The following is a 144179-nucleotide window of genomic DNA, read 5'->3' on the forward strand; positions in this document are numbered from 1 at the left end:
CACAGAGGGTAGAAGTGGGTCTTGTGGGCAGTGGTGATTAGGAAAAGTTTCCGGGTAGAGGAAATAATGGTTATGAAGTTGTCATTGGCAGAAAGAAAACCAGGATTGGGGAGCCTGTGTGGCTCAGTCAGTTGAGTGTCTGACTTTTGGCTTTGGCTCACATCATGATTCTGGGGGTTCTGAGATTGAGCCATGTGTGGGGCTCTGTGCTCAGCGGGGAGTCTGCTTAAGAGTCACTTCATCTCCCTCTGCTCTTCCCCCCCACTTACAAGCTCTCTCTATATATAAAATAAATAAAATTTTAAGAAAGAAAGAAAGAAAGTTAGTTATCTAGGATTTATTTGATGGGCCTAAAGGAGACCAGTGTGGCTGAAGCTGAGTTGTGGAGGGAGAGGGTAAATTAAGATGAGGTTTGGGGTTAGTGATCCTGACTCCAGATGTTGGAATCTATTTGAGGGAGAATTGGAAGTCTTAAAGAGTTTTAACCAAGCCAGTGTATATTTATTATTTCTATTTATTAAAGATGATTTTGTTTGCTGTGCGAAAGACAGATCACAGAGAAGCTGGAAGATGAACAATGTTATGCATGATGGTGACTGATGTTATCACTGATGTCTTGCATCAACATGGTGGCAATGTATATTAGAGAGAAGTGGTCAAATTCAAGATATAGATGAGAATATATATGCAAGGAACTATTGACAGATTATATACTAATTTTATTAGAGTGACCTTCAGTTCTTGAATGGAGAACTTTCACTTGTGTGCAGGATATAGCTGCATTACTCCAGGGTCTTCCGACTGAAAATGACCAAATTCTAATTCAAATTAAATTAAGGAAAAAAGAATTTATTGGCTGGTATGATTGGGAAATCTAAGGGTAGAGCAGGGCTTTAGGCAAAATTGTGCCCAAGCCCATAGATTATTTTTGAAAGTTATACCAACCTCTTTGTTTGTTTCTGTGTTTTTAAAAAAATATGCTCTTCACCCTTCTTCAAGCTTCAGGGTACATGTTCTCAGGTAGCACCAAGTTGAAAACATCAAAGGAATCAGAAATTTCCTCATTCACTATCTGCATATTGTGTCTCTGAGAAGGATTCTGATCAATTCTTCTTGAGTCTCCTATGGATTAGCGACCAAGCATTATGTCTAGGGTCTGATGCATATGCTCACTTCTTAGGGAGCAGCAGTTATTACCCTATGGAGGTGTGAGGGAAAGCTTACTCTGTGTACCAAAACAAACAAACAAACAAACAAACAAACAAACAAACAAACAAACTAACTAACAAAGCCATGGTGATTCACTGCAACTATATAGACAAGAAGCACTACTTGACATTCAGGAGCTGTCCTGGACTCAAGCAAGACCCTTAGTGTTCTTCTGTCAAATATAAACCACTTTTCCAGAACGTAAACATCCAATAAGGCAGTGCTGTAACCATGATGGATCAAGAAAAAATAATGTCACCATGTTGTCATATCTGAACACAGATAAAATATATGCATTGTCCAAGCCAAACAAATTGCCCCAAAGGTATTTTGGCTAACTATGAGTATATACAGCTTCTTTACCAATTGCAATGTTAGCCTGAGTTTTTTTAAATTACAACACCAAGTCACAGAATTACCCTTGCTTCCTGAGAGCATCCAATCTGGAGCCTAGTCCTGCTTTCTTAGATGCTTTCCCCACATCACCTAACACAAATCCAAATCCCGTGGCAAGTCATTCCTAATACCCCATGGTATTGAGATACCCCATGGGTCCTTATGATATGCTTCTATCCTCACAGCAACAAGCAAAACTCAACTCATTCAACTATAGCTTTATTCTTGGTGGTCTTTAGCTGGAGGGCATTGACATCAGTTTTTTTTAATCATTAATAAATAAAAAGAAAAAAACAATAGCAATAACAACCAAAATTTTATTTAAGTTTGAGAGAAATAACCAAGTAGCAACCAGTAAATTTCATCCAGCCCTGCCTGGAGTTCTTTCTCTCCTCATCTTTTCATTTTGGGGAATATTGCCAAAGTCAGCAATAATGAGGACCCTAGGAACAAGAAATCACCGTGTCATTACTATTGTGGTGATGCACTTGATCTTGTATGAGATACCAGGCCACTCCTCATGTTCTACATACATGATCTCGGGGTCCTGGGATCGAGTCCCACATCGGGCTCTCTGCTCACCAGGGAGTCTGCTTCCCTCTCTCTCTCTGCCTGCCTCTCTATCTACTTGTGATCTCTCTCTGTCAAATAAATAAATAAAATCTTTAAAAAAAAATGTTGAATGAATGAAAGTGTTCTATTATGAATAAACATCACTGTTTTTCCATTGCTCCTAAAAAAAAACCCAAACTCTATCCATGAACTGCACAGCCCAATAGAACAAAATCTCTAAGTTAACCTCATATCCTATTAAACTCTTCCCCTGGACTTTTGAAAGTGTACCAAACCATTAATATCCAGGACTTTGCTCTCATAGTTTCTTCAGCTGAAATGATCATCTTGAGCACTTCATAAGCCAGTTTTTGCTGACTCTGGAAGTGTCAGCTTAATTGTCTTTCTTTCAGGGCAGTCTTTTCTGTTACCCTAGATAAAATGACCTCTCACACTTGTACCACCTTTATAGGTGGTACAAGTTTATTTGTTTCCTTTATAGAATTTGTACCAATTTATAGGCTTCTTATTTATTTATTACCTTGTGTACAGTCTGTTTGCCTACCCAACTGTGAGTTTCATGAAGGCGGGTATCTTGTTGGCATAACTCCATCCCTAAGGCCTGTCATGGGGCTTGGTGTTTAGTATGTCCTTCACAAGTGTTTATTGACTTTATGAATAAAAGAGTGAATGAGAGTTGATTTTGTAGCTGACTGAAGGGATTCATATTCTCCCAGGTGGAGCTAACAGCAAGCACTAATAATTATACTATTTTGAAAGCATCCAAGCAAGGTCTTGAAGACAGTTACAAGATAGTAAGATCTGAGATGAAGTAATATCTGGTGGAAGCAATAACATACAGTAGGCAAGTTTTGGAAATGGTAAGTGGTCTGCTTTGGCTACAGCATAAACTCCCCAGATGGAATTGTAGAGCGGAGAGTTAGGAAGGTAAGCTGCTGTCAGACTGGGAACATTTGTAAAACATGCCAGGACTGGATTCCATGTTACAAGTTAAAGGCAGTTGTTAACTTTGAGCAAAGGGATGACTTAATCAGAGTTGTTCTTTCAGGTGACTAATATGAAAGTAGCATGGAGGACCGTTTGTAGAGGGGAGAAGTTGTTAGGGAAAGGTGAAGATTATTGCCTGGAATAGTGCAGAAAAACATCTGTGAAGACCTGAATTTAGGGTACTAGAAGTGGAAATACAAAGAAGATGGTGAGTGCAAAAGGTAACTTCAAGATAAATAGAGGACACAGAATATTCAATAGGATAAATAGAGCTGTACTAGGCACTTACCCTTTACTTTTATAATTGCCTGTATATGTGACTTCTGACTGGTACAATTAGTTCTTTTATTGAAGCCAACTGTGAAATGGAAAATAACTTGATCTGGAAAGAGTGCAAGGGCACTCTGAAAGTGAAATTTCAGAGAAAGAAGGTCATTGTTTATACAGTGCAGAGAAATTCAGTAGCATTAACAATTACAGGGAAATGTCCGTAGTCACACAAGGTAAACTGACCAGATGCAATTAACCATGGTTCAGAGGTGGGGATTCATCCTGGGACAGAATGTCACGATCATGGAGCCAAAACTAGTGGCTAATTATAGTGCTTTGACTCTTCTCATGGAGGCGTGATCTGGGGGGAATGCTTTAAAGTCTCCTTTTGGTCGTTTAGAGCCAATTTTGCTTGAGGCAAGTGGTAGTAATATTGTTCAAGTGGAATCAATAATATTTTACTACTACTACTGCATATTATAAAGTTCCATAGTAATCTCAATTAATCTATTATTGATAAGCAGCTTCTAACTCCTATTTGGGGCAGACTACATCGAGTCTTTAATTCATAAACTAAAGGTTTCATGGAATCATTTTTACTTTGTGAGTCTGAAACTCCCAACTGCATTGGACTTAATCTGGAAGGATATTCTCTTTTAGGAATGGTAATATCTTATCAATATTAGAGTAAGCAAATCATTTATTCAAGTAATTATTTATAATGCCTAATATTGTAAAGAACAGATACTGCAACCATAAACTATTCTGATAGAATAATATCTGCTGTATTCACTTAAAGTTTAATTTACTATTTCGTCTATAATAATAAAAAGGCAGTATTGAAATACAGGCATGTTCTAATTAGATTACTCTTTACCCTCTTTAATCTTTGATTTGGCTGGCATCTTTTAACATTTTGGACCTATTATTATTTGCTACCCACAACCAGTATTTAGTTTAAATGGTTTTATCAACTATGCCTACATTTTAATCAGCTCTTGTTCTATGTTAGAGTATAGTTCAATTCTGTTAAACAATTCACTCTGCCATTAATGGTGCTGCCTATTAAATATGGTGTTTTGGAGAAAATCCATATTACTGAACATTCACTGGTGACATGAATTATCTCCCGAAGATGGTGTTGTGATTCAATGCCATAAGTTATTTGGACAGCTCTTACGGTAACTCTGTTTCACACAGTAACACCTCATAACTCACTGCTGTCAGCTGAAGAGGGTGGGAGGAAGTCCCCTGGTCCTCTATGCCCTCTTCCATTAGTCCTCCTTCCATTCCTTCCTGGAGAGTAAAGCTCTGCCAGAGTTATTACTGGTAGAATTTCCTTCTGAACCTCATGGCTTGTGCTGTGAATTGTTTTTAATCTACAACAATTAAATAACCTCTTGAAAGAAATGGAAGGATTTTGATTCTTTCAGTTCCCTGTGTATTTATCTTCCAACTTTCTGGGACAAATATTCGCATTAAGACATCCTCACTTCTTCACGTTCCCTTTGGGACGAAAAGGCTTATTTGCAACTTAATGAGGTCACCCAAGAACTGTCTGAACTGTGCCACATCATTATGCTGTGTTAGAAATAACAGAAGGAAATATGAGGGGGGAAATCTTAAGGTTAGGAGACAGAATTGATACAATTATCTGTCATTTCAGATGAATGCCAGAAGATGGCAGTCCTATTTGTTCAGAACTTTATGAATTTTGCAAGACCCATGAGTCCTCTTTGGTTTCAGCATGATCATAGCTCATGAAGAAAGCCAGAAATTAGTTTTTGTTACTATAGAAACCAAATGGAATGACTTAACTTTTTTTCTTTTTTAAAGAAACAGTCTAAAACTCAGGTAAAAACAGAGTACTACAGAAAAATATCTAGGAAAAACAAAACACTTACTTTTTTCTCTTTACGATGGCATTGTGAAAATTCTGGACCCTTAAAAGTTCTTTTGGATAATTTCTTTACCCACCCTTCCTTCCTTCCTTCCTTCCTTCCTTCCTTCCTTCCTTCCTTCCTTTCTTTCTTTTTTCTTTCTTTTTTTAACAGAAATATATCCAAGTTGACTTTGAAATTGTGTTTTGCTTTAAAACAAAGTAACATATTGTTGTAAGTGCAATAGATACACAAGTAGGAACCTGAAATTATTTGTTTCAGTACAAGAAACAGAACAGACTTTTCATGCTTTTTAGTTGCGTATAAGGGAATTCAATACAGAAATACTCCAAAACAGGGCTAGACTATGAAAACAAAATTCTTCTGTTCCCGCCTCCTCCTCAAGATATTATTAATTCAGATACTTTGAAATTGCTTTTGTCGAATTTATTTGTTATAAGATCTACAAGGTACAATGATTAGTTTTGACTACTCCAATGGCATATTTAACATTAGGACACTCAATGTCTCTCCTTGTATTTAGGACTTGATGAAGCCCATGTTTTATTACATTTTATTTTTTTTAAAGGTTTTATTTATTTATTTGACAGAGAGAGAGATCACAAGTAGGCAGAGAGGCAGGCAGAAAGAGAGGGGGAAGCAGGCTCCCTGTGGGAGCCTCCTCAATGTGGGGCTGGATCCCAGGACCCTGAGATCATGACCTGAGCCAAAGGCAGAGACTTAACCCACTGAGCCACCCAGGCACCTCTCCATTTTAATTTTACATGGAATCTGCTAACCAGTGAGAATAAGCAATTCATATAAAAACTGCATTTTAAAAGTGAAACAAGATGGGATCCAGAGGGAGATAAACCATAAGAGACTCTTAATCTCACAAAACAAACTGAGGGTTGCTGGGTGTTAGGGATAGGGTGGTTGGGTTTTGGACATTGGGGAGGGTATGTGCTATGGTGAGTGCTGTGAGATGTGTAAGCCTGATGATTCACAGACCTGTACCCCTGGGGCTAATAATATATTATATGTTAATAAAAATAATTTAAAAAAGAATACTTTAAGAATGTTTATACTTAAATGGGAAGATTATCTAGTTCGGAAAAAGGAAACCTTACAATTTGTGACGTCTAAGAATATGCAGATACCAGCTATGTAAAAAAAATAAAATCATCTACTTTGAGTCTATGGAATGCCGGACTTGACTATTATGACTCTCAAGGGCTAATTTTTTAATTTTCAGAAATTCTGTGAGCCAGGTGTTAAACATCAATTATTAAGTTATGTAAACTTTCAATTAGATAAATTATTTAAAAAAAAAACCTGCATCTTAAGCACTTTCTTCTCTATGCTGGGAGTAAACAATCACATGGCCATGGATAGGGATAATTCACAGGGAAGCGGTACTCTGTAGGATAATTACAAGGGGCTAGTACAAACAAACTGAGTAACTATTACTCCCTCCTTGATGCTCAGCCTCTAAAATCCTCCTTTAGCCTCTCCTGGGATGTCTAACTCTCTGCTGAATCTCTTAGACTCTACAGTCTATCAGGATCCAAAGTCTGGATTTAGCCCAGCTTTGTATGGTCCAGCATTTTCACACCATACTGGTGGTATGCCTCTGATCTTGGACACTAGTCTGGATAACTGGGTTTTTCACTTTCCTTGAAATCTACCCCCATCAAATGTCCCTATTCTATTACCTGGACTCTCGCCTCATACCATAACCCTTGTTTAGATGAGCTACTATCCCTATTCCTTAACATTAAGTCACTGCTTTATTCTGGCTACTGTTCTGAAGAGAAAACAAACCTGGCCTCAAAACAGCTAGGTCACTGCTAAGGGCATGCTATCTGATGTTTGATTCCCACTGTATCCACTGAGACTCTCCAAAGTTTCCAGGACTACCCCCTCTATCCCTCTCTACCCATGTCTCTTGAGATCCTTTCCCCTAATGCCTTGGTCACACATGGCCTCACCTAGACTGTGATGGGGTGTCACAGACAGACCCTTGCTTGTGTTTTGCTTGTCTGATGAAAACTTAACAGCTGTGTTTGCAACTTAATATGCTCTTAAATGGTGCCTACAACTCCTAAATAGCACTCTTGGTTCTAGTTTGGCTTTGTATTTATATAGTAAAAATGTTACATGTTAGGTATTGCTCCTCACCTCTTCCTTATTCTGTGACATCACTATGGGAGCTTGAAATCAGCCATCGTGGGAATATTTACCCTACATAAATTTGTAAATTCGCAAGCCCTAAAAATCAGGCTTCCCTTCCTCATCCCCATTCTAGACAACAGGTGTTAAACAATTACCAGAATGTCATCATCCTTCAACCTTTAATGTACAACACTCTTCTCTCCTTAAAGGTGCTTCCTCAGCCAGTGTTATTACAGGAAATGTGGCAACCATTCACCTGTGTTCAAGCCAGAGCTTTGAGAACAATGACCTCTATCTGCAAGGTGTTCTTAACTCTTGACTGGTGATGTTCAGGTAATTAGAGGTGCTCTATCTGTACTGTAGCAAATCTTCTAAACAATGTCCACACTGCTTCCTCTCTGATCCCTTTTCTACTGTTACAGTAAGGGTGAATTTTCTAAAGAGCAAGTCTCTTGCCTCTTTGAAATCCTTCAGAGGTTTCTTTCAAAAAGGAAGCTCTCAAAGTGTGATCTGAGGGTAATGGAATCAGCAATTCCTGGAAATTTGCAAAAAAATGCAAATTCACAGGCTTTTCCCTTATGCCTAGTGTATCAGAAAACCGAGGGCAGGGCCCAGCTGGGGTCTGTTTTAACAAGCCTTCTAGGTGATTCCCAGGCACACCTAAGTTTGACAACCACGGACTTAGGGTGACCTTCAAACTCTTGTAATGTTTATAGGGTTTCAAAAAATCCTTTCTAGTTTACATCTCCCTTACTCTTCCTTTTCTTGCTCTCCAACTTGAATTCTTTGCTTCTGCAATATCAAAATGCATTCAGTTCCTTTATTCAGGATTGTTGTCTTTCACCAAGTCCTGTTTGATAAGGGACCCTTTGCATATGGCAATGGTTAGGTTTCTTTCCATGCTTCTCCTCTGACTTCTCTTGCCTGGACATTGTTCCTTCCATCTTCAGTGTTCCCCATTTCTTTATCAGAGGAATACCTAACATTTTTTTTTTTTTAAGAGAAAGAGAGTACACAGGAGAAACCACCTGGAAAGAGGGGGGTGGGGAGGAAGAAAAGAGGATGGAGGGAGGGGCAGAGGGAGAGAGAATCTCAAGCAGATTCCTGCTAAGCACTGAGCCCCCAGACCCTGGGCTGGATCTTATGACCTGGAGATTATGACCTGAGTGGAAATCAAGAGTAAATTGCTTAACTGACTGAGGCACCCAGGCATCCCTGCTTAACCATTTTTATAATCCAGAATTTTAAAGGCCGTTGCATGTCCAAATAGAGCAATGTGGAATATGACCATTTTATCTTATTTAGCATGATCCTCAAATTCTTAATTGCATATTTCAAATAAATTGTAGCTATAGTCTTATATATCATATTGATACAGAGTAATTTAAACAATTGAAATCCACTTTATTAACATTAAAATAATATTTCATTAAAAATTTATTTAAAGCTTCATGACTGCCTAATATCTTTATTAATAATAAATTTGGAGAAGCAGGAACACAGTTTCCCTTTCAAAAAATTAATTATATAATGAAAGAGAATCCAATTTATGTGGAAATGCAGGCACTGGTAACATAGCAACATAATTCCTGGATTTGTACTAAGGCATTATACTGAAAAAGAGAACATTAAATAAAAAGTGAGTTTTACAGCATGGAGTTTCCTCAAAAAGTTGACAATAGAGCTACCCTACGACCCAGCAATCACACTACTGGGTATTTACCCTAAAGATACAAATGTAGTGATCTGAAGGGGCATGTGCACCCAGATATTTATAGCAGCAATGCCCACAATAGCCAAACTATGGAAAGAACCTAGACGTCCATCAACAGATGAATGGATAAAGAAGATGTGGTATATATACACAATGGAATACTATGCAGCCATCAAAAGAAATGAATTCTTGCCATTTGCGAGCACATGGATGGAACTAACAGGTATTATGCTGAGCAAAATAAGTCAATCAGAGAAAGCAATTATCATATGGTCTCCCTGATATGAGGAAGTGGAGATGCAATGTCGGGGGTTTGGGAGGTAGGAAAAGAATAAATGAAAGAAAATGGGATTGGGAGGGAGACAAACCATAAGAGACTCTTAATCTCACAAAACAAACAGGGTTGCTGGGTAGAGGGGGCTAGGGAGAGGGTGGTGGGGTTATGGACATTGGGGAAGTAATAAATAAATGTGCTATGGTGAGTGCTGTGAAATGTGTAAGCCTGACAATTCACAGACCTGTTCCCCTCGGGCTAATAATACATTATATGTTAATAAAAAATTAAAAAAAAATAAAAGGGAGATATTGTCAAACTGAAAAAAAAAAAAAAGGCAACCAGAGGGAAAAAAGACACACTACCTCTGGGGGAGCAACAGCAATATTAACAGCTGAAAAAAAAAATGAGTTTTATACTTTTGAAAATAGAGTAATCACATACTGAAGAATTTGTTGTGTGGTAGGGAGTAATGGATGATGGTGGTCTAAAGGCACAAACTTTCAGTTAAAGATAAGTAAGTTCCAGAGAAATTAGTTACAGCATAGTAGCTATAGTTAATAATAGATTATTGTAAAAAAAAGAAGAATTTGCTATGAAGAAACAAGAAGTATTATAACAGAGAAAGAAGCATTGTCTCCTTATCATACTGGAAAATTTAATGTAAACAAGGCTGTCAAAATTTGTTAGTTTTCAAAATCATTGTATATTCCAGTAATGTCTTTGAGTGTTTTATGTCTATTTTGAATAATAAATGCTGCATATTGCTGATAGATGGTTCAGTAATGTTTTTAAATTTTATATTTTTAAAGCAAAATGTTTGAATCCCAGGGAACATTTATATAACAGAGGCAAGTTTAGTGGAAAAAGAACAATAAGAACCACAGCTATTTCAAAAGTGAAAGTGTCACCAAATGCCATAGATTCTCTCAATGTGAACCTGTCTTTATTCTGTCTTTTTCTTTGACATGTTAAAATGAGATCGTTTTAATACTCCCAGCCATCTGATAGGATCTGAGAAGAGACTATACCAGCCATGAAAGGTTAAAAAAAAAAAAAGTTCTTCATTTGGAGTATACACAAAATCAAGAAAGACTAAGAAGTGAAAGGAAGAAAATTTCCCTTTATCCTTTATATTCCCCAGTGATTTATGGAAAAATTATTTTGATGAATGGTATTGTGATAGAACTTGGTTGACCTTTCCTCTTCCTTAGCAGCAATAGCCTATAGCTGTAGCTGTTATGTACCTTTCTCTTAAATAGCCAGCCACCTGAACCATTTCTGTGGAATCCTGCATCCTGGATTTGGAGTGATTCCCTGCATTCTCAAAACAAATGAGCTTAGGGGATGCAGAGAAGAACAGCTGCACAAAATCAGGCTCCTCATTATTTAGAAGCATTTCTAAGACACAAGGGATTCTATTCTCTTTGCTGTCTGTGCTTTTAGGCACACGCACAAATAAATTAACTGTTTTTTTTTTCTTTCATTAGCTTATTGTGTGAGTTAAATAAATTAATACAGGTAGTGCACTTAGAATAGTGCCTGGCACATAGTGTTTGTTATTAGTTGTATTCAAGTCAGTAAGATTTATTAAACACTTCTGCCAGTAAGTGGATTGCACATGAAATATATGGCAGGGCTCTGCACACCCCTTGTATATAACAAACAGGATAATTACTAAAATTGTGTATGCATTGGAGAAGAGGTGTTCGTGTGTGTGTGTGTAAAATGTGTAAAAAACAAATTTTATTAAGGGAAATTTTAAGCATACACAAATTAGAGAAAATAGTACAATAAGCCCCAACTGCCTATCCTCCAGCTTCATCAATTAGGAATATTTTGCCAATCTTGTATTTTACTTATTCTCCCATCCATTTTGAGGGTATTTACAGCAAACCCGAGACAACATATTTCCTTTTTAAGTATATAAATACTTATCAATAACATATAAAAAATGTCCCTTATGTTAACATGCATTAACTCTTAGGTTTGAGTGAGAGTAGATATTAAATGAGGGATTCTGGAATCTTCTCCACATTTAGATTTAGGTCCACCCCAATTCCAAGTAGTTGCTATATGTCAAGTGCTGGACAAGACAATTTCACATTTAGATATAGTCATGACTGCTTCAGGAGAGGAAACGGAGTCTTGGGGGTGGTGTGATTTGCTCAAGATGGCAGGTATAAAACATAGAAGAATCTGAACTTGAACCGGGACTTCTGACCCCGGGTCTGGGGTTATTCTCACTACGTCTTAGCCAGCTAAAAGTTGACCTTGTAGGAAGCGGTGCTTCTGGACTAACTGCTTTGTGTTTCAGCTCTTAAGTCCCTGGCATTCTAGGAGAGTGACCATACACTCTTGTGGTATCAGACCTGCATTAAACCAGTCTGTGAGATGAATTGGGTTGAGGAAAGCCAGCGTCACTGAGACTAAATGATTGTTGTATATATGACTGACTAGGCTACAGTGAGTTTCAAAGAGAAGATTCCTGCTTATACAGAGTTTTCAGGCTATTAAAAATGTCCTATAATGCTTCCTAAATGGTAATCCAGTAATCTTAAAATGTTGTCAGTTGTTGGTTCCTAATTGTTTCCTTGACATAGTGGAAATTATTCTTGGATATAGTTAATATCATAAAACTGTATTAAAATGGCCTAAGGGGAAAAAAGAGTCTGTTTCTGTTTTATTCTTATTAGAAGCTGATTATTTTCACACTTCAGACTTTAAATGTTCACTAAATCCCATTTTTTTCTTAGATATTGGTTCATTGTTCTTTCATGTCATTCTTTTGCCCATTCTGTATGTCCATGAAGTATTGCTCCATAGGCTTTATGTTACCACCGAAGTTGGTCCCTAAATGAAGCAAATTGGTCAGTGAAATGAGCAACGCATTCACTAAAGCCACCTGCCTTCAGTGAGTTGAGGATGACAGATGTTATGACCAAAGACTATTTTTGTCACTGCCCAGATAATTGAGTGTCTTTAAAACTACCATTCTTAAGGATCTTTTAAAGATGAGTATTTCTAACCGAACTCAATGAATGGTCTGTAAAACTCTAAGCAAATATGAAACCATCAAGATAAACTCAGTGAATGATAACCAATTTTGGGGGAAAAACTGGCATAATTTCTGTCTATAAAAATTTATCAGACACTTGAAACATGTTAGACCACAGGAATATTAACTTGTTGCAAGTTAAGCATGACTAATACTTCCCTGGGAATCCATTTCTCTCATAATTCTTTATCAAATTTTGTACTTTTTCTGAACTTTCTGAAACATTAATCCTTAGAATAGATCTCAAAATACCATGGATCTCACTGTCATGTAGAATTCATTACAATTAAGTGCTGTTAGTAGGAGAAGTGAGCAGAGAGAGGAAGGTAATATATATAAGAGAAGATATCTATGCTGGCCACCTAGAAAAGTGGATGGATTAATTCACCATTATACAACATATTGGTGATGATATTTCTAGTGTTAAAATCTCAGTTTGCGTGGAAATCATTGCATGTAGGATTCTGGATATGCACTGAAGGCATTTTGAAAGAGCATGACCACGTGTTTATGTTTCAGCATAGAAAGGTCTAGGGATACCCCTTCTTCTTCTTAAACTGGCTGTCCTTGCATAAGGCGTTAGCCATGGATGGTGAAGACAAAAGCTACACGGAGGCTTTTGGGGTCATTATGAAGAGTCGAAATTCAAACAGGGGATTGTATTGAGATACTCTCTGAATGTGGAGGTTGTTCTTTTCCTAACAGGCCACGTTTGTGGTTTTGTTTTGTTTTTGTTTTGTTGTTGTTGAGGAAGTGGAAATAGGAAGTGGCCCTGAGGACGGAAGCTCCCTGCAGAAGGGGCTTCCCCATCTCGGAGAGAGAGACAGGATCTCCAGACTCTGCCTGACATCGCAGCTGCTGATTTTAAGTAGCTCCTATTGCCTCACCAGCGGCACGTCTCTGTTCCTCACTCTTCTTTCCATCCCTGCCTCACTGCATTTCACACTGCAAATGGGTAACGTTCCCTTCATCTGAGAAGTTTGTCTTCTTCCTTTTTTCTTAAGGAAGCAGTGACAACTAGAGACAATGCTACGTTGCCAGTGCTTCTCTCTATGTCCCTCCTTAGGGCAGTATTTCTCAAACTCTGCTCCTTAAGACCATCTGTATTCTGTCACCTGGGAGGCAAAGACTTACTCAATATGCAAAGCTATTAAGTTGGAATCTCTGGAATCTTCATTTTTAACCCACTCTTCTGGTAAACCTCCTCTCGTCTCAGTCAATGTTTGTGTCTCTCCCTTAGTTAGCAACGAGAGCCCAAACTATTGGGCCTGCCCTGTAACAGGCCAATAAAGGTAATACCATGTGTATGTAATGGCACAAACTATAGGCTGCAAAGAATTATTCTCGAAATTCTATTTTGGAGATTGCATAAATCCTAACAGAATACTGATGATAATGCAGTGTTTCAACAGAGATGAATTGGGAATGATTTTAAACATATACACTCAGACTTTTGTGAGCCTTCGAGTTTTTTTCTTCCCATCCTGTGGGTTGGAAAGTCAAGAGAATCAGTAATCTCAGGTGAGACAATACCTACGAATTAATTTCAGTAGAAATAGGAAAAAAAGTCTGGGATTTTCTGTTTTTCTCCTGTGAGATTATTCTTATGACCAAACATGGAATTACTTTAACTTGGCTGTTTTCACAAGATCAGTAAGTCAGGAGAGAGTCCTGAGGAGTGGTCCCAAGCAGGGATTCAGTGACAGATGCATGTACAGCTTATTGGAGTACAGGCCACTAAACAATAATAGGAAACACTTCTATGTAACATTCTATGTTATGTTGCCAGATACTATTCCAAGTGCTTTATATATACTTAATCATTTTCTCTATGATTATACCAGCTCTATGAGGTAGGTTCTGTTATTATACCCATGCTATAAATGTAAAATTGAGGCATACATTACCCATGTTATAAATGTAAAATTGAGGCGTACAGAGTTTATATAATTTGCCCCAAGTTATAGAGCTACTATGGGATAGAGCTGGGGTTTTGAACCTATGCAGACCAGATTTAGAGTCTTAATCACTATATAATATGGCAATGAAAACAGGGTCTTCAATCCTTTCTTAAAGGACGAGAAGATGTGAACATTGCAAAACTTTTGGAAAGGAAGAATAATATGTAGGGACCAGTCCTATAAGATAAAACATTTTCTAAGACTAGGATAATTAAAGGTGTAATTTAAATGATTAAACTATAGTAATTAATGGGTGAAAATAGACTGGCAGATCGATGGAATAGAATAGCTATCATGGAGCCGGATCCTGTAGTGTAATTCATGATAAATGAGACCTGATGGATCAGGTGAACGAGATGGATCATTCACAATGCATTCCTGGGAGTACTGAGGAGTTAAAAAATCCATTTTGATTTTTCTTCACTCTATTTCACCAAATAAATTTAAAAGGGATGAAAGAGCTAAACATAGAAATTGAAATTAAAAAACAAAAACAAAAAGAACAAAAACAGAATATATGGGTGAATATCAATCTAATTTGTAAATGGAGACAAGCTTTATGAATCTGAATAAAATCCAACACCTACAAATGACCAGTGTTTCCCACTGTATATAAACTCCTTCAAATCAATACGGTAAAGCAAAACAAGCCTGAATTAAATGAAAAAATATGGAAATGTAATTGAAATAAAATATGACAGATTTTTAGTGGTTTTTTTTTTTTCTTTTAAACTTTATTTATTTATTTGTCAGAAAGAGAGACAGAGAACAGGCAGGGGGAGCTGCAGACAGAGGGAGAAGTGGGCTCCCCGCTGAGCAAGGAGCCTGAGGCAGGACTCAATCCCTGGACTCTGGGATCTGACCTGAGCCAAAGGCAGACACTTAACCAACTGAGTCATCCAGGCATCCTCACAGATTGTTAGTATTCTTGATTTACAAAGATATTAAATCACTTCACAGAGGGAAAAATACCCCAAAGTAAGCCACAGAGAATTGGGCCAGGAACATACTTTTTGAGAAAATAGAAAGGCATATGGTTAATTAACACTGGGAAGAGAATACTCTTACTAATAATGAGTAGGTAAATCATAGCACTTCCAGCAAATTATGAAAGATTTAACACATTAACAGTTTTCCTCAGCTTTGGTGCTAGTGGAGGTCTAAGTTGGAAAACAAGATTTTGGGAAACTGTTACTATGACCTAGAGCCTAACCTGAAAATAAGATGCAGGGAAGCAAAGGTGATAGTGTGTAGAGAAAGGGCTCATGAAATCTTTTAGCGCTGGGGATTTCTTAGGTCGTCAGTTTTTCTTTCTCTCCATTGTATCATTTCCATCAGCTTTCAAATGTACTATAATTTCTTGCCTAAAAAAAAAAAATCCTTCTTTTCTTTTTCTGCAGATGACATCTCCATTTCTTAGTTCCCTTTTACACCAAAGTTCGAGATAGAATTGTTCATACAGTTGATTTTTGAACAACACAGTTTTGAACAGCATGGATCCACTTTATACACAGACTTTTTTTTAAATAAATATAGTACTGTAAATGTATTTTCTCTATTATTTCCTTTTAAAAGATTTTTATTTCATTAAATTTTTTTTATTTATTTAAATATTTTACTTATTTATTTGGTGGGGGGAGAGCAGGAGCAGGGGGCGAGGGATAAGCAGACTCTGTGCTGAGCATGGACCCTAATGCAGGCCTTGATCCGACAACCCTGAGATCATGACTTGAGATTAAATCAAGAGTTAGTTGCTTAACTGACTGAGGCACCCAGGCACCTTCAAGATTTTTATTTTTAAGTAATCTGTACACCCAGTGTGGGGCTCTAACTCACAAGAGATCAAGAGTTGCATGCCCTATCCCCTGAGCCAGCCAGGAGCCCCTCTTCTTTTTATTTTCTTAATAACTTTTTTTCCCTTAAGCTTACTTTATTGTAAGAATACAGTATATAATATATATATTAATTAAATTAATAACAAAATTATTAAAGTTAATAAATTAAAACTGTAAGATATAACCACACATCCACTTCAGTGGCTAAAATTAAGAAGACATAATTCGAATGTTGGTCAGGGTGTGGAGTAACCAAAACCTTCCTATGTTACTGATGGGAATGTAAAATGCAGCAGCCATCTTGATAAAAGTGTTGGCAGTTTCTCATAAAATAGAACATTCACTTATCCTGTGACCCAGAAATTTCTCTCTTTGAGATTACCTAACTTTCTATCTATTGTACAAAATATGTGTTACTCATCATGACTTCCAGTCAACAGTAGGCTAGTAGTAAAGTTTTTTGGAGAGTTAAAAGTTATATGTAGATTTTTTGACTGCAAGGGGGTCAGTGCTTCTAACCCCTGAATTATTCAAGGGTCAATAATTTCTCAGCCCTCATCTTACTTAACCTATCAGCAACATTTGACATGGTTGATTTCTCTCTCCCTCCTTCCTGATAAACTTTCTTCATCTGCTTGGTGGGAGACCACATTTGTCAGGTTTACCTACAGTCTCTCTGGCTTTACTTCTTAGTTTCTTAGCTAATTCTTTCTCTGTCTTCCTCAACATTTTATTGTCTAACCACACCTACTTAGGAAGTGATTTCATCCACTTTTGAGGCTTTCAATCTCACTCATTTGATGTGGCCTGTCAAATTTATATCTCCAATTCAGTCTTCTCCCTTGAAGTCTTGACCTTCTTGTCCAACCTCCTATTGCTCATTCCCACTGTTACCCCTCCTGGTCCAAGGCAAAGTCATCTTTCAACTGGATTGTGTAGTCCCTTAACTAACTCCATTCTTATCTCTATGTTCTTTTCTATGGAGCAGACAGAGTAAATTATAAAACAGTCATATCATGTGAGTCCTCTGCTCAAAGTCATCTAATGGCTGCCCTTGTCAGGGAAAAAACAAGCGTCTACAGTGTTCTGAAGACACCGTCTGACTTAGCCTAGCTACACCTCTGTAACATTACTCTGCTCCAACTCCACAGGATTCATGGAGGATGCATGCATAATCCTATCCCAAGGCTTTTTCTTTTCTTCTTCTTCTTTTTTTTTTTTTTTCCTTTTCTTAGACTGCTTTTCCTCAAGCGAGCTAAATGACTTGGCCTTCTCACATCCCTTCAGTATTTCCTCATCATTTATTTTCCTCTTGATTCCTTGCATCTGTAGACATGCCATTTAGTTATTAATTCTTTCCTGTCATTATAAAATGACCTCTAGCAGACTAGGGAATTTTTTTAGTTTAGTTTTTTTAGTTAATAGAATTAACTGTTCTATTTTTGGAGATTTCAAAATGCCTGGCATGTAGTTGGTCGACTAAATATTTGTGGAATGAATTAATGGACACTGATTATAAGCTACTATTTCAGGATAGAAACAAAGTCTTAAATGACCCAATCTAGCCTTAATAAAATACTACTATTTAGAAATTTATCCTCTTCATCTAATCATTTCATAATTAGACTATATATTTTCATGATTTTAAATGTAAAGCAGAAAATTATTGAGCTTTTTACTACTTTGCCTGAGATTCAGACTGCCCTTCTGTTCTTAAGATCTTTTTGTTTCTTTTCTAAAAGGCATGGGGCTTTGAAAAATGAAATAATTTTTCTACAGAATTTTGTTTATCATGTTAACATCTTTGTATTAAAATATAAGTGAGTCAAACACATCTTTATAGTTTGTAATTGTGTTCTCCGGAGGAAAAAATCACCATCCTCATTGACATTAGTTAATACCCTCAGTAAGAGTCTATCATATCATTAAGTATTATCCCCTGGTGTGAATGAGAAAAGGCACTCTTACAATCTTTTTAATTTATTGTTTTACATTATAACAGGGCAACCATAATTATATAACTCGAGTTTCAATCTTCTTTTTTTGTGGTTCCCATAATTTTAGTCAACAGATTTTTCACAATGAAGAGGTGCTGTTGGCTCTGTCAAGCAAATTATCAAGAGCTAGCTCTTAAAAAAAGCGCTAATCGAGACTAAAACATGGAGTTCCATTCTTGTGAGGTTTTAAGAGTTTCTGTGTCAGCTCTTGCATAATGCATGAAGGATTTGAATTCTTTACAATTCATGCATGGATGGGGGAATATATCAAAAAGTCACAATTCATATTTATACATGGTAAAAATGTTCAGTTTTCTACTTGTCCAGTACTTGTTAGGTGTGCATGAGTCATAGTTCAGGGCTCTTCATATTAAGCCATCTTTTTTACTTTTAGCCTATGGACATAGGATAGTATTGTTACTATTACTGAGTAACCCCCAAATTTAAAATGATTTTTTACTTTTCATTGCTTTCTTACTTTTTACTATTACTGAGTAACCCCAAAATTTAAAATGATTTTTTTACTTTTCATTGCTTTCTTACTTTTCTGTAGTTTGAACTGATAAGCTAGACTTCTTTAAAATTGAATACTTCGGGACGCCTGGGTGGCTCAGTTGGTTAAGCTGCTGCCTTCGGCTCAGGTCATGATCCTAGCGTCCTGGGATCGAGTCCCATATCGGGCTCCTTGCTCGGCAGGGAGCCTGCTTCTCCCTCTGCTTCTGCCTACCTCTCTGCCTACTTGTGATCTTTCTCTCTCTGTCTCTCTCTCTCTGACAAATAAATAAATAAAATCTTAAAAAATAAATAAATAAATAAATAAAATTGAATACTTCTGTTCTTCGAAAGACATCATTAATAAGAGAAATGAATAGGCAAGCCACAGCCTCAGTGACTGTATCTACAAAACATACAACTGGAAAAAACAAAAACAAAAACAGGCACCCAGAATAGAATGATCTCCCACAAATGAATAATGCAAAGACAAACAATCTAATTAAAAAATTGGCAAACTCCTTTGGTAGACACCTCACAAAAGAACATGTGTAAATATCCATTAAACATATGTAAAATTGCTCAATAACAGTAGTCTTGAGGAAATATAAATTAAAACTATAAGATACCACCATACATCCGCTTGAGTGGCTAAAATGAAGAAGACTGATAACTCTGGGGCGCCTGGGTGGCTCAGTGGATTAAGCCGCTGCCTTCGGCTCAGGTCATGGTCTCAGGGTCCTGGGATCGAGCCCCGCATCGGGCTCTCTGCTCTGCAGGGAGCCTGCTTCCTCCTCTCTCTCTGCCTGCCTCTCTGCCTACTTGTGACCTCTCTCTCTGTCAAATAAATAAATAAAATTTAAAAAAAAAAGAAAAAAAAGAAGACTGATAACTCAACTGTTGGCCAGGATGTGGAGTAATTTAAACACCCCTGTGTTACTGATGGGAATGTAAAATGCAGCAGCCACCTTGGGAAACTGTTGGCAGTTCCTCATAAAATAAAACATACACTTATCCTGTGACCCAGAAGTTTATCCCTTTGATATTTATTCAAAAGTAAAGAAAACAGAATGATTTTTTTTTTTTTTACAAATATACTTATCTCTATTCCAATGGCTTCTAACTGGAAAACAAAGCAAAACAAAACTAAAAACCTTGGTGTATATCAATAAAAGAATGGATGAACAATCTGTGATATATTCCTCACAATGGAATATTAATTCAGCAATAAAATGAGATAATGCACTTATACAGACATGAAGAATGAATCTCAAAAAGCATGCTAAGGAAAAAAATCAAACACAAAGGCGTATACTCTGGCTTCGTGTACATGAAGTTCTTCAGTAGGCTAATCTAATCTGTATGGCGGTGGGCAGGGAGCCAACAAACAGAACAGCAGGTGTCTGTGGAGGTGAGCTGCAGCTTGATTAAGAAGGGGTATGAAGGAACATTCTGGGGTCAAGAATAATATTCTGTCTTTACAGGAGTTTGTAAAAAATTAGTAAATATCGCTTAAACTCTATGTATTTTGTTGTATATAAATGCAACAATTTCATAGGATTAGATAAATGAAAATATTGACAATACTTCACAGAGCATACTCACATAAAGCTTTAATTAAGGCAAGGAGAAAGACAAAGCAAAATGTAGGTGATCATGGGGCCGGAAATTCCCAGGGGCAGCTCATTAGGGGTCTGAATCTCATAGAATGCACTTAGTCTGTGGATTATGAGCCACTGATAAATGAGTGGAGAATCTTAGTTTCAGGAAACCATGAGGAAAAATTTCCAGCAGAACTTTTTTTTTTTTTTTAAGATTTTATGTATTCATTTGACAGACAGAGATCACAAGTAGACAGAGAGTCAGGCAGAGAGAGAGAGGAGGAAGCAGGCTCTCTGTTGAGCAGAGAGCCCGACTCAGGGCTCAGTGCCCAGGACCCTGAGAACATGATCTGAGCTGAAGGCAGAGGCTTTAACCCGCAAGCGACCCATGCGCCCCTCCAGCAAAATCTTTTATGCCCCACTAGTCACATAAGCAAGTCAAGGTGTTTGGCCAGTTACACCAGGTGTAAGCGATCAATAAACAAGTTGGTCCTGGGTGTAAAGATTAACATTTGAAATTAAACAGCACATTAGAGATTTTTAGTTACCCCACTTGTTCTTTTCTTGGTACCAGACTTCCAAGCATCTCTGGAGATAAGCACAGAGCTGTCACAGTTTAGCTGTCAGATAATGGTATTTACACTGTAAATTTTACCTTTATAGAAAAGAAACTACAAAGAAATCGAACTCTTGTTTATAATATGCAGATTCTGCAATTGACTTTATTTATTATTTATTATTTATTTTTAAAATTTAAATTCAATTAGCCAAAGTATAGTACATAAATATAGTGGATATACCAGTTTTTAGACTTTAAAATTCTTTTAAGTTTGCTGCGTATTTGAAAATTTTCATAATAAGATGTTAAAAAAATTCCTAAGGTCATAGATTTATCAGGTGTGCCATCGTTTATAGTTTTACCTTGAAGAAGGGAATTGCCCCAGTAAAAATACGAATTAAACAAAGTACATTGTTTTCCCTTTTCTTGCATTCTTTATCTACTCTTCTCTTTCTCTTGCCGCCTTCTGCCTGCTTCTAGCTGATTATGAGTTTCTGCTCATCACTAAATCTCTCCCTTAAAGTTTCTTTCAAAATCATTCTTCCTTCAACTTAAGTTTTTCATTTCCTCACTGCACTAAAACCAGTTAACGGAAAAGGCAATTTACACTAAGGTGCTAATAACTATAGGCAAAGTTTTAATGAGGTCTACTCTCTTTGACTAGTGCTGAAAACTATGTATCTATAGGATTTTAAGGAAATTCCATTTCTTGAGATAATTTTAATTTAAAGGTGGAAAAATATTGTTCACATATTTTCTCACAGTATCATATATCTAGGGAGGAGTTTTATAAATGCAAAATTCAGTGGTGTATCTGAGATGAATTTTATTCTGGAGACGATGAGAGCATACTTGACTAGAGGGCAAGAAAAAGTTTCAAACTGAAGGTATATCTTAAAGGAGGAGTAAATTTCTTGCCATGAAGATATTGTGGGCAAGGGGAATAAATTAAATGAAGGGACAGTTGTCTGTCAATTTGTTGGATTCTTTTTGGGGGATAATCCAGGACTCATACTGGACCACTGTGTTTTGACAGAGATTTTTGAATTTTATTTTGGCTATATTTGGAAGGTAAAATGTTCAATTTATTTCCAAGGAAAGTAGAAATCTTAGACTGTAGGCTTGGGACTAGGACTAGAGATCTCAAGGGCCCAGGTGGTGTTGAATATGACTTCCTAAGTCATACAAAAGTGCATTTCATTAATGGGCACTTCACATAGACTTTTAATGTATTCTCATGTAGCTGATTACTGAATATGGCACTGTCTCTGAGGGAGAACCATGTAGAAAGCAGGGCAGAGGTGCCAGGAAAAGAGAGATGAGAGGTAATATCTCAAATCTAAAAGGAAGATTTCTAAGTGCACTCATTGGAGTAGTGCAGCAGATAAATATTTCTGGCAACGTGATGTTTATTGACATCAGCATGTCAATAAATAGCACACCAATTGAAAGACATGGATTTTTCAGATTGGAGCATAAAGAAAACCTAACTCCAGATTGAAGCCAAAGTCAGTGAGTAAATAATTCAGAAAATATGGGGTAAAGGGGGCAAATGTATTCTCATGCAGTTCAAACAAAAAATAATGTGGGGATCTCGACTTTTAAGAGGTTAAACAAAATGCAGTTTAGGCAACACTTAGTGAAGAAGAAAGAGAAGTCTTTATAATGCTAATATGAGAAATTTATAAGGGAGATAAACATTATGAATAATTATGCCTCAAATACAAATACCTATTAAAAGCTGAAAATGCAGGAAATTAAAAGGAAAAATGTGTCTGCTTACTAGTAGTCAATTACTTTTATTTAACTCTCTCAGTCTATGGTAGGTCAAACTGCACAAAATGTAAGATTTAGGTGACCCAAATAACATGATTTAGGAAGCATGTCTATTTGGTATATATCAAACTTCGAACCCTGAAAATAGAATACCCATTCTTTTCAAGTGTCCTTGTAATACTCATGAAACTGATCAATTAAGAGGTCACAAAACAACCTAAAACATTCTGAAAAATTGAAATAGTATAGAAAATTTCTCTGATTGAAATATGATGGAAAAAAACCAGAAAATAATAACAAAACCAGAAAACAAAAGAGACTTTCATTGGGAAATTAAATAAAAAAAATTAACAAAATAATCACTTCAAACATCTCTAGAGTCAATGTAGAGCACACAGAGGAATTGCAGAATTTCTGTAAAATAGTAATAATGACAACATTACACATAATTTTTAATGAGATTCACTGTAGGAATGCTTAGAAGAAAATTTACAGGCTGAAATACTTACATAAACAGAAGAGAAAATTGAAAACAAATAAGCATCTGAACCAGAGGTTATAAAATGAACAACAAAATGTGTTAGAAAACAAATAAGTATAGAATTAATAAATGCCATAGCTGGTTCTTTGAGGAAAAAAAAATAGATAAATCATTAATCTACTGAAGAAAGAAAGAGAAAATGACTGTAAAGAAATGACAGAACGTAAAAAGTCAGAGAAACAAAGGAAATCTAAAAAACCCATTAGATATCACTTTTCTCAGATCCCTCCATCGTAGTATATAGAGACTGTCCTTAATCTTGTTTATTGCTTCATTTTACTCTGTTGTGTAGCTATACATATTTTATTCAACAAGACAACTGTTGATAATAATTTAAGATTTCCTAGTTTGGTTTTTTTTTGCCATTACAAATAGTGTTTCAGGGAATTTTCCTGTACATATATCTTTTTACATTTTTGCTCATGAGTCTCTCAAGATAGATTGCTAGAATTAGGATTGCTTGTTCAAAGGTCAAATGAACATGCAATTTGCTGGATATTTCCAGCTTCCTTTTCGTACTTTTGTTCCCACCAGTAGTGTGTGAGAGTGGTACCAAACTCTTTTTTGAAGGGGTTACTATATAAACCAACATTAAATCTAATATGGGAAATAAAAATAAATAGGAAAATTTTGAAAGAAGAAGAGCAATGAGGGTAGAGAAGACTTAAAAGTTTTAAAGTAAAGATTTACTAATTAAATCACTGTGGTACTAGTACATGGGGATTTCTACAGGTAAATGAAATAAAATAGAAAGTATAGAATTAAGCCCAAATTCATATGGGAGTTTAAAATGTAGGTAAGATCACTGTTGAGTCAGTGGGGAAAAGGATGGGCACATCAGTAAGTATGGTCAGACAACTAAGTAACTATCTGGGGAAAATAAGATTAGACATATTTATATCTCACAATGTGTATGAGGATAACATCCCAATCTTTCAAAGTTTAAGCGTGAAAATTTGAAATATAGGTACTCAAAAAAAATAATACAAGTATTTGCTCAAATTCTTGGAGTGGAAAACTCTTTACAATTGAAAACATGGATGGCATAAAAGAAGGGTTTGAAAACTTAATGATCTAAAATTTAGAAAGTATGTGTTGCCCTCCAAAAAAAAACAACTTAAGCAAATTCAGAAGACAAATGACACATTTGGAAAAAGTTATTTTCAATAATCTGTATATTGAAAGCACCTAGGAAAAGACCAACAATTAGGGCTAATTTTCCTCTGGAACGTGATGCTATAGGGATGCCAGGTTACACCTGGCATCCATTTGAATTAAGCAGGCATCATTTGCTATTGGCTGATGATTGTGCCACACTGATTGTTAAAATTTTTGACCATCAAACTTTCCAATAACTTGACAGAGGAAAGGACATATAATACAAGCAGCTCATAAAAATAATGTAAAAGGGTTCTTTAAACATCTGAGAAGATTCTCAGTCTCACTCTTCAGAAGTGTATAGTGTAATGTGTCCAATATAATGCAGTTATATGCAACTATAAAATATAAAAAGAAGTTGTCTGTATCATCATGATAAGATGACACGTTGTCAAATGAAAAGTACAAGGAACAGAACACTAGGTATAGCATGCTGGCCCAGTGTAAAAACAGTAGAAAAACGGTAGAAAAATACACATGAGATTTTTATTATATATGCTTGAAGGAATTTTGGAAAGATACACAACCAAGTGAATGGTACATGGTGAGAACAGGGTGGGGAAAAGAGCCACAGGGAACATGAACTCTGGTGGGAAAGAGATTCCCTTCCTCCATACGTTTCTTTACATTTCTTTGTTTTGGAACCATGTGAAATCCATTAGCTATTTAAAGATTAAATTAAAATATTAGAGGTAAGAAAATGCAATAAAAGGATAGCCACAGAACAAATAGAAAAATATACCTCACAGCAGAAGTCACATTCTATTTTGCCTACTCATAAGATTAGCCCAAATTTATATAGACATTTTCCAGGGAGAGTGATGGTACTTTTTTCCCTCTGGTCACAGAAGAACCTCTCCTGAAAAAAAAAAAAAAAAAAAAAAAAGAACCTCTCCTTTGTAGAAACTGTAATGATATCATCTTGGTCGGTAGAAGACATTTTCTTTGTATGTATGTATGTATGTGTGTTTTAATGGTTTTATATTTTAATTCCAGTATAGTTAACATACAGTATTATATTAGTTTCAAGTGTGCAATCTAATGATTCAAAATCTCTATACATTATATTTATCCAAAAAACAGAAAGAATTTTCTTCCCTTCAAGTTGGTCTTCCTCTATAGATGTTTTGATATTTCTAACCACTCTAAACTTGACTTGTTCCTCCACTACAACTGACTGCAAGAACAGAGTATCAAAATGTGGTTTTGTTCTATTGACTTGTTAAGAAATAATTTGGGGCTCTTTTTCCTTTGATCTGCTTTTTCAGAGTTCATTAGTGCTGACCACTTCCCTGCAGTGGCTGGTAACCAAAGTTTCTTTCTTTTTCTTTTCAAGTTCCTTGGATTCAGTGACAGTGTTGTTTGACTACTTGGATACTGGAATATGCTCAATTATTTGAACTTAGCTTTGATGGACAGACCCATTTCTTATCGTATCATATGCTGCAGATCATATCTACATATCATATCTGGATGTCCTATCTGAAGATAAGAACTGCCCCACCTCCACTCAGTTGAAAACCCTGTTTACACCTTCATCTCTATAATAAATGGAGATTGTTGGTGTACCACATATTCACCTTTTCATTCAAAAGGGATGGGTTATTGGTATCTTTTACATAATGGTAATTCTGAAAATAATCAGGATAGGTAGAAATAATCAGTACCACCACAAAGACAACATTCTCTCCCATTCCTATGTTTACTTCATCTGAAGGAAGAGAAAGAAATTTTTTTTTCCTCTTAGCACCCCTCAGATTTACCAGAAGTGTGTCTTTTTATTCTTTGAAAAGATGGACAAACATCTAGACAAGCAGTCTTGATATTATGCTTGTTACTGACTTGGGGACAGTTTCCCTGAATTTAGAGATTACATCCTCTTTCTTACTTCTCCATCATGATACTTACTATAGTTGAGAATGTGTGACTTTATAATGTGCATCAGTCATCCCTTCCAGACTTTAGTTACTGTAAGGGCATGGTCCATGTCTGTTGGCTAACTTTTGTAATGTATCCCAGTGGAAGGCAAGTGTCCTGGCACGCAGTGCAAGCAAGAATGAGCAAGGGAAGGATGGAAGGAAGGAAGGAATGGAAATGGGAGAAGGAAGGAAGGAAAGGTCTTTGAGAATTTTTCTGGGAAAGACCACAAATAATGACCTGAAAGTTAAAGAAAGAAAGACAGACAGACAGACAGACTCCTCCCTTTCTTTTAAAGTTCTGATATCTGGACAGGCTCAGGAAGTCCAATGATAATCTTAAAAGTTAATTAAGTTTCCAGGCAGGAGTGTGTTTCTGTCTTAAAAGGTAATTTTAGATTATTCCCACCCTGGGAAACTTTAAATTAACTGTCCTGTAATGGTGGTGAGCATGAAAGCACAGCATACCAAGAAAGGCAAGGCAAACCGGAACAACCTGGAAATAAGATGTTATTTATTTATTTATGCAGGTAAGCACGTGGTTATCAACACGAATAGTCTTGAAACTTGAGTGTGCTTCAGGATCACCTGAAGGACTTGTTGACACAAATTTCAGGTCCTACTCCAGGGCTTCTGACTGAGTAGCCCTGAAGTAGGTCAAGGGATTTGCATTTCTGATAAATTCTCTGCTGCTGCTGCTCATTCAGACACCCATACTTTGAAAACCATGGCTTTGTCATGCCTCTTTCTGTGAATTTTAATTGGAAAACTGAATAACTGTTTCCTCTGTGCTTTTCTGTCTGGCCGGCCTCTCTCCTACCATTTCCTTTAGATTGTTGATTCCTGGCAAAGTTACATATCTATATCTATATCATCTCTATCTCTATCTATATATCTGTATCTATATCTATACAGCTGTTTGGGATTCTGGAACACTCAGTTCTTTATATTTAAGAATTAAGAATATAATTTGTAATTAAGAATTCAGGAAGTAGCAACATTCCGAAAGATCAAAGAAATCATCTGTCTGCATAGAATTATAGTCATTTCTCATTCTCTGAAGTCTCCCAGAATGGGGATTCTTTAAAAGTCTTCCTTAAGAGAAGGGAGGAATCCATTCTTGGGGTCTGACCAAACTATGGGTATCTTCTGAAGGGAAAGCATAGGGGAAGAAAATTTCCAAATTTACCTATTCCTGGTGTAGCTTTTCTCTGACTATTATCAACTATGCACTTCTATTTTTAGTCAGCTTTATTTATTATTATAAATCCAATGTTGAAAGCAAAAATGAGTGAAGAATAAGAAGAAAAAGGAGAGAGAAAGAGACAGAAGAAATGGGAGAATTGGAAGCAAAATAATATCTAAACTCTCAAAGGATATTACTAGGAAATGCATAAGAAAAAATTCAAATAAACTTACAAAAATATATCCAATCTCACTGATAACAAAATAAATACAAAGTAAAAAAATAATAAAATACCAGATTCTACTTAAGAAATTGACAACATTTTTAACAATTATGATTTCTCAGATAATAGAAAGAGCAGCAAAATAGTAATTTTTAGATATTGCTGATGGAATGTGTATTATAAGAAAGTATGAATGATTTAAAAACAATAAATACCACTCTATAGCATTAGGTCATCATGTTAGAAGGTCAAGTATTCAAAAAATCTTTCACCCGTATTTCTTTTCTTCTTTGTCTAGATTTCACAGCCCGTAATTATTACCATAATACTTTCTTTTCTAAGTTAGAGAAAACAATATGGTCACAGAATGTGCATGCAGATCATGGACTTGATGTCGAGAGACAATCATTAGAGTATTCAGTTAAAAAAAAACAACAACAAGCGACTAGGACACAAATCAGGAGAGAGACTTAGATTTTTGGAGACAGAGAGACAGGGCATCCTAAGTGTGAAATATCTACATGACTGCCTGTCAGTGGGAAAATTATTGATGTGAAAATAGCAGAATATTTCACTAACTTAATACCAGATGACAGGAAAATCCATTTGAATCAACAAAGAAAGAAACAGAATATTTTTTCAACTGCAATTCCAATGCTTTATTGTACAAATCGTAACATTCTAAGCTAATGAACTGGTGTGGATATAAAGATGATTTGACTTAGTCCATTAGTTTTTCTGTTATTTGTATGTTAATGAAAGTTCTAAGTACTTGAAAACAATTTATTTTAGTAAGTAGGATAAATTCTCCTTCTCAAATCCTATTTACATTATTCATTGGCTGTAGCAAAACCTTTCCTTGGACTAAGCGAAACAGCCCCAGTCCATGTTTGAATGATACCCTTTCATATGACTGGAATCTAACTTACTTTTACTACACTGTGTATGAGAATAACTAACTGAACATGAATGATTGATTGCCAAATGGTGTGGTTTAAGTTTGTTAGAGAAAGGCCAATAAATGAGGAAATTTGTTTATGAAAATGTTGCATTTGCTGACATGTAATTTATAGACTGTGTCTCTATTTTCTTTGCTGTGTAACAAATTACTGCAAAATCTAATGGCTTACAATAACATTCTTTCTTTTGCTCCTGATTCTATGGATCAGCAATTTGGGTTAGGTCTAGCTGGGCAGTCGTTCTTGGCTGGGCTCATTCCCATGACTGTGGCCAGTGACCAGAGCAGCAGGAGGCCAGTTGATCTAAGATGGCTTCAGCTCATGTCTGCCCCACATGTGTCTCACCCCCAGTTGGCCAGCTTGGACATGTTCACATAGAAGCAGCAGGAGTCTCAGAGACTGTGGAAATGTGCAGAGGGGACAGAACTGGCATTCACATGAAATTGTTTATTCCGCATTTGAATGGCCAGTGCAAAAGTAACAAAGTCATTCCATACCCAAGGGGTAGAGATTTCAATCTCCTTTTTAAGACTATGAATTCTTTGGCTTTATGTATTTATTTTTTGTTTTTATCATTGAGTGTGTGACACAAATGTAGTAACACAAAGCGGTGCTGCTTCTGGCTTGGTAAGGATCTCAACAGCTGCACTGTAAAGATAACAAGCATATTTATCTTTTCAAATGGGAAGTTTCTCAGCATGGATTCCTTTTTAATTGAAGTATAGTTGACATAGAATAGTGTATTAATTTCAGGTGTACAACACAGTGGTTTGACATTTATGCACATTACAAAATGGTCACCATGATAGGTGTAGTTACCATCTGTTACGCAAATATGAGAGATTACATTCTCTATACTGTACTTTTTACTCTTGTAGCTTACATGTTTTATAACTGAAAGTTTGTACGTCTTAATCCCCTTCACTTATTTAAAAAAAAATTTTTTTTTTTTTATTTGACTGACAGAGATCACAAGTAGACAGAGAAGCAGGCAAAGAGTGAGGAGGAAGCAGGCTCACTGCCGAGCAGAGAGCCCGATGCGGGGCTCGATCCCAGGACCTGGGATCATGACCTGAGCTGAAGACAGAGGCTTTAACCCACTGAGCCACCCAGGCGCCCCCCCTTCGCTTATTTTTGATGGTAGCCACTTGTGTAGCCGTTTTTGCAATCTGCCGCAGACTGGTAGAATTTTTTTTTTTTTTAAACACAGAATATTATTGTATCAGTTGTTGAAATAAGCTATTCTTTTTCTCTTTTTCATGACAGGATATTTCCTATGGTGATTGGCATGGTGATTTCTGGTGAAGTTAATTGATTGGTTTAAAACATAGAATTAATTTAATTGCATTCACCTTTCTCTAGATACTCTGTTTTTAAACGGCTGTTCATCATCTGCAGAATAAAAGCAACTGATTTCCTTAAGAATCTGCCACTCATGATCCTCCCTACCTCCCCACCCCTGGACTCCAGCCATGTTTCCTTCCTCACCACCCCTGGACCCCAGCCATGTTATACAATTTGTTATTTCACGGACACCTCATAAGCTTTTTTATCTCTGTGTGGGTGTGTGAATGTTTCTGTGCAGGAATTAATCCACTTCCCTTCAATGCCTTTTACTTGTTTATTTGCTTAATTTGTCTTCAGTTTTTTAAGCGTCGGCTTAACTCTGTGAACCTTCCTTGATGACCTCCTCTGTACCCAAGAAAGTTTCAAGACCAAGAAGAGCTTCTATGCCTTATTACCTACCAATGAATTAAAATTATTTGTGCTCAAGTGTAATTGTACATTTAAAACATGAGCTTCTTGAGAGCAAAGAATTCATCCTAATGCGTCCTAATCATCTTCGTGTAGGCTGACTTAACTATGTATTTAGCACATAGTAGGAGATGCTCAATATCTTTTAAGTTATTAAATGAATGAAATGGTGAATGAGTGAAGAACTAGTCATATTATTCTCCTTTTTTAAGTCTATGACAAATTCTTTAAACTTTTTTTTACTGTTTTATATAAGCTCATAGTTTTAATCATCAGTGCTCCACAGTTGATTCCTAAATCTTTTTTCTATTTGGTTTTGTGTTTTTGTTTCTTTGTTAACCATGATTGTTTTCTTGAGTCCCAGGGCTATCTCCAAATGGCCTTTTGATATTCACACCTGAACATCCTGCTGTTTTCTTCAGTATAACATGCCATGATCTGAACACCCATTCTTTCTCAAAGCTTGCCCGGAATCTGCATTCCTACCTCTTATAACTACTGCTGCCAATGACATTACCATCTTCCTAAAAATCCAAGGATCTTTTCTGTATCTTTATGTGAGCTTCAAACAAGATGAGTGACAGAGATAATCAAATATACTTATCATCTCCATGTTATCATCACTAAAATCAAATCGCAAGAAAAATAACAGGTTTTCCCATAGTCATTTTGATTACAAATGTTAGAACTAAGACCCAAACTCAGGTTTGTCTAATTTAAATAGATTGTATTCTTTTACCTCTGATTTCAGAGTGGTAGGGACGGGTTTGATGGTACTTGCTAACTCATTGATCAAGGATAAAGAAAAGAAGAAAGACGTTCTCATTTCTCATTCTTCCTCATTCTCCACACCCGGCCAGTTTCCAAGTGCTTGATTTATCTTAACAACAACGTCTCATTACTATCTCCCTTTTCACTTTAGCTCATGCTTCCTTAGTTCATTCCTTATTGCTTCTTTCAGTAATTATTGTAAAAGCTTTCTAACTTATCTCCTTTCCCCAGTATCTCCTGAGGTTTAGGGCAGGTCAATGACTTACTAAACTTGCGTGTTAGGATGCTTGATAGAATTTTTGAGCTGCATTTTGTTACTGAACTTCTTTAAACTGAGAGTATTTTTCTAGAAATAACAAATAACTATAGAATATGTGATGAGTAGCAACATGGAAATTTTTATCTGCTTAACCTAATTAAAGAATAAATAAACAAAAATTTTTCTTTTCAGAAATCAGTAACAGGTGTTGCAATTAAAATATAGACAGCATATTACAAAATGTATTGATAAAATGGACACAGTCCCAGTCATTTAACTGTGTTCTGCCTACCTAAATCCACCTGCTGTTGAAGCCAGATAAGTGTTTATTTGCATTTATATGCTAACCTTTACAGACAGACATTATTTACAAAATTTTGTTTATTATATCCCGAACACATGGGTATTTATTCTGGCCCTTATACACATGTTTTTGTTTTTATAAGCCAGGAAAGAACATTAGAGAAGGAAGGATATTTGTCTGGATAGTGAATTAATATTAGTTAATGCTTATGGGTGTTTACTACCTTCCAGGAGATGCATTTAAAGCTTAAGGGCATTATTTCATTTAATCCTCATAATAACCTTCTGAAATAGTTATTCTAATCCTTATTTTACAGATGAGGAAATACAGGCTGAGGTTAAATATCTTGCCCAAGATGATTTAGCAACTGAAAGATAGAATAGGTTTTGAAAGAAATTTGTGAAGCTTCAAAACTAGGAGAGGTTTGTTTGCAGGCTACTGGAGATAGCAGATATCTCCTACCACAGCAAGAGGCTGGATTTCAATGGGAGGGACAGTTTCAGTGGCAGGATTCAATCTCTAGAAGCCTTGCTAAAATTAGTCCTGCCTTCTTAAACCTTGTCCAGATGTAAATGTCAAAGATCTGTAAACTAGAAGCTAAGTTCCACCTATAGTTCTCAACATAATCCTAAACACATTGGAGAAGGGACTGGGATATAAAATTAGTTGTATTTACCTACTGTTGTTGCAGTGTAGTACCACAAGCTTACCAGCTGCAAACACTATATATTAGCTCAGAGTTCTGTGGGTGAAGTATGGTCAGGGTTTGGTCAGGGTTTCACAAGGCCAAAATCAAGGGGTCTGTAGGATGTGTTTACATCTGGAGCTCAGGATCCTATTCCCAACTCATTCAAGTGTTAGAGAACTAAGTTCCTTATGGTCGTAGGACTGGGGCTCCCCGTTCCCTTGCTGGTTGTCAGCCAAGGCCTATCTCAGCTGGGAGAGGCCACTTTCAGCTTCTTGCCACATGTTCCTCTCCATCCTGAAAGCCAGAGATGATGACTATTTGTTGTGTTGAACTCCTCTCACACTTCATATTTCCTTTTGTCAAAAAGAGCCCATTTCCTTTTAAAAACTCACATGATTAGGCCATGCTAACCTAGTTACCTTTCTTAAAATCAACTAACTGCGGACATCCACAAAATCCTTTCACAGAACCACCTAGATTAACATTTGATTGAGTAACTTAAAGAAGGTGTATGTATACCATGGGGCAGGGTCTTACAGTCACCTTAGAAATCTGCTAATACTGGTCCAAATTCCAGTATTTGAGATGGACTTCTTTGCATGTGCCACGCTCCTGGAAGCTAATAGTCCTCTTAATCCCTATTTTATTTACTTAAACATTGTGCCAGGTATTATTTAATATCAAGAATTATTCACTTAGTTAAGCACTAAACATATATTTTGATTTTCCTGGATCTAATGCCAGGCTCTCTGGCTGTGGTTATCACTCACCTAGCTCTCCTCAATAACATCTTGCCCTGTGCTTTTCATAGGAATGAAACCCCTTTTCCTATACCCTTTGTTTATGCTTGATATATAGCTTTAACCTCGTCACATCACCTAGAATCATTAATATCCATTGAGACTTTGCTATAGGCTGGGTCTTAAGGACACAGAGATAAATAATACATATAGCCATTATCTAAAGAGGGCATAAATGGTAAATAATAGTTGGTTTATATTATTATACACCATCACAGAGATATTTATATGCTTTCTCTAGTGAGAGAAAAAGGAAGGGAATGACCTTGAGCAAAGTCTCTGTGGATGAGTTGAAGTGCCAGGTGAACTAATTGGGGCAGAGTGTTCTAGATGTGGAACATGGCACATTAAAGAAACTGCAAGATATTTGGAATGGCAGATGCATAGGGTTAGAGGAGTACCAATGTGAAAATAGGACTAGAAAAGTAGTTAATGATGCTCAAGTTTTCAAATCAAAATGAAGATGTTAAACCTGTAAATATACCAAATATCGCAGTAATAAGGCAGAAACTACAAGAAATGTAAAATGAAATGTACAGATAGAGTATAATGTTAAGATATTTAACACACCTCTCTAATCCAAGTCAAGAGGACAAAAAATAATGATCTGCAAGATACGTTCAATGTAATCAATATGACAGATCTTATATATGTGTATTGAAGTTTACACCCCAATACAGTATGCTTTCTTTTCAATCAACATAGACTAGTAAAAAAACCTGATCACATTTTAGGTCATGACACTTCATTTTAAAACTCTGTGTTAATACTCTGTGCTATTGATCTATGTAGATTTCTTTATTGAACCCTATTTATTAGCAGCAGTATGTTTGATTAATATTTTCATCTGTTCTGTGGCATTTCTTTTAGGTGAGCAATCTTAAAGTGCTCTTTGTTTTTTCTATGTTCCCTTTTAACCTTTTGGTTATAATATCTTTGGACATATCTTATTATGGTTATTTTACATTTTTACTTGTTCGTGATGAGTTGCTCTAGATCAGTCATTTGTGAATGATTCATGGGGATAGACGGGGGCCAGTGTTAAATGGCAGGATGTCCAGAATAACAGGAGTGTTGTGCCTGAATACAGAGTGCTGTATCTTTTGGCGCAGCCTTTTCCTCTTTCAACTTCACCAGCAGACTGCTCCATGAAGATACACTTTTTTTTTTTTTCCAATTCAGTATTACATACAGCTCCACTTAGTTATGCCTCTCAAGCCTTCATGCCAAACTGGGGTCAGAGAAGTTATCTTTCTTATCCAGTCTTTATATTTGTTTCTCTTGTTCCAATGAGAATCTATTGGTTTCTCTCCCAAGGATACTGCTTTGGAGACGGGTGCTTTGTGAGCTTCATGTAAAGGATGGAGTTGTGCTTCTGAAGATTACTCTTGTTATTTAGTGATGATTACTGAGAAGATGACGGAAACTTCTTTAATCTCACCTTTTAAACTATACATTTAATTTTGCTATTTTTTTTAAAGACTTAGTTAATTTATTTGAGAGAGAGAGCATTTGCAAGAATAGGGGGAGGGGTAGAGGGACAACCAGATTCCTTGCTGAGCGGGGAGCCCGATACGCTGGGCTTGATCTCAGGACCTTGAGATCATGACCTGAGCCAAAGTCAGATGCTTAACTGCCTGAGCCACCCAGGTGCCCCTAATTTTGCTATTTGAATTCCTAATGCATTTCGTCTGCATCACTACATAGTATTCTTATAGTTAAGTATGTTATTAGGTAATAAACTCTGTGTCCATTTTGTCTCTTTTAATTGGTAGAAATTATTTAGAAGTAAAAACTCTGGGTTTAAAATTTGAAATGTTTTGCATGTTTTCTCATAATAACTATTTTTAAATGGTGAATATGTCTTTGCATTCAACTGAGAACAAAATAGTACTACATTCTATGGTTTTAAAAATTTTATTTTAAAATGAAACTATTTTGAAGATTTCAGTGATAGCTATGAGTGCCAAATATTTTTCATTGAAAGGAATTGACATTATAATGCAATTTTAAACTTTTGTAGGTGTCACACAATACATCCTAATGTTACACTTTGCAAAATACTCACTGCACATAAAAGAAAGTGATAATAATTGGGGAAAATTAAAATCTATTAATACAGTCATCTCCATATCAACATTATCACATTTACTTAGATTGTTTTGTCACACTCAAGCTAGAAGTGACTTTAAACAATTTCTGCCTATTGTAATTCTGTTATTTCTTCATGTTATTGTATAATTTCACAAAATATAAAATGGTCTCATTATTCAAAGATACAGTTGTAGATCATTTTGGTAGATTTTAATCTCTCAGTAGATTGTATGTTTTATGTGGACAAAAATTGTTTCTTTTACTTCCTTTTGTACTCAAGGAACTTGGAACAATTTCTGTTAGGCTTGTTAGAAGTATTTATTTAATGGATTTACTCCTTTTCATGGTTGTAATTGCTTCTCATTCTTGTTCTTACTACTTAGTAATGGTTTCTTGGAGATGAGGGGAACTCCTTTCTTTACTCTGGACTTTTAACAATAGAAATTTAAGATACCACGCATTTAGTAGTCATCTGTCCTTGTACTCCTCTTAGTTAAAATTTTTTAGACTCTCCTTGTTCTTTTTTTTTTTTTAGACTCTCCTTGTTCTTGATGAACTTGATTGCTTTGAGGATTACTAGTCAAGTTTTTTTTGTTTTTTTTTTTTTACTTCTTAGTGTAGTCATTTCAGATATACACAAAACTATATAAAATAACTATGTATATCTTTCCAATCTTACTTTTTAAATTTTTACCCCTTGATCTCATTCATCTGTTTCTTTCATCTCTCTTCACACACACACCTCCTCTGGCAACACCAATCTGGACTCTTTCTCTCTCTCTTTCTTTTCCTTCCTTCTTTCTTCCCTCCCTCCCTTCTTCCCTCCTTCCCTTTCTTCCTCCCTCTCCTTCCTTTCCTTTCCCTCCCTCCCTTTCCCTCCTTTCCTTCCTTCCTTCCTCTTTCTTCCTTTCCCTCTTTCTTTCTTGCTTTCTTACTTTCTTTCCTTTCTTCAATATGAATTTTTCCAATCCATGAGCATTGAATATATTTCCATATTTATTTGTGTCTTCTTCAATTTCTGTCCTTGACATCTTAGTTTTCTTTCACTTTCTTGGTTAAATTTATATCTAGATATTTTATTCTTTTTGATGCAATTATAAATGGGATTGCATTCTTAATTTCTCTTCTTGATAGTTCATTATAAATATATAGAAAAACATATTTTTGTGTATTGATTTTGTATCCTACAACTTTATAAGTTCTGCCAGGTTGTTTTTTTGATTTTTGTTCTTTTGATGGAGTCTTTAGGATTTTCTGTATATACTATGTCATCTGCAAATAGTGATAGTTTTACTTCTTCCTTTCCAATTTGGATAATTTTCATTTATTTTTCTTGCCTAATTGCTCTGGTTAGGACTTCCAATTCTATATTAAATAAAAGTGATGAGAATGGGCATGCTTATTTTATTCCTGATCATAGAGGGGAAGTTTTCAGCTTTTTATTCTTGAGTATGATGTTAGCTATGGGCTTGCCATATAAGGTCATTATATTGGGGTGTATTTTGTTTATACCCGCTTTATTGAGTTTTTATTATAAATGGATGTCAAATTTTGTCAAGTGCTTTTTCTACTGAGATAATCATATTATTTTTATCCTTCATTTTGTTAATGTGGTGTATCACATTGATTGATTTGCAGATGTTGGAGTATCCTTGCATTCCCAGAATAAATCAGGCTTGATCATGTCAATGATCCTCTTACTGTATTATTGAATTTGGTTTGCTAATATTTTGTTGGGCATTTTTTGTGTCTATGTTCATAAGGGATATTCATCTGTAATTTTCTTGTGATATCCTTGTCTGGTTTTGGTGTAAGGGCAATGCTGGCAGTAGTTCATTCTTTTTCTTTCTTTCTTTCTTTCTTTCTTTCTTTCTTTCTTTCTTTCTTTTTTTTTTTTAAGACTTTATTTATTTTTTGACAGACAGAGATCACAAGTAGGGAGAGAAGCAGGCAGAGAGAGAGAGAGAGGAGGAAGCAGGCTCCCTGCCAAGCAGAGAGCCCGATGCGGGGCTCGATCCCAGGACCCTGGGATCATGACCTGAGCGAAAGGCAGAGGTTTTAACCCACTGAGCCACCCAGGTGCCCCTCTTTCTTTCTTTCTTTCTTTCTTTCTTTCTTTCTTTCTTTCCTCTCTCTCTCTCGCCCACCCTTCCTTCCTTCCTTCCAAGAATTTGCTTAAGTTTTCTTTTTTTATGGTGCCTTATTATAAGTCCTATCTCTTCTCCTCTCTCTAGTTTGAAATGAGCAGAGGTTGCCTTTATGGCATAAACCCTCTTCTAGACTTTGCTTTTCTAAACAACAACCTTTGAGTAGGTTCTTCAAGCAAATTCCAGCAAGTTTTGAAGACTTCAGCTTTCTGCTTAAAGTCCGTGTTTTCTTTTAATGTGCTGTTGGATTCTATTAGCTAGGGTCTTGTTGAGAATGGCATCCATATTCGTCAGGGGTATGGGTCTGAAATTCTCCTTTTTGATGGAGTCTTTGTCTGATTTTGGTATCAAGGTAATGGCCTCATAGAATGAGTCTGGAAGTTTGAGTCTTCTGTTTCTATTTTTTGAAACAGTTTCAGGAGAATAGGTATGATTTCTTCTTTGAATGTTAGGTAGAATTCCCCAGGGAGTCCATCAGGTCCTGGACGCTTGTTTTTTGGGAGGTTTTTGATCACTGCTTCAATCTCATTACCGGTTATTAGTCTATTCAGGTTGTCAGTTTCTTCCTGTCTCAGTCTTGGTAGTTTATATGTTTCTAGGAAGGCATCCATTTCTTCCAGGTTGCTTAATTTATTGGCATATAGTTGTTGATAATAATTTCTGATAGTTTCTATTTCCTTGGTGTTAGTTGTGGTCTCTCCCCTTTCATTCATAATTTCATTAATTTGGGTCCTTTTTCTTTTCTTTTGGAAAGAGCCAAGATACCCTTCAACAGACAAACAGTTAAAGAAGATATGGTCCATATATACAATGGAATATTACTCAACCATCAGAAAGAATGAATACCCAACTTTTGCATCAACATGGACAGAACTGGAGGAGATTATGCTAAGTGAAATAAGTCAGGTAGAGAAAGTAAATTATCATATGATTTCACTTATTTGTGGAATATAAGGAATAGCACAGAGGACATTAGGAGAAGGAAGGAAAAAATGAAGGGGGGGAATCAGAAGGGGAGATGAACCATGAGAAACTGAACTCTGGGAAGCAAACTGAGGGTTTTAGAGGGGCAGGGGGTAGGGAGATGGGTTAGCCCAGTGATGGGTATTAAGGAGGGTACGTATTGCATGGAGCACTGGGTGTTATACATAAACAATGAATTATGGAACCCTACATCAAAAACTAATGATGACTAACGACAAAAACTAATGATGATGATATGGTGACTAACATAATTTTTAAAAAAGTAATTAGAGAGGTAAAAAAAAAATAAAGTCTATGTTTACTTTTTTCATTTTCTCATGATTTAGTCCCATTTCCCATATTGTTACGTTATCATCCTACTTTAAGGTATGAGTTGGTAGCTATTTTCTAGTTTTATTAAAGATGGAGTTCCCCTTTTAAACTTTGTTTTTATTATATATATGTTGTTTTAGTTAGTTTCTGAGGGGGTAAATTTTAAATTTAAAATGTAAATTTTACTCTATCATCTTAAACTAAAAACATGTAAAGGAATATAATGTACAAGCAGATTTTTTTTAAATTTTGTCTTATAATGGTGGAATATGGAATGGTAGGTAAAGCCTATGGGGGATATAAACAATGACTGTCACAAGTATGTAAAAAAGGAATCTCTGTATTAATGATAATAAGTCCTCTGTGGGTGTAGTTACTGAAACATAAAGAACTTGCTGGCATCTTTGTAGAGTGGATTTAAGCACACCGTAGTTTTTAAGAATTAGATTACTTCTAAGTTCCCACTTCAGTACTTTAATTCTATTATTTATTTCATGATTTGTTTTTCTGCAAACAATTAGTCAAAGGAATTTTTAGATTCTTGTATGGGAAATTCAAAGCAGTCTGTTAGATATATTTTCTTTTTGGAAATTTTTAGCAGAAAAAGAGAAAAAATATACGTCTTTTTTCCCCTGTTATACTGCTTGATACTAAAAAAAAAAAATCATTGACAAATGGAGGAATAGGTAGATTTAATAAATTTTTAAAGCTACTTTGAGATTTAAGTGCTTTATATATACTGTGCAGATGGTAAAATAAATATATATATATATACACATAGCTTTGTATATATAACATTATATATAGTAGCCCATATCATTTCATCAGCCTTTTAATGATCTTTCCTCTTAAAATTTAATTAGCAAAATTTATAATACAATAGCAATTCATTGTAGATGTGTTTGAAGAGGATTTTTTGTAGTATTTAAAGGCACCAGCTAAACAAAGGGAGATAATAAAATGTTCGGCACCCGATCTCAGAGGGAAGGAAATGGACCAGAACATACTTGTGTTCAAGTTGTTCTAGGGACTGCTTCAGAATATTCTGTGAGTGCTACTCTGTACTTCAGAATAATAAGTTGCTGGAACAGCAACATCATCAGCATGAATTTGCACCTATGGTGGATAATCATAAGGCTTCATTTTTCTGAAAGTCTTAATTCACACCAACCTGCTGCACTGAGTGAGATAACATTATTTTCTTGTTCATGGAAATAAAATTCTACAGGTAATCTGCTGATGTGCTAATTACCATTTCCAATGATGAGTTAAGGAACGCTGTGGTTCCTACCCTGAAAAATGTATTTATATTTGCAAAAACCCTGAAGCATAAAATGGTATTAGTCCATGGATTGTTGCCAAACATGGTAGGCAGTAATATGCATATATATATATATATATATATATATACACACATATGTGTGTGTGTGTGTGTATATATATATATATATATATATATTTTTTTTTTTTTTTTTTTTTTTTTTTGGTCAATGATTCGCTATGTTTGAGCACGAAATGCCATAAAGGTTGATTTATTTGTGTGTGTGAGTAACAATTTCTCCATAATATCAGTGAAAACATTTCAGCATCTGTGGGAGCTTAGCAGATAGGAAGATATATGTATTCCTTTTTACACAACAGAAGCATTGAACTGCTAAAACCCTGCAAAAGAAATAATACCTTCATTGATACAAAATTTCAAAAGGTCTTTATTTTAACTGTCTGCTACCTTTAGTTCTCCCACCTGCCTTGCTTGCTGCCATCTGGCCATGCTCCAGCTTTTCATTCTCAGTCATTTCCAAGTCTTTTCTGTTTGCTTTCCTGTCTCCAAATCTACACATATAGGATTCCAATTTATCCCTCAAAGTTTATTTTACCCTTCCTCGTGAAATCTGCCCTGATTCCCCAGTTGATACCTCATTTGTGTCTTTGATACCTCATTTTGTTCCTCACTCATGGTTCTTGTAATTGTGTGCCTTAATCAGGGCTCTCATTATTAGATGTGAAATATGGTAATTGAGGTCCTTGTCTTATGCTTTTGCTGATTTGTGGACTTCTTGAGACCAGGGGCTTTTCTTTCCTCATTTTTTGTTTGTATTTCTCCTTTCTTCACACTTAGCTCTATAACGCTGTAATACTATACCTGACATAGGGACATATGGTAAATTACAATAGATGTTTCTTGATTAAACTATTGACTGAAACTTGTGTCTTACCGTCATTATCACCTTTCTTGGCCTTGTGAATATTGTTCTCATTGTTTTCTTTCTAATTTCTGGCTATTCCTTCTTGTCTGCTCATTTAATTTTTTTTTCTTCTTTATGTATTTCTTTTTTTAATTAAAATTTTATTTATTTGAGAGACAGAGACAGAAAGAGAGAGCACAAGCAGGGGGAGGGGCAGGGGGAGGGGCAGAAGGAGAATCAGATTCTCTGCTGAGCAGGGAGCCAATGCAGGGCTTGATATCAAGACTCTGAGATGAGGACCTGAGCTGAAGAAGAAGCTTAACCAACTGCATCACCCAGGTGCTCCAGTTATATTTCTTTTCTATCTTCATTTTTCCAAACCAACGTCAATGTCATACATTTATGTCCTATCTTTACAACCTTGCCTGCTTTCATCATTCCCTTCCTGAGCATAGTAATCAGAGGTGCACAAGCCTTAAAAGTGTTATTTTGTACCACCTTTCTGTATTACCTGCCTGAAAAAATGCTGACTCTTAGCTAGTTCTTTTTCCTACACCTGAATTTGCTGAGAGCTACTTGAGAAAATGCATAATCTACTTGAATACCTCCATTTAGATGTAATTTAGAAACCTCAGATTTAATACATATTGCTTAACCATTCCTACCCATCATTTCCTATTTCAAAAGTAATGGCACCAGTAATTATTTATGCCAGAAAACCATATGCAGTATAGCTAATGACCTTAATTAAACACATATACACACAAACACACAGAAAATACATCAATAAATTAATGCTATTTGTCCTTGGGTATTTGCCTATGGGATATTGTTTTTCTTATACCTACTATACCTTATTTTATACTTCACAATAAATATGAATGAGTTTTATAATCCAAAATTTTAAGAAATGTTACAGAAAAAGCAGAAAAAGAACTATAGGAACTGGTTTAGAAATGAACAGGCTTAAGTCTTGATTCTGCCATTATCAATGCATGTGAAAGTGAAAGTTCACAAACTACTATTTGTTTCTGTTTTATTAACATTTTTTACCAAGTATTTTTTGGTATTCCTATGACACCTGGCACTAGAGTTTTGGTGCTTGGGTACAAGACCCAATGTATGACCCAGTCTAATGGAAGTATAGATATCTAACAATATACTAATGGAAGCAACAAAATATGAAACCAATGGAATGTGAGCAGAGACAAGAGATTGAGTAGTTTTGTTTCAGGTAGTCTAGAAGGGTTTGGTGAGCAAAGTCCCAACATTCTTTCTACTTAGGTGATTCCAATATTGACTATCTCATCGGTTGTGATAGTTCCTAAAAGATACTTTTTTATTTGGCTCATTACACAGAGCAGAAACATTTTAAAAAATGAAAAATAGCTTAACTTTTTTATAATGAATTTATTAGCATTCTTAATAAACCGTAATGCACACGCAAATGTAAAAAGTAAGAATACTTGTGGATAGGATATTTTTTTTCTTTAAGCAAACATGTCCTTAATCTTGAGGAATACTCTTTAACAAAAAATGGGATCAACGTTGCAATTGTTTTAGAGGATTATAAAGGTGATTATGGAAGTTAAAAGAAAGTAAAGGCAGCCATTATGGGTGTGTGGAAGTCGTGTTTGTAGTTCTTAGAAGTCATACTTGACCTGTTCAAATATTAGGACAGTTTTTTGAAGGCAAAAAATTTCACAGACCAATATGTTATAATAGTATTACAGTCAGCATTTATTTATTGAGAAAATAGCTAACTGAATATGGATTTACAGATTCTAGAAATAATTCTGTTCCTTAAATACACTATATACATTCTCATCTTTGTGTATTAACTGTTCTTGCTTTTTTCCAGTAGCAACTTTCTGCCTAATCTTTTCAGTCAAACTGTGTCGATTATTCAAGGCTGATTTCAAGTTCTCCATGGTATGTGAATCTTTGTTCCAACAACTTAGCCTCTGGGGTGTCTACCTTCAAAGAACTTCCTTAGAGTTATAGAGCTGGAGGGAAGCTTGGAGACACAAGGTAACTATTTGCCTCTATTAGACCTTTCTGAAAATTCGAAAACCATGTTTCTTTTGGAAGATGCAACTAGAGCATAGGGCTTGGCAGGTGGACCATGAGCTGAATTTTAGCTTTTAGCAGCCCCTAGGCTGGGTATCATTGTCCAGGGCACAACTGTCAATACACATTTTGTTCTGATCATATCTTGCCTCATGATGTTATTTCAATGCCAAATAATATGATATAGAAGATTGATGTAATTTCTGAGGAGGACAAAAAATAAATTTTAGGGCTATGATTACATACTTCTTTGTGCAATTTTAGAATCCAGAGTAGACCATCAATAAATAAGTGATAATCATATCAAAACTCCAAAAGACAATGAGATCATATTATCACCGAAGTCCAATCAAAGTTTTAGCACTAATATTTGGACTAAGCATAAATGAAAGAAGCTTAAGCTCGGGAGGCAAGTGATATAGGTTGTTTATTGACAAAGTGTTTGTACAAAGGAAAGACGACTTTGGAAATGTCATGGGGGGAAATGAGGAATAATTAGGTTTAGAGAGGGTAGGATAGTCCAAAGAAAAAGATAATTCAGGTACTTTTTGCATGACAAGGTGATATTGGTGAAGAGACAGACAAACAGATGAATGGAACAGAATGAAGAACACAAAAATAATCCCACACACATATTCAGTGGGTTTTTGAAGGTCAAAAGCAATTCAATGGAGGAAGGTCAGCTCGCAGAAGAAATAGCTCTGAAATATCAACTGGATATCCTTAGGCATAATAAAGGCAACTCAACTTAAATCTCACATCTTTTTTTTTTTTTTAAGATTTTATTTATTTATTTGACAGACAGAGATTTCAAGTAGGCAGAGAGGCAGGCAGAGAGAGAGAGAGGAGGAAGCAGGCTCCCTGCCGAGCAGAGAACCTGATGCGGGCTCAATCCCAGGACCCTGGGATCATGACCTGAGCTGAAGGCAGAGGCTTTAACCCACTGAGCCACCCAGGAGCCCCAAATCGCACATCTTTATAAAAACAAAACAAAACTGCAAATGGACTCTAGACAAATGTAAGATGTAAAACTATAAAATTTTTAGGAAAACACATTTATAAAAATACCCAGAACAGGGGCGCTTGTGTGGCTCAGTGGGTTAAAGCTTCTGCCTTCAGCTCAGGTCATGGTCCGAGCCCCTTGTCCTCTGTCCCGCTCTCTGCTCAGCGGGGAACCTGCTTCCTCCTCTCTCTCTGCCTGCCTCTCTGCCTGCTTGTGATCTCTGTCAAATAAATAAATAAATAAATAAATAAATAAATAAATAAATCTTTAAAAAAAATATATCCAGAACATAGGGCTAGACAGTGTTCTCAGAACTGATTTAAAAAAGCATAATCTATAAAAGGGAAAATTGATAAGTAAGACCTCATCAAAATAAAATAAAACAGCAAAAACTTGCCTCTTGGAATGCAGGTCTCTCCTCTTTTGTAAGTAGGGCTACCTCGATTTATGTATGTGTGAAGTTATCAAAACTTTTTTCCCCCAATGAAAACTCATCTTCAGCATTTTTTTAAAGATTTCAAAACAGCTCAACATGCAAAAGATAAAATAATTTGCAACAGCTGTTAATTGGAGGAATTTTTCACAAACTTTATTATCTGCAGACAGATAAGATTGCTAATTTTAACCATTAACAGATGCTTTAGCTAATGATTTCTACATAGTCATTGTATGAAATGTGCTCAAATGTGTATTTGATTATTTTAGTTGATCCTAAGAATTTGCTGGAATTGCTGTAATTCATTTTCTGAAAAGTCTCCAACCAACCATATGAACTACTATTTTAAAAATGTTGTCTTTTTAGGAGATGGCGTATAATATATAACTCTCTGATTAATAGCACTCAAGCTTTGAAGCCATTGAACACCTGATCAGAAGGATGAGAAAACCTGTAAGGAGCACTGTTATGAATTTGTAATCCCATATCTTATTAAGGGAATCTAATTTTACCTGTATGACTCCAAAGTATGCTATGTTAGTGCTCCATAATGTTCTTGCTTAGTCTTGAAATGGTGTTGGTTTTCTGTCTCAGTTTTATAGACTTATGAGACCATCGACTGATCTGGAATAGTGCACAAAACATGACAGCACAATAGTCGTAAAACAATAGATAAAAAAGTTATGTCTGAATTTTTTTCTCATATCATTTTCTTTTTAAAAGAGAATGTCCTTAAACACTTCCACACTGATAATAGAAGTCTTTATAAAACTGATACTATTTCTCACACTCCATTAAACTACCTCTTTTATCTTTGAAATTGATGTGAAAGCAAAAATATTTATATTACGTTGACTCCACTTTTTAAATTGCTTTTTGAAGAGAAAACTAAAACAAAAAAATATGTTTGAGACTCAAGAAGTGAACAAATACATCTGATTTATTTTGTGGGGATCATTAAAACTCTGCAACTCTGTTATATAGTAACTGGTTAGCATTTGGGGTGACAATCTAGAATATTATAGAACATTTTTAATAATTAAAAAATACCATTTTGCCCATATTAAGAAAGAGAAATCTGTTTTGCTTCAAGAGTGAAATCCATAGAAAGCCTGAAAACAAAATTTCCTTTCCCTTAATCATACAATTTAAAGTGTCTAATCCTAAGATTAGGATCTTATGATTCTTCAAGATTATGGAAATCATGACTATGCCATCAGTAATAATTAACCCCTCCAACACCTCAGTATGCACACATAATGACAACTTCTAGGAGCTGTGGTTCACCTTTAATTTTCAATTCTTCTTAGTATGAAAATTGATGAAATGATAAATTATGAAAGGCCAATAGAAAACAGCTTAATTGATTTAAAGAAGTCAAATGTCATCTTCAATCAAAGGCAAACTGAGGTATGTATTTTTTATTCCCAAGATTATAATATGCAATTCTTACTTTGGTTAGGTTGACTGTAATAGCGTGTACAAATTAGTCAAGAAAATGAATCATCAAAAATTCTCCTGGGGCCTAAATTTTGCTTTCTAGACTCAGTATGACCTCTAGCTTGCAGATCTCCATTGGAAAGGAAGGGGCTATGCAAGGAATTCTCGAAGCCCTGATCAAAGATGGCTTGCTCTTTGCTCTGGCTTGCTCCAGAATGGAAATCAATGTACTTTTGCTTTCATTGAGAAAGTCTTGCCCTTTCCCAGCACACACACAGCTTAGTCAACTGAAATAAATAGTGCACTTAGTTACATAGCTGATTTATATTCTGGCTCCAGCTCCTTATCTATAATCAATCTACTAACAGACAGTTTGCAGTCAGCAGCCAGTTTGGTGTCCACACTTCGATAGCATTGTTACCGTGGTTTGGTGCCACAAATCCACTAATGGTAAACTATCCAAGAGAGCAACCGGCTACAAGAGCAGCTGGTGGGTTTGTGCCCTCTGCTGGAGGGATGGAGACATTTCACGATAGCTTGTTCGGTAATTTGGCACTCTGAAATTGATAGTAACTAGAAGTCTACTAATAGACTTCATTTCTGGGTCCTGGTGCAAAAACCTTGTTTGCGGCTTAGCTCTACCCTTACTTTTGTGGGGCTTATCTGCTTAGTACATTTAAAGACACCAACCTATCTGCTACCTATAGCAAATATGTAACAATTATTCCAAAAGGTGTCAGGCTAGCACACTGCATATATGGAGAATATGGCAAAGTCATTTATGAGAGGAAACATTTCATTTTTAAGGAAACAGTGCAGTTTCTCTTTCTATTATTGGTAGTTTCCAGGGTGGTCCAATGGAGCCAGAAGGTACCTAAGTATACGATCATTAATGAAAACAGGCCACAGAATCAGATATTGGCAAGGTTTTTTTATTTTCCATTTTCATTTGTGTGTGGATTTTAAGACAGTACATAAGTATAAAGGACCAAGGCAAGCCAAAATGTTTCAGTAAATAGGTTTCAGAAATGCCACATTATGGCACATATAAATAAACCTATAAAATTGTTCTGCACAAGGCCAGCTTTCAGATTATTTTAAAACCAAGAAATTTCTTATTAGTGGAAGCTAAGTGGTTTTTGTAGACTTCTTATTATATAATACATTCTATCTATTGACTATATTTTCTTTTTATTCTTTTAAAAAAGATTTTATTTATTTATTTGGCAGAGAAAGAGACAGCAAGAAGGGGAACACAAGCAGGGGAATAGGAAAGGGAGAAGCAGGCTCCCCACTGAACCGGGAGCTGGAGGTGGGCCTTGATCTCAGGACCCTGGGATCATGAATCAAGCTGAAGGCAGATGCTTAACAACTGAGCCACCCAAGTGCCCCTGACTATAATTTCCTAGCTGAGTTCTTATATATATGCAAACACACATTTATAATATGGGTTCTCTGTGTTATTCTTTTAAGTGTTCTGTTAAAACAAATGAACTCTTCATAAAAATTACCCTGTGCTCACTCGAGTCAGATGTGAACTTCATGCCATGCCTTGTGAAGTCACAGGATCAAACGAATCTCATGTTCCTCAATTGTGGAAAAAAAGGAGATTGGTTTAGCTGATGTCCAAGTCTCTCCACTGAACAATTTATTGTGTGTCTGTCTGGTCCACTGTGCTAGGTACTGGGACTGAGGAGATAAAATTAGGGAAAAAAAAAACAAAACCATTATACTCTATAAATCTTTTCCAGCCCCTAAAATAGTATAATATCCTAATATTTGTTAATGAGTCTCCATTAGACTGCACCATAGTTTCTTTATTGTCCTGAGAAATTAATTAAAATCACTTCAAAGAATTCATTACTTTTTCTACTTTAATGAAAGTGCTTAATGAAAGGGGTACTGTTTATAGAAAGCAGAGATGGTGAGGAATGATTTACTGCTAAAAAAAATTTAACTCATTATTGTCGACTTAGCAATTATTCAATGGCCATAACTCTGGAATCAGTTGGATTTGATTCCAAATCTCTTTTTTCTGTTGTGTGACCTTGGGGGACAAGGTCTTGGTGGGAGTTCTTTCAACTTTCAGTGAAAGTTGTCATGTCTATGAATAGGGATGTTAATCCCTCCTGAGGAGAGTCTACTGGCAGATGAAATGAGATTTTTTTAAAAAGCAGTTGTCTTGGGGCACCTGGGTGGCTCAGTGGGTTAAGCCTCTGCCTTCAGCTCAGGTCATGATCTCAGGGTCCTGGGATCGAGCCCCGCCTCAGGCTCGCTGCTCAGCGGGGAGCCTGCTTCCTCCTCTCTCTCTGCATGCCTCTCTGCTTACTCGTGATCTCTCTCTGTCAAATAAATAAATCTTAAAAAAAAAAAAAAAGCAGTTGTCTTGAAAAGGTACGGTAAGCCCCTTGGGGAATATTAGTGTCTGTTGACATTGTAATAGTCAAGGTTCCTTCTCTTGGGACCTATTGTTTCTGTCCTTATTCCCTTTCTTTGGCTTGGTCTCCCCAGCTCTGATTTCTACTTCAATCCAGTTCCACACAGACACTAGAGTTACAAGTGTGGTTCCATCACACCCTCCTTAATGCTTTTCATCACATGGTTCAAACCTATCTTCCTAAACTCATTTCCTGAAACCACTCCCAGGTGCTTCCAGGCCTGACACTTTAAAGGCCCTTTGCTCCTTTCCAGGCTAGTTTGAGAACCTGGCACGTCCGGTGCTAGCTCTATGTAACCGAGTGCTTGCTTCCATCCTCTTCTGCTGCATTTCCTTTCATTTCTCCTCCAGAACCATCAACTGCAATGCCGTGAAATACGTAGAGTTTAGTGAAGTATGCTTGAAGAGTTGTTGGAGGTAATGTCTGACTACCCTGTTTTATTTTGTTTTCTGGGGACAGACCAAGTAGTTCCAAGTCCATTGCAAACACTCAGGGCTGGGGAATTTGGAGCTATTTTGAAAGATGATCTGTTGAGAAAGTACAATATGATATACATCTCAAAAGCTCTAGAAAAGTATTCTAAAATTCACTCTAGAGATAGCTAAAAATTACCAAATAAGGTGCTAGGATGATCTTGACTCAGTAATTGAATTTCTACAAAACATTTTACTCTTTCTGTTTTGTAGGAAAGGAAATTAAATCTTTGCTTTGCAAGGCCTTTTCATTTTATTTATAAGTGTGCACTTACTCAGATGTGATACTGATAATTCTTTTTTTTATTTCTCCCTAAACTGTGTTGAGTCCATAAAATAATTTTTCTCATATATATCATTTCTCCATTCCCCAGCAGAGAAAAACAAACAAACAAACAAAGCAAACAGTTTTTCAGTTGGAGAACCTTTGAAATAATTTCTTGTGCTCCTAATACATTACAGGTGTCCTTATGTTTAAGTTATCCATATTTTTCAAATTACCCACTGCTATAAACTGAGTAAAAAATCCATCTTGATATTGACTGGCTAGTGTATATTTTCCAAAGTAATAGTAATGAAGGGAGTGAAACAAAAGTCAGAAGGAGCACAGCTTCTCACAGTTGGAAGCCAGAGAACCAAAGATACAGCCAAGGAGTAGACTGCACCTTGCTTGCCGTACTTTGACCAGATGATCAGTGAGGGCTGCAAACAGAAACCATTAGTCGCACGTTCCTGAGATTCATAGGAATATATTTGCTCTTTTGAGTGGTCCACCCAATTTCATTGTTGCCATGACAACCTCTGTATTCATCCTTAGGTATGCACGGGTATCACATCCTTCCAACTGAGGGGACCACATGATCCTTCTGGGTAACTACTTAAATTATCACCTTTGAAAATAGTGACAATTACAAAATTTTCACTTCGTTGTGTATTAAGGTATCAGGCAGCTCTGGGCAGAAGCTAAGCGATGATTTTTGTAATTATCTATCTACAAAGTAACATGCAATGCCTCCCAACTAGGAGCCATTCAATTCTTAGTGATGGGTAATAAAAACTCTTCTTTCTGAGTTCCCAGAATTTTACTCTAAATTATGTGTGTGGGCGCCTGGCTGGCTCAGTTGGTGGAGCGTGTAGCACTCAATCTCAGGGTGATGAGTTCAAGCCCCAGGTTGAGCACAGAGCCTACTTAAAAGAAAAAAAATATGTGTAGCTCACAATGTAGTTGAAGAAAGGAGTGATGGGGGACTGGGATAGTTTATGTGACTGACCCTTTGGAGAGAACAAGAAGAGTTTTCCCAAACTGGAAATTGGGAAGTCAAGTTAAAAGATGAGTTGGAATGGAAGTGAAAATGCTGTGGGACAAATTCATTTTTAAATGATGATCACTTTCATGCTTTAATTATCTTCTCATCTCTGCACAGAGGAGTAAAGGACATTAATTTGTAGAGATAAAATGATGCTTTGTTATTCTTCCATGATAACAGAAAATCCAAAGACCAGAGAACAAATATCTAATTGGTAATTTTTAAAGAAAAAGAATAGACATTGGATATGATAATATATTTAAATAAAATCAAACCTTGTAAGCATATTTCAAGTTGTAAATTAGATTATCTTAGAATTGGTGCTTACTCCTTTTTAAGATATATATCATTAAATTAACTAATACACTCTATTTTCAAGGAAAAAAGAAAATATTTGCCTTGTAGGATATGTGAATAGGCACAATGTAATTTATTAATTGTTGGCTAAATTATCTCAAATTAGAGAAAGTAATGTGTGACTGTCCCAAACAAGTTATATGCCTGCACATTTTAACCAATTTGAGCAACTTTATATTAAATATAGGTAATAATACATAATTAAAGCTCTGCCATACCACAATATTGACAAAAAAGGTAGATGATTTTTGAACCATTAAAGACAATGATATTTTCAATATTAAGTGCTTTTCAAGACAGTGTCTAAAACACAGATTCAGTACATGCTTTTTGAAAGATTGGGTTGGCTTCTCATTTTAATATACTAAGTAGTCATTAATATAGTTATTGCAGAAGATGAAATGAGTGGGGATGGGATAGGTTCAAACTTCCAACTGCTGTGGGATGGTAATGGCTATAATGGTGGTAGGAAAACAAACTTAAGTCCCAGCAGTAAGGGAAGGGGAACGCACACTGGAAAGTGGGTAATGTAATCAAGTGAGAGGAATAATGGAAACAGATGCTCTTGAAGGAGAAAAATGAAAGTATTTTTTTCCTGGTATTGGTTTGGGACTGGCCCTGATCCATTTGGAGAAGTAGTCCAAGACACATAGAATAGGGAAATGTAATTCAAGTATCAGTACAAACAGTGAATGATCACCAAATTTGAGCCAGGAGAGGACCTGTGGTTTGGGAAAAGCCAAGCACGGCCATTTAAAGGATAAAAGACAGTTGGGTATGGCCAGAGGAAGGTTGCTGGAGGATATTTTACAATGGAGATGGTAGGAGAAATTGTCAGCAGCATTAAAAATAAGCATAGCATGCAAAGGAGGAAACGGAGGTGTATTTCACAGCAGCTAGCATCTAGGCATAATGTAGACTCTTTCCGGATGCCTTGGAGTCAGGAGAACAATGTAAATTCTAAGAAAGCAGGCTGTGAACAGACACATCATTAGCCCCTGTTTTCAACACGAGAAAGGAATTAAGAAAGGGAGAAGTTCTGATGATCTAACTGGAGACCCATTAATTCTTTTGTGTATAGATTTGCTTCTGCAAACTAATAATTACGAAAAAAAAACCCTGATACTTGTTGAAAGCATCTGAAAACAGAGGTTTTTTGGTGATGGTGGTTAATTTGACTACAATGAACTAAAGACTCCATTCAATTGACTTAAACGATGAAATGCAGACATTACACTGAAATTCCAGTAACAATTATAACAGGAAAATTGATTCTAATATCGTAGACAAGAAACAGGTTACTGGTACATTCTCGGAATGAAAAGGGTAATTATATTTTTCCACACTCTCTTCGCCAAAGCCATTGGTTATTGCCTATCTAGTTTTTGCTACTATAGATAGTCAGTCTTGTGTGTTTATATATATATATAAACATATATATATATTTATATGTATATATATATTTATATGTATAGATAAATATATTTATATAAATATGTTTATATATATAAACACACAAGACTATCTATAGTCATATAGATATATATATATACACACCACACACTATATATATATATATATATACACACACCACACATACATATATGTATGCATAATATATGTGTGTGTGTGTGTGTGTGTGTGTGTGTGTGTATATATATATACATATCCCTTTGTCTAGCTCACTCCTACTCATCCTTCAAAACTCAGCTCAAACATCAGGTCTTTTGAAGTCTGCCTTGATATAATCAAGGCTGACCGAGGTGCCCTTCCTGTGTATTCTATTCTATTTTTTTCTAGCTCTTGTCATGCCATATCATAACCCATTAGGTTTTTTTCAGTCTCCCCTTCTTGACCAAGTGCTCCTTTAGAACAGGACTTCCTCTGGAGCGTCTGCCCATTCCCAGGATCCAGCAACTTTGTGAGTACTCTGTTTATTCAGAGAATGGCTGGAACAAATTTAGCAAGCTTTTCTTTGGCACCACTGTGCCGGGTGCTATGGGGGTAACAGAGGAATTATAACACATGACCCCTGATAGCAGAGTGATTCAAGTGTAGCTGAGCTCAATCCATTATCCATAGCCTCTCTCCACTTTTTTTTTTTTAACCTTTCCTCTGATTCAAGACACTTTTTTCAGTTTAGTAACTAAGATTTTATGGTCTTTGTCCTGGAAGAACTATTTAAGGCTTGAATACAGAAGTGCTGGCATTACGATGAACTGATTTTTTTTTTTAAAGATTTTATTTATTTATTTGACAGACAGAGATCACAACTAGGCAGAGAGGCAGGCAGAGAGAAAGAAGGGAGCAGGCTCCCTGCCGAGCAGAGAGCCCGATGCGGGGCTCGATCCCAGGACCCTGAGATCATGACCTGAGCTGAAGGCAGAGTCTTAACCCACTGAGCCACCCAGGGACCCAGGCACCCCAGGATGAACTGATTTTAACAGAGGATCAAAAGGCCAAGCAGCAGATTGAGGGGGAAAAACAAACAAACAAAAAACCAAACCTAGAAGCAGGTGGCTCCTATATACCTCTCATGCGCAGGGGTATCCTGAGATAAAGTATCCCCTGAGATAAAGTATCCCCTCATGGGACAGAAATGAGTGCTCCAGACAGCAATGAAATTGAAGTAGTCCCTTAGTAAAACAGGCCCAGTGTGGGCTATCCCCACAATGTGCATCTATCCTTGTTGTGGCTGTAGGAAATTTTCTCTGGTACACAGGTTTATGCTTCTTCCTATCCTGATATTTAAAAAAAAATACTTATGGGCACCTGGGTGGCTCGGTCATTAAGCATCTGCCTTTGGCTCAGGTCATGATCCTAGAGTCCTAGGAATGGAGTCCCACGTTGGGAATCCCCACTCAGCAGGAAGCCTGCTTCTGCTTCTCGCACTCCCCCTGCTTGTGTTCCCTCTCTCTCTGTGTCTCTCTCTGTCAAATAAATAAATAAAATCTTTAAAAAATTTAAAAAAAATAAAATACTTAGCAGCTCTATTTTCAGCTGGTGCTTTATCAGGAGCCTAACCTTCCTTCTATCTCATCACCCCAACAGCTACTGTAACAGAACAGTCCCTGGCCACCCTCACCTGTTTCTTGCCCCTCTTCATCCTACAGTATCATCTGTGGGATGTCCACCAGAAGAGGCCCTAGTCCAGCTCCTCACCTTTTCAGGCTGCCTCAAAGTTTGGTCCAGGATACTTTCCTGTCACATGAACAAGGGGAGACTGTAGAGCTGTTCTCCCCAAACCCACTGAGAACTTAACCACTAGACAAATACATTTTCCCTCAGAAATAAAATGTAAACACTTGTGTTGCAGTGCCGCTAGTCATAACTTCAACAGGGAAAAGTCCCGAGTCCCAATTTCTTAGTTTGCAAAGCCACGTTTAGAAAGTGAGTCTTTTGTGAGGCAGTGGTTGCTTGTAATCAGTGGAACAACTATATTCCAAAGATGTGGAAAGGAAGTATTAGATTTCAGTATCAGAGACCCAGGGCTTCTGGAGCAAGAGAAATGACTTGACACAGTGATGATGTCAAGGGGTGGTAGTTTGGCAATAGTTTACAGATCTCAATGGAGATATCTGACACAATTCATTCTGGGGAATCCGGTTAGGGATTTCTTTGGTACAGAGAACTGAGAAAATTAGGCGGTGAAATATGACATCAGTGAGCTTAAAGATTAAAATAGTTAAGAGTAAAGTGTAAAAAAATTAGTTGAATATCTGGCTGTAAGATATTCCTGGCCAGTGAGTTTTTCTCTTTTTAACTTTTTTGGACTTCATCTGTCTCCTCTTCCTTCAGGGCTCAAACTGTGTCTGAAGTAGGTGAAGTTTAGTTTGGGGCGCCTCGGCCCCACTTTAATGCAATCTTATTCTTTCAAACATCCAATTCTTCAATTTCTGTACTCACTTCATTCTTGAAAATGACTCTGGGCTTGAGGATGGATGCAGCTCTATGCAGTTTTAATTCAACGCATCACCCATCTTAGGGGTTGAGGGATGTGATGATGTCGAATCTTACATAGAATCAGAGAACACAAATTTCTGCAGGACTTTGGAGGGTATAGAAACACTTTATTATACAGAGAAAGACATGGAGGTCTCAAGTAGTGAAGTGATTTGCCAGAGATGGCTATTTTCACTTCAGACTGTCAGCTGGGATAGGGGATCTCTTGTCCAGATAAAGAAATTTCAATTATCAATCAATCATCCTGTGAGAGAATGGCGCTGAAATCAACAATTCTGCATTTTAAGGCCATCTTTAGCTAAACATACACTAGTCTTCACCAATATACATGTATATATTTAAAATGACAAAATAGTTGTGTTTGCAATAAGAGATACAGATGTAGTCATTTTCATTAATGAAGAGAGGATAAAAGAAAATCAAGCATCATTAAAGCTAAGTTGGAAATAATTTCTCATTTCATTACAGAACTTGGACAAGATCCCAACTGAAAACAGTCAATGGATTTAACCATCTTGCTATTGATATTTCTTACACAGAGAAATATAACTTATTTGAATAATCCACAGACTCTTAATGAAATTATCCAAGTCAAGATGTTTTTGTTTATTAGAAAAAAATTCTTTGTGACAGTTGTTTTGTAAATTACAAGAGAATAAAAAATAGGGGATACTCATACAGCATTGTGTTATTTGTTTTTTTTTTTAAATCTCATTTCCATTGGTAATAAAAACCAATAATATTTTTAACTCAACAGTAAGCTTTTGTGTCTCTTATTAAAAATAAAGAAGAACATGTTTTTATAATACGAAGCACAGAGGCCTCAGGTGACAGAGGAAAATTTGTTGACTAAAATTTTATTAACAATAAAACTTGATTTGGGGTTTTTGAACACATAGTGGGACTAGAGCAAAAAAGAAAAATTTTGGAAAAGATCACTTTTATCTTGCCTTTGCAGTGAGGCTTCTGCACTTGCCTGAGCTCTAATCACTCTTCCTCATGAATAACATTATGGTAGAAGAGGGAGAAGAAAGAAAAGGTGTAACACTCTTTCTGCAGTCAAACCAGTGGTCAGAAATCAACACTACCAAATGCAGCGGGTGCCCTTTAGGACAAGGGAGTTAGTGAGGGGGAAAAGACTCAACCAGATGAAATGATAAGAATGAATTGCTTTGCCAAGTACGATGAAAACAGAGATTGTAGTGACCTACATATTGACCATTATTTCATAATTTGGGCATATTTATGCTAGAACTATTTACTTTCCTAAGTTACAAGGAACTATTTACTTTCCTAAGTTTTCAATGCCACATTGCTTCATTTTCTTACTGGTGCTTTGGACTTCTTCATGCTCTGTCTTGGAGATCTGAGGCCCTGCAAGGCTTGTACTTCTCAGCAGTGATTCACTTTTTGGATTTTTTTCACTTTACCCCTCTGTTAAAATTGACCCATTCAACATTTCACTCTGTCCCCTAAGCATTCCCCATGTCTCACAGTAGCAACATCATGTATATTGACTGTATATCATTCCTTGGGATGAGTTTCTGAGATTGTATATGACAAAGAATGACAGACATTTATTATTCTGCCATGAAGTCACTTCAGGCTTGACAATGGACTCCTCCGTAAGGCTGGAAGTTCAGAATGCCCTGAACAAGTATACTGGAGTGGAATTACAGGACAGGGCTGCAATTTGTGAGGTAAATTTATGAAAGTTGTGTAAAATTGAGGAACTTGGTAACCTAAAATAAACTTAACAAATTCACTGCAGGTTAACCTCCCATTTAATTATAATATGATTTAGACGACATTGACCGAGTAGTTTGCTGTAGTATTGGCATAAAAAGAAACATACAAATGTACTTCACTTACATAATAAAAATAGGACTTTCTGTGGAATGGAAAAAGATTTAGTATCTATATCTGAATCTCTTTAAAACTAGAACACATTCACATTTGAGTGGTTGCTTTGTGAAAGACTAAGGAGAGCCCTGAATCACTTCATAAAGGCACAGAGTAGCTCCTAAGTGACACATCCAAGCTGGTGCATGCATAGAACTCTCACTACAAACATGAGAAACAAATAGAATCTTGGGAAAGGTATAAAGTGGTTGAAGGTTGTCTACAGGGACATTTTGGCCTGTGAATGTTCTCGATCACTGTGGTAGGGCTATGTGTGGGGTTTTCTTAGTGTGTTTTTAGGAACTCGGTTATTTTTTGATTAGTGGAAATTCAATTGAGGCCTAACGAAACATTGACTAATTGCTGGTTTTTGAGGAAGTCAGAACTTTTGATCTCCTGATATACTTTTCCTCCTCCTTCCTTCTCTTCCCTCTCATCTCCTATTCCTCCTCTTCCTCCTTCTTTTCAGTGAACCTTTCAATGAGAAGTTGGAAGAGTTACACATCTTCTAACCTCTAAATCTCCTTCCTAATTATATTATAATGGGTGGTAACAAATAATCTCTGTTGGCTAAATTTACTTTACTGAAATTAGTTTGAATGTATAAACAAATGCAGTATCCCTAATGAACTTAATTTAACATTCTAATTAGATGTCACTATTTCCAAACCTAGAGTAATTGACTTGTGCTTTCAAGGACTTTAAGCATATTTGTTTAAGGAAGCTATGACCAACCCTTTGTATTTTCCTGGAAAAATTATTCATGGCCATGACTCAAATAAAGAGAAAAGGCTTCTGTAACCTATGTGTGAAAGACCTGAAGATACGTGTCCTTGGCCTCTGTGCTGCACTGATCACCATGTTGATTGACTGATTTGGGTGGCTAAGCTGCATTCTATACTATATGGTTTCTTCCAAAAAAGAAGACCTTTCCCAATAGAGAAGCCCAGATTTTTTTTTCCATTTTATTCATTTTTTCAGCGTAACAGTATTCATTGTTTTTGCACAACACCCAGTGCTCCATGCAAAACGTGCCCTCCCCATTACCCACCACCTGTTCCCCCAACCTCCCACCCCTGACCCTTCAAAACCCTCAGGTTGTTTTTCAGAGTCCATAGTCTCTTATGGTTCGCCTCCCCTTCCAATTTTTTTTTTTAATTAAACATATAATGTATTTTTATCCCCAGGGGTACAGGTCTGTGAATCGCCAAGTTTACACACTTCACAGCACTCACGATAGCACATACCCTCCCCAATGTCCATAGCCCCCTCCCCGTCTCCCAATCCCACCTCCCCCCAGCAACCCCCAGTTTGTTTTGTGAGATTAAGAGTCATTTATGGTTTGTCTCCCTCCCAATCCCATCTTGTTTCATTTATTCTTCTCCTATCCCCCTAACCCCCCATGTTGCTTCTCCATGTCCTCATATCAGGGAGATCATATGATAGTTGTCTTTCTCCGATTGACTTATTTCACTAAGCATGATGCGCTCTAGTTCCATCCACGTCATCGCAAATGGCAAGATTTCATTTCTTTTGATGGCTGCATAGTATTCCATTGTGTATATATACCACCTCTTCTTTATCCATTCATCTGTTGATGGACATCTAGGTTCTTTCCATAGTTTGGCTATTGTAGACATTGCTGCTATAAACATTCGGGTACACATGCCCCTTCGGATCACTGCGTTTGTATCTTTAGGGTAAATACCCAGTAGTGCAATTGCTGGGTCATAGGGTAGTTCTATTTTCAACATTTTGAGGAACCTCTATGCTGTTTTCCAGAGTGGTTGCACAGATTTTTGATTCCTCTCGGAAGGGAAGCCTTTGGAAATGTGGTGCTCTGGCTAGTCATATTAGCCATTTTTCTTTCTTATGTTATGCATGAAAAAGCGATTAGATATCCTTACATGAAATAATTAAAGACGTTGCCTGAGAGTTGCAACTAATATTTTTTTTTTCTCATCTGACAACAAAAGAGTGACAAAATTCAAAATTTGATCCAGGAAACATGACCTTGTCCTTTATTTTTGTTTCTTTTTTTCTTTTGTTTTCCCAACACAAATGACCTCACCTGGACCTGCTTCACGTTTCTTTTCATAATATTTCTGTCTTAAACCTCTCCCTGGAGTGACATATCTGCTTGGGTTTCTCATTGGCTAAAATTCAGCATGTCGAAGAGATGAAAGATGCCTGCTTTTATTTATTTATTTTTTTGAGAGAAAGCAGGAACAAGGGTGGACCGCATAGAAGGAGAAGGGCAAGCGGACTCCGTGCTTGTGAATCTGGGAGCCCAATGTGACTCTGGGACTCAATCCCAGGACCCTGAATCATGACCTGAGCTAAGCGCAGATGCTTAACTGGTTGAGCCCCCCAGCGCCCCTGTCTACCATCTTTTCTTCTGCAGCATGTTTGTATATGCACCACACAAGTTCACTCAATCCACATCCCACACCTCTTACCTAACTTCTGTTTCTCATTTCAGTGAAAGGCAATGCCACCTGGAGAAAGAAACGTGGTAGTGTTTTTTTCACTCTACTTCATCCTTGTATTCCTCAGTCAATAAATGATCAAATCCTGTCACCCAGCAACTGCAGTTGAAAAGCATATAGTCCACCAAGATAGACCACTTGAGGGGCCACAGAGCAAACTTCAATAAATTTAAAAGGGTTGAAATCATTCAGGGTATTCTTCCTGACCATTATAAAGTAAAATTAGAAAATTATCAATTACATTTAATCAATAATCAATTAAATTTTTGCTAAGATCTTTGAAAAAAATCCAAATATTTGGAAATTAAGCAGCAAACTTCTGAATAACTCATGAGTAAAAGAATAAGTTACATGGGAAACGAAAATAAGCATTTGAAGTGATGATAATGAAAATACAACTATTCAAATTGTGGGCTATAGCTAAAGCAGCACATAGACATTTATTTGTAGTTTTTAATGCTTACATTAGGAAATTCCATGAAAGGAGATACTGCTTGCTGAGCATCCAGATGTATGGAACATAATAACGTAAGTCCTTACGAAATATTTATTTATGGAATCAACTTATTTATGTATCGTTTTTTTCCTGATATGTTCTAATTCTCTAGAATCCCTCTTATTCAACTCTTTCTTGTTTGTCTCATTTACAAGTGTGTAAAAGTAAGAAACTGCAACACTGCTATCTCTCACTTCTGGGATCAATTTTATACTTCCCAATCATGAGAATAGGGATTTCTTTTCAAATGCATTTAATTTTTTTGACCTTATGGAAGGACCTTCATCTAGTTACAAATAATTAACAACAATTCCTATTTGGCTTCCTTTTCCTTTTATCTACCTACATTACATGAGAAGAATATTTAAGAGGCAGGTCATACACTTTAGAGGATGGCAAAATTTTTACTAGGTTTCCCCAAAGAGCTGAATAAAAATACCAGTTTTAATGATAGCTTTATTCATAGAGAGAAGTATACATTGCATCGGCTTAAATTTCACCTCCCTTTGTAAAAGTATTTGAAACCATAGATTCCATTTGTGGGTTAAGGACACCACTCTTTTTTTTTAAAGTCACATTATATTGATGTTTGACATTGATTGATTGTAATTTGTGCCTGCCAGTTCTGTATACTTCTGTCAGTGGCTTTCTTCAGAGATAAAGTTTTACGCCGATAATGACCTCGGTAACTATTAATACATATTGACCCATCAGTTTGATTTTAAAGTGCTTACTCTATTTTTTTTTTCCTTTTTATTAATTTTTTCAGCGTAACAGTATTCATTCTTTTTGCACAACACCCAGTGCTCCATGCAAAACGTGCCCCCCCATCACCCACCACCTGTTCCCCCAACCTCCCACCCCTGACCCTTCAAAACCCTCAGGTTGTTTTTCAGAGTCCATAGTCTCTTATGGTTCGCCTCCCCTCCCCAATGTCCATAGCCCGCTCCCCCTCTCCCAATCCCACCTCCCCCCAGCAACCCCCAGTTTGTTTTGTGAGATTAAGAGTCATTTATGGTTTGTCTCCCTCCCAATCCCATCTTGTTTCATTTATTCTTCTCCTATCCCCCTAACCCCCCATGTTGCTTCTCCATGTCCTCATATCAGGGAGATCATATGATAGTTGTCTTTCTCCGATTGACTTATTTCACTAAGCATGATACGCTCTAGTTCCATCCACGTCGTCGCAAATGGCAAGATTTCATTTCTTTTGATGGCTGCATAGTATTCCATTGTGTATATATACCACCTCTTCTTTATCCATTCATCTGTTGATGGACATCTAGGTTCTTTCCATAGTCTGGCTATTGTAGACATTGCTGCTATAAACATTCGGGTACACGTGCCCCTTCGGATCACTATGTTTGTATCTTTAGGGTAAATACCCAGTAGTGCAATTGCTGGGTCATAGGGTAGTTCTATTTTCAACATTTTGAGGAACCTCCATGCTGTTTTCCAGAGTGGTTGCACCAGCTTGCATTCCCACCAACAGTGGAGGAGGGTTCCCCTTTCTCCACATCCTCGCCAGCATCTGTCATTTCCTGACTTGTTAATTTTAGCCATTCTGACTGGTGTGAGGTGATATCTCATTGTGGTTTTGATTTGTATTTCCCTGATGCCGAGTGACGTGGAGCACTTTTTCATGTGTCTGTTGGCCATCTGGATGTCTTCTTTGCAGAAATGTCTGTTCATGTCCTCTGCCCATTTCTTGATTGGATTGTTTGTTCTTTGGGTGTTGAGTTTGCTAAGTTCCTTATAGATTTTGGATACTAGCCCTTTATCTGATATGTCGTTTGCAAATATCTTCTCCCATTCTGTCAGCTGTCTTTTGGTTTTGTGAACTGTTTCCTTTGCTGTGCAAAAGCTTTTGATCTTGATGAAATCCCAATAGTTCATTTTCGCCCTTGCTTCCCTTGCCTTTGCCGTTGTTCCTAGGAAGATGTTGCTGCGGCTGAGGTCGAAGAGGTTGCTGCCTGCGTTCTCCTCAAGGTTTTTGATGGATTCCTTTCTCACATTGAGGTCCTTCATCCATTTGGAGTCTCTAAGCTCAGCATTCTTTACTGCTCACACCCAGTGAGGAGGATAATTTCCGGTTCATTCCCCCACTGCTTAGAACAACACTTTGTTTAACATTTAATAATTCAATTAAATAAAAGAATGCCGGGGGTGCCTGGGTGGCTTGGTCAGTAAGCATCTGGCTTTGGCTCAGGTCATGATCCCAAAACCCTGGGATCCAGTCCCACATAGGGCTCCCTGATGGGTGGGAAGCCTGTTCTCCCTCTCCCACTCCCCCTGCTTGTCTTTCTTCTCTGGCTGTATCTCTCTGTTAAATAAATAAATAAATAAATAAATAAATAAATAAAGTTAAAAACAAACAAACAAAGAATGCCTGTAGCTTTCAAAAAAAAAAAGGAAAAAGGAAAAAACCATGTTTAGTTTTAGTATGGTTTCTGATGAAAATTTTGAGGAGCTCATCACATCAGTCTGTGGCTCTAGCTCTACCTAATTTCTGATGAAAAATAGACGAGGAAGGTTGACAAAACTGATCTGGCTAGAAGATGTGCTTGTGCTTCCCTTGGTTTGAAAGTATTACTCCCTTAAAGTTGAGAAAGGTTGACATATACTACCCAGGACAGTACTATGGATTAAAGACTCACTTTGACATTTTGACAAATAAACATGCATGCTAATTTCTCGGAGCAGGCACAGATGACTGATTATTTCATCAGGCACTCAATTTAAAATGATAAGTGGTGCCAAGCCAAAATTAATCAGCAATTTAAGTGACTGACATGTTGCTTAAAATCGAAGGCTCTGCCACGCAACTTTATATGCTCATCCATTAGTCTCCAAATGCAAAAGGTGGTAGAGAAAAGAAATGTCATTTACTTGAAATGCATTTTATTAGTGTCAAACATTTACTAGTTTTCCACAAATAAAATGTACTATAAAGCATCTTTAGAAAAACAAGGAAAGGATACTTTGATTATACACTGGTATTGATTATTTGAAAACAAATACTGGTGTTTTTTTTTACAAATCATTTTTCAGATAATAGAGTACATCAAGCAAAAAGAAAATTAAGAACAAGAGAAACCAATATTTATAGTTAGATGAATATTTTTTTCAGCCTTTTTTCTGTTTAGTTACCTAGGTATGATGCTATCTATATTGGGATATCATTTTCTCAAGAGAAAAATAATTAGGGGATACATTCTATCCAATATTCTACAAATTGTTCTGTGGATTTTTAATTAGTATTTTATTTTCTGTATCATTTCCTGGTCCTTTATATAGCTCTGATTCTTTTTTTTCCCCTCTGATTCTTTATAATGGTATGGTGTATTTCATTAATTTTGATTCCAGCTTCTTTTTGTCATAATGGTACAATAAATACTTAGGTACATAAATGAAGTGCTCCTACCCAGTGCATAAGGGATTTAAGGTTGAAAAACTTCAGAGATAATTAAAGACTTATAAAAATGGTACATAAGAATATTAATTTTCAAATATGAATGCATATGAATGTACAACTTTTTACTATTGTATATATTGGGTCAACACTAATTAGATTATAATGCCATCTGCTTTTGCATAAGCAACTGTTCTTTTGTATCCAGTTTTTGTAAAAAGTTCTCTGAGAATTTAAGCACACTTAAAGTGCATTTCATTGAAGGATAATTTTAGATTTTTTTTCTTTTGCATGCAGTTTAACAAGTGTATTTTAATATCCTGTTTTTTGCAGATCTTCCCCAAACTTTCAAAAAATTGTTTTTAACAGAAACAAGTGCATCTATTTTTTCTGGAGTATATTATTTCTGGTGTGTATAATTTTTAATAAAATTACATAATTACGTTTAGAAATTCAGCAGGTTAGGGAACAAACACAACTGGTTTGTTTGGTAACTTTCTAAATTTTAAATTCACTGATGTGAACAGGAATATCTAAGTATACTAGAAAGTAGCTGGTTTGCCAGCTTGTGGCAAGGCATGAGTATCTGTTTAAGTGGTTTACAAATGAGAAAAAGTGTCAGCTAACTTGATATATTAGCTAAGTGGAGGTCAGTTAGGAGAACTTATACAGTACATTTTTACATGCTTTCTCTGTATGACAAATGGTTGAATTAGGGATCCAAAGAATTCGACAATTAAAGATTTCCATAGATGTCACCAGTTTTTTTTTTCTCTAAACTATCTAAGCTTCCATCAAAATTACATGATTTATGGATGTTGGGTATTTTCTTTTAAGATCTTATTTAAGAGAGAGAGATAGAGAGAGCACAAACATGGCAGGTGCCGAGGGAGAGAGAAAGAGGGAGAAGCAGATTATTAACTGAGCACCGGGCTCCACGTGAGACTGGATCCCATGCCTCTGAGAGCAGCACCCCAAGATCATGACCCATCAGATGCTTAACTGACTGAGCTACTCAGGTGCCCCTATAAATGCTGGGTATTATCCACCTTGTTAATCTTCTCTATGTTTAATAGATAGAAATTATACTTTGTTTAATTAATTTAATTTATTTAATTAATTTAATTTAATTAATTTAATTTCTTTGATTTTTAGCAAGATTGAAAATATTTTTACATCTTTTTATGTGAACTGCTTGTTTTTATATTTTTTGAATTATTATGTTATTATATTGGGCTCATTTTCCCATAGGAATTTTTATGTATTTCTTTTTATATATCAGAGGTCAGTTTACTCCAAATATGCTGAATTAATTGGTCCGGGGTAGCTCTGGGTATTGGTAATTTTTAAAATCTCCCAAGATGATACTAATATACAGTCATAGATGAATGTCACTTGTTCAGCTTAATTTTTAGCTTTATGGATAATATCTTTTAGAGTATAGAAGATTCCATTATATGGCTAAACTTGTTACTGTTTCTCTGTTCTCTGTCTCAATCTCTGTACCAAGAACTGAGTATCTCTGACTTTATTAAACTTATAATGTCTTTCATCCTACAAAAAAAAATCTATTTTAATGTTTTCAAGATCATCAATCATTCCCTCTTTGTCATCAGATTTTAAAAATCTGTAGTATTTGTATTGTCCTGAAAGTAGATACAAGGTTCCTGGGTCAGGGTCAGATTCTTACTTGCATATAGTAGTAACTCTGCTGATTCTGCCACACTCCAATTTCCCCCTTCTGGGGTGACTCAATGAGAGCCTAATGTCAGTCTACCTAAACTGGTATTGACTGCATGGACAAGAAACCACAAAGTAAGAATCTAGGAGCTTATACAGCTTTCTCTTCCCCCTTCCTCTGAGACAAAGAGAAACTCCATCACCTCAGTGTAAATAAATTTTCCTTTGAGCCCATAGAGAAGGATCCCCGGTTTTGCACTTTGGAATTTAAATAAACATCTCCAGGGAGAAGCAAAGACTAGTGTCTCTCAGTTTACAACCCATTAGGATGTCTCCATGGTGCTGCGTGTTATTCCTTCTTTGAAAGGTGAACACATGCCTCAAGGGGGGATAAACCTGTGGAGCTTTTGCTCGTCATAATTTAACTTCCATACCTGTGTTTTAGTTCAGAAGCTCTAATTGTGCAGAAACAAAAAATAATTTCTCCACAGTCCCACACTCTGGCTTAAACTTTTGTAATCTACTTAAGTAATCTTTTCTTATGCTGAAGGCATAAAGATAATCTCTATTCTTCAAAAATTTACTTTCTATTTTATATTTGATGCTTTAAGCTGTCTGTAATCTACTTTTGTGTCTAGGACGAGGTAGGAAATTAATTTTATTTTTTTCCATGTGGATAATCCATTATACCATTTTAGTTTACTAATAGTTCATTCTTTCTTCATTGATTTTCAATTCTATATTTATAATTTAACAAGCTATGTATCGTCTTTTTAAAAAGTATTTCTTAGTCTTTTAGTCTACATCTGTATCAGTAGTACACTATTTTATTTACCAAGCTTGAATGGTATATTTGATGAACGCAAGATTTCTTTTCCTTCCGTATCTTCTTTCCTCACTCTCCTCTCTCTATTCTTCCTTCCTACCTCCCTGCTTTTTTCTTTCTTTCTTTCTTCCTTTTATCTTTTTTTCTCTTTTCTTTCTTTTTGTGTAAATACCAATATCAAGTAGGATGATAGCTAGAAAGCGATCATAGGATGTAGCAATGTAGAAGTCAGGGCATCATTGACATGAGCAGTTCTGGTGGAGTGTTGGGATGAAGACCTGAGGGATATGGGTGTGAGAAAGAAGGGGAAGAGAGAAAACAGATAAAACCAGTCTAGACAATTTATTTCTGTCTGTTTTGCTGCCAAGAGGAGTAGAGAGATGAGTTGATGTCAAGTGGAGAAAAAGAGATCAAGAGGAAAAATATCATAGGAGAAATAAGAACATGCTTATTGTTTAAGGGAATAATTTAGCAATTAAAACATTAAAAGGAATTCCAATTTCTTATGAGCTTAAAAACACAAAAAAATCAGAAATATAATCCCAGCAATGTTTGTTTTTTAATTTTTTAAAAAATTCCATTTATTTATTTGACAGAGGGAGAGAGAGCGAGAGAGCAGGGGAATTGGAGATGGAGAAGCAGGGTTCCCGATGAGTAGGGAGCTCAGTGTGAGGCTAGATCCTAGGACCCTAGGATCATGACCTGAGTTGAAGGCAGATACTCAATGACTGAGCCACCCAGGTGCTCCTGTTTTTTGTTTGTTTTTTTTTGTTTTGCTTTATTTTTTTAATTTTTTGTTTGTCCATTTTGCTTTTCTTACTAAAATGTGCTTCCTCTCACACTTGATTCACTTCCCTGGTGTAACTGCTTCTAGAATCTCTCATTTTCTAATTAGTCTCCTCAGATGCCTCCCCCAAACTAAACCTCTGCCCCTTCTCCACTGAGTGTAGTCCACCCTCCAGGGGTGGGACTTTGAGAAGTCTGGGACTTTGAGAAGGCTCATTCATTCTTTCTTTCCTTTTTTTTTAATTTTTAATTTTCTTATTAACATATAATGTATTATTAGCCCCAGAGGTACAGGTCTGTGAATCGCCAGGTTTACACACTTCACAGCACTCACAATAGCACATACCTTCCCCAATGTCCATAACCCCACCACCCTCTCCCTACCCCTCTCCCCCTGGCAACGCTCAGTTTGTTTTGTGAGATTAAGAGTCTCTTATGGTTTGTCTCCCTCCCGATCCCATCTTGTTTCATTTATTATTTTCCTACCCCAAACCCCCCACATTGCCTCTCAAGTGCCTCAAATCAGGGAGATCATATGATAATTGTCTTTCTCTGATTGGCTTATTTCTCTAAGCATAATACCCTCTAGTTCCATCCCCGTAATCACAAATAGCAAGATTTCATTTCTTTTGATGGCTGCATAGTATGCCATTGTATATATATACCACTTCTTCTTTATCCATTCATCTGTTTATGGACATCTAGGTGCTTTCCATAGTTTGGCTATTGTGGACATTGCCACTATAAACATTCAGGTGCACGTGCCCCTTCGGATCACTACATTTGTATCTTTAGGGTAAATACCCAGTAGTGCAATTGCTGGGTCATAGAGTAACTCTATTTTCAACTTTTTGAGGAACCTCCATGCTGTTTTCCAGAGTGGTTGCACCACCTTTCATTCCCACCAACATTGTGGGGGCGTTCCCCTTTCTCCACATCCTCTCCAGCATCTGTCATTTCCTGACTTGTTAATTTTAGAGAAGGCTCATTCTTTCTAACAGCCTAGATCTTTCTCCGATACAGAATCTACATCATAGAAGACTAGAAACTTGGCTTCAAGGATTCCGCTAGGAAGTGAGTGTCAGGGTTAGAGGTGAACAAAAAGTAAAACTAAGGAGGAAGTCAGACAATACTGTTATGTCAAAAATTCCTTTTGTTGTTCTGTTGTATTGTTTGTTTGGAGCCAGATTGGTTTTAGGCTGCAACACCGGGGAAACCTAACGGGGAAAAGATATTTCTCTTGAAAACCAGGTCAATGCTGAACCAGTTGCAAATGCAGAGCCACAAGAATGTTAAATACTCTAAGGGTTTTCTTTACTACCTTACCTGTCATGAATGCTGGGATTTAAAACCTGTTCAATCACATCAATAAGGTTTTATGTCATTTTTTGGCATGAGTGAAGTAATTTTTTTCTGAAGCCATAATAGTAATAGGAACTTTGCTTATTTAAGTAGTATTTTTATTTATCTGTTCCACATATTTATATTTCCTATCTAAATAATTGCTTGCTTTCTAGCACTAAATACGATTACTATATTACTAATGATATAATTCTGACCCTAATCATCATTTTTTTAAAGAATTATTTATTTATTTGAGAGAGAGAGAGAGAACAAGCAGGGTAGGGACAGAAGGAGGGGGAGAGAGAACCTTCAGCAGACTTCCCATTGAGGGTGAAGCCCAATGTGGGGCTTGATCTCAGAACCCCAAGATCATTACCTGAGCTGAAATCAAGTCAGATGTTTAACTGACTGAGCTACCGAGACGCCCAACCCTAACATCTTTAATACTTGATTCACAATATTTTGAAATTATTATAACATTAACATAATGTTGCAGATCAAAGATATACCTCTATGGAATAATTAATCTGAGTAATGTATAAATACTACACATATTCTATCCATCTTATTTAAAGTTAGAAGAAAACTTGACACCAAAAGATAAGCATGCATCAGGAAAATTCTGTTGATTCCAAAATTACCATTTGACACTTTCTCTTATATCTTGGGAATGACAAGGAATGTTTTCTTTACATTTGACTTATTTGTTAAAACTGAACGTAGTAAGTGATATAGACAACTCTTCTTGACTTCTGGTTTCTGGTCCAACATTTAAAGAGCTTGGAAGTCATCACATCCAACTTAAAAACAAGATAAAAGCTTAATAAACCAAAAATCAATAACACTTCTAAAACCCATCAGAGAACTAAAGTAACAAGGCCCCAAACTGGAAAGGCAGCCAGATACAGAGAATCATTGCTTATGAGAGCAGAAGCCACCATGGGAGCCTGGTAGGAATGCTGAAAAAGCAATGGACTGATTGATTGCTAGAAGCAAAGTGTGGATGAGTTTGGAAGATAAAATCTCCTGGGGGGTTGGACTTATTTGGGGGTTAGGGTAGGGTCCCACATTTTCTAAGGTTTACCACCAGGGACCCCAACCACTTCTTAGTGTAGAGATCACAGAAAAATCCCTTTATGCTTCTGGCAGAAAAAGAGGAAAAGTAACCAGTTTGAAATAAACTCAGAACACTGTGGTCTCCATAACAAAGGCCTTCCACCAAACGACTCTATTTCATGAGAGAGCTAATTTGGGTCTTACCAAACCCTAACCAATCTGATGAAAGGAAAATGCCAGTCCTGGTCACTCTAGCTTTTCTGTCTCACCAGGTTGGGGGAAACAAAGCTGAGAAGCACTTGTGAAGATCACAGACTAAGGACATAATCTCCCCAAAACCTGAGACTTAACATAAGATTATAAAATACTTCTCCTGTCCCACCCAGTCCGACCACATGAATCCAGTTCCTATGGAGTAACAAGGTGTTACAGATGAAAGAACCGCAGCACTCAGAACCTATTTAAGGAGGAGTCTGAACAGAAACCCCAGGACAACAGCGGCAACAGAAACAAAGTAATTAGAGAGAAGTTAGCCTCTCATGCCATAGCTACAGCACATGGTAAACAAAACCAAACTCTTCTCTGTAAACCCAAAGCCTCACATTAAAGGTGTTGTTTCAGTTCTTATTACCTGACACATCATGTCTGGCTTTCTATGAAAAAATAACAACACATCTTTTTTTTTTTTTTTTTTTTTTAATTATTAGCTTATGTAACAAAGTAGGCTGCTTGGTTAACACTTTCTCATCTGATTTCAATATCACAGGCTGTTTTTTTTTTTTTTTTTTTTTTTAAGATTTTATTCATCTATTCGACAGATAGAAATCACAAGCAGGCAGAGAGGCAGGCAGAGAGAGAGGAGGAAGCAGGCTCCCCGCTGAGCAGAGAGCCCGATGCGGGGCTCGATCTCAGGACCCTGAGATCATGACCTGAGCCGAAGGCAGAGGCTTAACCCACTGAGCCACCCAGGCGCCCCAACAACACATCTTAAGAGGCAAAAAACACAGTCTGAAGAGATAAAGCCAGCATCAAAACTGGACTCAGATGTGGTAAAATTTTGGAATTATCAGACTTGGGAATTTAAAGTGACTGTGATTAATATGCTAAGGCCTCTACTGTGAAAATGGAACAACATGCAAGAAGAGATGGGCAAGGTAAGGAAAGAAATACAACTCAAGGAAAGAATCAAAAGAAAATGTTAGAAATCAAAATTATTAACAGAAATAAAGAATGCCTTCTAAGGACTCATCAGTGCCCTAAACAGGGCCTCGTTTGCTGACAGTTTGCATCGTGAATAGGTTGGAACATCATAAAATGCATTCTCTGCCTCCATTGATATGGTTATATAATTTCTCTTGTTAGCCTGTTGATCTGATGGATTGTATTAATTGATTTTTGAATGTTGAACTCGTCTTCGATACCTAAAATAAATCTCACTTGGGCGTGGTACATAATTCTTTTTATACATGTTTTGGATTCAACTTGTTAATGCTTCATTGAGAATTTTTCAGTTCATGAGAGATAATCAGTCTCTGGCATTCTTTTGTTATGGTGTTTTTTGTCTGTTTTGTATGAGGATTATGCTGGACTCATAGAAAGAATTAGGAAATAGTCCCTCTGCTTCTATTTTCTGGAACAGATTGTAGAGAAATGGTGTCATTCTACTTTATATATTTGGTAGTTAACCAATGAACTCCCTAGTTCAGATAAGCACATGAAAAGATGATCAACATCATATGTCATCAGGCAGTTGCAAAAGCAAAACTAAACAACAACAACAAAAAGATATCATTATATCCAATTAATGGCAAAAATCCAAAGCACTGATGACACCAAATGCTTATGGAGATGTGCAGTAACAGGAATTCTTTCATTTTTCGTGAGAACACACAATGGTACAAGTCACTGTGGAAAGACAGCTTGAAACTTTCTTCCAAAACTAAAGACAACCTTGCCATATAATCCCACAATTGTGCTCCCTGGTATTTAGCTAAAAATTTATGTGCATACAAAAAACTTGCACACAAATGTTTATAGTGCTTTATTCATAGTTACTAAAATTTAGAAGCAACCAAAATATCCTCTGGTAGGTGAATGGATAAACTGTGGTAATCCGTATAAGGGAATATCTTTCAGTGATTACAAAAATGAGCTGTCAAGACACAGAGGAACTTTAAATTCATATTGCTAAGTGAAAGAAGCCTGTCTGAAAAGGCTACATACTATTGATTCCAGCTATATGACTTTATAGACAAAGCCAAACTGTAGAGGGAGTAAACGGATCAGTGGTGGCCTGGGGCTAGGGAGAAGGATGAATATGTGAGGTACAGGAGATTTTTAGGGCAGTGAAACTATTCTGTATAATATTATAATGATGAATATATGACATTCTTGCATTCACAGAGTGAAGCCTAATATAAACCATGGACTTAGTTAATAGGAATGTATAAATATTTATTCATCAGTTGTAATAAATGTATCATATTAAGGCAAGATATTAATAAAAGGGGAAGCCATGGGGGAAGAAAAGGGACTATAGGGAAGCTGTACTTTCTGTTCAGTGATTTTAAAAACCTCAAATTGCTCTAAAAATAAGAGCAAATTAAAAATTAAAATTAAATCTGTTTAATTTTAAAAAGTTAATCTTGATTTTCTTGTTGTTATATTGAAAAAGCTTTAATTTCACAAAGAGAATTAATAAAATAAATAGCACTGTTATTACATCACTTAAAAAAACAACAACAGAGAAGGTGTGGTAAGGTGTAGAATAACTCCATAGTCAATGTACTTAAAAGAAGTGATTACTCCTTTAGCAGCACTTAAAAGACAAAGGGGTGCTTATGGGGAAGAAAAGAAGTTATTTTGTTGGTTGGTAGCCTACCCAACGGCTTGATTTTATGGGTAATTGCAGTTTCTTAGAATACTTCATAGTTAATATTGGTCAGAGAAGCAATGATAACTTCACTTGGCTTCTGCTTTCATTTTATAGCACTGAAGTGATTACAAAGGAGATGTGAGGACAGAACAAATGATGAGTAGCATTTGTGATACAAAAGATAGCTTTTTGTTCATTTTTGTTGCTAGATTAAAAAAATGAATAAAGGGCACGTGAATTTAGTCAAATTAACCAGAATCTTATTGAGTAACTATATCACATAACCGTTTCAGACTCTGATTTATTTTAGGTTACCAGACACGTGATAAATGACAAGAATTTTAAGTATGTGTTGGCTAAGTTCTGTCATTTGCTTGGGAAAATAGAAAAATGAAATCTCATATTAAATTATATAGGGTTTTATGGTAATCATTTGAACTGTAATATAATTCTAATTGGTTTACCAGTGAATTTTTTAGGATTCTTATTTCTGGCATTTTTGATGATCAATTTCAATTTTCTTTCATGTATTTTATTTCTCCCTCCATCATCTGTCTTTTAATATTGTGAAACTGGGTAATAATATATTCATTTGAATTTTATGGGCCCAGTAAATGTCCTTTTATGATGCCTTTTTCATTTCTAGAGAAAAAGGCATTCCCAGTCTCAGAAGGTTATCTCTTTAAGCTTTTTATAAAAGCTAGTCAAATTTGTTCAACTGTCCTGACCTCAGTTTTAGTTGGTTTTCCATTTTACTGTTGCCAAGTAAAAGTACATATCGAGTTTTCAGTAGCTTTCAGAAAGTGAAGTACCAGATATAAAAGTTGGGGGGAAAAACCCAGCATGCTATGAAAACAAATTCTGTAAAGGATATTATAGTATCATAGCAATTATATTATCCCCTTTGGATATAAAAGAGTAAGAAAAGTTTTATCCTGTGATCGACTACCTTGAAGTTTGTATTATAACACCCTATCCTTGGAATATTTCCACATATTTTATAGATTTATAATAATAGCTACTATCGCCTGAGCACTTTATGCTGAGCTAAATGCTTCAGCAAAGAAAGATTCAGTTCAGTAAGAGAATAGTGATGGTTTTAGCACAGAACAAGTGCTTGGTAAAAGTCAGCTATTCTTATTACTCTTCTCAGGCCATTCTTTTTTTCTAATCTGAGATCTCTCAATTTTCTTCCTAAATTGAGATTTAATTTATGTGCAGTGAAGTGCACAAGTGTATAATTCAATGAGTCTTGATAAATGATTACATCCATGTAACCCACACCCAGTCAAGATATAGATTATTTTGATCTTCCTAGAAAAAGTCCTTGCTCCTTTCCAACAAATCTCTCCTACTGGGTAGAGGCAACTTCTCCTCTGACCTCTATTAGTTTAGGTAATTTGTGCATATCCCCGAACGTGCTAAGCTGTTATTCTTTTGTTTCCGGCATCTTTCACTCATGTTTTTGAGCTCATCCATGTCCTTGTGCATTTCAGTAGTTGTGTCTTTTTGTGTCTGAGCAATAAGTCATCTGTATGAATACACAGATTCATTTATTCATTCACCCGTTGATGAACATTAGTTGCTTCCAGTGTTTGACTACTGCTAATAAAATGAAATGAGATCCATTCTATGAAATGCAAGGAGGTACTTGTAGTTAGATTTTAGAGCCCAAGGAAGATGGAGTAAGAGATGAAAGTGAAAGTATGGGGACAGTCATGAAAGACTTTATTTTGCTAAGGAAGTTTGATTTTAATTGTCAGAAGGATAAGGGACAGTTTGAGGCAACAACATGTCAGATAATCATTTCAGAAATGCTACTTGGGGGACAATGAAAAAAACATGGCTTCCTATAAACTCAACTTCACAGGAGGAAAAAGATATTGCTTGGAATTAAAGTACGCATAAATTAAAGCACTATTTCTTGTGAGTTAAAGCAAAAGATAAAGGTGTATGTTTGGGGAAGAGATTTTTTTTCGGCCCCGTGGTATAAGACATGAGCATCCCATGCATATACAGATTAGTCAGCTGTATGTTTGAGGGGATCAACTTTGTAGAGTTCTGGAATACCTGCCCTGTGCAGCACCTTCCTCTTCAGTATTCTATTATACCAATTCTAGCACCTCAACCTGCCCCCACCCAGATTTCCAACTCCAATCTCTTCCTCCTCAATCTGTCAACCTCTGAGTTCTTCCTGTCTCTACTAAAGCTGGGAGCCTGACTCCAGGCAGTAAGCTGATGTAGTCGTGAAACTCACCTCATTTGTCTCAGGAATTAGACTCCTGCATGGCCAGGTGTGCAATATATGAAAAGGGTATTTTCACATACTTTGTCTAGATTTCCATGTGCTTATAGCAAAAACACAATTTTCATACCAATTCATCCTTGTGAAAGTCACCATTTTCTTTCTATTGCTAGTGTTGGTTGGCTATTATGTCTCTTTCTCACTAGAGCATAAACTTCATAAGCAGAATTCATTCTTTTATCCTCATTGCAACCATTCAGAACAATCAGACCCAGAGTGGGATCTGTCGGCAGGGTCCAGAGGAAGCCATGCTAGACTTGAGAACAGAGCGGAGCCTTAACATACCCACTACCTAATTCTTTTTTGTTTTAGAAACTGCCCAAGCCTGGACAAGTTTGTCTGGAGTAGTTATGAATGTTTGTGCATCAGGTACCAAAGAAAAAGGATGTCAGAGAAAGAAAAGTTGTCTTCTGATTTGGTAACTTAATGGATTGGAATTATTGATTTCAGCATTATATTGTATTACTTTTCAAAGGGCATTACTAAAATTATGTAATTTTATTCTCACTGCAATCTCATGCCCTCTCAGAAACCTCACAGGATATTTTTTTTCCTCCCTTGGAGTACATAGCTCATTTAGGATCACAGAGCTAATGAGAGAGGGAAGTCTTCTTATACCTTCAAAATCTTTTGCATCAGTGGGTACATGGTGGCTCAATTTGTTAAGTGTCTGACTCTCGGTTTTGGCTCAGGTCATAATCTCAGCAGTCATGGGATCAGGCTCTATGTTCAGAGGGGAGTCTGCTTCAGATTCTCTTTCCCTTTCCCTCTGCCCCTCCTCTACTTGCACATTGCATTCTCTCTTTCTCTCTCTCAAATAAATAAATCTTAAAAAATATCTTTCCATCATACAATCCACTAGCTACAGAACTTACAAGCTTTTCATATAAGTAAAAAGCACAGTGGTTTGATACAAATATTGTCAATTTAAATTATCATTGGTTCTATCAAAGGGGTATAGAAGGGGCTCACTCTACTCATATTTATTTTTAGTTGACATATAATTGACATGTAACATTGAATTAATTTTACAGGTATAACATAATGATTTGGTATATGTATGTATTGAGAAATGATTACCATAATAAATTTAGTTAACATTCATTACTGTATGTAGTTACATTTTTCCCCCTGAGATGAGAATTTTAAGATCCAGTCTCTTAGCAACCTTCAAATATTCAATATAGTATTATTAATTGTAGTTGTCAGGTTGTATTTATACCTCTAGGACTTACTTATCTTATAATTGGAAGTATCTTTTGATCATTTTCACCCATTTTGCTCACCTCGAAACCCTGGAAGCAAAACAAAATTTTAATCATTATATATTCAGATTTAGCACAAAATAATGCTTAGAACGTAAACAAATATCTCTAGAATGAATTAATGAAGGAAGGAAGCTACTCAAACAGAAAGCCAAACAAATGTTAAATGTCATAGAGACATCAGTTAAAACAAAACCTGTAATTTGTCTATAGGTCATTAGCCAGAACCATTTTGGTAGAGTGATGTCTATGAAAGCCTTACTGCATTAAGTACAAGAGGAAAAATAAAAAGAAACATGTTAAAACTATGGTAAAAGAAGACACATTCAGATCTGTATATTAAGCAAGATTCAACTCAGCAGTGAATGCCAGGGGGAAAAAAGTGGCTTACTTATGTGATAGTTAATTTCTGTCTCACGTTCAGTAATTATAAATATAGTAAGGACAGGTTTTCTGTGGTGTAATCTGGTGTCAGCAATGACCAATATCCCCTTAACTTCTACTTTGTTTTTTGTCTTTCTGTTTATAATTCCACACATGCTCTAAATTTATTAGATACTACATTTATACTTACATTTTTTGTATGTCCTTACTTACGCTTTATCATTAATTCAATTCCTCAAAATATCCTTGTTTATAGAAAATGATTTTTTTTAAAGATAGAAAGGATGTGTTTACCATCTATATAGAGTGAGCCAGCAGACACTTTGATGTGGAAATCACACAGGGAAAGAGTGAATAATTGAAGGGTCAACTTCCCTGAGGAGATAGGATAGGATTCATAGAATTGCTTGATGTACTATCTTTGAATGCAAAAAATAATTTTCCTTTCAGACTACCAAGGAAAGAAGTAAATATATAGAAATAGATATACATGGTATTCTTGTAGGTGTGGGATTTAAAGTTAATGGCACTCTGTTAAGCTTCAATTTTCACTGTGATTTTGTAGGTAATTTTATTTTTTGAGACAGGGTGATTTGTTACTTCTGAGGATGACGAAGGGTACCTATCAAGGAATATTAAAAAATAATTGTTCTTAGCAATATTAATGGCCCAGTTAAAGTGGTGGTCATAAATTTGTGGTGATATCAGTTTTGTCAAACTCTTAGTTACTGTAGTAAGTCCTACAATTTGAATGTAAAAGAAGAGAAGGCCGTCTTACTCATGACCCAGGGTATTCTGGGCAAAGCACCAAGATACATGGACAAGGGCTTTGAGATTGCAGAAAAGAGAAGTCAAAGCCATAAAGTATGCAGCAGTATAACAAGAAAAAGTCGTGAAGGAAATGGATGTCAGATTGGGAGAAAAAGCACTTATGGGGAGACTGATGTTAATAATGAGTTTGGAAAGGAATAGAAGATTGTGGCCTTAAACTGGCTTTTGATTTTAAAATGGAACTTGTGGGTTGCTGAAGTGTAGTAAAAGTGCAGCCCATTTATGTCTAAAAAGTGAATGACTTTTCAGGAGACATGTCTAATGAGTCACACATAATGATAAACCAAATCTCAACATCCTCAAAGAATGAAAAGGTATTGATTTTATAGATAACTTCAAGGAGAAATGGTATATTGTTGGAGCCGATATTCAAGCAGCAACACATTCACCAGCACTCTTTCCACTTAGGTGCTGGTAACTTACTTTATATCAGATTTTGATTCAACTGCAAGAGTAGCTTTGATTTATAATAATTTCTTAATATCTAAACTGTAAGTGTTGTATGTATATTAAATTACAGTCCATCCTCTTGACCCTTTTCCCACTACCATGTGTTTTTTTTTGTTTGTTTTTTTCCATTTTATTTATTTTTTCAGCGTAACAGTATTCATTCTTTTTGCACAACACCCAGTGCTCCATGCAAAACGTGCCCTCCCCATTACCCACCACCTGTTGTTTTGCTTATTTTAACTAATTACACATTATTTAACCTTGTTCTCTTGCATGAAGTTCAGCACCACCTCCCTAACCCCAGCCATTCTTAATTTTGTCTTGGACTAGTCTAATAAACTCCTGAACAGTCTACTAGTAAAATCGTATTTAGTCTTTCCCAAGCTTCCTCTTTTCATAATCTACTTCTCATTATTGCTAAATTTATTTTAGTGAAGCAGAGCTTTGAGCATGGGTAGCATTTCTTTGTTTAAAAAAAATGTCATGGTGTGCCATACTTTTAGTAGGTGAGATCCATACTCTTCAAATGAGCATTCAGTCACTTTTATTTTTTCTCACCATGCCTCCCAAATGTTTAAGTATGTCTCTCACTGTAACTTTACAGAGACTCTACACTATTGGTTCCCAAATGTAGCCAATGATCAGAATATCCAAGCTGCTGAAGATTAAATCCTATGTTTGAGAGTAGGAACAAAATAAAAAAAAATTTTTTTACAAAAAGATACTTGTTTGATTCTGATATTTGATAGATTCAAAAACCACTGTTCTAAATATTCCAAGATGAAACAAACATCATGTGTCTTTTCTCATTTGATCCATTTCATTTGGAGTGTCCTCCTCCATTTCTAGTTAATGAATTCCTATCCAAATTTTTCAGACTTAGCCCCCAGTTTTCCTCATCCTGAAGTTTCAAGTATTATGCTAAGTACTTTACTGACATTCTTTTATTTAATCTTTTTTTTTAAAGATTTTATTTATTTATTTGACACACACAGAGAGAGATCACAAGTAGGCAGAGAGACAGGCAGAGAGAGAGAAGGGGAAGCAGGCTCCCTGCTGAGCAAAGAGCCCAATGTGTGACTCAGTCCCAGAACCCTGAGATCATGATCTGAGCCGAAGGCAGAAGCTTAACCCACTGAGCCACGCAGGCACCCTCTTTTGTTTAATCTTAAAAGACTTCTATAAGACAGGCATAACTGATGCTAAGAAAACTGCCCAAAATTGTACATACCTGGAAGTCACAGAACCAGGATCTGAACCAAAGCTGTCCAAATCCAAAATAGTGGTAAGAAAAAAGCATATTTTATTAGGGCCTACACCAATTCTATAAACCAAATTCACTTATTTTTTTTAATCTGTTATCTTGCCACATGATTTTATGATTTTCTATAATGATAATTCCATCTTGCTGACATTAGTATCTGTGGTGTTTGTCTTGGTTTCAGCTGTGTTTTTTTTAGATTGACTTCTCTGTCACTGAAATCTGCAATGAGGAGAAGAAATACGAATCACAACTTTTTAGGCTATGGTGATTGTATTGTGATTAACTTGATTGACCAAACGTCGATCCATCTCCTCTTAGACACCTAAAGTTATACAAAATAGCAAAATTCTGTGATAAATAATATTTGCTAGAAACATCAGGGACTCAGGAAGTAGGGCCCCAGGAAAAGGAGAGGAGCCTGAAAGTTGGCAATTCAATTTCTCAATTTGTAAGATATCAAGGTAAATGAAAATAATTTTTATCCATTTATGAAGAACAAGGAGAAATTTTTTCCCTTACCTTTTTCTTTATCCTGTTTTTTTGGACAGTTACTGAAACTGGGTCCTTCCTCTAATCTTTGGGACAGCAGTTGATCTCCCTAGGGATTAAGCCAGTCTCCATTTGCCCAAATAGTGCCTTCTGGCTTATTTGTTCAATTTGGAGTTCATCTTGTTTAGGTAAAGACATTTGTTTTCTTGTGGCCTAAAATTTCTTAGACTTGGAAATCGCCAAGCTAATTTTCTAACACTGCCTTAGAAACAGATTTCTAGTCATGCCATGTTTTCTTAAAAGTTGCTTTCATACTTATACTGGATATTGCCTATTTCTGAACTTCTAAATAAAGAAAAAATATATTTCTGGAAAGCAAAAATAACATTCCTTACATGTCCTCCTTGATGTCCTCATTACATGTCTACTTTCTGTACAGCATTTTTTCATTATCACATTACTCTCAAAACAAGCTAATAAAAAGCACATAAAGATGGTACCTTCACTCCCATATATTAATGCCAGAACTGATTTACAGAGTTAGTGAAGCATTTGTCTGGTAGGTTAGGTATAGGAAGGAGAACCAAGTCAGTAATAGCCCTTATGGTGTTCTGTCCCTTAGTCTTTCTGTTTTCTGTCAGTTTTGACAGGTGTTTGAATATGACTGAGTACTTAGAAGAATTACTCCTTCCTCCTACAACTTAAGGCAGAAGCAAGCAGGCTGACCAACCTCCACAAAACTCCCTCTCAATGTCTTAAGCCACTTTGCAAAGAAAGTGAGTTAAAACTACGCAGGAAACAAACATGTAGCACTGTGAAAACATCATGAAAATTAATATTCAAAGCACTCTAAGACTTTTTTTTAACGATTCTCAAGCTCATGATTTATCTTCATAGCAAATGCCAAAGAAACTCCATTGAGATTGAAGTTAGGAAATAATATTAGGCTGAAAGAACTGGAATAAGATAATATTTTCATTTTATTTCTCAAGTCAGGATTTATCTGACTAGTAACATTTCTGTGTTCATATGTATTTAGCAATTTACTGAGTGGTACACTGCTATTTTAAGGATTCTTATGAATCATATGAAATAAATGAGTTTTCTGGTGAATGCGTGGCAGACAGCAGTCAATCATTTTTACTAGTTAAATCTACTGATAATAGAAGAAAAAAAGACAGACCTGTGAAAATTGCAATGAGAATTAAAATGGCTGATTTTGTTCAAACACAGCATATGTGTCTTGTTTTGAAGTGTATGTAATTAGAGGGTTTTTAATGAAGAGAAAAATGTAGTTTTGTATTGATCTCTTTCCTCTGAATGTTCCCTCATTTCCTCCTTTGAAATCTGATAGCACTTTGTGCAATCTTGAGATACTTGAAATGAATTACATTACTCTAGAGTAATTCATAGTTGTTTCTAAACTTATTGCTGAGTACAAGTACATTTCTCCAGACTGGGCACATGCTAGATATTCTCCTTCCTCCTTTAACACCTAGCTCAGCGTCTGGCTAAAAACACACTTCAATATTGAATAAATCATTCAAAGTCATAACTAATAAAACCTTTCTCAAAATTCTTTCCTTCAGAACCTCAGCACCTTTTGATTTTCCAGAAGGAAGAAGAAATTTTCTAGCACAATCAGTATAAATTTTGTAGGATTACAGGACAGAATCCCCAAGTGAGTGTTACCACCTAACATCTTTCTGTAGGATGGAGGCCGTGTACCAACTAGTTTTCTTTGCTTTTCTAAAATGGAGCTTCAACTTTTTAACATTTCAATATTACTACTATAATATTACTAATTATTATTATTATTTTTCTTTTAAATCCTCCTTATAGCTTTTCAAATATGATCTTGTGGACGGTTTCAGAGTTAACCCGAGCTATGTGATGAAGTGGGGTGAGAATGGAGCCGGGTTCAAGGACAGCTCCTAATGTCCCAGAGAATCAAAGTAATGGAGAGAATTATACATGAGAAATGCTTGAGCTGCGAAAACAGAAGGGCAAGGCCTGTGGTCAATAGCATTCTATAGGATGGCATTTCTTTGAAATTCTAACATTTTATCAATACATGTTTTTTAGGCATGTCAAGGACAGTTATCTTAAAAATCTTTATCAAAATGTAAATATACTCATTCATCTTTTACCAGTTGATACCCAAAGATAAGCTTAAATGCTGAAGAAATAAGCTTTGAAAGGGCAGCGTAGGCAAAACGAATGTTTGTTCAAAGGGAGAATTTAAAAAGTGTCAACAAGGAATATCTTAGATTTTCATAGGAGATATGGCAAGAGGTAAAAGATCAAGTTCACTTGCTTCGTAAATGTACTGAAAGCCTGCCCTGGTTAAGGGTGAGCAATTCATTAGCCACTGGCTTCCCTGTCTTGGCATTTATTCTCAGTACTTGAGAAGAGACTCTATCATCTAATGACACTAAAGCTGCTTTTCCTCTCATGGGAGCCCTGTTAACAATAGCCTGTCCCTTTAGCAATCACTGTGAGTGGCAAAGCAAGGACGCCTTCCATTCCAATGCTGTCTGGAAGTGTTCTCCTGCATTCTTCAAACTCCAGATTAATCGGAAGCCGCCTCTGCTCATGCATTGTGCTATTAGTATTATATCTGCTGTGTGGATATGAAGACATAATATCAAGTGATGAATATGTATTCTAAAAATACAGCCCAAAATAGTAAGGTTGACATTTTATTATAGTGGAATCTATGGAATCAAATTTACACTTGTCAAAAGATCATAAATAGTCTTTGTAAAACCATGGCAAAAGAGCTTTCCAACTATAACAGAAGTCATTTAGTGGCTGGAAAGGTCAGAAATGTCAGCCAAGATCAAAAGAATTTTATCTATTGCCTTTCATGTGGACAATGATTCACCCACCAGAAACTCAGAAGAAAGCTGTATTTTATATGGTTGTTAGATTAGTTGATATTATTTAATGAGTTGATATTAATTTTCTTATTTGGTGAATTTGACTGGACAAACCATTTCTCTGTTTAATGCTGCAAATGCTACTTTAGTTCTTTTTTATATTTATGATTACATAATTTTGGTTGGGTTCATGAACAGAGAAATAGAGAATTGTAATTTTTTTCTGGAACTGTTTTTTTTTTCTGGAAGTGAAGGTCTTAGCATTCATAAAATTTTCAAAGGGTTCCTATATCAGTCAATGTCACAGCAGGAAACAGATGGCATACACAAATTGGGATAGTCTGAAAGATTTAAATAGGGGACTATTTATAAGTAGTGGGAGGGTGTAGAAAAATAATGTTCAATAACACAATATCCTTGGGCTTGGACCATTCAAGAGGAGAACTCCCAAGGCCTAAAGTGGTAAGGAGAGGGAAAAGTAACTGGAAGAAGAGGCACAGAGACCTATGCAGAGGAAACTGCTTGATAGTAACCGTGAACTTCAATCGAAAAATGATGCCATCCCCTTCTCTCTCCTAGGTGGGAACCTAAAGACACTCTGACCTCATTCTCATCTCACTGTCTGTTCTCCTACTCATAGGCTAACTGGAAAAACCCAGAGAATCAGTGAGCAAAGAAACCTGTGATATAGGCCATGCAGAACAGCCTCCAAGGACTTTGAAAAAGATTGTTAGAGGCAGCTGGGTGGCTCAGTCAGTTAAGTGTCTGCCTTTCGCTGAGGTCATGATCCCAAGATGCTGAGATCAAGCCCCATGTCAGGTTCCTTGTTCAGTGGGTAGCCTGCTTCCCTCTCTGCCTGTTTCTCCCTCTGCCTGCTTCTGTCTCTTACTGCTACTCCCCCTGCTTATGCTCCTGCTCTCTCTCTCCCTCTCTCTCTCTCTCTGTGTTAAATAAATAAATAAAATATTAAAAAAAAAAAAAGAGTGGTGCCTGAGTAGCTCAGTCATTAAGTGCCTGCCTTTGGCTCAGGTCATGATTGTGGGGTCCTGAGATCATGTCCTGCATCCGGCTCCCTTCTCATCAGGAAGCCTGCTTTTCCTTCTCCAACTCTCCTGCTGGTATTCCCTCTCTCGCTGTGTCTTTCTCTCTCTGTTAAATAAATAAATGGAATCTTTAAAAAAAAAAAGATTGATAATGGTGGGAATTGGATCCAGAGAATGAATGAATGAGCGAATGAGCAAATGAATGAATAATGGTGTACATATATAATATTATATATATATGTACATATATATATATATATATCTCAGTTCCACCACTAAAGCAAGGTTAAGTCTTGTACTGTTACCTCATTTTCTTTCTGTAAAGTAGAAATGTGTCTTGTGACTTTCACATTTGTTCAAATTCTTATTCCTCACTCTCCAGAGCATGACCTGATATCCTTTAAGTATTTCAATACATTTATCATTTTCCCTTTAACTCTTCTCTTCCCCAGATTTAACTAATAAGATTTTCAAGAATTTCTCATATTACATCTTACATGGTAGCTTAAATTGAGAAGTTAACAAGAATGGTGGAAATGAGCATAATGAAAATAAAATTACTTTTGAAATCTCTTTCACCATCGGTATAACATGGATACATTGTTTAATATATGTAATATTGTATTGGAAAATTGTGACAAAAACAACAAAAACAAAGTCGACATGTAGCTGTCTGAAAATCAAGCTATTTGATTTCATATGTGACTAATCCACAGTGGTGAATGGAAAATGAATGAAAAATTCTAAAAATTCTGAAGTATTCCAAATCACCTATAAGGTTTATGCCATTCTTTTTTTTTTTTTTTTAAGATTTTATTTATTTATTTGACAGAGAGAGAGATCACAAGTAGGCAGAGAGGCAGGCAGAGAGAGAGGAGGAAGCAGGCTTCCTGCAGAGCAGAGAGCCCGATGCGGGGCTCGATCCCAGGACCCTGAGATCATGACCTGAGCCGAAGGCAGCGGCTTAATCCACTGAGCCACCCAGGCGCCCCTTATGCCATTCTTTTTTAACATCAAGTTTCTCTAGGCTTAATACACCTATCCTTGTTTCTCCTTATAAGGATTAAAGAAATGAGTGAAGTGACATCTTTGGGGGCAGTGAACATAAGTTAAAGGGAAGGAAAATATAAGTTAAATAAGTATGTTATATTTCTACCATGTATGGTTTCTACTCACCTCTCAACTCCAAAAAACCTCTTCCAGGAGCTCTAATTCATCAATATTTCTTTTCTAAGATATTTAGGCTTGCACATGATACCTCAGGTATGAATTCCTTATGTAGAGGGTCATGAATGATAATACCTTAAACTTAAAACTATAATGCACTTACTACTACTGATAATTGCATTACCATGTTGGTTAACCTATATTAAACTATAATCTTTAAATTTTTTTAAATAGGAGGTATTATCTAGCTAGGATTGATAAACTAATTTCCTATGTCATTTATAACCCAAATGCATGCCCATAGATTAGTCTTTGATAAATATCTTTTTTAAAGTCACACAATGACATAGAATCAAAAGAAATGAGACATGTAAGTTTTAAAACACTGGATGAATCATATCTCTGTGAAATATTATAGAAAGGACCCCTTCATTATACAGACATTTGGAATTAATGACCACAAAGTTCTTTTAATTCAATACATTCAACAAATATTCATTGAGTATCCATTATGTGACAGGCACCATAAAACAAAGTCATAATAAATAAGTACTGCATGATCTCGAGCCTCAAGAATTGCCATTTAGTAGACGGACAATATGTATGCCAAAGGTAGAGGTGCTACTTTGAAAAGATAAATGCTAAAAAAAAAAAAAAGAAAAAAGAAAAGATAAATGCTGATGAAAAAGAACAGTATAGTTAGTCTTCCCTGGGGATGAAGGTAAGTTATATGCATGGTAGAAATTCTTCATAAGAGATATAACATTTAGGGATTTTGAAGGATCCAAAGAAAGAGAGGGGACTCAAAGAAGCTACTTCAGCATAGGGAGTAGTATTAATGGAGGTTCATTAATATCAAACTAATGTCCCCTACAGAACTACAGAGACCATAGAAGTATAGAGAATGTAAAAACATAACCAGACATGTACGTAAGAACAATATTATCAAGGTCTTCTCTACCAGACTTGCATTTGATACTTCATCTTATAAGCTTTAGGAGCCAATAAAATACTTTAAATAACCATTGACATGAACAACTTTTTTATTTTGGAAAATATCTGTCTACCACATGGAAGATAAAGTAAAAACCAAAGCTTAAGCAGTTAGGTAAGCATTGCATCAGTCCTACTTTGGTATAATGAGGCTTTTTAAGTAATATGGTAATAGTGGGGGTCGAAAGGGCAAATACGATGAACATTAATCAGTCAGTAGAATTTAAAGTTTTGACAGAGAAAGGTTAGCATATCTCATATCTGGCTTGTTAAACTAGGTAGATTGAGATGGGTTTACCATGAAAAGGATCCGAAGATAAACAGAAATTTACTGGTAAACACTTGGGCCCTTTAACTCTTAGGTTTCTTTGAGAAACCTAGGTAGTTCAATAGATGATTCTAGAAACCCGGAAAAATGTATGGAATGAAGAAATATATTAGGTACAAAAGTTGGGTATTCATCCTTTCTTAAACCACTGAGTCACCCAGGCGCCCCGGTATTCATCCTTTCTGATGGTTGCATAATATTCCGTTGTATATACGGACCATATCTTCTTTATCCATTCATCTGTTGAAGGGTATCTTGGGTTTTTCCATAGTTTGACATGGATGGGACTGGAGGAGATAATGATGAGTGAAATAAGTCAAGCAGAGAAACTCAATTATCATATGGTTTCATTTACTTGTGAAGCATAAGAAATAACATGGAGGACATTAAGAGAAGGAAAGGAAAAGTGAATTGGGATAAATTGGAGGGGGAGATGAAGCATAAGAGACTGTGGTCTCTGAGAAACAAACTGAGGGTTTTGAGTGGGTGGACGGGTGACCCTGGTAGTGGGTAATAAGGAGGGCATTTATTGCATGGAACACTGGGTGTAGTGCATAAACAATGAATCTTGGAACACTGAAAAAATAAAATAAATAACTATACAGAGAGAATTTTTTTAAAAAAGGAAATATATTAGTCAAATCCCCCCCCCCAAAATCTATGGCTGCAGGTATATTTTATACAATAGGAAAGAGAAGGGCCAAGATCAAAACCTTTGAAGATAGAAAGATTGAATTTATTTTAAGTGAGAGGAAAGGAATTACCAAAAGGTACTGTAAAGAAAAGAATTATCAATACAATCAGATATCAAAGACTGATAAAGCTAGATGATGTCACTGAACACCTCATTGAACTTGATGTTTAGGTGTCATTGGTAAACTTGCTGGAGAGGTATCGGAGGAGAAATCATGGTAGAAGTTCCACAGTGCACTGAAAAGTGTGTGTCTGGGAAGAGGAAATGTGGTTAGCAAATGAGACCGTTTTGTAGTCCTTAAGTGTGGACTGTTCTTTTCAGGTGCTTTGCTTTGAACGGAAGAGTGACAGAATACTCTGTGTTGTAATTCACAGGTGGAGGGGTCTGGGCGTGGTATGTAAAGAAAAGTAATCAGTTGCAAACAGAAGAAAAGGACTATCAGTGGAACAAGTTTTGACATGAGTGGGCAAAAAATCAGATCATGAACACAGGAGGAAGAATGAGCTGAAGAGAGGCAATGCTTTTGAGAATGGGAGAAATAGGGGGGAGTGGATTCGATTTAGATGAATTTGCATATTGGGATTTTTTTTTAAAGATTTTATTTATTTGACAGAGATCACAAGTAGGCAGAGAGGCAGCCAGAAAGAGAGGAAAGGAAGCAGGCTCCCCGCTGAGCAGAGAGCCCAATGTGAGGCTCAATCCTAGGACCCTGAGATCATGACCTGAGCCGAAGGCAGAGACTTTAACCCACTGAGCCACCCAGGTGCCCCGCATATTGGGATGTTGGAAAGTTAGCATCTTATAGATAAATTGTACTCTGTCAGTTTTTGGACAATAAAGGATGGTTGGAATTGTGTTTTAGGAAAAGGGAGAGTTGACTGATGAGACAGAAAACAGCTTCTGGGACCTCTGAGGCATTGTTACGGGCTGAATTGTGCTCCTTGATTAAAAAAAATAATAGTGTTTAAGTCCTAAACACAAGTATCTTAGAATGTGGATGTATCTGGAGATAGGCTTTTTACAGAGGAGATTAAGTTAAAATGAGGTCATTAGGGTAGGCATTAGGTCAATATAACTGGTATCCTTGTAAGAAGAGAAAATTTGGTCACAGATACATCGTGAAGGAAGACCATGTGAAGATACAAGGAGAGGATAGACATTTGCAAACCAAGGAGAGAGACCTGGAACATACCCTTCATGGCCCTCAGAAGAAACAAACACTGCTGACACCTTGATCTTGAGCCTCTGTGAAAAAAATAAATTTCTATTGTTTAAGCTACCTAGTCTGTGGTACTTATTATGGAGGCCCTAGCAATTTAATACAGAGATAAACTAAAAGTAAAAACATATTTTTGTAGTGATATATTATTTTGTTCTTCTCCAGGAGGAGATGCATAAAATTATATTCTATGTAATGTGTTGTATACTATTTTTTAAAAATAGTGTATGTGCCATTGCCCTCCATGGAAAGGACAAAATATTAAAATAATGTTAAATTTGGTCTGACATATATGTGTATGGGTGGTATATAATATATATGTATCCAAAATTAATGTAAAATTTAAATAACACAAATAAGGAGGAAAGTAGGAAACACAAGAAAAAAAATGATAGAAAGGCAGTTAAGTAGGAAGAAACAACTAAATATTTATTGAGCCCTACCACCTGGAAACATGTTAAATACTTTCATTTACTTGTCTAAATTCACTCCTTAAGATAGCTTCTAAGATTAATACTGTCATTTTCACAAATAAGGGAACTGAGTGTCACAGAAGATAAATAACTCACCAAGAACATATAGCTATTAAATATCAGAGCTGGAATTTGAATATAACTCACCAACTCTAAAGAACAATATAAGAGGTATAGCAATGAAATATATAATTACTTGCTCATTGAGTCATGGTTTTCATGAGTTCCTTTTTTGTGTTATGTGAAAACAAATGCCTGCACAATAACATCAAGTGAAAATAAACTCGGGCTTTCCTTCAATTTGTTGTCATTCTTAATAAGCAACAGGAAAGCAATTGAGGCTCCTGACACAGTACTCTGTATTGAGTGATGGTTAAAAACTTTAAGGTAGGATGTGATTCTCTCAAAGAGTGAAATAAAAAAAAATATATATATTATGTTAGGTTACACTTTATATCACCTGATGTGATAGTTAGAGAAATATTAGTAAAAGATCAATCAAATGAGATACCCTGGTGGTTGTTAAAATGAATAATTTTATAGACCTAACAAAAGGTAAGACTTTATGGCTAGAGAAACAAAAAATTATGTTTAATATAAATTATTGTTAAATATCTGTAAAATATCTGTTTTGAATTACAATTGTAAAAACAATGTACAATCTTAAATATTTTTTTTTAAATAGATTTTTTTTAAAGATTTTTTATTTATTTATTTGACAGAGAGAGATCACAAGTAGATAGAGAGGCAGAGAGAGAGAGGGAAGCAGGCCCCTGCCGAGCAGAGAGCCCGATGCGGGACTCGATCCCAGGACCCTGGGATCATGACCTGAGCCGAAGGCAGCAGCTTAACCCACTGAGCCACCCAGGCGCCCCAATCTTAAATATTTTGAACAAACAAATAATTTAACAGTAAAGTTGTTTGTCCTTTTTGTGTAATATATTTCCCACAGGTAGCTGAAGAAATATGTACTTGAAGAGAACCTCCAGGTTTGGAGGATAATATGATGATCTGATTCCAATACTCCATCACACTCCCTGGAATAAACAAAACAAAACAATACATAAATATGAAATCAGCAAAGACAGCAAATAAAACTACTCAGAGCCCACAACTTCAGCATTACTAAGAGAAAGAGAATGCCAAAACTTATCTACAAGCGGAGAAATGAAACAAATTCCAAAAGAGAGGTTCAGAGAGCCAAGGAAAGGAGACTTAAAAGGCTCAGGTGAAAGAATACAAGGGCATAGAAGACATAGGCGGATCATAGATAAGATCTGTCCCCCTCTCACCCCTGACTTACTTCTCAACCAGCAAATATTTATTGAGCTGCTATTTCTCAGGGGTGAGAACTCTTACCAAGGATGCTGATAGAATACGTTCCTTTTCCCTCTCCATTCCAGGAACTAGGATCTTCAGTCCAGAAGAGCCTCAAGTTTGCAGGCATGGAAATCACTAATTCTTCATGTGGGTAACTGGGGATGATGATGATAAAGACCAATCTTTTTTTTTTTTTTAAGATTTTATTTATTTATTTGACAGACAGAGATCACAAGTAGGCAGAGAGGCAGGCAGAGAGAGAGAGAGAGAGAAGAAGAAGCAGGCTCCCCGTTAAGCAGAGAGCCCGATGCGGGGCTCCATCCCAGGACCCTGGGATCATGACCTGAGCTGAAGGCAGAGGCTTTAACCCACTGAGCCACCCAGGCGCCCCGATAAAGACCAATCTTAATCCTACCATTTTCATCCTGGATTCATGTTTCTTAGTTGTTAAGAACACAGACCTACCTAATAGCCTTTGGTTCGAATAATATACGTCACCTTGAAGGACAATGTCCTAAACCCAAAAGGGCCATCTTCAAGCTGGTGCCTTATCTCTCATCTTAGGAAACTACATAATGTATGAAATGGTAGAAACATTATATACTTGATTATTTGCCATTGTTACCCTTCTTTTTCTTTAAAGAAGAACCCTTTATCAAAGGAGAAGTTTTTGATATTTTATGATGATATATTGGACACTCTATAAATCTCTTAACAGTGATGCTATCCAAGATGCTATGGGGAAAAAAGGCAGTTCTATGCCCATAATACTGCGAATTCAGGTAAGGACAAATCTCTACTCCCTCCGGGATAGAACTGGTCTGATATTTTCAACTTGCTACCAAGCGGCTAGTTGGTCTCCTTGATGGATGGTATAATGACAAGGGCTCCACATTGGTCTCTGGTTTCAACTGGCTTGATTGAATAGCAGTGATAACTAGTACCACCTTAGCAAGAGAGAGCTCCATGATGGGAGCTCATGTATTATGTCACCATGGCTGTTTCATCCTTGGGTCCACTGTATAAGCACTGGGGTTTAATGAAGAAAGAGGATGGCTGAACTCCTCTTGATGAGTCGTCTCTCCAGGTGCCCTGCTTAAAGGTCTGAAAACTTGGGAGATTTCCCCACACCATTTTCTCCCTGAGAGTAATGGCGTGTAATAACAGTTTGTATTTTATTCACTGCAACTATTGTGATCCATTCATGAACTGAGCCTGGGTTTTCCCCCTGCTCTACCAACTGATTGTAAGGAACCCTCTGAAGATATAGATGTAAACTCAGAGATTGGTGTATATACAACAGAAGTAATAAGAGAATCTTCTGTCCTTAGAAACTACTCCTGCTGGAAAATTTCCATCATGTAATTTGACTGATCTCACAATAACCCTGTTATGAAAGGTGGTGCTAGTTGCAGTTATTTAATGTCCCATAGTCAAGACACCAGTCTTGGGGCCAAGTATCACACCAGGAGTTGCTTTTTTAAACCTGATTAGACCTCTGCTGCAGATAGCCTTGCCCCAGCATCTTGGAGCTGCCTGCTATAATTCTTCTATAAGGCTTACCAAAAACTGTGCATGGGTTATTTTCTACCACAGATGACTGTAGAACCAGAATATCTGCTGGGTCATATGACCAAGTAACAAGATCATATGGACCCAATACTGAACTTTTTTTTTGGCTCTGGTTTCCCCTCTGAACTAATATCTCTTCAGGCCATTCACTAAATGAGATGGAGCAGTCCTTCATGGTATAAAATATGCTATTTCCACAATCTGAAGGGGTTTTCTAACTGCTCCATTGCTATTTTAGTTGTAGAATTTTCAAAGTACAGTAACTTACCATTTTCTGTGGTTGACACAGTAGCTAAAAGATAGTTGTAATTTTATATTGCTATTCCTTTCATTGAGAGTTTGAATCCAGTTTCCTTTCCCCTGAATTTGAGCAGGTCTTAATTACTTACTGTATGAATATGATGCAGCAAAATTAACTCTCCAGGGCTTTTGAGGCAAAGTGATATTTGCAGCTTCTGCCCAGGACTCCTAAGTCATTCACTTTGGAAACGAGTTTGTGTGTTGTGAGAACTATCAAGAAGTCCTGAGGAGAAGTTCCTATAAAAAGGAACTGAGGTCTCCAGCTGACAATTCCAGCTGAGTTCACAGGTACCAGCTAGCCTTAACTTGCTAGCTATATGAGTGTGCCTCCAGCCCCAGCTGATGCTGCATGGGGCAGAGAGAGGTGAGTTCTTGCCATTTCTTGCTGAATTGAAAATTCATCAGCAAAATAAATGATTGTTGGTTTTCTAAGTCACAAAGTGTTAGATTAATTTATTATGCAGGAATGGATAATTAGAAAAGAGAGAATGTCCTGTCATGCTCCATATCACAGGACTGATAAGTTCTTCACAACTTTGGCAGGCACCTGAATGTTTTAAAGGTTTATTTCCTGCACTGTGGTCCACATGTGGCTAACCCTCATGCACATGGCACGTTGTTTTTGCTTCTGAATAGTATGATGTCATTGGCATAGCAGACCAGTGTGATGTTATGAGGAATGTCACCTGGCCCAACTAGGGAAGTACAGTATCTTCTTTGAGAAGAAAGAGCTTAGAAACTAAAAATGGTATAGGATCTTGCCAGTATTTTCTGGCAGCAAACAGGAGATCATGTCTTGGAACAGACTTGGTGGATTTGGAAATAGGGAAGACAGAATATGAAAGTGGATATGAGGAAGTTCTCAATTGTAAAGCTTATTCTTGATTTACTATCCTGTCATTGACACCTGAAGCTGGTCCTAATACAGTGCTGGTATCTCTTCTTGAAGCTCGAGTAAAACAATGGCCTATAGGAATGATGTGAAGATGCAGAAATATAAAACCATATACAGTAAAATAAATCATTTACAAATAATTTAAAATAAGACAAGCTAAAACATGATTAAGTGGATAGTCCTTGAAACTGATGGGATAGGATATATGGATATTTAATTTTCCTCTTTTTTGAATATTATTTTCATGTCCTCTTAGCAGTGATTTCTTTATCTGCCATATGGGAATAAGCTACTTTTTATTATGCTGCAATTTTCCAAAGAGCTGGTACCTTTGATTTTGCAGGATGTTTCATTCATGATCAGTTTCACTCTACAAAATATTAGAGAAATTGTATTAATATTATGTAGATTTTAAATTGTTCATGAGAAAGAAATATGTATTTCAGTGCAGAGTTTTGTCTCATTTCTTGTACTATCTGCATTTTGACTTAAAAATGTGAAAATTATGCTGTATCCAAATTCTTCAGTCAATGCTTACTGAAGTCTCATTTTCATGCATTACTTGTGCATTTATTTTTAAAACCAGACATTAAGTTGAAAAAAAAATAAGAAATGGAAATTAAAAGAAAACAATGAGGAACCAAAAAGATAAATAACATCCAAGAGAAAGGCTTTATTTAGTCAAGCACCTCAAGCATTCATTCATTCATTCATTCACTCATTCATACAGTTATACTTTCCTTCAATAAATTTTTATTGGCCATCTACCAGACACTGAAGATTTATGAATGAATAAGATCTACATGTTCCCTATTTTCATAAAGCTATAATCTAGCAGAAAGAAATATATTACAAGGTTACAAAATATATTAGTTAATTAAAGCTGTGATTAATGGTTATAAGGTCAAAGAACTTAATAACAATTTAGGCAGTCTTCCTACTTCTGCTATTGCCCTCCAACAGTGCCTGTAGTCTCTTCACAACACAGAATAAATGAGTGATCCTTTGAAAGAAATCATGTCATTCCTTCCTCTGCTAGAATCTATCAATGGCTTTCTCATTTTCTCAGAGAAAAATCCTACTTTTATTACTTTTTGAAAGTAATAGACCATCTCAAAACTTAGTGGCTTAAAATATCAGTTGATTATCTGTTATGTTTGGAACTGACTAGGTTCAAATGCATGGCTCTTGAAGTCTTTCATGTGGCTGCAGTCTAAAGCAGCTGGGAGTCGATTCATAGAGGGCTTAATGGAACTGGACATTCAAGATGACTGCTTCATTCACATGTGCATTAAGTATGAATGGCCAGAGAAGCATGGAGCTGACCAGAATCTCTCTCAACATTCAGCTTCCCCATTGTATAGCTTGGGTTTCCTTAGAATATGGAAGTCTCAAGATAGACTTCTTATCGTAGTTAACTTTCCCAAGAGTGAGCATTCCACGAGACATAGATAGAAGCATGATATTTTATTACTAAATTTTGAATGCCACACTATTTCTTACACAGGTTCTGGCTTTACACTTTACAAAAGTGTAAAGGGAATTTACTGGGAAGCTTAACTCTCACAAGTTCAAAACTCTTCAAATGAAAAGACCTTGAAATCTCAGGATTGACTTCCCTATTAAATCTGTGTCCTAACTCTATCCTTTCCCATTCTTGACCCTGCCATGTAGCTATTCCGGCTCCCAGTTCGCTGAAAATGTTGGGTTGACAACCATCTCAGGGAACTTGGCACTGTAGTTTCCTCTTTCTGGAACACTCTTTTCCAGATGTTTACATAAATTTTTCCCTCACTTTCATAATTCTCATGAAAAGAAAAAAGATGTTTTCTTTTTTTTTGTTTTGTTTTGTTTTTATTTTATTTTATTTTTATTTATTTTTTCAGCGTAACAGTATTCATTGTTTTTGCACAACACCCAGTGCTCCATGCAAAACGTGCCCTCCCTATTACCCACCACCTGTTCCCCCAACCTCCCACCCCTGACCCTTCAAAACCCTCAGGTTGTTTTTCAGAGTCCATAGTCTCTTATGGTTCGCCTCCTCTTCCAATTTTTTTTTTTATAAACATATAATGTATTTTTATACTCAGGTACAGGTCTGTGTCTAATAACCTTATTTAAAATAGTCACCAATGCTACCAAACCATGATCCTTCTATGGCATGTATATTTTCATTTTTTGCTTGTTTTTCCAATGTAATTAGCATCTAACATCCATATTTTAAACAATTTTTTGAGGCATATCATACAGATAGTAGAGTTATAGACCATAAAAGTTCAGCCTAGTGCATGAATAAACACATAAAACCTACACCAAAAATAAGTAACAGCATATCACTACAACCCAAGACACTCTTCTTTATTCTCTTCTGTCATCACTACCCCAAACAGTGATAACCACTCTCTTGATTTCTCGTAGCATGAACTTTTGTCTACTTTTGAACTCTCCATTTATGCATTAAGGCAGAAAGTTTATATTCTCTTATTTCTCTCACTAAATATTACATTTGTGAGACTCATTACCATTGGTGTACACAGTTGGGGTCTTTTCATCCTCATCGATGAATGTTATTCCTTTATATGAATTCACTGTAATTTACCCACTCTATTGTAGTTGAACATTTGGGATTTTTTCAGTGGTGGGCTAATCATATTGCTATAAACACTATTGTATATGTCTTTGGTAATTTTATGTATCTACCTAAATATATATACATTTCTGCTGGTTATATGTTCCAGAGTGAAATTTCTGGATTTCTGATATTCTGCTTATTTTATTTGATTATTGCCTGCTTCTCCTCTTAGGATGAATAAAGTTTAATGAATATAGGCAGTTTTGTCTGTAATGTCAGGAGGTGGAGTAGGGAATGCATTCATGGAGAAATAAATTAGAGTTAAAATGTTAGGGATAAGTAGATTCCTGATTATGCAGTACAGTTGGGAAATCCTTTCTCAAGCAGAAGGAAAAGCCTGCTCAAAAGCTTAGAGGTGGCAAAAAGAATGATGCATCTGAAAAAATGTAAGACCTATGTGGAGTTTAGAGAGCGAGAAAATTAGAAAATAACATTTTAGAAGATTCTAGAGACTTTTCACATCTTTTATAATATTTTAAAGATTTTATTCATTATTTTAAAAACTACTGTATATGTCTTTTATAGGATAACACCATAAATATATTTTCATTTACAAAAAGAACCCTGGATCCACAGCAGAATGGAATAATGAGAGAGGGAGAGGGAGACTATTTGAAATTTCAACCAATGTAGTCAGGAAACAACCAAGATTTGAAGAGAAGAGATGTTTTGGAAAGTACTTAAGATTTGAATAAATGATTAATTGATTATGGTGGCTAAGACATTTTTTTTTCCTAGGATAGCTTCAGGCCTTTTTAGAACAAACCAGGTTGAGAGAGACTTAATCTGTTCAAGGGAAGATATGGTTATATACATCCCCAAGAAAAGGTCTTAGCTAAAAGTATAAAACTTAGAGTAATTTGCAACATATAAACAAATATGATGTCATATTTGAAGATGATAGTCCTCAACATCAGAACTAGAAAACTGTCAATATCTAAATTACGGTTAGAACACAAGCCAGAACATGAACCTACGAGAAAGAAAAAAAAAAAAAGGCCAGAAATGTGGAGGAAAAGGTCAGAATAATAATAAAAAAAAAATGTTTAAAGGGAACAGAATCATTGACTAACACAATTATTGTTATCATAGAACTTATAACTCTCTGATATTATTTTTGTTCATTTGCTTGATGTTTTTTGTCATTCTTCCACTTTCTAGAATATTAGCTCCGTGAATATAGAGACCTCCAACTTCTCTTCGCTTCAGTATTCTTTGTGTCAAATACGGTGGTGGGTATACAAAAGCATTTGTTCGGTCAATATGAATGAAAGACTTTATGTGTGATGAAAACTGCTGTATGTACACTGAATTCATAATATGGTAGTTTTAATGACTTTTCCAAGAGTTGGGTATTAGTGTGCTTGGGCTGCCATAACAAAATACCACAGATTATGCAGCTTAAACAACAGAAATGTATTTTGTCACAGCCTAGAGGCTAGAAGTCCCAGATCAAGGTGCCAGCAGATTTGATTTCTGGTGAGACCACTCTCTTCCTGCCTGGTAGACAGCCACCTCTCACTGTGTCCTCACATGGCCCTTCCTCTGAGAGAAGAAGCAACAGAGAGAGAAGGAACTCTCTCTGGTGTCTCTTGTCATAAGAGCCCTAATCCTGTTGGGCCAGGTCTCACCCTTATGACATTATTTACTTATTATGGCATTATTATTATGACATTAAATTACTTCCCTGGAGATCCTATTCCAAATACAGCCACACTGGGGTTTAGGGATTTCCACATATGAATTTTGGGGAACATAAACATTTAGTCCACGACAAGCAGTATGGTAATATTTATTGAAACATGTTACAAGAATGAAAACAAATGATTAGTTTTATAATTTCCTGGATGGAAGACAAAGTTTACTGACATTTTGAGGAAAAAGCAGTAACAAAAAAAGTAATTAAACAAGACGGTATTTGGACAAAGATACCGCATTCCACAACTACTTCATTCTCTGTGCGCAGTAGATCCTCCCAGAGAGAAGTTAAGCAAAAGAAGTCTTGTATTAGTAGAGCATATAATACCATTATTATTCTGTTTTCCAAGAAAAGGCTCTATAAAATCTCTCTGGAGGAAAAAAAGTGCAACACAAAGCCTGTCGGAGAAAGCAAAGTAGCAATGAAGATGCAACAATCCCTTTGAAATCTCTCATAGGAATAAACGCAGCACACATAGACTGTTTCAAACTCAGTTTGTAGTCTGCAGCTTGGAGAGTAGAAACAAGAGAATGTAGGTGGTTCATTTAGAGATGTTGCCTGTGTTTTTTGCCTTTTTTTTATGTACCTATATTTTGTTTGACATGGATTCAAAATGAGAGGAACAGAATTATGGGTTCAAAATGAGAGGAACAGAAATAGGAGACTAGAGTAGTGGTTAAATATGTCTATTGACTCACATAGTTCTTGAGCTTTTCTTAATATTTAGGATATTAAACATTTCTGGGAAATAATTTTATATTGTATTTCAAAGAACATAGAATAGTTTATGGCACTCTCAAATAGTTCTTCTCTGTTATTGACTTACGGTGTCTTGTTCTTTCTCTTTATAGCATTTGGCATTTACTGTATTATGTATTTATTTGTGTATTTGTTCAATGTCTGTATCTTCTACTGTTACCGAATGCAGACTGGATCCTGGCCAAAAAACAAAACAAAACAAAACAAAACAAAACAAAACAAGTGGCACTCGGAGGAGACCTTGGAAGATCAAAGATTTATTTCATGCTACCAGGCTCAGAAGAGAGTAATCTCTCAAGATCTGAGCCCTGAGCACAGGCAAAGTAGGTGTTTTATACGTTTTTACTTCTGTATCTGTGCTAGTCTTGCAGCTGCAGCCGGTGGAGCTAGGGGAAAGCCTGGAATGGCCCTGGGGCCAGGACTGGGATTCCCCTGCTGGACTGGTCAGCCACCTCAGAACACAGATTTTCCTTATCACTAGTAGAAGATAGCCTTGTAATTGTAGCGATCTACCTTTAGTTGAGCACTGCTGGTGTTCAACGTATTTATTATGCTGAATATACGGAGTTCATGTAATAGTTTCCCCCTAAATATTAACATAAGGGTCTGTTCATGTGTGGGGTCTCTTCTTGTTTGCTAAATTGGTTTCAAATCAGTGATTAATGAAAAGACAGTAGACTTTGAAGTTAAATGATGTCATACAAGTTATAGGAGCTCTGAGTCTCAGTTCTTTCATCCATAGAAGTGATGCTAGCTAAAATAATAATTGAAAACACTTCTCCATTTCAGGAAAGCAGGAGTTTAATCCAAGGGAAACTGATTATGATAAGGTAGGTCTTATTTAGTCTTAAAGAAGGAAATTGAGAAAAGCAAGAATTTAATTATTCTCTATAATAAAGAATTAAGAAATTGCAAGCCATCTGCTAGTCCTCAATAAAGTTGTTTGGACAGAACCACAAAGGAATTCAGATAAGAGATTTCATTGGAAGAAATGGAGCCCTGAAGTGGTGTCAGGCTAGGGCCGTGGAACTTCACAGCCAGTTATAAAATTCCCCATGGCAGTGATGAGTCATAAAACATAGCAGAGAAGTAGCAACTGATATACGACAATCAATTTTGAATTATTGCTCTTGTGTTTTGTAACTACTCCTTATCATGGGTCGCTGGATACTGTTACTAACAACAACAATGGGTCTAAATTCAAGTGCGCATTTACTTGTGTGTGTGTGTGTGTGTGTGTGTGTGTGTCCATGCATCAAACATATACAGATCTTCTTTACAATGTTGTACTTCTCTGAAATTGCTGATGCCATATGCATGTATCTTATGAAATCTGATTCATCTCTACTGATTCTTTCAAACACAAATGTTTTCTACATTGCTGGTTTTAACAGTCTTTGTTTAGAGAAGAACTCACGAGGTATTTTATTTTATTTTTAAAGATTTTATTTTTTTTATTTGACAGAAGAGAGAGATTACAAGTAGGCAGAGAGAGAGGGGGAAGCAGGATCCCTGCCTAGCAGAGAGCCTGATGTGGGGCTTGATTCCAGGACCCTAAGATCATGACCTGAACTGAAGGCAGAGGCTTAACCCACTGAGCCACCCAGGTGCCCCATGAGGTATTTTATTTTAGTTCAAATTGTCACTCTAGGTTAGATTCTCCTCTCTCACTAGAATATCAGTGACAAAGATAGCTCAGATTGCTGGAGCTGGGCTGATCTATAGGCAGATTTTGAGCTTCTAATGTTTCATTTTAACCCAAACACTTGTAGATTCTATGCACTACCCCCTGGACTCTAGGGAATGGACACTCAGATGCAGTTTTGACTCTTAAGCTTATGTGACCTTGGGATATACCAGGGAAGGCACAGATATACTCTTCTATTGCCTTTCAATACCCTAAATTCTTATGTTCTTACAGTTTCATAGTTAATAATTATGTTAGACTACCATGTGACTGCATAAATCCTATGTAGAATTAATGATGTTTTAATTGTACGTGGTTTAACATATATTTTCCAATTCCCTCTTCTAGAATTTGCCTCCTAATTGCTTGGTAAACAGAATTTTTCAGAGTGTTGGATTGAAATAGCTTTCCCGATAGATAACATCATGCATTATTTATGTTCAACCTCCATGTGAGGGACACAGATTTTGGAAACAAGTTTAATAGACAGTTTTTGATGGGAAATATGCTTTTGGCTACATATAAAAGTTCATCTAAATTCTCATCTTGCAAAGCAGTCAGAATGGCATTTGTTGGTTTAACGTGAATAGTAAATAATAGGATCATGGCATTTTAAAACTTGAAAATCAAGCATGATAATGACATTATACAATTTAAACAAAATAAACAAGTTCTCTGTATACAGTAATGAGGTGGATATGGTTAGTTGTTTGCCCAGTAGTCTCTTTCTTCTTTATAACAAAATGCTAACTGACTTCATGTATATATTTCTCTCCCACATGGTTTATGCTGCCTCGGGGAAATATGATCACAAACTCAATTCCAAAGATGACTCAGATTGGACTAAAAGACATTCCACCTCTCTTGCCAATGATCAGCTCAAGAATAAGTTTGTGATCCAATGTTGTTCAATAGATTAGATTTTCTGGAAACTTCTGGGGAAAGTTTTCTTTGGTCTTTAGTCTCTGCAAACTAGCTCTTTCCTCCTGCTAAATACAAGCAAAGGGATTTGAAGTACTGGCTGTCACTCTACAAGCTGATTTTTCACTAAGTCAAACAATCTTGAGGTTTGACTTACCTCTGGTTTTGCTCACATGTGAGCCAGTGTGTTTCCTTACTGTTAAGAAAGTACAGTTTAGTGAGATAAACATTAAAGAAATGATAATAAATACATTATCACATAAGCATATGCATAGTAAAAAAGCCCCTGCTAAACATTATGAAAAAAAAAACAAAACAAATTAGTTATGACAGGAAATTTAGTTTAAGGGTCAAAGTAAGGGATCATGATAAAGTGGGTTCAAAAGTATAATTTTACTAGGTGAAGAGTTAGGGAAAGAATATTCCATGCAAAGGCCTCAAGTTAGGAAATTTGTTGGCACTTCAGAGGAACTTATAGAAGCTTAGTATGCTCAATCAAGGATAAGGAATAAACAGGGAAATAGAACCCTGGCATGAAATGAATCTGGGAATATAAGCAATGTCTGGATACTTTGACACTGAACGTATTAAAGGAATCATTAATCCAATCAAATATCATAAGATTTTGTAAGTTGATTACTGTCTTTCTCCTTTACATTCTCCCTGGGCTTATATTAATAACCACAATAGGAAGTCTTGGTAGGCAAGTACATTAGCAGTAAGGTGCATATCTCCCCAAGCCTCCCACTGTCCCCTTTTTCTATTGTTGGAAACACAATGACCACATATTAAGTTTTCTTTCTTTTATGCCAACTTAATTAGCTCATTTTTAAATATGAGAATAAAATTATACTGTCCAATTTTTAGTTAATTTAAGCCAGAGTTTGGTTGGTTAAACATGACGAAGGATGAAAGTATGTTCAGTTACCAGCATAGCTGTATATTTTAATTAGTGACATGGGAAACCATTTAATTGTCATTTAAGTGTGGCTTATCTAATAGTAATTAGATAATAATAATTAGATACCAGAGTTATCTAATTGTTTAGGAATTATGGAAGAACGTATAACTGAAAACTGCTGGTCTTCTTTACAATGTGGTGTTGTTAGCCTCATGTTTAATCTACCAGAGATAAACCAGAATCTCAACAGAGGACTGGTGGCAAAGCAGAAGGAAGTAGAATTTATTAAAATTGAGCTGAGAAAAATGTATATAGGTGCATGACTTCCCTGAGTTAGGTGACTAGTAGGAGTCTAAAATTTATGGTCCATGGAAGAATAGCACCTTGATCTGTTAATAGCAACTGGAAAAAAAAAAAGTCTGTATCTGATGGATATATACAGTAGCCAGATTTATTAGGAAGGCAACACTTAAAATCGAATAGACAAGAGCTTTATGATTTAGGGAGAATTATATGAATAATGGGGAACAGAGTTTTTCCCCAAAGAGAAAAGACTGCCAAAGGCTAGTAAATTTGACAAATAGGTTGAGAGTCAGCCAAAGTTCCAAATCCAATGGGAATAATGGAAAAGTATTGAGAAACTGAGGCACTCATTAAAAATAATAGGAATAGGAACCAAGTGTAGTCTCTTTTCTTTTAGAATTTTATTTTATTATTATTGTTATTTATTAACATATAATGTATTATTTGTTTCAAGGGTACAGGTCTGTGATTCATCAGGCTTACACAATTCATGGTGCTCACCATAGCATATACTCCCCCTAATGTCCATCACTCGGCCACCCTATCCCTCCCACCCCCCCTCCACTCCAGTAAGCCTCAGTTTGTTTCCTAAGATTAAGAGTCTCTTATGCTTTGTCTCCCTCTCTGGTTTTGTCCTGTCTCATATTTTCCTCTCTTCCTCCGTGATCCTCTGCATTTTTCTCAAATTCTACATATCAGCGATCATATGATTTAATTCTCTTTCTCTGATTGACTTATTTTGCTCAGCATAATACCTTCTAGTTCTATCCACGTCATTGCAAATGGCAAGATTTCATTTCTTTTGATAGCTGCATAGTATTCCATTGTATATATAGATACCTCATCTTCTTTATCCATTCATCTGTTGATGGACATCTAGGTGCTTTCCATAGTTTGGCTATTGTGGACATTGCTACTGTAAACACTTGGGTGTACGTTTCCCTTCAGATCACTACATTTAGGGTAAATACTGAGTAGTGCAATTGCTGGGTCGTAGGGTATTATCAACTTTATGAGGAACTTCCATACTGTTTTCCAGAGTGTTTCCACCAGCTTGCATTCCCACCAACAGTGTAGGAGGGTTCCCTTTTCTCCACATCCTCGTCAGCATCTGTCATTTCCTGACTTGTTAATCTTAGTCATTCTGACTGGTTGAGGTAGTATTTCACTGTGTTTTTTTTTTCTTAAAGATTTTATTTATTTAAGAGAGAGAGAGAGAAAGAGAGAGAGCATGAAAGGGGTGAGGGGCAGAGTGAGAAGCTGGCTCCCTGGTGAGCAGAGGGCCTAGATGTGGGACTTGATCCCGGACTCCAGGATTATGACCTGAGCCGAAGGCAGTTGGCAAAGCTATCTTTGCCAACTGAGCCACCCAGGTGCCCCTCACTGTGGTTTTGGTTTGCATTTACCTGATGCCGAGTTGTAGTGCCAGTTGATGCCGGTTGTAGTCTTACTGGTTTCTTCATTAATCCATAAATTATGTAAAAATCTGAGAAATGTTCAAAAACCTCAGCAATAACAACACAACTGCAATTACAGCAACAAAAACTACTAAAGCTATTACTGTCCCATTATTTTTTATGCCAAGTACATTGTAATAATCTCTGTCACTTGGAGAGATAAGCGGTGGTGAGTAATTAGTTCCCCAATATCATTGGAAGGGAAAAAAATTCAAAGCAAATTCTTGAGCAATGTCCCTAATTACCTTAATGAGACAAAATACACATATTTTAAGTATGTCTTCTCTATATGGAGAGAGATTGGTGTGTGTGTGTGTGTGTGTGTGTGTGTGTGGTACTTGTAAGGCAAAATAAAAATAAACATAAAATTTCTGAAATTTAACTGTATTTCTCTATTTTCTTAATAAAAACTCCTAGATGTTGTTCTACAAACCCCAAACTCTGAACTAACTTGGAAGAAAGACCACCGCTATGGGCTAAAATCCCTGTGTCCTTGAGTATAAAGGGAAAAATGATTTGGTAGAGGTACCATTTGGATTAACTAAATTAATTTATTACCAACTGACCAAACCTTGCTAGGAACAAAGAAATTAGGGCACTTCTCAATATTATAACTGGAGGATAATAATAGTTATTATATACTTATAAGGGGATTAGATGAAAAGAAGCCAACAACTTTTTTGGCAGTGATGAGTATTCCAGGACCTGTATATTTGTTGTTAAATAAAAGTAATTCCCCCAATTTAATATTCCTTTAAAACAATCACTTAATTCATTCATAAAGGGTGTGTGAGGGAAATGGAATTATTCACAAAACTGGGAAGAGGCAACCAGAATCCAATGAGCTGAATAAATTGCTGACACTGAATCCATGACCAGGCTGTGTCTCATTTACGGTTTCTGTTTTCCTTGGCCTCTCTTTCTGCTCCAGCAAAATGTGGCTTTAAAATTGTAATTGCAAATGAAGCTAATAATAACATGTTTTGCTGAAGCTGTTTCTAGCAAAGTATAAAATCCCGCATTGATCTACCCTGTTTGAGTCCCTGAAAGCCAAAAGCAATCAATATGACATGAAAGATAACTACACTTCTCTTTCAAACTTGCACATTGCTGGGGGAAGAGAGTCAAAATAATTTTCACATGTTTTCTGGTTGGACAAATATATTTCAAGACTCTGAATTATATAGCAACAGTAACAACAGTGCATACTTTAATTTTGTTTTGAATAGCAGGGCTAGTGCCTTTTTGGGGGTTGATGGAGTGCTCTAATTAACTAGGAAGTTTTCAGAAATACATCCGGTAACTGACTTGTGGACAGTTCCAGATAATATATTAGAAGGCATTCAGTTGTTTTCTATATTATCAAAGTAATTTAAATATGGATAGATGGACTTAGCATAGGTGTTGAAGACTAAATATTTGTCAAAAGAATTAAGAAAACTGTACATAAAATTAGGATTATTTATTTAATCTATTCATTTATTTATTTGGGGATTCCAAAAGGACCAAAAAGCCACAAGTGGCTTAGTAAGGGCACCAAGATTCTAGTAGATTTTAGATCATAAAACATTGAATTGTGTTTAATTTACCACTGTTCAGAAAATATTACATAAGTTTAACACTGGAAGATATGATTCAATTTCTGAGAAAGTAGGCTTGTTCTATTAACCTAACAAAGTTAAGACTTGGAATCTCCTTTACCCCCATATTCAGCTGAATCTTTTTAATAATGAGAGCAGGCATTCCTGAAGGTAATAATAAACTTTTATATTTATAGAGCACATGACTTTATACATATACTTACTTTAAACATTTTAATATTACCACAAACAACTAGCATTGAAAGATCCTTTGCCATTTTTAGTTTTAAAGAAATAGACATTACTCTAGTCATTATTATTTCCCATTTGAAATCCTTACATCCAGGCCCACAGACAACATGTAGCCCATTTTTTGTGCACTTATCCTCTAAAATGGATCTTTCTCTTTCCATTCCATTTGTGACCCAGAAGATACATGTGTAACTTTGACCAATTAGGGAAGAGCCTCCCTCAGTTATATTTCTTTCCTTTTGATATTACTGGTTATGGTACAAATATCTTTTGTAATACCTCCTTAAATGATGTTACATACTTAAATTTGTAAAATCTGCATCTCACAATCTGCTAGGTTTAGTTAAAATTCATTTTAAAATTTCCTTGGTAAAGATATGTATACATTTAATTACAGAATAATTTTAGGATGGTTTGGAATGATGTCTTGGATCTAATCAAATGAAGTGTAAAGAGACAAATGTAAAATCCCATGTTTATAGCTTTAAAAATTCCAAATTCAGAAAAATGTAACTTAGTGGTATAATGGAGAAAAAAAGATTTAGGGATGTTTGGTTTATTTTACGCTTCATTTATGTTAATGTGATGGTGTTACCGATAGCGTTCATAAAATCTTGGGTTATGTTTGTAGAAACAGTGTTCAGAAACTTCAAAGTGGGCTAGTTATCCCACACCTTATTGTGGAGAAGGACGGCTTTTGCATTCTGGCTAAACTATCTTATCCTTACTGTGCTGTACTGATATGACCTGCTAATAATTAAATTTTCTTATCCTTTGAAGGACTCTCGATCCAGTGACCTCAGTTTTTCTGAGAAAAGAAATATATTCCATATTTTAATTCCAAATTATTCCTCTTGTCACATTTTAAAGATATTCTTGTTCTTCTCACTTATTTGTTGTATTAAATGGTAAGTAGAAAAAGAAAAAGATATATTTACTAAGAATATTATTCTGATCAAGAAACTGAAATATAGTCATTACTTATCCTAAAGTGGTCAATAATAATCTATTTATAATTAAAAAGATGGAGAGCCAGATTTATGTTTTACTAATTCATTAGTTTTCTATTTAATGTATCCTTTCTTGCTCTAGGATTTAATGTCATTATGACAATATATTACTTGTTAATAAAAATATGGTTCAGTCAAATATACAAAGTTACCATAGCCATATTTATTTTATATTAATTCTGCTTTCATATGAACCTTTAAATTTATGCTCTAAAATTTTACCATAAGTAAAATTAATAAATGTAGTATTACCAATTAATATTGTACAAATTAAGCTCTTTAAATACCAATAAAATTCATGTGCTAAAAAAATACATAATTTAAGAAACATAAGACATACAAAGTAGGCCTGAAAAACCCTGACCAAGATTAACATTAGAAAATGTACAATACTCTAATTTGAAAATAATTGAGCTTTCTTGACTTAAAAAATTAATTACCCCTTGAATATTTTATATTAGTCTGAATTGTTTATACAAGCAACTAAAAAATGTGCCCTTTGGGTCCCATTTGTTAATTTCAATCAAACTTTATTCCTATATCCAATTTTCATGACTTTGAAGTATCTTTACAGGAAGGATATTGGAATAGTGTAGTTGGATATTTCTATTTTACAGTGCCTTAATACATTGTTAACATTTTCAGTATTTTTCATGTTTACTATTACTTTATATTTGGAAGAAATGCATATTGTAGTCACAGTTATCAAGAGTACCCTTATGTGCATCTTCTGTATCCCCAAAGCACTAAAAAAGTATATGTTTTGTTAGACTTGGTGTCTCTGATTATTAACTAAAGATTCTCCTTCCTCTCTGCCAGCTAGTAATGATTCTGGCTCCTTTTCAGTCTGAACAAAAAAGATTAAAAAAAATCATTTTTTCATGAATAAAGAGGAGGTTTTATGTTTGCTTTGACTCTCTTCACATATTACTAAGAAAATGCCAGTTTTTCCAGATTTTTAGCACATATATGATGTTGAAGAAAATAGCTGTAATAAAAAAAATGTGGAATAAACGTTTACATTAGAAGACTATACATTAGGGGCACCTGGGTGGCTCAGTCAGTTAAGCGTCTGCCTTTGGCTCAGTCATGATCCCGGGGTCCTGGGATGGAGCCCAGCATGGGGCTCCCTGCTCAGCAGGAAGCCTGCTTCTCCCTCTCCCTCTCCCATCTTCCCCAGTTGCTCTCTCTGTCTCTCTTTCTCAAATAAATAAAATCATGGTAAAAATATAACCATTTTAAATTTGTTTTCTTCTTTGGATGAATACATTGTTTTGAAAAACAAAACAATGAGCGATATTATTGTTTTTGTTTGTTTGTTTTGTTTAAATGCAGTAAAAGTTAAGAAACAGTAGAAGTTTGGAACAAAATTCCAGATTACAAAACCTCAACACATTTAATTAAAGACTAATTTTATTTTATTTTATATGACAGAGAGAGAGAGAGACAGTGAGAGAGAGAGCACAGCAAGGGTAGTGGGAGATGGAGAAGCAGTCTTCCCGCAGAGCAGGGAGCCGGATGTGGTACTCAATCCCAGGACTCTGGGATCATGACCTGAGCTGAAAGCAGATGCTTAACAACTGAACCACCCAGGCACCCCTAATCAGTAATTTTTAAACATTCTATGCAGACTTTTGGTTCAGAAATAGGAGTCCTTGAATAAAGAGACATTAAAATAGTTTGCTAGCAATAGAGTGATAATTTTTTTTTTTATTAATCTTTCTTTTCTTTTTTCCCTACAGAAAAGTATTCTCTAAATGAGTCCATGTGGAATAAATACACTGCTGTGGCTGTGTGTGCTCTGTATACCTACCTTACTTTTGCATTGATTACCTTCACTTCTGTTCAAAAATCACCTTCTCAGGGCCTCTGGATGGTACACCTGGTTGAGTGGACTCTTCGTTTGGGCTCAGGTGGTGATCTCAGGGTCCTAGATTGGAGCCCTGTATGGGGTCTGTGCTTAATGCAGAGTCTGCTTAAGAACCTTCCTCCCCCCTTGCTCTGCCCCTTCCCCTTGCTCAGTCTCTCTCTCTAAATTAATAAAATCTTAAAAAAAAATCACCTTCTCAATGAAGACTACATTGAGTATTCCATTTTAAAAAAATCACACCCTTTCAAACACACTTTTAATCCTCCTCCTCTTCCTATATTCCCTCCACCCCCCAAATACTTATCTCATTGTAAAATGCTATATAGCTGATTTGCTATTTTGTTATTTTTTCCCTGTTCTCACTAGATTGCTCCTCTAGAACAGGAATACCTAGTGCATAGAACATAGTGTTAATAAAAAATATTTGTTTGAGGAGGAGGATTCCAGGAATATGGCACAGTAGGAAGAACCAGGACTCAGTCTTTTCACCCAGGCTATAATTGCACTGACAGAATCATCTGATATAAATATTTTGGAACTCAAGGATTGACTGAAGGCTTGCAATTTCCATGGGAAGGTTTAAATAATAAATTGTAGTTAATTTCAGTCAATATTTACTTTTAGCTCAGCAGTGACTACCTCTACCACACCCAGCCCTATGGCTGGTAGTTGGTGCATGTGTTCCAGAAGCAGCGTGCACACTGTTTTCAGTGGCCATAATGGGTGTTCTGGTTGTTGACCACTACTTTTGATTAGGGACTTGCAGACATACATGTGGACAGCCACTGTTGCATTGTGAACCCCTCCCGAAGTGATTAAAAATCCTTCTAAGGGATTTAAAGGGTTGGTGGCCTTATCCCTTCTTTTTTTTAATTTTTCTGATTTTGAAAGACAGATGATTATGACTAGGACATTCAAAAACAACTGCATATACAGGGATAAATAGTTACTATGCATGCCCAGGGAAAAGTGCAAGTTCAGAAAAGATCTGAAAAACTTTAGGTTTACACTTCAGACTGTTCTCAATGACAATCAACAAAACAAAATGAAAAAAAAAAAAAAAAGCAAAAATGGAAAAACAAAAACAAACAGCAAATTCTAGGGAAGGAGACAAATTTTATTTCCAGAGTTACCACATTACTAGAATCAAATGTCCAATTTTCAATAAAAAAAAAAGCAACCCACAAGGCATACAAAAAACCGAGGGAAGTGTGGCTCATTAAAAGGAAAAGGTAAACAGAAATTGTCCCTGAGAGAGATAAGATGGCAAACCTATTAAGCAAAGAATTTAAAACAACTGTCTTAACCATGATCAAAGAACTAAAGGAAGATGTGAGAAAGTCAAGAAAATAATGTATGAACAAAATGAAAATACCAATAAAGAGAACATCCAAAAGAAACCAGAAGTCATTCTAGAGCTGAGAAGTACAATAACTGAAATGAAAATTTCATTAGACAGAAATAGTCTAAATTAAAGAACAAGAACTAATTGTATGCTGTCTACAAAAAGGGCATGTTAGATATAAAGACAGATACATTAAAACTAAAAGGATGAGAAGAGATATGTTATCCCCAAATCAATCCAATGAAAGCTGGAATGGCAATACTAATCTCTGACAAAGTGGTTACAGAGTAAAAATTACTGCAGGTTTAGAGATCATTCCATAATGACAAGGGGCCAACTCATCAATATGACATAGCAATCCTGAACATACATGGACCTAAAAACAAAGATCAAAATACCTTCAGTAAATACTGATAGAATGACTGGGAGAAAATAAAAAATTCTAAATTATACTCGGGGGTTTCAATATTTCTGTTTGAATAATTGATTGACCAAACTGAGAGTTAATCAGTAAGTATATAAAAGACTTGAAAAATACTATCAGCTGACTTGTTCTGCATGGCATTTACAAAATACTATCCAATAACAATGAAATGCACATTTTTCTCAAGTACACCTATAATATTTACCAACATAGACCATATTTGGGGACATAAAACAAATCTCAATAAGGTTTAAAAGACTGAAATATATGTGTTATATTCTCTGATCATGATAGAATTAATTCACTTAAAATCCTTTAATATTTGCAAACTAAGAAAATAACAAAATATCCTGAGTCAAAAAAGATATAAGACAAGAAATCAGAAATTATTTTAAATGTCTAAAAGTGAAAAGCTCAATACTCTTAAAATTTGTGAAATGCAACTAAAGCACCTCTTTGGGGAAAATTTATAGTGCTAAACATTTATATTAGAAAACAAGAAATACGTGAAACCAAGGACTTCAGCTTCCATCTTAAGAAAATAAGAAAATGAAAACTAATTAAAAAGAACGTTAAGTGAAGAATGAAAAGGAAATAGATTAGAGATAAAAGCACCAACCAATAAAGCAGAAACAGAAAAATCAAAGAGAAAGTCAAAGAGGGGCTCCTGGGTGGCTCAATCAGTTAAGCGCCTGACTTCAGCTCAGGTCATGATCCCAGGGTCCTGGGATGAGTCCCACATCAGGATCTTTGTTTAGTGGGGAGTCTGATTTTTCTTCTGCTGCTGCTCTCCCTGCTTGTACTTTCTCTTTCTCTGACAAATAAATAAATAAAATCCTTAAAAAGAGAGAGAAAGAGAGAGAGAGAGAAAGTAAAAGAAATCCAAAACTGATTGCTTGAAATCAGTGAAATTGATAAACCTCTAGGTAAACTGATTATAAAAAAAGCAAATTACAATTATTCAGAATGATTTAACATGACTATAGATTCTGTAGTTATTATAATGATTATAAAGGACTGAATAACCTTATGGCAAATGAATTTGACAATTTCAATGCAATAGAGAGATTTTTGAAAGGCACAATTTGCCATATTCACTCAAGAAGGAATAGGTAACCTAAATAGTACTATATATATATAAAGAAATTAAATTGTAGTTAAAAATTTCAGCCTGAGATGACTTTTCTGGTGGATTCTACTAAATGTTTAAGGACAAAATAATGCCAATTCTATATAAATCTTCCAGTAACCAAAGAGAAGGGAAAACTTCCCAACTCACCTTATGAGTCCAAAATTACTCTGAAAGCAAACAGAGACATTAAAACTACAGATCAGTTTCACTTATGAACATAGATGCAAAAATTCTAAAAAATACAGATAAAATCTTATCAAATAATCTATTAAAAGGATAACTATGACCAAGCAGGAGTTTTCCTAGAATATAAGAATTGTTAGGCATATGATATCTTCCTATGTAATTCATCATTAAAGTAAACAAACAAAAAAATAAACTATATGATCATCTTAGATAGCATAGAAAAAACATTTTGAGTCCAAAATACATGGCCAGTAAAGAATCTTATGAACTATGAATAGAGGGAATTTTCTTGGCTTGATTAAGGACATCTATGGAAATCCTTATAGATAACATTGTATTTGATGTGAACCAGTGAAAACTTTCCCCTTAAGGTCGGGAAAGGGGGAGGAAAAACATCTATTCTCACTACTTCTATTCAGCATTTTATTGGAATTTCTAGCCAGTGCAATTGGGAAAGAAAAAGAAATAAAAGGTATTCAGTAAAAGATAAGTCACAGAAAGATTAAAAAAGAAGAAAGAAATGAAAGGCATTCTGATAGAAAAGGAATAAAGCTGCTTTTTTCACAGATGGTATGATTATGTAGAAAAATATGATGACATCTTCAAAAAACTACTAGAATTAATAAATGAGTTTAACAAAATTGTTCATGGGCCAGAAGATTCATTATTAAAATGTCAATTAGCCCCAAATGTATACATTTCTATACATTTAACAGAACACCAACTAAGAATCTCACCAAGTAGTCTTATAAAAACCGACAAGCTGATTCTAAGACTCATGGAAATGCAAAAGTAGTTGAGAACTTGAAAAAACAAAACAAAATAGAAAACAATACCTGTCCCTGAGTCAAAGTCAGCCCATGATTAAAGGGAAAAATAAACCTAGTAAGTTCACCCCCATGCCCTTGTTGGTGTTTTGAGTATGGTCTTCAATTTATCTCTTATTTACTTTTCAGAGTCCTCAGGTAGTTGCCTTTTGAATTCTGTCTGAAGATTTTGGTTGTAATGAGAAGGAGAGATGGGATATAGTCAGTGTACTGCAGCTTGGCTGGTACCAACAGTCAGTTATTCTTTAAAAGACCCAATGACCTTTTTGTATTTTTAAAATAATTTTAAAATCAATAATAAAAAATAAATAATTAATAAATAATAAAAATATAAAATAAATACATATATAAAATAATTTAAAAGTTAATAAAAGGTATTCTAAAATACCTTTATTATTTTCTGCTTTCATATTTATTATTTGTTTTCTTCTCATTTCTTTGGATTTAATTAATACATGATGTTATGATGCTAACAAAAATTCTAGATGTAAAAATTCCATGGACTAAAGGCAAGGCCTTCAGTCCTACAGCATTCAACTTCTGAGAAAATGCTGTGACTATTTTTTCTGTCATTATCTTTCTAACCAAAGACATGTTTTTTGTCTTTAGTTCCTGAAGGGTTTTTTTTTTTTTCTTTTTTGGTTGTTTGTTTTGGTAATTGTGTTAGGTTGTAATTTTCTGCAAAGACAGGTGAACAACATCTATGATTTAGTGATTTGAGGGATTTTGCATGCCAAATATATTATAGCAGACTTCTGGAGTAAGACCTGGATTCAAATTCAAGCCCTATAACATATCTACTGTATGACCTTGAGAAATCACTTAAACTTTCTTCAAATTCATTATCTATAATTGAGGTAGTATATCTACTTGATATTATTATGAGTATTAAAGGATATTTTGCATACAAGGAGATTTTATATATAAGGTCTTGCACATAGCTAGCATGTGGTAAGCATTAATTAAGTTCATCATAGTTATTAATCTTAGTGCAGTGAATACTTTTGTTGATGACATACTTATTCATTAAACAATATTTATTTATAAAATCAATTTAATTAATATATATCATATTATTATTTTCAGGGGTAGAATTTAGTGGTTTATCAGTTGCATATAGCACTCAGTGCTCATTACATCAGATGCCCTTCTTAATGCCCATCACCCAGTTACCCCATCCTGCTACCCACTCTCCTCCAGCAACCCTCAGTTTGTTCCCTACAGTTGCTTATGGTTTGCTTCCCTCTTTGTTTTTATCTTATTTTCTTTTTTTCCCCTTCTGCTATGTTCATCTTTTTTGTTTCTTAAATTCCATGTATGAGTGAAATAATTTCTACTTTTTAAAGTTTTGCACTTTAATGGTTTTAATTTGTGTGACATTTGACTGGAAAAACTAGAGGGAAATGCTTCTATCATGATATGATATAGGAACTGGGATTTTTCTATGCTTAGAAATGATGTAAGTGCGCCCACTGAGTGAGAGCTGGGTTTAAGGTAGAAGTTGGCATTTGGTAACTACCTTGAAAGGCCCCATGTAGAGCATATTGTTGGATATCTTATCCCTGCCTACGTTGTAAAGCCAAATATGTCTCACCTGTGATGATTTAATGACCTTGCTTCACTAGACATTTCTCTGCATGGTAAGGATTAATTTAGAAACTGAATAAACAACACATATAGAGCATATTCACTTTGAAGCAAAACAGAAAAACTTTTTGAAGTGAACTGATTGCAAATGTACAATTGAATTAGTGTTTGCTTCACTTAAATTCTATTATACTTTTTGAGTCCATTAAATGTGAATAATAAACTTCATAATTCTCTTACAAGAGAAGAATGGAGTAGATAAATTCAACTTTGAGCATTCTTGACATTATCAATTCTTTTTCTGAAATTTTCTATTTTGTAAATGGAAATAATACAAATAAAGTCCAACTTTTAACATTAAAGAATAATCTAATTAACCAAAGGCTTAAAGGCAATGTACTGTAGACATGAAACAAAATGTCATTTATTTTAAAGAAATAATGACTTTATGGCACTCTATTGTAAAGTATAAAATGGTATTTAAGTTGTTTATAAAATCTAACATGGTAAACAATAATATTAAATTGAGCATCACATGATACAGTGCCTTACCATAATGTATACTACTTGAATTTTTCTTCTTTACAGTTTCAGTTCAAAATTCATAATTAATGCAACAAATCATGAAAGTTGTGAAATTCAGAGGGGCTTCTTTGGTGGTTTTTCATGTGTGGTTTTTTTTTTTTTTTATGAGTCTCAGTGACATCTCATTATACTTTGAGAAATTTATTCTAGTTTGCTGGCTGTCTTTCACTACGTAGTCTTCCAAATAATGGAATTAAAAGATGAAGCCATTCCTTTGCTTTTAAAAAAGGATTGTTTTCCTTTCTTGAATTGCCTTCTTACTCACATTAATCGTTTCATTTTTTCAAAAGGCTTCACATTGCACACCTGCTCTTAAAAGTGTATATGATAACTTGTCTTTGAGTGTGCTATTCTCTTTTCTACTGTTACATTTCACTATCAAAATCTCAATTTCTCTTGAATGGTAGGTTGTCTCAAAGGGAGTACCTGACTTTGCATTTAGGGCAAGGATGAGCAAACTGCAGCCTGAGGGTCAAATCTAGCCCACTGCCTCTTTCTGTACAGCTGTGAGCTAAGAATGGTTTTATGTTTTGAAATGGGTGGAAAAAATTGAAATGATACTATTTAGGGAAAAGTTAAAATAATAAGAAATTTTAATTTTTATGTATATATGTAACATTTTGAATTTTTAAAATTAAATGTTCGTGGAAATGTTCTTTCTTTGTATATAAGATCCCACATAGTATCCTTGATTTTGCCTTTTGGAAAGCAAAGCCTAAATACTTAATAACCTGCCATTAAAAGAAAAGCTTTGCTGATACTTATTTTAAAGAAATGGATTGAAATTTTTCTGAAATAACACTTTCTCGTACCACTTATTTTTATTTTTAATTTTGTTTTTTAGAAGTTTTATTCATTTATTTGAGAGAGAGAGTGTGTGAGTGTGGACAGGAGAGGGAGAGAGAATCTCGAGCTGCCTCCACTCTGAGCGCAAGCCTGAGATCATGACCTGAGCCATAGTCAAGAGTTGGATGCTTAACTGACTGAGCCACTCAGGTGCCCCTGTGTCAGTTATTTTTGAATGATTTAAATGACTGAATGAAATATAGATTCCAAAAACAGAACTGGAGTTTATTTTAAAGCAAGTATACTGGATCTTCTATACCTAAGAAGGTATTGGGCTTTCAAATAATCTTCTGGTGAGGAGAGATTTTTATTCCATAAGATTTTACAACAGAATCATTTTCTAGAAACAATTTACTTGACATCAAGAAATTGGATTCAACTTAGAATCATAGATTTGTTCTCTTATTTTGAAAAAGTTTTTTATTTTTTTCTTCATTTCCTAATTTCTTCTTTCTCATGCCTGTGATTTGTGCCACATGGCCTCCCATTTACCTTCCATTTCAGTATCCAGTATAGGCTCCATTCACACATATTTTTTAATGCGTTATCCACAAGCACTGAAAATGCTTATCTAATATGCAAATATGATCATTCTTTTGCAATCTCTTAATCAGTCCAACTACTGCATCCAATCAAGACTCTATGAGTGCTGGGTGTTATACACAACTGATGAATCATTGAATACTAGGTCAGAAAGGAATTATGTACTATATGTTGGCTAATTGAATTTAAATTAAAAAAAATATATATATGGGTCTATAGTTTTCTTTTCTTGTGATGCCATTGTCCAGCTTTGGTATCAAGTAAATACCGCCTTCAGAAAATGAGTTAGAGAGTATTTCAATTATTTCAGTTTTTTTTAAAGTGTTTGAAAAAGATTGAGATTTCTTTATTAAACAATTAGTAAACAAATATTGGGACACCTGGGTGGCTCAGTTGGCTAAGCATCTGCCTTTGGCTCAGGTCATGGTCCCAGGGTCTTGGGATGGAGCTCCATTTTCGGCTCCCTGCTCAGTGGGGAGCCTGGTTCTCCCTCTCCCTCTGCCTGTCACTCTGTCTGCTTGTGCGTGCGCTTTCTCTCTCATTCTCTATCAAATAAATAAAATCTTTAAAAAAAAATGACTATGATCAGATCACATTCTACCTTGCCAGTCTAGTTTTTCACTATTCTCTGACATAAACTAGTCACACCAAAACCAAACCAAACCAAACCAAAACAAACAAACAAAAGCTGCCACTCCTTCTATGCCATGTTTACTTTTGACTCAGACTTTGAGTAAACCATTTTTCTTGAGAAGTACAGGAGATTTCCCTATGGAAATCTCCAACTTTTCTGACTTTGCACAATGACCAGCTCTGAGATATCTTACTCTTCACCTCTAAGGCTAAAGTTCATAACAATCCTGGGGATTTCTTAAGTGTTCTGTCCTCAACTTAGGACTCTTGTAGCATTCACAATGTAATGGCTGAATTGCTCATCTGTCTTCTCACTAATGTAAAAGTTCCTAGAAGACATGGCAGAGATATATCTTTCCTAATAGCCTAATTTACAGGCACCTCACCTTGCCCACTCTATGCACCAAATGGTAAAATCTTTTTTTCCCTACAATTTTGTTAAGTTGAAAGATTTTCAGTAACTCAAAGACAGCAAGTTCCTGGGACATGTAGAAGTTCCAGAAAGAACTTTTTAGGAAAATGCATCTGCTATAGCCTGAAAGCTTGGGATCCACTCCCCTACCCAATTCACATGTTGGATCCTAAGACCCAATGTGATAAGACTTTGAGGTGAGGCCTTTGGACAGTGATAAAATTATGAAGGTAGAGACCTCATGAATGGGATTACTTCTCTTATAAAAGAGGCTCCAGAGAACTCTTTTGGTCTCCCACCATGTAAGGGCACAGTGGAAAGACAACCATCTATGTCATCTGTCAGCACATTGATCTTGGACTTCACAGCTTCCAGAACTGGGAGAAATAAATTTCTGTTGTATTTAAACTACCATTTTATGGTATTCTGTTATAACCACCCAAATAGATTAAGAAAAAAGTGGAAGCTTTATGCATTGCTTGTCAAAAGCAGAATAAAGTGAATACATAATTCATGTTGTTCTGCTGTGAGTGTCATGAATTGATAAAGTGGTAATAACTGGCTAAGCATTTATATCGTCATCCCTGAAAATCAAAGACTGCTTATATGTGGGATTTTGTGTGACAAATGTGTCAAATTGGTGAACTGAGAGTATCTGCAGTGTTTTACCCATATGCATTTCCACTAAGATATGTATGTGTGTGTTATATATGCATACATATAATATACATATGAAAGAATTGAGGGTTACACTTTATTTCTTTTTGCTCTTTTTGAGTTTTTTCCTTGCACTTGTTAAATTATTTTTTTGTAGATGATGTAAACAAAATACTTAAGAGGACTGTGATAATTCAAAATCACAGTCTCTAAGGATAGCAGTGAATAAAAAAATACATTATTTACTTTCCTTGAATCATTTACATGAATATGTACATTATTTACCTTAACAAATGCTCCATTCTGTATTGGAAGGAGCTATTTTGTAACATTTTGAAAATCATTTTCATAAAATACTATATTTCACAAAATTGACTGTATAAATTTTACTGATTGTGTTAAAGCTAAACAGTTATTTAGGACAGCATCCCTATACTATAATCATAAAACAATAATGTACTAGAGAATATTGAATTTTTTTTCCTGGAATATACACAATTAAACATCCACTTGTCTGCTGAGAAATAAGAATCCCACTTATTTTTTACATTATTATAAATGCAGGTGGAAGATATGGTTTTTTGACATTATTTTCTCTTTAATTGATAGCGTTCTTATTTGCAGTAAATGGACAGAAGTAAGTCACTGAAAGCTGGGAATGGTATTTTAATGAATAAGGATTTTAGTATCAAAAGTTTCTTCAGTTCTATCAGGAAAACTTGCCTAGTTTGCAGTGATATATTATAGCATTGTGTTTGTTTACTTAATCTTTTAAAAGAGCTATGCTACTTACTGATATGTGTCCACAGGTTTGCTTCAGAACTTACCCTCCAGTATTTGTTTTCAAAAATGATTTCTACTGAGGAAGCCTCAGGCTCTGAACTTCTTTCCTCAGCCATATCCAGTGTACTAATAACCTTATCAAAGGCATTTTTCATCTCTGTTACAGTGTGATGTCCAGCATTTTTGTTGGTACTTCATTGGGTTTTCCATATCTTCACTTATATTGCCTTCTTTTTCTTTTTCTTTTTTTTTTTTTTTACTTTCAAACACTTGAAAAAAAAATTATTATTTTTTTAAATTTCTTTTCAGTGTTCCAGAATTTATTGTTTATGCACCATACCCAGTGCTCCATGCAATATGGGCCCTCCATAATACCCACCACCAGGCTCACCCAACCTCCCACCCCACCTCCCCTCCAAAACCCTCAGTTTGTTTCTCAGAGTCCACAATCTCTCAATGGTTCATTGCCTTCTTGTTCTTATGTGCTATCTCTTTCATTCATTAGAGTCCTGAGCATGCCAGTCGTAGTTGTTTTAAGTTCCTGGACTGATAATTTCAATATCCCTGCTGTATCTGGTTCTGATGCTTGACCTGCCTCTTAAGATTGTGTTTTTTGTCTTTTAGTATGCTTTTACTTTTTTCTTGAATAGCCAGACATGTTCTTGAGGTAAAAAGAATTGCTCTAAATAGGCTTCTTTCATGATGTGGCGGTGAGTAGTTGCGGGAGGGGAAGTGTTCTCTACTCTGGTGATTTGGTCTCAGTCTTTTAGTGAGTGTATGCCTTTGGACTGTGACCTTCATAAGTGTGTCTCAGTTTTTTCCCTACCCTTTTAGATGAGACAGAATGATTAGAATGGGTTGGAGTTGGGTACTTCTTTTTCCCAGTGGAAGGCTAGAGGGGATGTGATTTGACTCTGTCCTTCCCCCAAGGTCAGGTAGGTTCTGATAATATCCACCAGTTAGGCAGTTCTGGTTAACTAGTTTCTCCTGAGGGCAGGTCTTGTGAAGAAGAACATAGTGGTCTGGTCAATTTCAGAATTGTTCTTTTCTCCTTCTCCCTGCTGAAAGCCCAAGGGAATTTTTCTTCAGTATTTACTGTGGGAATTTGGTCAAACTCCTAGAGATAAATATTACAACATTGTGGGGCTCCCTTGGAGTTTTTAACACCAGAGGTGTCCACACTCAGCCTCCAGCAATTTATCAATTAGAGTTCAGGTTTTCTTACCTTGGTTCCCAAGGTGGTTTCTGCTCATGAGTTTCTGCTCTGGTGAGTCTCGACTCCCTGCTCTTGCCTGTCTGTTTCTCAAGTCTTGGAGAAAGCAGCTGTCTTTGTGTCTTCCTCTCTCTTATGGACCCAAAACAAATTGTTGATTTTTCAGAATGTTCATCTTTTTCCTGTTAAGACCAAGTGTGGACTTCCAACCCTCTTCACATGGAACTGGAAACTGAAAGTCTTTTGAGTTGTATTTTATCTTCCTCTTTGGTCTGGAGGAGTTTATGTAGAATCGTCATTAATTTTTCCTTATGGGTTTGTTAGAATTCATCAAGGGAGTAATCCTTGTCTTGAATCCTGGGGAGGTATTTTAACAAATGTAATTTTCAAATAGATGTAAGGCTATTTTGATTGTTTACTCTTGAATGAGATTTGGCAGTTTTTGACTTTCAAATAATTTGTCAATTTCACCTAAGTTGTTAAATTTATTAGAATTAAGTTGTTTATGTTATTTTTTATTATTGAAATGTCTATGGGAACTGTAGTGATGATCCTCTTTCATTCCTGATATTGGTAATTTGCAACCTTTTTCTTTGTTGCCTGAACAGTCTGGAACTATTGACAATTTGGGCAAGATAATCCTTGTGAGGACTGTCCTATGCATTGTAGAATATTCATCAGCATTTTGGGTCTCTATCCACTAGATGTCAGAAGCTTGTCTCCCTAGACAATGAAAAATATATTCAAACATTGACAAATGTCACCTAGGGGAAAAAGCCCTTCCAGTTGAAAACCTCTGATCTGGTTAGATATTAATTGTAATTCTTTGAAAGACCCAGCTTTTGGTTTCATAGATATTCCCTAGTTTTCTACTATTTCTATTTTCCCTAGGTTTATTTTATTTTTAAAAATTCTTTACTTAAAAATAATTCAATTTAGTTAACATATACTGTATTATTAGTTTCAGGAGCAGAATTTAGTGATTCATCAGTTGCATATAATACCCAGTGATCACTCCATCAAGTGCCTTCCTTAATGCCCATCACCCCATTCCCCCATTCCCCACACACCTCCTCTCTAACAGCCCTGTTTCTTAGAGTTAATAGTCTTTTATGGTTTGCCTCATTCTCTATTTTTACCTTATTTTCTTTTTCCTTCTTTTTTCATATGTTCATCTGTTTTCTTAAATTCCACATATGAGTGAAATCATATGGTATTTTTTTTTCTCTAACTGATTTACTTCACATAAATTATACCCTCAGTGTCCATCCATGTTGTTGCAAATGACAAGATTTCATTCTTTTTATAGATGGATTATATTCCATTCTCTGTGTATGTGTGCATGTGTGTGTATCACATCTTTATTTGTTCATCAATCGATGGACACTTGGGTTTCTTCCATAATTTGGCCATCATAAATAACACTGCTATGAATATAGGGGTGTGTGTATCCCTTTGAGAAGTTAGAAGACAATTTATGCCTATTCATTTAACTGGTTAATGAGATTCAAACTCACATCTATCTGAATCCCAAATCCACACTGAAACAACTATGCATACTATGAGACAAAATGTCTTTAAGGTTTGACATTACTAATGGTTTAAAAAAGCAATTATTATTTTTTTTTAATTGGAGGAAAAATTTAGTGGGACCTGAGGGTATAAGCCTTAAGAGAGGGCAATGAAGAATCTGATTTTATTTATTTTAAAAAATTAATGAACTTTATTTCTTTCCAGATTTTCTGGGCTACTCTTGGCTTTTTGCATTTCCATCTAAATTTTAGAATCAATTTGTCAAATCTTCTCCCTCTACCAAAAATACCCCCAAAACTTACTAAAGTTCAGGTTAGATTCCTTTGAATCTTTAGATCAATTCTGAGGGAATTATAATATTGAACAGTCCAGCCCATAAATCTAATAAATACTCACTTAATTCTATCTGCCAGCAACAATTAGAAACTGAATTTTTTAAAGTGTACCATTTACAACAGCATTAAAAAAAAACAACAGGAAGTACCCAGAGATCAATCAAAAAAAAAAAAGTGAGTATAATAAAAAACCTAAATAGACTTTTATAGCAGACATCTGTATACCTACCTAATAGATCATACCATTCCAGATTTACTGCTTACCATACTTTTTATTTGTTCTTTTTTAGACATATTTCAAAGCAGTTGCAAACATTAATACACTTCCCCCTAAATAGTTTGTCATGTCTATTATTATCTAGTGCCATTGAAAATAGGAGATGTTATAATGGATACCATTTTCTTTCTCCCAGTATTAGAAGGAAAATTTTTAACATTTTAAGGATGATATGTTTACTGTAGGTTTTGTGTAGATAATCACTATCAAATTAAGATAGTTTCCTGGGGCAGCTGGGTGGCTCAGTGGGTTAAGCTTCTGTCTTTGGCTCAGGTCATGATATCAGGGTCCTGGGATCGAGCCCAGCATCGGGTTCTCTGCTCAGCAGGGAGCCTGCTTCCCCCTCTCTATCTCTGCCTGCCTCTCTGCCTACTTGTAATCTCTGTCTGTCAAATAAATAAATAAAATCTTAAAAAAATTAATTCAGAATATTTTTCAATATTTAACTTAGAATACTCTCCTAATTCTGTAGACAAAAGCATATATACTTCATAAAGACACAATTTAATTTTTAAAAAATATTAATAGCCTTCTTTTGCTTCCAAGATATTTGTTAAAATGTTAAAGAAATTTAAATGATGTGCTACAGGTTTTTTTTTAATGTATGATGATAATAACACTTACATTATTTAGCCACAAAAACTGAGAAAGAAAGACCTTATGTACACAAGAGGCTGTAATTTGGGATATGATCCAAGTATCTGAAAAATACTCAGAAAAAAATAAGAATGAGTAATTAAGTCTTGAAACTTTATCTCATATGTAGAAAAAATTACTAGTTTTCAATATGACAGAAGACTTTTCTATGTAAACTAAATTTTAGAAATACATTTTTATTTTTTGAAAGATTTTATTTATTTATTTTACAGAGAGAGAGAGAGAGAGAGAGAGCAAGCAAGCACAAGAAAGGGACGGACAGAAGGAGAAGGAGTAGCAGGCTCCCTGCTGGGCAGGGAGCCTGATGTTGGACTAGGTCCCAGGATCATGACCTAAGCCAAAGGCAGATGCTTAACTGACTGAGCCACCCAGGTGCCCTTGAAACACATATTTCTTAACATGTTAGAGGAAATCTTACGCTGGCTGATCCTGCAAACCTGAGGGATTGTTATGTTTGAAGTCATTAAATTATAATATGGGAAATGTACTAAGTGGAGAGTTTTGAATATTATAATAAGATCTTCATTTGGCGATTTCACAATCCTTGGGAGTCTATCTCAAAGTTACTTTGAAAATTTAATTTTAACTGTATTGATATTTTATATGTATGTATGTGGATATCTATTATCTATCTATCTATCATCTATCTATCTACACACACAGATGCATGCACACTAAAATGCCATTTATTGAATCCTTAGGCTCTGTCACAAAGCTAATCACCCATATTTCACATATTATTAGGAATCCAATACTCACCATTCACTAGCTCATATTCAAACAGAAACTGAGGAATATTAAACCTTGGCACCTTTGATTCTTTTCTTACCTTCTTTCACCATGTGCTTTTGCTGCTGCAAAACTCTTTTTTTTCCCAGTGATAATCCTTATTTATTCAACTGATAGGTGGAAAATCAGAAAGTATTTTTCTTTGGAACTTGTGATTATGATTAAAGGGCTGCTTAGAAGAAAAGTGAAGAATACATAATGGCCCCTCCTGGTATTTACCAAGGGCACAGAGCCACAGTATGTCTGCAGTCAATGATCAATGAGGACCAAACATAGCATATGCCCTCCAAAGAAAAACTCCTCAAACTTACTTTCTACCTCTTCATTCCTATTTAGGGGATTTCAGTTATCACGGTAGGAGGAGAGGGCAGAATTGCAAAGCCATTAGAAAATCCTGGATTGTAGATGAGGGATTCATTGAGTACTTGTGAACACTCCCAGTTGAAATCAGACTGGAATATCTCACACTTTTTTTGATGTATCAAACTCCACAAGATCAATGCAATCTCTACGAGTCAGCAAACTGGAAAGCTGTAGCCTTCTTCAAGATTCATGGCTTAATGATGGGATGTTATTATTCCTCATAGACCAATCACATCTAATTCTATAAGGGGCCATTATTATTCATGTTTAACTGATAAACAATTGATGCTCAACATGGTTATACCACTTGAGGTGGGATTAAGAGTTTATAAACTTACTGCTTCCTAAATGCAAGCTGTGCCTATGGAAACTAGTATATTATGAAAACACTCAATTCTGAAATATAAAACATGTTTACTAACTAATTCATAGCAAATACATTGCTGGAGAAATTTTAATGCTCTCAATGCTCTTTATTTTTCATTTCTTTATATTTTCACAGGGTATTTCCTTACTGTCTCTCTCCATTCTAGATGGACCAAAAATGAGGTGATAGGAGGTATCAGGAAGCTGCTGTCAATCTTCAGAGGAGTACTTTATCTTGTTGTGAATACTGAGAAAACTTTATAGCTCATGATACTCCCACATTTATCATCACCCATCTGTGGGGCCTGAGGATCCATTTTTTTGCTTCTACTGCCATCTGAAAGCTGACCAGAGCAACATTGATCTACTGGACATCATGGTGGACAAATCAGTCAAACTCATCCAGAATTGGGGGCATGGTGAATAGGGTAAAAGTCCTATGTTCCACATATTTAGCTAGAAATCCCTATTCTATATGTTTCAATTGTTACTTTTAGAATGCTCATAGTTGAATAAATAGTGTTCACTATTCTTTCCTTAAGGCTGATTCTGCCCTGTTTAGTGGAATATTTTTTTAAAATATTTTTGTTTGTTTGCTTTTTCTCTACGTAGAAGCAACTACGTAGAGGCAAGCTTGTTTTCTAGAATATTCTCAAATAAATCCAACTCATCCAAAGAAGAACCAGTCTCAAGTATATTTGCCAAATGCTTTAATCTCCTGGTTAAGTTATCTGTTTGTGTCTTTAGCAATAAATTAGTGGCGAGAGAGGGATTAGAACAGACACTCCTGAGATTCTGATCTGCTGTGTACTCTAGCTTCAGTTACGGAAAGAAAAAGATTTTCTGTTGGATGCTTGGTAGCTAATTAGACTTCCTATTATCTAAATACTAATTGGTGTTTTATTCACTCTATTCACTTAAGGTGAAGTACCAATTAAGTTTTTCTCTTCCAGGTTTTCCTGAAGACAACAAAATATCTAATGAATGGAGGGGGTTCAGAGTTTCAATGAATGCAAAACAATATACACAGGAAATTTATGTATTTTATTTAGACTTTGACAGAGATGCAAGTTGGTTTGTATGGATTTACTATTATTAAAAATCACTAAAATTGATAACAGGGTAAGTATGCCACAATGGGAGAACAGATTTAAGCCCGTGATACCGTTGAGTGAGGTTCCTTCTACATCTTGCCTATTTCCTCCATGCTGCTCCTATTCTCTCTTCATTACATCAGTGTGTATGAAATATCAGCAGGCTTAAGTTCCTGCTGCAAGTGTGTGTGTGAGTGAGTTTAAGTTTCTTTGGGAGGCAAAGTCACACTGATAATAACTTCCTGTTAGTAGCAATTCAGAAGAAACTTTTGTTGTTAAACACTACTGCATGACTCTACTAAGTACTATTTATTGATGTAGTGTTTAAATATGTTTCTGTGAAAAGATGTTCAGGTTTCTTTGGAAAGGAAAAAAGGTTTCTGGAGTACTTGGTTAGGTCTCTTTTGCATGATTAGATCAGTAATCAAAAGAGTGTGAAAATGTTGTATAATTATATTTTGAAATATTTTAAGACTCATAGTAAGTTGCAATAACAGTACAGAGCTTACCTGAGACCCCTCCACTTAGCTCTCCCCATTAATAGCATCTAACATGACCACAGTAACATTGTCAAAGCCAGGAAACCAACACTAATACAATACTATTAACTAAAATACAGACCTTATTCAAATTTCACTTTTTACCTGCATTTGTTTTTGTTTTGTTTGTTTTTTGGCATGTAAAGTGTCAAAAGTCTTTTCATATGTATAGATCCATATAACCACTACCAAAATCAGACACAAAGCTAGTCCATCAAAACAGACAAAATTCCTAATCTCTGGCTCCATCACTGTGGTTTTGTCATTTTGAAATGTTATATAAATGGAATCAAGTAGTATATAACCTTTTATGGCTGGCTTTTCCCACCCAACATGATGGGCTTGAGATCCATCCAAAGACTTGAGCAGATCACTAGTTCCTTTCTTTAATTGCATAGCATGAACATTCATGATTTGTGTTTTTTGCTTTTGCATGAGGAAAGTCTTTAAAAATTTGTTTATAGATTTTTAATTGAAGTATAATTGACATATAACATGATATTAATTTCAAGTGTACAAAATAATTATTCAATATTTGCATATATTACAAAATAATCAGCACCAGTCTAGTTAGCATCCATCACCAATATAGTTACAGAATTTTTTCTTGTGATGAGAACTTTAAGATTTACTGTTTAGCAATTTTCAAGCATGCAATATAATATTGTTAACCTCAGTTTCCCTGCTGCATATTACATTCCCATGACTTACTAATTTTACATCTAGAAATTTATGCCTTTTATATTTTGCCCATTCCCCATCCTTACCTCTTGCAACCATGAATTTGTTCTTTATATCTATTTTGTGGGCTTTTTTTTTTTTTTAGATTCTATGTGAGATTTTATAGTATTTGTCATTCTCTAACATTTCAATTAGCAGAGAGCCCTCAAGATCCATCCATGTTGATGCAAATAGCAAGACTTCATTTTTTATGGCTGAATAATATTCATTGCATATATATAGCTCTTAATTTCTTCATCCATTCACCCATCAATGGACACTTAGGTTCTTTCTATATCTTGGCCACTATAAATATTGCTGAAATAAACTTTGTGTGCACTTTTCTGAGTTAGTATTTTTGTGTGTTTCAGATAATTACCCAGAAATAGAATACCTGGATCATATGATTGTTTTATTTTTAATTTTTGGAGGACCCGCCACACTGGTTTCCATAGTGACTTTGTACTCTTTTCCATTTCCAATAACACTACACAGGGGTTCCGTTTTCTCCTTATCCTTGCCACTACTTGTTATTTCTTGTCTTTTAGACATTAGCCATTTTAAGGACGTGAAGTGACATCTCATTGTGGTTTTGATTTGCATTTCCCTGATGATTAGTAACATGGGACATCTTTTTACATGTCTGTTTGCCATCTATATGTCTTTAGAAAACTGTCTATTCCAATCTTCTGCCCACTTTTTTTTTTTTTAAATCAAGTTGTTTGCTTTTTGTCATTAAGTTGTATGAGTTCTTTATAGTTTTTGGATATTAGTTCCTTATCAGATATATGACTTACAAATATTATCTCTTATTCAGTAAATTCCCTTTTCTTTTTGTGGAAGATCCACTGGCAAAAAAAAAAATTCCTTAAATTTTTGTTAATATGTGAAAGACTTGATTTCTCTCTTACTTTTTTTTTTTAAGATTTTATTTATTTACTTGACGGACAGAGATGACAAGTAGGCAAAGAGGCATGCAGAGAGAGAGGAAGGGAAGCAGACTCCCTGCTGAGCAGAGAGTCCGATGTGGGGCTCCATCCCAGGACCCTGGGAGCATGACCCGAGCCGAAGGCAGAGGCTTTAACCCACTGAGCCACCCAGGCACCCCTCTCTCTTACTTTTGAAAGATAGTTTTTCACGCTACAGAATTCTAGGCCTGTGGGTTTTTCTCTCAGCCCTTTGAATATTTCACTCTACTTTTCTTGCTTGGATGGTTTCTGAGGAGAATTTGGAAATAAATCTTATTTTGTTGTCCCAAGGTAAGATGTTTTTTCCCTCTGGTTTCCAGGATCAGTGGTTTGGTGTCTGACATTAATTTGGAGGTGGGGGATTCTCTAATCATTATTGTTTCAAATATTTCTTCTCTTCCTTTTTTTCTTTTTTATAGTATTCTCATTATGTGTATGTCACACTTTTTCAGCTGCCCCACAGTCCTTAAACATGTTTTTCTCTTTCTTGAGTTTTCATTATCTTCACTTTTCATTTTTTGAGGATTATATTGATATATCCTCCAGCTCAGAGATTCTTTCTCCAGTTCTGTCCAGTTTATAATAAGCCCATCAAAGGCATTCCTCATTTCTTCTAGTTTTTTTGATCCCCAGCATTTCCTTTTAGGTGTTTTGTTTTGGTTTTTTTGGGACATAAGTTTTTCATTTCTCTGGGACAAATGTCCAGGAGAGAAATTGCTGGATTATGTGGTGTTTGCATATTTAGTTTTTTAAAAAATTTCTTTAATTTTTAAATTAGCATATAATGTATTATTAGCCCCAGGGGTACAGGTCTGTGAATTGCCAGGTTTACACACTTCACAGCAGTCACCATACCCCATACCCTCCCCAATGTCCATAACCCCACCACCCTTTCCCTAGCCCCTCCCCCAAGCAGCCCTGAGTTTGTTTTGTGAGATTAAGAGTCTCTTATGGATTGTCTCCCTCCCAATCCCATCTTGTTTCATTTATTCTTTTCCTACCCCCCCACAACTCCCCACATTGCATCTCCTTCCTCATATCAGGGAGATCATATGATAGTTTTCCTTCTCTGATTGACTTATTTCATTAAACATAATACCCTCTAGTTCCATCCACATTGTCACAAATGGCAAGATTTCATTTATTTTGATGGCTGCATAGTATTCCATTGTATATATATACACCTCTTCTTGATCCATTCATCTCTTGATGGAAATCCAGGTTCTTTCCATAGTTTGGATATTGTGGACATTGCTGCTATAAACATTCTGGTCCATGTGCCCCTTCGGATCACTACATTTGTATCTTTAGGGTAAATACCCAGTAGTGCAATTGCTGGGTCGTAGGGTAGCTCTATTTTCAACTTTTTGAGGGACCTCCATGCTGTTTTCCAGAATGGCTGCACCAGCTTGCATTCCCACCAACAGTGTAGATGGGTTCCCCTTTCTCCACATCCTCGCCAGCATCTGTCATTTCCTGACTTGTTAATTTTAGCCATTCTGAATGGTATGAGGTGGTATCTCATTGTGGTTGTGATTTGTATTTCCCTAATGCTGAATTATGTAGAGTACTTTCTCATGTGTCTGTTGGTCATCTGGAAGTCTTCTTTGCAGAAATGTTGTTCATGTCCTCTGCCCATTTCTTGATTGGATTATTTGTTCTTTGGGTGTTGAGTTTGCTAAGCTCTTTATAGATTTTGGATACTAGCCCTTTATCTGATATGTCATTTGTGACTACCTTCTCCCATTCTGTCTGTTGTCTTGTGGTTTTGTTGATTGTTTCCTTTTCTGTGAAAAAGCTTTTGATCTTGATGAAATCCGAATAGTTCATTTTTGCCCTTGTTTCCCTTGCCTTTTGTGATGTTCCTAGGAAGAAGTTGCTGTGGCTGAGGTCGAAGAGGTTGCTGCCTGTGTTCTCCTCAAGGATTTTGATGGATTCCTTTCTCACATTGAGGCCCTTTATCCATTTTGAGTCTATTTTCATGTGTGGTGTGAGGAAATGGTCCAGTTTCATTTTTCTGCATGTGGCTGTCCAATTTTCCCAACACCATTTTTGAGGATGCTGTCTTTTTGTCACTGGACATTCTTTCCTGCTTTGTCGAAGATCAGTTGACCACAGAGTTGAGGGTCTATTTCTGGGCTCTCTATTCTGTTCCATTGATCTATGTGTCTGTTTTTGTGCCAGTATCATAATGTCTTGATGATGACAGCTTAGTAATAGAGCTTGAAGTCTGGAATTGTGATGTCACCAACTTTGGCTTTCTTTTTCAATATTCCTCTGGCTATTTGAGGTCTTTTCTGGTTCCATATAAGTTTTAGGGTTACTTGTTCCATTTCTTTGAAAAAAATGGATTGGATTTTAATGGGAATTGCATTAAATATATAGATTGCTTTATAGCATAAACAATTTCACAGTATTTCTTCTTCTAATCCATGAGCATGGAACATTTTTCCATTTCTTTGTGTCTCCCTCAATTTTTTCATGAGTACTTTATAGTTTTCTGCATATAGATTCTTGGCCTCTTTGGTTAGGTTTATTCCTAGGTATCTTATAGTTTTGGGTGCAATTGTAAATGGGATTGACTCCTTAATTTCTCTTTCTTCTGTCTTGTTGTTGGTGTACAGAAATGCAACTGATTTCTGTGCATTGATTTTATATCCTGACACTTTACTGAATTCCTGTACAAGTTCTAGCTAGCAGATTTGGAGTGGAGTCTTTTGGGTTTTCCACACATAGTAGCATATCATCTGCAAAGAGTGATAGTTTGACTTCTTCTTTGCTGATTTGGATGCCTTTAATTTCTTTTTGTTGTCTGATTGTTGAGGCTAGGACTTCTAGTACTATGTTGACTAGCAGTGGTGATAATGGACTTCCCTGCCATGTTCCTGAGCTTAGCGGAAAAGCTTTTAGTTTTCCCTATTGAGAATGATATTTGCGGTGGGTTTTTCATAGATGGCTTTGATAATATTGAGGTATGTGCCCTTTGTCCCTACACTTTGAAGAGTTTCGATCAGGAAGGGTGCTGTACTTTGTCAAATGCTTTTTTAGCATCTATTGAGCGTATCATGTGGTTCTTGTTCTTTCTTTTATTAATGTATTGTATCACATTGATTGATTCGCAGATGTTGAACCAACCTTCAGCCGTGGAATACACCCCACTTGGTCATGGTGAATAATCACTATAATGTACTGTTGGATCCTATTGGCCAGTATTTTGGTGAGAATTTTCACATCTGTATTCATCAAGGATATAGTCTGTAATTCTCTTTTTTGATGGGATCCTTGTCTGGTTTTGGGATCAAGGTGATGCTGGTCTCAGAAAACGAGTTTGGAGGTTTTCTTTCCATTTCTATTTTTTGGAACAGTTTCAGGAGAATAGGAATTAATTCTTTAAATGTTTGGTAGAATTCCCCTGGGAAGCCGTCTGGCCCTGGGCTTTTGTTTGTTGGGAGATTTTTGATGACTGCTTCAATCTCCTTAGTGGTTATGTGTCTGTTCAGGTTTTCTATTTCTTCCTGGTTCTGTTGTGATTGTTTATATGTCTCTAGGAATGCATCCATTTCTTCCAGATTGTCAAATTTGCTGGCTTTTGTTGCTCATAGTATGTTCTTATAATTGTTTGTATTTCTTTGGTGTTGGTTGTGATCTCTCCTCTTTCATTTATGATTTTATTTATTTGGGTCTTTTCTCTTTTCTTTTTGATAAGTCTGGCCAGGGGCTTATCAATCTCATTAATTCTTTCAAAGAACCAGCTCCTACTTTCATTGATTTGTTCTATTGTTTTTTGGTTTCTATTTCATTGATTTCTGCTCTGATCTTTATGATTTCTCTTCTCCTGCTGGGTTTAGGCTTTCTTTGTTGTTCTTTCTCCGGCTCCTTTAGGTGTAGGGTTAGGTTGTGTATTTGAGACCTTTCTTGTTTCTTGAGAAAGGCTTGTATCAGTATATATTTTCCTCTCAGGACTGCCTTTGTTGTGTTCCACAGATTTTGAACCATTTTCTTTTCATTATTATTTGTTTCCATGAAAATTTTCAATTCTTCTTTAATTTCCTGGTTGACCCATTCTTTCTTTAGAAGGATGCTGTTTAGTCTCCATGTATTTGGGTTCTTTCCAAATTTCCTCTTTTGATTGAGTTCTAGCTTCAGAGCACTGTGGTCTGAAAATATGCAGGAAATGATCCTAATCTTTTGATACTGGTTGAGACCTGATTTATGACCCAGGATGTGATCTGTTCTGGAGAATGTTCCATGTGCACTAGAGAAGAATGTGTATTCTGTTGCTTTAGGATGAAATGTTCTGAATATATCTGTGATGTCCATCTGGTCCAATGTGTCATTTAAGGCCTTTTTTTCCTTGTTGATGTTTTGCTTAGATGATCTGTCCATTTCAGTGAGGGGAGTGTTAAAGTCCCCTACTATTATTGTATTATTGTCAATGAGTTCTTTGATTTTGTTATTAATTGGTTTATATAGTTGGCTGCTCCCATGTTAGGGGCATAGATATTTAAAATTGTTAGATTTTCTTGTTGGATAGACCCTTTGAGTATGATATAGTGTCCTTCCTCATCTCTTATTATAGTCTTTGGCTTAAAAACTAATTGATCTGATACAAGGATTGCCACTCCAGCTTTCTTCTGATGTCAATTAGCATGGTAAATTGTTTTCCCCCGACTCATTTTAAATCCGGAGGTGTCTTTGGGTCTAAAATGAGTTTCTGGTAGGCAGCATGTTGATGGATTTTGTTTTTTTTATCCATTCTGATACCTGTGTCTTTTGATTGGGACATTTAGCCCATTTACACTCAGGGTAACTATTGAGAGGTATAAATTTAGTGCCACTGTATTGCCTGTAAGGTGACTATTACTGTATATTGTCTCTGTTCCTTTCTGATCTACTACTTTTAGGCTCTTTCTTTGCTTTAGAGGACTCCTTTCAATATTTCCTGTAGAGCTGGTTTGGTGTTTACAAATTCTTTTAGTTTTTGTTTGTCTTGGAAGCTTTTTATCTCTCCTTCTATTTTTAATGATCAGCTAGCTGGATATAGTATTCTTGGCTGCATGTTTTTCTCGTTTAGTGCTCTGAACATATCATGCCAGGTCTTTCTTGCCTGCCAGGTCTCTGTGGAGAAGTCCGCTGCCAATCTAATAGTTTTACCATTGTAAGTTACACACTTCTTGTCCCAGGTTGCTTTCAGGATTTTCTCTTTGTTGCTAAGACTTGTAAATTTTACTATTAAATGACAGGGTGTGGACCTATTCTTATTGATTTTGAGGGGGGTTCTCCGCACCTCCTGGATTTTGATGCTTGCTCCCTTTGCCATATTAGGGAAATTCTCTACAATAATTCTCTCCAATATATCTTCTGCTCTCCTCTCTCTTTCTTCTTCTGGAATCCCAAATATTCTAATGTTGTTTTGTCTTATGGTATCACTTATATCTCAAATTGTCCCCTCGTGGTCCAGTAGTTGTTTGTCTCTGTTTTGCTCATCTTCTTTATTCTCAGTCATTTTGTCTTCTATATCACTAATTCTCTCTTCTGCCTCATTTATTCTAGCAGTAAGAACCCCCATTTTTGATTCACCTCATTAATAGCTTTTTTAAATTTCAACCTGGTTAGATTTTAGTTCTTTTATTCTCCACAAAGGGCTTTTATTTCTCCAGATAGGTTTCTCTAATATCTTCCATGCCTTTTTTGAGCCCGGCTAGCCCCTTGAGAATCTTCATTCTGAACTCTAGATTTGACATATTACCAATGTCCATATTGATTAGGTCCCTAGCCTTCGGTACTGCCTCTTGTTCTTTTTTTTTTTTTTTTTTGTGGTGAGTTTTACCACCTTGTCATTTTATCCAGATAAGAATATATGAAGGAGAGAATAAAATACTAAAAGAGTGGAAAAGACCCCAGGAAAATGTGCTTTAACGAAATCAGAAAAGACCCCAAATCATGGGGGGAAGAAAAGGGGTAAAAAGAAGTTAAAAAAAATTTTAAAAAGAGAAAAAATAAAGAAAAAATATAAAGAAGAAAATACATGTATTAGACTGGTGACTAGAACAGGATTACCCACTTAATTATGGGAGCATTTTGGTCTCTTAGAAGAAACTACCTCCCAAAATTTTAAAGAATGAAAAATATATATAAGGGTAAACATGATGAAGGGATGGAATATGACTATAAAGATGAATTTTTTTTTTTAATTTCTAAAAAGGGAGTTGATAAGATAAGTTGGTTGGGAGAATAAAGAAAAAGAAACTGTAGAGAATTTGCTCAGGCTGGAGACTAGAACAAAGACCTATGCTAGATTTAAGGTATATTTTCATCTACTAGAAGAAGTTGCATCCCAAATTTTTTTAGAAGAAAAAAACCCTATATGTATACAAAAAATAAAGTTATATACAATGAAGGATAAAATATGACTATAATAATGAAGGTTCAAAAAAGATTTTTTTTAATGAAAGGTATTAAACTAGTTAAAAGACGTTAAGAGAGGAAAGAATAAAAGTTAAAAAAATTTAGCATAAGAAAAAAATAAAATAAAAAAAAATTAACTTTGCAAGACTAAAGAATCATGGGGAAAAAGCCATGAATTCCATGCTTTGCTTTCTCCTCCTCTGGAATTCCACTTTTCTCCTTGGTAAGTGAACTTGGTCCTGGCTGAATTTCTTGCTGATCTTCTGGGGAAGAGACCTGTTGTAATGATTCTCAAGTGTCTTTGCCCGAGGCAGAATTGCACCGCCCTTACCAGGGGCCAGGTTAAGTAATGCACTCGGGTTCTCTTTTGGGAGCTTTTGTTCCCTGAACACTTTCTGTAGAGTTCTGGAGGATAGGAATGAAAATGGTGGCCTCCCAATCTCCCGGCCCAGAGGAGCCTAGAACTCGGGGCCCCATTCCTCAGTGCGCCCTCAGAGAAAAGCGCTCAATCACTCCCACCTCCCTGGCCTCCGGCTGTGCGCTGAGCTTGCTCAGCCTGTGACCAAAAGTCTCTGTCTCTCGCACACAGACCTGCCTGGAGTCTCCAAACCCTGCAGGTGTCTGTGCTCTTCCAGCGGGGTGTCCCCAGATCTTGTGGGATTTCTGCTCACAGAGCAGTGGCCTATGCCACGGTCACAATTTAAGGTAACCCCGAGTTGAGAGCTCACTCCCAGCTCCATCTCTGTAGCCAGCTTCCCCACTTTGATACCTGCAAGCTCTGCAACACTCAGCCACCCCCAATCCTTCTGTGACCCTGTGGGACCTGAGACCATGCTGTCCCCACATGGGCTTCACCCTGGCTTAGCCTCTGGAGCGATGTCCCCCAGTGGAGCAGACTTTTTTTTTTTTTATTTTATTTATTTGACAGAGAGAAATCACAACTAGGCAGAGAAGCAGGCAGAGAGAGAGGAGGAAGCAGGCTCCCTGCAGAGCAGAGAGCCCAATGCGGGGCTCGATCCCAGGACCCTGGGATCATGACCTGAGCCGAAGGCAGAGGCTTTAACCCACTGAGCCACCCAGGCGCCCCGGAGCAGACTTTTAAAGGTTCTGATTTTGTGCTCTCTTGCTCTGCCACTTGCCGTGAGCCGGTCCCTCCCCCGGCGGTCTATGTTCCCATTCTCTCTGGATTCACTTCTCCACCGGTCCTACCATTCAGAAAATGATCAATTTTCTGTTTCTAGAATTGCTGCTCTTTTTCTCTTTGATCTCCTGTTGGATTTGTAAGTGTTCGGAATGGTTTGATAATCTATTTACTGATCCCCTACCTGATGTCATCTCAGCCTGCTACTTCTCCAGCATCTTGACTCCTCCCCCCTCTTCCTTTTAGTTCTTAATTTTAGGATTTCCAACTTTCTGTTTACATTGCCTATCTATTCTTGCATGCTGTATACTCTATCCATTAATACCCTTATCATAGTAATCATAGTTATTTTAAATTCTCAGTATAATAATTCCAACATCCTTGCCATGTCCATTTCTTCAGATTGTATGTGTGGTGGAGGAGAGGATTGCCCTTCAATTTGACTTGCAATTTTTTCTTGATAGGTGGATATGATGTTTTGTACACAAGGAAATGCTTTAAGCAGGTCTTATAAATAGGGTAGTGAAGTGGTGAGGCAGGGGGAGCATTCTAAAGTCTTATGACTAGGTCTCACTCAGTATTTTGGTGACCTTATGCCTCTGTACTATAAACTTTAGAAGTTTAGGTGCCACAGGGTAGCTAGAGTGGTCTAGAGTTGGCTATTTCCCATACACCAGCAGCTTAGGCTCCTGTTAACTAGTTTCTCCTGAGGACAGACCCTTTTGAGAAGTGAGTACTCTGGTATATTTCAGAATGGCTCCTTTTACCCTCCACCTGCCAGAAGAAGGAGTGGATTTTTCTCTGATATTTACCGTGGGAATCTGGTTGAGATCCTGGAAGTAAATCTCATAATATTTTGAGGGTCTCCCTGTGACTGGGTTCCCTTAGAGGAGCTTTTAATGCTCAAAGTCATCTACATTGAGCCTCCAGCAATTTATCAATTGCAGTTCAGGTTTTCTTACCCTGGCTCTGGTTCCTGCTTGAGCCTTTGTCTGGTAAGCCATGACCCTTTGTATTCTACTGTCTCCCCAATGTTGGGGGTCTTGGTTTTCCCTGAGTTCTTCCTATTCTTATGAATCCAAGAAAAGTTGTTGATTTTCAGTCTGTTCAGCCTTTTACTTGGTGATAGGATAGAGTGTTGACTTATAAGCTCCTTGCATACAGAACCAGAAACTAGAATCAGATTTTACTTTTTATTTTTTTAAATTTATTTATTTATTTATTTTAAATATTTTATTTGTTTATTTGGCAGAGAGAGATCACAAGTAGACAGAGAGGCAGGCAGAGAGAGAGAGAGAGAGAGGGAAGCAGGCTCCCTGCTGAGCAGAAAGCCCGATGTGGGACTCCATCCCAGGACCCTGAGATCATTACCTGAGCTGAAGGCAGTGGCTTAACCCACTGAGCCACACAGGTGCCCAGATTTTACTTTTTAATCTAGATTAAAATCTCTTTTAGAATTTACTACAAAATGTCAATACAGTCAAAGGTATGAATAATAGTAAGAGCTCTCTCTACCCATCTCATGCATGAACTCTAAAGCATTGCCAGCAGAGTTGTGTGTCTCCTATTGTTCTTCCCAGTTGCAAAAGTAAAAACTCTGAATTTGTTTTTTACTATCCCGTGCTTTAAAATGTATGGTATATAACATGACATTGTGATTTATGTATGTTTATTCTGTGTCTTGCTTTTCTAAGAATTCCACTTTACATTTGTGAGATTTATGTATGTTGATAAATACAGCTTTAGTTTATCTTCTACATGGGATTCCATTGCATGAATATTGTACAATGGTGTTGACAGACATTTAGGCTACTTACATTTTCTTTATAACCAGAACTTCTAATAATACTCTTCTGTATGTTTTCTTCTGTATCTGTGTATTAGTTTCTCTGAAGTTTATACTTAAGAGTAAAATTATTGAGTGGGGTTAAACATGCTTTAGCTATACAATATGGAGTCTCATTATTCTCCAGATGGTTTTATAGAATTAATATCCCTTGAAGCACTGGATGGTGGCTCTCTTTGCACCACACCATCATAATACCTGATACTGATAGTCTCTTTAATTTCTGTCATACTAAGAGAAATGAAATGGACTCCCATTACCACTGAGGTTTGATATTTTTTTTTTCATGTACTTATTGGTCACTAGCCTGTCCTTATTTATGAATAACCAGTTTACTTTACCCTATAGAGCTTTTTTTGGTCTTTTTCTTTATACACTTGGTGTACTAAGACTTTATTGCTTATATGCTCTTGGTATATCTTTTTCTAGTTTGTAATCTGTCTTATTTTTCTCATGTTTCTGGAGAATAGTAGTCTGAATATGAACTCATATAAATTTAGCAATATTTTATGTGCTTTTTTGGATTTCATTTAATATTTTTTCTAAACTACTATGAGAAAATATAGTAAGAGCTCTAAAATCTTCTTACCAATTTGTGTTTAATACATGTGGAACTGATATTTGGTATTGTTTGGTATATGGACCTATTCCCTATTCTACCATTGATAATTATCACAGTATAATTTATTAAATACTTCATCCTTTCTTGATCTGAAATGTCACTTCCATCATATATTAAAATTCCAAATTTACATTTCTGTGATATATATCTATTCCAACACTATATTTATGTAATACTTTCACAAAAGCTAGTGTTGCAAATTTTAGAGTATCTTTAAAATATTAAAAATTTCTATGCATCAACATGATATACAGATATATGTTTCTATGTATTTAGTATATTTCAAGTTTTATAATTTGTTGCATAATGATCATGATCGTCTTTTTTTAAAGATATGTCTCTGATACCTACATACATGCCACACACACAGAAACATAACATAAACATCCATATGAAAAGAAGGATATTGAGTTGAAAGATTCTGTTGAATTGAGATTGAAAGGGAAAAAGAGTTGCTATGGAAAATGGAATAATTTAAAAAATGTGCTTTCTAAGTTTATTGTGGCTTTCTAGCTTTGTATATTGAATGTATCTTTGCCAAGATTGCTAAATTCTCTCATAAATTATAAATATTTTAGGTTCCTCTGGGTTTTCTATATAGAAAGTAATGTACGTGGTGAACACGATAGCTCTGCTTCTTCATTTATAATCTCTATAATTTAGTATCTTTCTCTTGATGTATATAATGGGTAAACCTCCATACCTTTCTTTCTTCTTTTCTAGAAAGTCACAGTCTCCTGGTTTCTGCCTTGTTTTGCAGGCAAATACGTACCATTCTCTTCTGCTGCTGCTTTATTTTTCTAACCTCTATTGCTGGGTGCCCCAGTGATGAGACCTTTGATTTCCTTTCCTCTCTCTATACATTCCTAAGTACATATATTTCACTTCATTGCATTAAGCACATAAGAACATAGGTGATTCTCAAGTTTTTACAACTAGGTTAGTACTCTTCTTGTACTTTAGACTTACATGTAACACTATTTATTCAACTTATCCAACTTATATGTGTATTAAGGACCTCAAACTTACCAGCTTGGAAAACAATCTGTGATTGGTACCACATGTGAAGTGGAGCATGGTTTGTCTAGGATAGTTTGGGTTAGAACTCTAACTTGGAATAATGATTAATGGTGCCCCTTTTAAATCTGATAAGTGTTGTGAGTAGGAAAACCAATTATAGGTTTACTCTACTTTTGCATATTGTAAAATAGCCCTTCATTTGACTTGACTTTGTTATTTAGGTTGACTACTTGGACTTTATCAGCATTTGATTTTAGGGATATTTTTCTTTTTTTCTTTAAATTCAATCAGCCAACATATCATAATACATCATTAGTTTTAGATATAGTATTCAATAACTCATCCGTTGTGTATAACACTCAGTGCTCATCACAGGGGTGCCTCTCTGGCTCAGCTGGCAGAGTAGGAATATTTTCTACATGAACATGAGAGTAAGTTTGTCGAGTTCCCTGAATCCCACTGCATTTTTCAATGAATACACATTGAGTTATAAGTGATTTTGAAAGTGTGGAGGACATTTTGTGTCTATTCCAAGTATCACTTCTTTTATTATATTTGGATAATAGCCATGAGATTTGGTTCAGATTTCAAAAGTAGTTGTTTATTTAATTAAGTTAATCAGCACCTGGCATTTTTCTCACCATAGTGATTAGTTGAATTGAAAATATAACTGTAATTTGACTTATTAGAATGTATTTCAGTATTTTCATTTGAAGGCTGTGAAATACATACTTCTCCCCTCCACCATCTCCAAGGTGGATAGGGAATTCCATAGCCCAGGGAGGTTTTGGTAACTAATTTGAAATCAGGAAAGCATAACAAAACAACACAAAAGCTTCAGTATACAGCTAACAATGTGGAGAGCAGAATATATACTGAGATGGAAATATAAAGTGAGACTTTGACATAGTCTGTAAGTTAAGACAATTTTGAATTTTGTTTTTCTTCTAGACTTATAATTACATGAGCCAATAAATTTCCTGGTCTATAATGCCAGTTTGATTTGATCTGATGTTACTTTTTACATTACGTGACCTAATTAACACAGGGATAAGCAATGACATTTTTGTATTTTATCTTCCCAGTGAGGAAAGTAATACAACCTTCATTTGTTAACATCTTTTCTACATGCCTCAGTAAATGTTTGTCTTTCTATACATATTCTGCCAATTTTACTATGTTTATTCCTTGTGATTTTCCTAGAAAGGATTACTACAGTGACTAAATTGACAACATAACTTGAATCTCCAATTTTATGGACATTAGCTATACATGCAATATGGTGAAGGAAAGCATTGTTTGGGAGTCCTTTAAAAATTCAAAACATAGTTTATAATAAGACAGTGGCCACAGTTGACACACTGTGGAGAGAACCAAGGTGCACTTCAACGGACAAATGGATAAGGAAGATATGGTCCATATATACTATGGAGTATTATGCCTCCATCAGAAAGGATGAATACCAAAAACTTTCATATCAACATGGACAGGACTGAAAGAGATTATGCTGAGTGAAATAAGTCAAGCAGAGTCAATGGTTATCTTATTCATTGAGCATAAGGAATAACACGGAGGACATGGAGAGATGGAGAGGAGAAGGGAGTTGGGGGAAATTGGAGAGGGAGATGACCCACGAGAGACTGTGGACTCTGAAAAACAATCTGAGGGTTTTGGAGGGGCAGGGGTGGGAGGCTGGGTGAGCCTGGTGGTGGGTATTATGGAGGGCATGTATTGCATGGAACACTGGGTGTGGTGCATAAACACTGAATTCTGGAACACTGAAAAGAAATTTAAAAAATAAATAAAAATTTAAAAAAGACATAAACTAAGCACAATAAATTCTCATTTCTAAATGGTATACATAAAAAGCCCAAGATTAATATATTATTTGAAAAATTATAGAAAGTATCCTGATCATGATACTTAGCTCTAAAACAGGAAATTATACTGCAAATGATTCAAAATAGATTAGCAAAAATTGAAACTTCTACAAAGTGATGCTTACATTTAGCCTGAAGGTGAAAAAAAAATTTTTCATGAATACCAAATATATTGACAGGAAGTTAAAACTTACCTAAAGCCCTTGGCTTTTGATGAACGGAACTTTTCTAAAACTGCTACTATGAAGACAAATGAAAAAATTTCAGAAACCTATGGAAGCTATTAAAATATAAATTGATGCAAACTTTATAAATTCTTAAAAGAAACACTGCTTTACTAAAGGCAATAACTCTTTTGTTGAATTGACCATTTGGTGAAACAATCATTTGATTAACAGCTTTTGGTGAAATGATCCATTTCTGCTGCTATTAACATTCTTTTTTCTCTAAAGCTTTATTGTAAAAATTCTTAATTTTATGTCTTTTGTTCTATGTTGATATTCAGTAACTCTGTGCCTGATTTTTTTTTTAAGATTTTTTTTTTTTAATTTATTTGACAGAGAGAGATCACAAGCAGACAGAGAGGCAGGCAGAGAGAGAGAGGGAAGCAGGCTTTCTGCTGAGCAGAGAGCCCGATGCGGGACTCGATCCCAGGACCCTGGGATCATGACCTGAGCAGAAGGCAGCGACTTAACCTGCTGAGCCACCCAGGCGCCCCTGTGCCTGATATTTTTAAATAAAAGTGCAGTAGAAATAAATTATATCTGCTTTTTGGATTGGCTCTCAAGCACCCTATGATACCTAAGCCATATCTAGATTGTTAAAGTATAAGTAATTCTGAAGATTTGCAGTGACTCTCTAATTCTGAGTATAGCCTTTCTTTCCTTTTTTTCCTGTGATTTCCCAAGTCCATGATAAATATGGAGATTTAACTTACTTTTAGAGATACCTCGACTGCTAGAAGTATAATGTTTCAGTATAATTAAAATTGGCTTCTGATTTGTAAAAAGACTAAACTACAATTTGGCTCAATTCTTGGTAGAAAGATTAATTATACCCAAGAGACTAATTACTTTTCCCATTTTGATGTTTTAAAATTGCAATGTGGATTTTGTGCATTGAGGTAATTAAGCAATTGTTTATTTTTGAGGATTAACTCAAATGACTTACATTAGAGAACTATACCCTGGGAAAATATTGCTTTGTTTTAAAGGCAACAATGCAAAAATGTTAACCATGATCCTTTTATTTCAAGCATGATATTTAGTAAACTAAGTAATCAAGGACTTATTAATTATGACCAATTTTTAATTTTAAAATAAATGTTACAAAAATGTCCAGTTTAAATACTGATATTGATATAAATGTAAATTAGTCAATTAGATTAATTCATTTTAATTAAGGTAATCAGAAGCACTCCAAACACTCTCACATAAAATAAAGGGCAATCAAACCTAGTTTTTAAATTAATTGATCTAATTGTGCATATTTCTATGGTTTATTTCCATGAAAAGGATACATATTGATAAAATACAGTATCTTTTGCTTGATTTAATCTTTTGAATCTTGCATGCTTCCTTTAAAATTGCACATGTGAATTTCTCAGTTTGCACTCTTTTGAAAGTTATATCATCTTGACAAGATGCTAAACCCATATTTATATCTAACTATAATAATAATGTAGTGACATTATTCAACAGCTTATCTTCAAAGAGCTCAAAGGCTGTAGATAATATGTTATCACACACATCATGGCATTCTTGTGAATTCTTCTGCTTTCTTTTCTTTTGGTTTGAATTAAATAATCCCCGAATAGTAGAAAATGAAAACATTAGACTGGAGCATTATGAACAGCATCATTTATTATTTCTTAACTCTAAAATAGGAATTTTGAACTTTATGGTTTTATAAAAAGTTTCAGTGACATGTAGTTAAAAAAAAGATATCCAACTGATCTAATTCAACCTTTTTCATAAAGCAGGGTGACCTTTATATTATTCTATACATAGCATCACTCAATTGTACTTAAAGCCTCCTATGTCAGGAGACAATCTCTACCAGTATTAAGAGTTCTACTTCCCTAAAATATAGTTTTCATATTGAGCTGAAATCTGTCTGCATGTACAAGTTACCCTTTGGCTCCAAATCTTTACCATTGGACACTACATCACAAATATTGACCATTGATCAAATATTGACCGCAATCCCAGGCCAATATTTGAACAGCATTGAGGCTTTTTTTTTTTTCTTTCTTGAAGATTCTATTTATTTATTTGACAGAGGCAGACAGAGATAGATCACAAGCCAGGGGAGTGGTAGAAGGAGAGGGAGAAGCAGGCTCTGTGCTGAGCAGGGAATCCAATGTGGAACTTGATCCAGGACCCTGGGAACATGAACTGAGCCAAAGGCAGATGCTCCACCGTATGAACCACCCAGGTTCCCCTGAGGCATTTCTATTAATGGTTCAAAGCTTGATGCCAAACTATGATTTGTAGAAGTCTCAGATTTATAGTTTCTGCACTATCTGTATACTATGGGCAGCCTGCATTTTTTGAGAATAGGAGAGATTCTGAGGAGACTTTGTTGCATTAACAGAATCAATTGGACAGGGAAAATTCGGAGTGTAAACAAAAGGTTTGCAGAACAAGCCAGGAAAAAGATAATGGGGACCTCATCCTGTGGAACAATAATAAGGTTTGAAAAAAGTGGAAGAGTTTGGAATTTTTTAGGGTTAGCTTGGAAAACATGGTGACTCACTAGATGTGAAGCAGAATTGCGTCAAATATGACTAATATTTGGAGCCTGAGTGGCAGCAGGAACTATAATAACATCAAGAGAGTATCTCATATAGTCAATAGATACAGAAAATTTACCATGTACCTCTCTTTGAATATCACTCCCTCTTTAACCCTTTCAAATGGTTGCTTATTGCACACCAAAGAAAAACCAAATACCCTACTGTGCTTTCCAAGCTCTTCATAATCTGATTATTCTTACCTTTTTGACATCATCTCATGCTACTCTAGCCCATATTTACTGTCTTCCATCCTTACATTTTATAAATTTACTTCTTTGCACATTTTATGGCTTGCTTGTTATTACATTAGTGCTTACTATATTTGCTATAACCTAAGCCTGAAATATTCATTCCTGAAATCTCCATGGTTATTCAGATAGGTCATAAATATTATCCTTTTAGAGAAGACTTTCCTGACAAAATATACACATTTTTAGTATCCTTTGAATTGAATTATGGTTTCATGGGGATTTTTTTTTAGACAGCTTTGTTTTTTCTTTATATTTAAAATATATGTATCATATATTCACATTTTTTCAATCCCTACTCACGCCTTTCTTTATATTGAATACCTTTTGTTGCAGGAAGCCAGTTTCCCAAAACCTTCCATCCTCCTACTAGAATCCCAATCAAATTGTTTTGTTGACAGTTCTTTTTCTGTTATTTTCTTGATTGCTTTACATACATTTTCTTTTCTCCTCCCCAACTTTTTTTTTTCTTTTTCTTTTCTTTCTTTCTTTCTTTCTTTTTTTTTTTTTTTGGCATCTCATGACTTCTTCTTTCTTTACTGGGTAAGTACTATAAAAAAAGAAGCCCCTAATAACACTGGAAGCATAAAAATGTAAATGTGAAGTTCTTTTCTGTATTCTCTTTCAGGTACCTATGTTGATGGAAGTTATGATATCTTCTACATATGGTTTTTCAGGTACAGTCTGCAGTTAGGGTTAGTGCAATAGGAGCTACTTTTATTTTTTTTAAGTATTTTATTTATTTGACAGAGATAAATCACAACTAGGCAGAGAGGCAGGCAGAGAGAGAGGAGGAAGCAGGCTCCCCGCGGAGCAGAGAGCCCGATGTGGGGCTCCATCACAGGACCCTGGGATCATGACCCGAGCCAAAGGCAGAGGCTTTAACCCACTGAGCCACCCAGGCGCCCCAATAGGAGCTACTTTTTAAAAAAATCACTGACAGCCGGAACACCAGGTGTACTATCATATACCAAGGTTCTCTTTTTTCTGTGGTAGTTGTTTATTTATTTATTTTTCTTCTGGTTTAGTCTTTGTCTCTGCATATATAATTGCTTAAAATAATCTATTAGCACCATTTCTCTTAATTTAAGATTGGGGGATCATGCTAACTGGAGTGACCTCATACATACTGTTTACATTACCTAGGTAAAAATCAGCACTTCAGTATTGCATTCTTATTTTAACTTGCATTTCCTTGATGACGTAGGATGTGAAGCTCATTTTCATGTGCTTATTTGCCATCTGTATATTATCTTTGGTGAAGTGTCCATTATAGTCTTTGATCCAGTTTTAACTGGATTATTTGTTTCCTTATTATTGGGTATTAAGAGTTCTTTGTATATTTTGGATAACAGTCCTTTGTTAATTGTTTGCTTTTGCAAATGGTTTCTCCTAATCTGTGGCTCATCAGCTAATTCTCTTGACATTATCTTTCATAGAGCAAAAGTTTTTTATTTTAATGAAGTCAATTATTTCTTTCCTGAAATGTGCCTTTGGTGTGTTGATATCTCTTTTTTATTGTTTTGTTGCAGTTTTTTTTAGATATACCGAAACAATTCCTTTGTATTTCCATATATGTTATGAATTATTTCCTTTTTTTTCTGATTTTTTTTATTTGTTTATTTACAGCATAACAGTGTTCATTGTTTTGGCATCACACCCAGTGCTCCATGCAGTACGTGCCCTCCCTATTACCCACCACCTGGTTCCTCAACCTCCCACCCCCCCCGCCCCTTCAAAACCCTCTGGTTGTTTTCCAGAGTCCATAGTCTCTCATGGTGCATCTCCCCTTCCGGTTTTCCTCAACTCCCTCTCCTCTCCATCTCCCCATGTCCTCCATGTTATTTGTTATGCTCCACAAATAAGTGAGACCATATGATACTTGACTCTCTCTGCTTGACTTATTTCGCTCAGCATAATTTCTTCCAGTCCCATCCATGTTGCTACAAAAGTTGGGTATTCATCCTTTCTGATGGAGGCATCCTTTCTGATGGAGAAATGGAGGCATCCATTTCTGATGGATCCATTGTGTATATGGACCACATCTTCCTTATCCATTCATCCGTTGAAGGGCATCTTGGTTCTTTCCACAGTTTGGCGACCGTGGCCATTGCTGCAATAAACATTGGGGTACAGATGGCCCTTCTTTTCACTACATCTGTATCTTTGGGGTAAATACCCAGCAGTGCAATTGCAGGGTCATAGGGAAGCTCTATTCTTAATTTCTTCAGGAATCTCCACACTGTTCTCCAAAGTGGCTGCACTAACTTGCATTCCCACCAACAGTGTAAGAGGGTTCCCCTTTCTCCACATCCTCTCCAACACACGTTGTTTCCTGTCTTGCTAATTTTGGCCATTCTAACTGGTGTCAGGTGGTATCTCAATGTGGTTTTAATTTGAATCTCCCTGATGGCTAGTGATGATGAACATTTTTTCATGTGTCTGATAGCCATTTGTATGTCTTCATTGGAGAAGTGTCTGTTCATATCTTCTGCCCATTTTTTGATATGATTATCTGTTTTGTGTGTGTTGAGTTTGAGAAGTTCTTTATAGATCCTGGATATCAACCTTTTGTCTGTACTGTCATTTGCAAATATCTTCTCCCATTCCGTGGGTTGCCTCTTTGTTTTGTTGACTGTTTCCTTTGCTGTGCAGAAGCTTTTGATCTTGATGAAGTCCCAAAAGTTCATTTTTGCTTTTGTTTCCTTGGCCTTTGGAGACATATCTTGAAAGAAGTTACTGTGGCTGATATCGAAGAGGTTACTGCCTATGTTCTCCTCTAGGATTATTTCCTAATGGTGAACAGATTTTTTAATTTTAATGAAATCCAGTTTATCAACTCTTTCTTTTATGGTTAATATTTTGTGTGTTGCCTCTAAGAGATGTTTGCCTGCTACCTTCATGCACTTGAAGATTTTCACCTACATTTTCTTATACATCTTTATAGGTTTTTATATTAAGTGGTAGCATTCGAGGTTCATTTGTTTTCATGGAGGTATCCAGCCTTTGCAGCATGATTTGTTGAAATAACATTCTTTTCCTTAATAAAACACCTTCAGATTTTG

This window comes from Meles meles, chromosome 5 (genome assembly GCF_922984935.1).
Source record: "Meles meles chromosome 5, mMelMel3.1 paternal haplotype, whole genome shotgun sequence".
NCBI lineage: Eukaryota > Metazoa > Chordata > Mammalia > Carnivora > Mustelidae > Meles > Meles meles.